Source organism: Copadichromis virginalis, linkage group LG20 (assembly GCF_057382275.1).
Source record: "Copadichromis virginalis isolate Kocher_CV1m ecotype Utaka linkage group LG20, C_Virginalis_male_GT1.1, whole genome shotgun sequence".
Lineage (NCBI taxonomy): Eukaryota > Metazoa > Chordata > Actinopteri > Cichliformes > Cichlidae > Copadichromis > Copadichromis virginalis.
This window is the reverse complement of record NC_140637.1, coordinates 17,096,982-17,230,268: the sequence shown is the minus strand read 5'-3', so window position 1 is coordinate 17,230,268 and position 133,287 is coordinate 17,096,982. Positions and strand designations below refer to the sequence as shown.

At 40.5% G+C, this 133,287-nt stretch overlaps 7 protein-coding genes and 2 long non-coding RNA genes across 13 annotated transcripts in view; 5 read left to right on the top strand and 4 right to left on the bottom strand.

The window, feature by feature from the left end:
* Positions 1-24,073: 24,073 nt before the first annotated feature.
* On the top strand, positions 24,074-55,393 carry LOC146684550 (uncharacterized). 4 transcript variants are annotated; one of them, XM_085444854.1, is made up of 26 exons: positions 24,074-24,905; positions 29,422-29,547; positions 30,213-30,358; positions 33,897-34,062; positions 34,182-35,887; positions 37,514-37,634; positions 38,614-38,670; positions 38,797-38,852; positions 39,185-39,334; positions 41,487-41,552; positions 41,696-41,845; positions 41,948-42,055; positions 43,816-43,945; positions 44,089-44,205; positions 44,325-44,369; positions 44,472-44,551; positions 44,664-44,776; positions 47,778-47,961; positions 48,954-49,038; positions 49,304-49,449; positions 49,574-49,664; positions 49,761-49,909; positions 50,008-50,093; positions 50,321-50,390; positions 50,548-50,666; positions 51,826-55,393. In XM_085444854.1, exons 2-26 carry the CDS (start codon positions 29,433-29,435, stop codon positions 51,965-51,967), a joined length of 4,398 nt encoding a protein of 1,465 aa, XP_085300980.1. In that variant the 5' UTR covers positions 24,074-24,905; positions 29,422-29,432; the 3' UTR covers positions 51,968-55,393. The 4 variants fall into 4 exon arrangements, with proteins under 4 accessions (XP_085300980.1, XP_085300982.1, XP_085300981.1 ...); XM_085444857.1 differs by lacking the exon at positions 24,074-24,905 and adding an exon at positions 28,057-28,230; XM_085444856.1 differs by lacking the exon at positions 39,185-39,334.
* A 916-nt stretch (positions 55,394-56,309) lies between these two features.
* Positions 56,310-58,694, bottom strand: LOC146684549 (uncharacterized). The gene is made up of 2 exons (XM_085444858.1): positions 58,449-58,694; positions 56,310-57,051 (listed from the first exon to the last, which is right to left on the bottom strand). The coding sequence occupies exons 1-2, from the start codon at positions 58,574-58,576 to the stop codon at positions 56,742-56,744; spliced, it is 438 nt and encodes a 145-aa protein (XP_085300984.1). The 5' UTR covers positions 58,577-58,694; the 3' UTR covers positions 56,310-56,741.
* A 1,247-nt stretch (positions 58,695-59,941) lies between these two features.
* On the bottom strand, positions 59,942-73,798 carry LOC146684547 (uncharacterized). Its single transcript, XM_085444459.1, has 9 exons — positions 73,079-73,798; positions 70,714-70,938; positions 69,896-70,054; positions 64,784-64,855; positions 63,594-64,694; positions 63,367-63,486; positions 61,840-61,889; positions 60,563-61,727; positions 59,942-60,365 (listed from the first exon to the last, which is right to left on the bottom strand). Exons 1-9 carry the CDS (start codon positions 73,688-73,690, stop codon positions 60,210-60,212), a joined length of 3,660 nt encoding a protein of 1,219 aa, XP_085300585.1. The 5' UTR covers positions 73,691-73,798; the 3' UTR covers positions 59,942-60,209.
* On the top strand, positions 67,319-67,947 carry LOC146684548 (uncharacterized). The gene is made up of 2 exons (XR_014917221.1): positions 67,319-67,525; positions 67,676-67,947. It is a non-coding gene; the product is annotated as an uncharacterized LOC146684548 (long non-coding RNA).
* A 2,979-nt stretch (positions 73,799-76,777) lies between the features above and the next one.
* Positions 76,778-95,721, top strand: LOC146684546 (oxysterol-binding protein-related protein 2-like). The gene is made up of 14 exons (XM_085443345.1): positions 76,778-76,872; positions 77,139-77,284; positions 77,391-77,463; positions 82,448-82,523; positions 83,763-83,897; positions 84,175-84,272; positions 84,359-84,541; positions 86,057-86,164; positions 86,235-86,324; positions 86,406-86,532; positions 86,966-87,085; positions 88,632-88,755; positions 90,094-90,184; positions 91,310-95,721. Exons 2-14 carry the CDS (start codon positions 77,248-77,250, stop codon positions 91,410-91,412), a joined length of 1,365 nt encoding a protein of 454 aa, XP_085299471.1. The 5' UTR covers positions 76,778-76,872; positions 77,139-77,247; the 3' UTR covers positions 91,413-95,721.
* A 1,938-nt stretch (positions 95,722-97,659) lies between these two features.
* Positions 97,660-112,235, top strand: LOC146684545 (proteasomal ubiquitin receptor ADRM1-like). Its single transcript, XM_085442921.1, has 10 exons — positions 97,660-97,880; positions 100,925-101,182; positions 101,264-101,380; positions 102,323-102,446; positions 102,548-102,634; positions 102,732-102,834; positions 104,356-104,597; positions 105,846-106,003; positions 106,355-106,457; positions 111,889-112,235. Exons 1-10 carry the CDS (start codon positions 97,677-97,679, stop codon positions 111,990-111,992), a joined length of 1,500 nt encoding a protein of 499 aa, XP_085299047.1. The 5' UTR covers positions 97,660-97,676; the 3' UTR covers positions 111,993-112,235.
* A 56-nt stretch (positions 112,236-112,291) lies between these two features.
* cables2a (Cdk5 and Abl enzyme substrate 2a) lies at positions 112,292-124,450 on the bottom strand. Of its 2 annotated transcripts, XM_085442919.1 has the most exons (9): positions 123,682-124,447; positions 122,873-122,965; positions 120,653-120,730; positions 120,401-120,500; positions 119,396-119,576; positions 119,181-119,278; positions 116,128-116,234; positions 115,781-115,985; positions 112,292-114,268 (listed from the first exon to the last, which is right to left on the bottom strand). In XM_085442919.1, the coding sequence occupies exons 1-9, from the start codon at positions 124,215-124,217 to the stop codon at positions 114,128-114,130; spliced, it is 1,539 nt and encodes a 512-aa protein (XP_085299045.1). In that variant the 5' UTR covers positions 124,218-124,447; the 3' UTR covers positions 112,292-114,127. The 2 variants fall into 2 exon arrangements, with proteins under 2 accessions (XP_085299045.1, XP_085299046.1); XM_085442920.1 differs by lacking the exon at positions 120,653-120,730 and having other exon boundaries at positions 123,682-124,450.
* On the top strand, positions 123,689-125,863 carry LOC146684543 (uncharacterized). Its single transcript, XR_014917053.1, has 2 exons — positions 123,689-124,160; positions 125,428-125,863. It is a non-coding gene; the product is annotated as an uncharacterized LOC146684543 (long non-coding RNA).
* A 6,081-nt stretch (positions 125,864-131,944) lies between these two features.
* xkr7a (XK related 7a) overlaps positions 131,945-133,287 on the bottom strand; it is a 4,461-nt gene continuing 3,118 nt past the window's right edge. Inside the window, exon 3 of the mRNA XM_085444045.1 lies at positions 131,945-133,218. Coding sequence (XP_085300171.1) covers positions 132,257-133,218 — 962 coding nt within the window. The 3' untranslated portion in view covers positions 131,945-132,256. The remainder of the gene's footprint in view (positions 133,219-133,287) is intronic.

Genomic DNA, 133,287 nt, shown 5'->3' with positions numbered 1-133,287 from the left:
TTTATATATATGTATATATATAGCACAGATTCATAGCAACAGTGGCTTGATTGTGCTTTATGTTGCAAAGGAAAGATCCATCAACATTAAAGGGTGTTGTGAGAGTGGACAAAGGAGTGAAGCCACTCTGTCCCCATCACAAGGAGTGCGTTTTGAGAAACTCCAGCAAAAAGTGTAATTTTTACTTCATCCTAATCAGAACTGAGAGAGTAAAATCTTTATAAATGATCTTATCAGCAGGCTGTGATGTTATTAAACCTGCTCGAAACAGACACAAAAGAAAAGAAGCATAGCAGAGGTATGCTTTTTTCAGTTACCAATGAACAGCTGGTATTGTACAGGTGAGTTTAATGTGGAAAACTATCTTACACCCCATTTTTATGCTGTTTCATGAGACTGCAACAGTCACTTTAATCTACCACAATCTGATTTTCTTTTTAAATTAATTATTCTGTCTATAAAATAGTTTTTTATAGAATAAAATAATAGAAATATTTTATAGAACAGTGAGACTTCTAGATTTTCACCGTTTAGGTGAACATCTTCAAATATATTTATTCTGGTGAATCAGAGGTCACAAAGGAAATATTTTTTCCTATCATGTGAGACAAATGAGCACAGGTATTTTTTTATTTATCTGCTTAAAAATTACTAAAACAATTACTGAGTTATCAAAATATCTGCATTTATTTTCTTTTGATTCGTTTAAACTTAATGTTTTTTGCACCACTTTGAATATGGTAATGTTTTATATTTCACCTGAGGTGTTGAGATAAAACACTTTCAAAATGTTTCCCTTCATTTAATGTCAACAAGCAAAGACAAATTCTCACACTGTGCTGTCATCACAAAGAAAACTTTTATTTCTGTCTCACATGTCTGGCTTTAGGTAATGTCTGTAAAACTGACAATAATTCAGATCTCTGGCTTTTATGAAAAGAACAAACTGGAAGACAAACTGTCCTTAACTGCAAAATAGAGCGAAAGACAAAAAATTCTCCCCACTTTCCTTTCATCACACTTTACAAAACCATCAGAGGCACAATTTGTCCCTGCAGGCCATGTGTTTGTCTCTGTTTATGCTATCAAATGTGATGCTTTAGTACATTAGTACATACATTAGTAAGAATCTGGGTCATCTTGATCCCAGTAATATAACTGGTTCCAACCTTTCATATTATCATGCATTAGATTAACCTGGGTCGAAAGGGGCTCAGGCAACAAGGCTGGTTCACCTGTGGATAAAAAACAGGGACATGTGGTTGCTTTGCCTGTGTGTTATTCTCTGCTTTATCTCTGAATGTTGTCTTATGTGTCATTCACAGGTTTTAGTTCCACATCTGCACATATTTGCAGAACTTTACCATCATTTTTATTGTTTTGAGGTTAAACTCGAGCTTCTATTGTAGAAACAGCTGACCGGTTGTTAACCCATAAATCACATCGGTGTTGTGCTAAGCCACACAGGGCATGTTATTACCCTGTGATTTTACCATATTGGATTTTTCTTATCTGAAGGATGTTTTGAGCCCTGGAGAGCTGAAATCATCTAGTATGTAACATACTTTAAAGATTCTTGGAAACTGAAAGGGTGAAAGAGCAAACAGTGGTAAACACGTAGCTTTATCTCACAGGAAGTCCAAATGAGTACTTGCTGTTTATATTTCGAGCTCTTTTGGTAAAACTGTTGGTAGATCTGTACTCATATGTAACATAATGAATGCACAGCTTGTAATTTTACAGCGTGACAAAAAGGACTGCAGAATTCGCACATATTAAAGGATTCAGGACTCAGATTGCCCTCGTAGCTTCCTGTGAGCCAAGAACATCTCTCAGCGCCACCATCCGTGCGCGTCAGCTGTTGGACCTCTGGGCAGGGTCATGCCTCCTCACTCCTAATGAGGCAAAACTGCTGTAATTATGCTCACAATCTCCCACTGAGCGCTTTCTGTTCACCATGAGGTGGACTGCTGCTGTCCTGGGGGGCCACAGCAAGGGCTGTCTCGCGCTGAGATACCTCACGTTCAAAAATAAAACCCAAGTTTTCGACACACAGGCAGGATGACAGCATTTTCACACCCTTGCTTGAACCTCAATAACTGCTGCTTCAACTCGACTCTTTTATCGACCTCACTGTCCACACGCAGCGCTGTCTCTATTAAATTAGTCTTTCCTGCTAATGCCCCTTGCGATGTTGTCAGCGTGCTATCCGCTGGTGGAGGCAGGATTCACAATCAGAGACATTATAATAGAAAGAAATGGCACTCAAAGGACCATGAATTGAAATCTATGTGAGAGGTATGTAACTGCTAAGGCGGTGGTGGAATTCAAGTCCAAACATTTGGTGGCAGCAACACCAAGTAAAATTCCCTCTTCTTTTAACAACAGTCTACAGACATCTGGGAACTGAGGAGACCAGCTGCTGGACATTTGGGAGAGGAATGTAGTCCCATTATTGTCTGATAGATACTTCCAGCCTCTCAACAGTCCTGGGTCTTCTTTGTCCTGTTTTTGGTTTCCAAATGTTGGTAAGAGGACTAACTGCAGGCAGGCCAGTTCAGCAGCAGTCTTCTAATATGAAGCCATGCTGTAGTAACAGCAGCAGTTTAGCGTTGTTCTGCTCAAACATGGGACACCTTCCCTGAAAAAGACATTGTCTGGATGGGAGCATATGTCGCTCTGAAACCTGTTTATACGTTTTGGCACCTTGCTTTTCTGGTGCAAGTCCAGATGTGCAAGCTAAAGATTTTTTTGGGCACTAATGCACCTCCATAGAATCAAAGATGCAGGCTTTTGAACTGAGCGCTGATAACAATCTGAATGGTTGCTGTCCTCTTTATTTGGATGCAGCATCCATGTTTTCCAAAAGAATGTCCGATTTTGAGTCATCGAACCTCAGAACAGTTTTCCACTTTGCTTTGGCCTGGATCATATTCACATATTGATTTTTCTTTGCATCACAGAGCTTTAATCTGTATTTGTGGATGAATCATGTTCACAGACACTTTCTGGACGTGTTCCTGAGCCCATGCAGTGATTAAATTATGGTTTATCATGCAGGACCACCTTAGGGCCCGAAGATCACAGGCATCCAGTATTAAATTTCACACTTGTCCCTCACACACAGAGATTTCTCCAGATTGTCTGAATCTTTTGATCATATCATGAACTGTAGGTGATGAAATATTCAGTCTTTGCATTCCAAAATTGTTCCACACTTTGCAGGTGCATTTTGTTCCAGATTGGTGAACCTCTGCCCAACTTTACTTCTGAGAAAGTGTGCTTCTCTAAGATTCTGTTTTTATACCCAGCAATATTACCAACTTCTCCCGCGGTTTCTCTTTAGTACCACTTACTTTTCCAGCCTTTTCTTGCCTCCTATCTTAACTTTCTTAAAAGATTTTGCTGGCATGAAATTCATAATGAGCTAACATTTTTCATTAAATAGTAAAATGTCTTGATTTAAACATTTGGCATGTCTTTTATCCTCTGTTGTGAATAAAATATAGGTTTATGACATTTGAAATCCATTGCATCCATGTTTTTTACACACCTTTTTTTGATGGGGTCCTCTAACTTTCAAGGGGAAAAGCTTTTTAAAACCTTATTCTGGAGCAAGGTCAGCAAACTATTTAAAGCAGTTTTTATCTGATGTGACTGGTGATTCCGTAAATCCAGCTTTTATGTATCCAGCTGTGTGACCAAGATGGCTGTAAGTGGTAAGAACTCATCCTAGAAGACGATTGTCAGAATTTATTGGAGGGTCATTGTTCTAGTCATTTGTTTTTCATAAGAAAACATAACACTACAGATCCAGTCTATATTGTAATCTTATCATGTCATAAACAGAGCTGCATGGCACTGGTCTGTGAGCACAGGTCCCACTAAAGTACGTCAGGCCCTTATTCCACCCTCATGGAGTCTGTTCCTGACAGTTTGACTAGAAACACGCACGAATAGCCTGCTGGAGGTCATTTAGTATGCTCCTCCTCTTCCTTCTCACACAAAGGAGCAGATCCCGGTCCTGCTGCTGGGTTCATGACCTTTCCAGCTCTCCTCGTGTAATGGCCCCTCTCGTGATATCTCCTCCATACTCTCGAGACTGTGCTGGAAGACACAGCAAGACACATGTGGATGTGCCATCATGGAGGAGCTGGGCTACCTGAGATAAGGACACTAGCAAAAAGTAAAACTAAAGGCAAATTGCTCAAGCGGGATAAGGAGAGAGCAGTTGTCCTTAGCCACCACCTTGTTGCCTCTCCAGTGCACCTGGTGTCACTTTCATTTGCACTAAAACACGTGAAGCTAATTCTGCTTCCTCAGATAGATAAAACCTAAAGTTTTACTGACTTTGTGTTATACTGTGAGGATTGAGTGTTCCCTTAATTTGTCTGTGCAGAAGAAGATTTTAAATAAAAAGGTTTTTAAAAAAAAGTCTTAGTTAAGCTATTTCTGGTATGTCAGTCTTAAAGGAGACCATTGATTTTCAAAGAGCAGACATGCTTCAGGTGTAAGCACTTTTAGACTTTCAACAAACAGATCCTTATTTTTAATAAAAGTGTGTTTACTGTATCCAGGGATTTCTTATCTTTTCTGTTGTTTTCATAAAACAAAATGCTTCATCTGGGTTTTTCTTGAGTAAAAACGGGGTATGTGACTGTTGAGGTGTTACAGCTTCTTCATATGTGCCACTAGATGTACTTAAAAAAGAAGGGAGCCCACTCAGGGAGCCCGGATTTTCACGCTACACCACTCATATAAATATTCAAGTTGAGAACACGGAAACTCTAATTCACTACAACATGTAAGCAGAGGTATCGCAAGCACTGATGGTATCTCTGAATGCTACATTCAAGGTTTTCTCCTCGGGGGTATTTGCACTGCTAACAAGATTTCTTGTGTAGTTGTAGCGTAAACAAACAAAATCTGTCTTGGATGAACCTGAGCAGAGCTTAAGGGAGGACATACAGGGGGCGGCCTCACAGTAAACAGAGACGGGGAGACAGACAGCGGCACAGAGCTGAGAGTGTGAGACTGAATAAGAGGATGAGAGGCAGGCGCACTGAGGGGGAGTGATGGTGAATCAGCCTCAGTTAGGATGACAAGTTTACCCTGCTCCGCCGGTGTTGATCTGCGTGCGTGATTAAGTCTGAGTGACAATTTGATGGCTAGTGCCTCCTGATGGAGGAGCTGAAAACTGCACCTTCTTTGTGTCGCCCATTCTGAAGCGTACCTGTCCTACATAAGATGTAAACGTTAAAGAAAAAAATGCACGCAAATGATCAACTGCTTCATTTGTGTGTCTTGATCATCATATATTGTTTTTGTTTTGTATTGAATCACTCTTATGTTTTATGTTCCCTTTCAGAATAAATGGTTAGCGTTTCCACTCATGCACAATAAACTGAAGGAAATAATTAATGTTATTTCGTTTTCGTTATTTTCGGTGGTTTAAGTACTGAAAATAGCTTAGTCAGTTTTACCAGGACTAGTTTATACCACCTACTTATTAGGCAAACCTTGCTAGTACTGGGTTGGACCCCTTGATCCTTCAGAGCTCGCTTTAGTTTTCATGGCGCAGATTCAACATTCTTCTAAGATTTTGATCATATTGACATGATTGCTTCACACAGTTGCTGGAGATTTGTCAGCTGCACATCCATGATGTGAATCTCCCGCTCCACCATATCCCAAAGGTGCTCTGTTGGACTCAGATCCGATGACCGTGAAGGCCATTTGAGTCCAGTGGACTCATTTTCATGTCCGGGATACCAGTTTGAGATTAACTGAGCTTTGTGATATGGTGTTATTCATCTGAATGTCGCAAAGTCATCAGTTTTTTCAGTCTTCTGTTGTCCAGTTTTGATGAGCTCCTGTGAATTGTAGCCTCACTTTCCTGTTTTCAGCTGATGGCACTCGGTGCGGTCTTCTGCTGCTGTAGGCTGTTTGCACACTCACAGAAACTCATCTGGTTGTAATGAGTTTTTAACCACACCTTGCAGACAGGTTAGTGTAATATAAAGCAAGATTGGTGATTGGTTTGGAGCTAAAGTGATTACAAACCCCACCCTAGAAAAAAAAAAAAGAAACTAAACCAGAAAGGAAACTTAACTGTAAAACAAAATAGAAAGAAATTTGATGAAAAATAGAAAATAACTCTGATTCAAAGTGCATTAAAAACTAAGATTAAGCCAGCATGAGAAGAACAGTGAGATAAACGCACACGAGGAATCACAACGATGAAGCTTTAATAATAAAACTAATAAAATAGGATAAAACTCATGTCTATTGTAATGAGGTGGAACAATTAAACTGCACTTTTTACATTAGCAGCAAGTGAGAATGTCCCAAATTATTGTGTGAATGATCAAATCAAATTGAATATTTCCTAAATTGTTTGAGATCCACAATACAACATATACCATGAACTTTACAATTATAAGACTCTAACTGCACAAATGTGATAATCAAATGTTTGGATCATTTATTCCTCTGGATTTAAACATTTGCACTATAATCGTTTTGTAATTGTATGTTATTGTAAAAAATATTTTCTGTTAAATGTATTATGAATATCATGCATGGATATATTTTTAAAGCTCCACCAAAGATTTTTTTAGCCTGAGCCAAAAGAAAATCACTGTCTTTCTTAATTAAAGTTTCCTTTACTCTAACATAAGATTGATTTCTGATAATCCAGCTAAAGCCTGGCATAAACTGAGCTTGTAAAACAGGACAACGATCCTAAGCACGGCAGCACATCTACAGCAGAATGTCTCATAAAGAAAATAATTAAGTCTCGCAGTGATCAAGTCAAAGTCTAGACCTCAACCTGACTGTTATTGCTGTGGTGGGACCTGAAGAGAGCTGTACATAAACAAACGCCTACAAACCCCAATGAACTGAAGCAACATTGTAAAGAAGAGTGGGCCAAAACTCTGCCAAAATTATGTGAGAGAGCGATAAAAATCATACAGAAAACAATGACTTCAGATTTATTACTGCTGAAAATGGTTCCATAAGCTTTTGGATCGTGGTCTGTACACTTCTTCTAAAGTAAGTAGGCCCACTTACATGATGTACTTGGGGATTTATACTTCTGCATTAAACACCGTAGGGGAATCCTTACTTATAATTTCATCGTTATTAAAATATAAATCTTTTTAACTATTATGCACACTTTATTATTATAAATAAATCGATAAAAGAATCAAAATAATCTCCAAAAGCAACATTAAAGCAATGCATTAATGAATCAATAACTTTGATCTGCATTAAAATAAACAGCTGCTCTCTGGGGTTTTTGCAGTTTCACTGACCACTGCACAGTCTGACCTTGGAGTGAATTTGCTGGGACGTCCACTTCTGGGAAGATTGGCAACTGTCTTGAGTGTTTTCCACTTGTGAATAATTTCTCCCTTTAGAAAGATGAACTTCAAATTGTTTGGAAGTGACCTTATAACCCTTCCCAGACTGATGGACAGCAGCAGCTGCTTTAAGATGCTGTTGATGTCTTTACTCCACAGCGCTGTGTTAACACACACCTGAATGCTCCAGACCCGACTACCAGACTTTACTTTTATAGAGGTGCTCATGCTGGCTGATGATTAGTTAATCAATTATTAGCAGCGCTTTGCTGCTACTTACCTGCTTAATTCCTATGGTAGCAGTAAAAGTGTATGAAGATTTTCACACACTGCTTCTGAGTTATAATTTTTGTTAAATAACTAATGATATAATTTATTATACCCTTAAATGTAAAACCTTAGAAATGGAAAATGGTGGACTTTCTCTTAAGACGACTCAATATGATACTCAATATGTGTACTTTTACTGTAAAATAATTTTAATGTTAGTAAACATGGTTAAATCATCAATGTTGTTTCACAGTTCATCATTTTTTCCACATACCACGGAGATCAGGTCAGGCCCTCTTTACAAAGTAAGAAATATTATCACAATCAAGAAGTGAATTGCTCACATATTTTTAATGCATTTAATTGACACCTTATTTGATTACGCAATGCTTGTGACCACACAGCCACGTAATATCCTCTCTACATGTCATGGTTCAGTGAGAAACAGGACACAGATGCAGGATTATCAGGCAGAACAGGTAAACATATAACTGATCTTTAATTTAAACTGGAAACCAGGGCCTGAGGTGTCCCCAGAGAGGTGACGTCTGATACCCAACCTGACATATAGACACAGACATACAGGCACACACAGACACAAACATCCATTCCCACCCTCATGCTCTCATATGCACTCACTCCACACTCAACCAACGTGGAGACAGACATAAAGAGACGCTGTACACACAATCACACTCCCCAAGCGTACTCTACAAACCGGGTCTAGGTACCCTTGCCCCTGGAGGGGGGAATTGCACCCAGACCCAGGTGGTGTTACCCTTTTCCCTGCGGTGGGGAGAGGCAGACCACCCCGACTCCGCAGCAGCAGGGAGGCCCCACACCCCAGACCGCAGTCGGACGGCCAACTCCTCCTACTAGCCCCCCCGCTCCAGCAGGCCGCAGAGAATGGGGGTGGGAGAAGACTCCAAACCTCCCTCCACCCGCTCATTGTAGTGTTGATGCATATATGTTCTAAGGTGCAATTAAAAGGTTTGGAGGCCTATCTCCACCCACCACCACTTCCCCTGCCGGTGGCGGACTCCCTCAGGTGTCGGTGTGTTGGTGGTTCTTTGTGTCTGGGGGTGGGCGTCCGGGTACACACCGGCTCACTCCTTGGCGGCCGCTTGTCGGGGCCTGGGGCCTGGGGCTCGCTCGGGCCCCTTTGGAGGTGGGGTGCCCCCGGCCTCTCGGCCTAGGGCTCGGTCACTCAGGCGCAGCTGGGGGCCGGCGGAGCTCACGGGCGCGTCACTGCAACCCCCCCTGGCTTCTGCTCCGCGGCTGCTGAGTGAGCCCTCATCTGGGACTCTCCTCAGCTCTTACTGGAACAGTGGCGCGGCTGCCCCTCTGTTGGTCTTCCATGGTCTCTTGTGTTCTGGGGGCCTCTGGATGTCTGGAGTTTTGATCTCCTCCATACCCGCTTCACACCCTGGAGGACGGGGCTGTGGCCCCCCCACACTCCCTAGCAGATCATTACATGGAGAAACCTTTGGAATGCAAGCATGCTGATCCACACAGGTATGCACACATGGGTATTCACAGACGCGGACTAAAGCTTTCTTGGCTGCTGCCTCAAAGCACACTGTGCGCTGTCTATCTTGCGTGCTGCACAATATCGTTTATTACTTAGTAAATACTGATATCTATGACTAGCTAGTTTATTGTGATGGTGCTTTGTTTTCTCTATTATTATGTTGCTCTTTGTTGTTTGCTGTCTCCTCTGTTTGTTTGTTTGTTTGTTTGTTCTCCATACAGGTGACCCAGGAGTTTTTTTTTTTTGTCTCTCTTCCCCCCCCTTCTCACCGTCTCTTCTCCCCTTGGGTTTTCTTTCTTTCTCTCCCCCTCTCTCTCTCATTCATTCCCCCTGTCCTATTTATTAAAAAAAAAAAAAAAAAAAAAAAAATGACAAAGGATGAACTGAAGCTCTGCCATCACGTAATGTCGCATACTGCTGTTTCTGATGTCATTTAAAAAAAATAAAAAAATAAAAAAATAAAAAATAAATAAATAAACTGGAAACCAAAATCTGTAAGATGAGAAAAAAAATCCACAAAGAAAGCAACTACAGTCCACTGAATCAAAGACATAAACTGGGAAACACAAGGGCAGACAAACAGAATCCAGAAACTGGCTGGTAACACACACAAGGAGGGATAACAGACACTCTGACAAAGACTGAAGGGAAAGTAAGGCTATAAATGCACGTAAGAGGCAATCAGGGAAACACCAGGGAAACGAGATGCAGCTGAAATTAATCAATGCAATGACAAAACGAAGTTAAACTAAACACAAGATTCAAGAAGCAAATGATAAAATATAATAAAATAAAACACAAAGTAACTAAACAGGGAAACATCTAACGACTTGACATGGGAGGGTGAAACTCAAATAAACACCAGGCAGTACAAAACCATAGAGAATAATGAATAAAGGAAAACTCAAAATAAGCCGATCATGACACCACATACACAGATCGTACCAGTCGCTTCCTAAATAAACAGAAAGTTTTTTACTTTACCTATTTTAACTTCAGTCTCATTGTGTGTTGCATGCTGAATGTAATTGTTTGAAATGTCACAGCCATCAGCGCTCTACCCCCCTGCAGTGTTAGCATCATAAACCTGTGGTGCAAACTGTTTATGGAGTAGATTTAAAAGTAAAAAGTAGGGTTGAAACTCTACTGTCATTTTTATTCTTCTCACCACAACTGAGGTAAAAGGGTAATATTAAAAAATCCCTGTGCTAGAAAGATGTCCTGGGCAAGACTGGTGATTTTGGCGTGTACCTGGTGTGGTCTTCTGCTGATGTACCGCATCTTTTTCAGTGTTGTGCAGAGATGCTCTTATGCATACCTTGTGTCTAATGAATGGTTATTTGAGTTACTGTTGCCTTAGTATGAGCCTGAAGCAGTCTGGCAATTCTCCTCTGGCTTTTTCAGACATGCTCATGGGCTTTTTCCAGTGAGTGGCAGTATTTACTGAAATACTCAGACCAGCCTGTGCATCACTAACAACCATCTCATGTTTAAAGTCACATAAATTACCTTTCTTTCCCATCCTGATGCTCGGTTTGAATATCAGAATGTTATCTTGACAGGCATAAATAGACTGAGCTGCTTCCATGTGATTAGCTGATTGGATATTTCTGATGCTTTCTATTGGTTGCGTTTTTCAAAAAAAGAAAAGAAAAGAGAAAAAAAAGCCTAGACTAAAAGAATGATCAAAAATAAATACACCCAGAAAATATTTATTTGGGTGTATTTATTTGAGGGATGGGGGAATCCAGGAAACACACCTGCATGACAAAAATCACATAACCAAACAAAAAAGCCTAATCCAAATTTCTCACAATATTTTACATTGAGATGGATTCCTGGGACAAGTAGTGCTACTATAAAAAGTATTATTCAAACCAAAAAATTAGGGATCTCAAAAGGGATTTTATTGAAAGCGGATAAGACTAAGATTTATTTATTCCTTCAGTCATTATACTTTTTGAGTGTTTTGTCTCTAATTCTTCTCATACGCTGCTGAGATGGGATGAGATTAAGCTGTGTAAAGGAGAGAGGGAGCCGGCTGTCTGCATGTACTCTCTATTATATCAATTCCCTCTTTGTCTGCTCAGTGTGCCGCCACATGGAACAGAAGCCAGAAGTTGCATTACCAGCCTGGCGTGGTGACGGTCACACTGACAGTCCTTATGGGACCATGAGGCGGTGAGGCAGGGAGCAGTGGGTCGGGGGTCCGGGGTGGCGGCAGGCCATCGGGACAGCGCAGCCGCGAGGTAGCCAGGAGACGGCAGAACGGGCACCATGGAAACACAAGCGGCCCCGGCAAATCATGGCAACTGGTAACTAAGTAACAGGAAACGATGGGCCATGCAGGGTGGATGATTGTGGCTAATCATGAGGGGAGGAGGGAGGGACAATGACGGGCCCTGGCTCTCTGCAGACCTCTCTGCTCTGAATTGCGAGCTCGCTCCCTCCCCACGTGCGCCGGGTTGACACGGAATTAGAGAGCTGGAGGGGAGCGGGGTGGGGGGTGTCCACACTTTCCTCACTGTCATTTTCTGTTCAAATCCATGAGGGGGTGTGGATGAGCACACTGCACGAGGAGAGGAGAAATGAGGCGAGTAGCAGCCATTAAACTTCCTTTTCTCTCTCTCTCTCTCTCTCTCTCTCTCTCTCTCTCTCTCTCTCTCTCTCTGTGTGTGTGTGTGTGTGTGTGTGTGTGTGTGTGTGTGTGTGTGTGTGTGTGTGTGTGTGTGTGTGTGTGTGTGTGTGTTTAAACAGCTATAATCAATAACAGGCTAACAGAGAGTTGAAAACTCTTGTTCTGCACCAAAACTTATTGTCTTTTCCAGATAGACCCATACGTTTTTGGACAATTACAGTGGGCTTTTAATGTTTCTTTGTAATTTTGTCAGTAGATCAGTCAGGATGGGACTGAATGCAGGCTGTTAGCATTAAATGAGGGTAAACAAAGCCACTGCATAAATAATGTTTAGGAAGAACATCCATTTTTACACACAGGCCACCACATTACAACATGCTACCACCCATAGCAGCTAAAGAGCCAGATATTTCATCAGGGGATGGTTGAGACCAAAAACAGATTAAAAGAAGAGTTTGTTCTGGAGTTATTAATCTTTTCTTGTTTCTGCTGCCCCCAAGTGGCCCCACCCAAAAACTTCTCACTGCAGGTTTAAATGTGGCAGTTAATAGGAAGTAAAAGTTAACTGTGTATTTATGACTTGCTCCCTTTTACACAACAGTCTTTAAGCTATGTACCCGCTGTCCCTCCCTTTCAGGCGACTTCCCTGTCTGCTGCGAGGGGCCCCAGAGGAAGCCTGTTATCACCTCACAAAGCCACATTGTGTGCATGACCTAACCACTGCTCATAAACTAAAGCTTTATCTGTGACACAACATCTGCTTACTAAATTGACAGGCACGAACAAAGTGGCTTCAAAGTCTGCAAGTCGAGCCATAAACAAGCACAGGGTGTCAAAAAGCCAACAGTCATCACAGCAAAGCCCCCGAAGCGTGATCTGAACAGTCAAAAACCTCGATTTTCATGTGGCCGAGGCACTCAACCACTGCCCTCTAACATGTGTGGGATCCATCAGCACCACCTGGATTTGGTTCCTTGATCACGCTGATACTTCTCAGCTGTAATAGGCTCAGTGTGGAGAGGCACAAACACTCCCTGTTGCCCAGACACTCCACAGCTCTTATTCAGCACTCTTGATTGGCTGTGACATGCTTACGGCGGCCCCCTGTAGCTCCACTGACATCCACTTTACAACGGCTGTGTGGCACATCTGATTGCACCTGTCAGGCTCTGTCCTTTTAAGCCTTATCCCCTAAATGCTCCCGCTGACCTTTGTCTCTGTTTTCTTCCCCTTTTCAGATTTTTCCTCCTCGTTCTCAGACCACTTGTTACTCCCTCTTCTCTGCCCACATTCTTCTGAGAGATCTTTTGAGCATCCCCCCTGAAACATGTTGATATTAAGTGATTATTATTGTAATGACTGTTGATTGCATGTAATAGTTCATGCGCTCTGTCGGTATTGCTATTTTATTCACGAAACAGCAGGAGTCCATTTCTGCGGAGCAAATCATCACAATATGGTGTCTGAAGTTCCTTCACCTACTGTGTTTTTCACATTGAAATTCAACTATTTAACTACAGATGCTAACAAACTGCAGTTAAAAAAAACCAATATAAATTAGCTTAAAGTCAACCAATAAGCTTGCTTGTTTTTTTCTGCATATGATTATGATGGTGGCTGCTCATGGACAAAATCTGAAATCATGTAGGTGGCATAGTAGAGTCATGTGAAAAAGAAAGTGTACCGTTTTTTAATTCTGGGTTTCTTCATATCAGGACAAAATTTAAAAAAATATCTGGTCATCTGGAAGTCTTCAAATTGTTTAACCTACATAAGATACATTACACCATGCCGTTATTTTTCTAACAATAACTAAGGCAAAAAAAAAAATGCTTGAGCTAATTGTTTTCTGTATGACTTTATCAGTCTCCCACTTTGTTACAGCTGTTTCAGTTCACTGAGGTTTGCAGGTATTGATCTTAAGGTCCCACCACTGCATTTCAGTCGGGTTAGGGTTTGGACTTTGACACCTTGACTATTTTCCTTTTCAGCCATTGTGTTACAGATTTACCCCCGAGCCCAGTTTGAGCCAAGCTTCAGGTGTCAGGCAGACAACCTTATATCTGATTCCACAATACTTCGGTCCACAGAGGTGTTCACGGGCAACTCAGTGGCTGCAAGGTGCCCAAAACAAGCCCAAATCACTGTGCTTCACAGTTTGTGCGAGGTGTTTGTACTCATATGATTTGCTCCGTGTTTTATTTGTTGTTGCTTTGTGTTGTTTTACCAAATATGGTGCTGTATATTAACGGTCCAATTTCCACTTTTTTTTCTTTTTGTTTTGTTTTGTAAAACCGGATCATTTAACAAGTGATAATTTTTTCTCTTATGAATATAAATAATCGGTATGAGCCAAAAGCTCACACTTCAGACTCCTCTAAAAAAGTTTTTTTTTTTTACTTCTAACTTTGCATGATGTCAGCGAGATCCCTAATATGCTCATCCCAGACAGTCAGAGCAATGCTGGCTTAAGGGAGGAGCTAAAACTTTATGAATTTCCTTCTGGGATGATTAAAGTTATTCTTATTGATTTTAATCTTAGCTCGTTTTGGCATTAACTCCAAGTAGGTCCTGCCCTTCCTCACATGTAGCATGCAGCAACACATAATCTACTTCAGATGTTTTTTCACTACATTAAATAGTCTGCTAGGGTACAGCCTGGGTTAAACAGAGAGCAGACCAGACAAGACACCCATTCGCTTGCTCTGAATTCTCCAAACAATGACCTGCACTCTTCTCACATGGGACAAATCTTACATTACAGATTTTGTATTAGTCAGGTTAAAGACCCTTTAATGCAATGGTAATGTCTGAAACTCATAGCTACAGTGAATAAGCTTTAGTAAGGTGCTGGGCTGCCATATGCCATAACAGCTCCAGTAATCTTTGGCACTGATTGGGCAGAAATGTTTTACTGTAGAATAAACCAAGAGATAAATTCACTTTGACCCACAGCTATTACTGACTGAATTTAGATTTTTTTTTTTCAGGGTTCAAAGGCTTCAAATCATTCAGTCCAGCAGTTTGACTAGTTTGTCACAGATTTGAACATTACTATGACAGGATTATGGACATAATGATGTTTGTAAATGTAAAAGGTGTTTTAAAGCAATAAAATAAATATAAGATAATTATTTAACACCCTAAAATAATCTATATACATGATTAATGACATTAATATGATATGATGTTCCGTATATGTGTGAATATGGTTACAATGTATAGACTGAAGATAAACATTGGCTGTGTTTTCCAGTGAAAATTAAATGTGAATTTTAGAAATGTTAGAAATTGAAGTGTTTTAAAGTTTTTCTTCATACAGCAACACTAAAATAAAAAACAACTAAACTTTGTGATTGCATTTACATGTCATATTAAAATGTTATTTTTTAAAGAAAACATTTTCTTAAATGCAAAAATATATGAACAATCTCAAGTACAGTCAAAGTTCAGTGTAAATTAAAATAAGATGTATATGCAATCTAATCGAAGGTGGTACATTTGGTGTGTGTTCATGTTTTTGTGCATGTGTGTGTGTCTGCATGTGTAAGTGTACACATGAATGAGTGAGGTTGTGTCTATAAGCCTTTAAGGGAGTATGTGATGGCTGCAATGTAGAAAAGCGAACAAATCAGGATTCTGAAGTTTCCTTTTTTTATTCGGACAAAAAATAGAATAAGTCAGGGAACATGTCTCTGACCTCTGAGCGCTTTCATGGGGTAAAAGATACTTTTCAAAAATTAAAACCTATGCTGAAAGCGATAACCAATCCCTCTCTTCTTCTGTTCCTACACCACTTCTTTTTTCCACATGTGCTGTTTTGCTTTTTTACAATTACTCTTGTCACGAAACAGTTGCAGCAGGGACATTTTTTCCTTTTGAGGGCCAAAATAAATTAGCTGGAACAGTGTGAAGAAACAGAAATGCTGGAATGTTATTTAGGTAAGAGCTGCTGTTAGCATGCTTCTCTTAGATCAGATTAGCAAATCTATCGCCTCTGATCATGCATCCCATGAAATATTTGAGTAGTTTTTGTTGGGTTTGTGGTACTTTTTGCTCCTTTTGTGGGAACGGTTATAATCAACACTCTTCCTTTGTTTTGACCCAGCAAACAGTGAATACACAAAGAAATCTCCAAATGAGCTCATCTTTAACTCACATTTTATCATTCTTCTCATTTAACACATTGCTAAGACATTAACCACATAAAGAAAAGTGAAAATGCCGTGATTTCCTTCTCTCCACTGCGATAACCCCCGACTTTGGGAGGATGGGCTAGCCGTGAGGTTGTAAGACAAACAAAGCCTACCCTGACCCCGTGACCCCACTGTGGGATACAGCTCACCACAGATGGTGCAACAAAGACCTTCATAAAAAGCCCTTCAGGGGTAATTTCTTGTTTTCACTTACTAAAACAATATTTCGCATTTTAAGAGCGTTTTACATAGATTTTATAGTAGAGAGCCATGGCACACAAAGAATCATGAATTTAAATCTGTGGGAGAAATATGTAACTGCAAAGGTGGTGCTGGAAGTATTTTAAGGTGGAAAAAATGTGCTTTTTAGCAGACCTTTTTATGCCTTCTTTAAATCAAATTTGACAGGTGATCCTAGACATGGACTTTTTATGTCCCTGTGACCAATGAAATAAAAATTAATATAGAAAAAAGTCTCAAAATAACAACACAAGTAAGTATTAAGTTGCCTCTCAAGTGGCAAGACATGCTACTAGGAGCATTTTGTTGCTCCACGGAAAACACGGCATGGGCACACTGCCTTAGCTTTATGCCTTTTACTTGATTTATATTTATTGCAACAAAAAATCAGACACAGAAATTAACCTCTGGACAAAACTTCCACCTTAAACAACCTCCAAAAACTCAATCAGTTACAGTCTAAAAGTCTAAAAAGGCAATACCGAATAAACTATGATCATGGTAGCACCAGATCAACTTTTCATTGACTGAGCTATAATGGACATTTTGGAAAAACAATGCATCATGGTAATGATGTGAACGTCCTACTCTACCAGACACCAAGTGGTGTCACCTGACTATTTTACTGACAGCCTTTTTTCAGTCTTTAAGCAGTAAAAATTCTCATTAAATGCAGTTTTTAATCCTAATCCCTATTTTGTTTATTACCTTCTGTCACAATGTGGCTCATAAGGCTATAACAAAAGGGCAAGACAAATTGTTTTTCCTGTATTTTATCAATAATCAGTTAATACAAAAGCAAAAGCAACTTACAGTTATGTGAAAAAGAAAAAGGGTTTTAAGGGTTTTTCCCCCGTTTTATCAGGATAAGGTAAAAAAAAAAATCAGCTGGTCCTTAGCAAGTTCTAAAATGATTGGTCTCTCACATTGTTGTGGAGGAAGCCTGGCAGCATTGCTTCAGTTTATTGAGGTTTGCTGACGTTCGTTTATGCACTGCTCTCTTGAGGTCCCACCATAGCATTTATGGACTTTGACCGGGGCATTGCAACACTTTGGTTCTTTTGTTTTTCAGCCATTCTGTTGTAGATTTACTCATCTGCCTCAGTTTCTCTGAGCATTGCGGTCTAACCTTGGGGTGGAGTTGTTGGGTCATCCACTCCTGGGAAGACTGGAAACTGTGGACTTGCAGTTGTTTGGAAATTACTTATACCTTCTCAGATTCATGAGCAGCAACATTTTCTTGTCTTTCATCCTTGTCAAGGTGTTAAGACTCACCTGACTGCTTCAGACCAGCAAACTGACAAAACGTCTTTCTCCTGTTGATCAGTTTATCAAGTGCAACATTGTCTGGCTGATGCTTACCGTCATTTGGTATAAGTACGGATGTACTTAGTTTTTCACACTCCTTTTGAACTTTGCCTACATGTTTTTGTTAAATGAATAATGCCACCTTGTAATATGTCATGTGTCATAAAACCTTTGTCTGAGGTTTTATTTACCTAATTTTAGAACCTGCTGAGTTCCAGATAATATTTTATTGTGTCCGGAGAGTGTGCTTTCTAGTTCACATTGTTGTAAATACATGACCAAAACCAAAACCAAAATAAAACTAATGGTGCAAGGAAACAACATGAAGGAACAAGAAACTAAGAGGTCATGTGACACAGCAGCAAAAGAGGAAGTGAGGCCAACCGATTTCTCCGGTGGCGCCAATAATTCCTGTTTAACTCACCATGGACCACATGAAGCACACGCACTGGGGTAACTCTGAGATATTTCCTCCTGAGCATTGTTTTAAAATTGTTTGAAATCTATAAAATATGAAAACACTCATTAATCACCACAATATTGTATCCAAACAGTGCATAATAGTGTGAGTCTATTAAAATTGGGACTTTCATTTCAATTTTACAAAGTGCATTTGTAATATTTAAAGTTTTAAACTGTGAATATAAGAATAATGTAAGAATAAAAGAACTCTTTCACTCATTATTGTGTCATATTAATGCCTTTTATAGTACAATATTCAATAACAGTGCATCAGTTATAACAGAGGAAAAACTCTATTTTAATCTTAAGTTTTTCATTTAAGCTCTGTTACAAAGCAGGGAAACAGGGTTGTTACATCAACTAGTTTGATTGTACTCATGTCCTTTTTTGCTAATTGCTGGGAGTAAAGTGTATTAACATTTTCTGCTTCACCAATATGCAAACTATCCTGGTGATAACAGCAGAATACAGTGGTTGCATGTGTTTATCCTGGATTTAGAACCCTTGCTTTGTTAGGTGGACATATTTTCTTCATGCTGTGCTTTAAATGTCAATTACATTTCATCTTAACATAGTTATGTTGAATCTATATGTTTCCATGGTTTGTGTGCCCCAGTGGTGGGACATGGGATAAAAACAGAAAAGCTCCAACCAGGCTCTCTAAAGTCTCTTATAGTCATTTTAAAATGACAAGGATCACCCTGAGCAGTCTATATTTCTTTGCTCTACTCATGATGGGTCCTTTTGCTCACCTGTCTATAAATACAGCAAAACACATATTGTTATTTTGGAAAGTCTGTTAGCTTTTAGTCTAGTTGTGGCAGACTACACTGTGGTATTACACAAAAATTACAAGTACCAGGACATTTGGGCTGTGAGAAGTAAAGAACTGTGCAACTTGATTTAAAAAACAAATAAAAAAAGAGGGAGAGAAACTAATGTGGAACAGAACAAAAGCCCAAATGTGATCTTAATGCAGCAGAGGTCAGTGTTTCATTTTCTTATCTGAGGTCACAGATGACAAATGACAGACACTGCTTTTGTATCATTTTAATTTTTTTTACTTCTCAACATGTACATCAAGCATTGCTTTTGTTTTTAATTAATTAATTATTTTTTACTTTTTGATGCTTTTGCCACTTTTGTCAGTAAGGACACAGGAGAGATTCTTGTTAGTATCAACCGTTATGTTTGACTGAACAAAATATGACTAAATATCAATATGTATCATTTAATACTGCCATCTGTAGCTTTAGCTGGCTATATTTGAATTTATTTTGCATTTGGCATGCTTAGCTTTAGAGTTTAGCATTTGCAGCTATGATGGGAATAAACTTGGATTAACAATTATCTGGCGCGCTAATGTTAGCTTCTGACACAATTAATTCCCAAATATGTTAACTAGTATTATTTTATTCGAAGTTGGACAAAATTACAGGCAGGCTTTAGGACCACCTTCAGGCACAAAGGCTTTTTTCTTTATACAAAAAAAAAAAATAGCACAAAGGCTTTTAATTGTAATCCCACAGTCTTCCCCTTTCTCAGATCCTAGGAGCTGCAGTCACCCTTGCTAGCCGCTCAGCCTGTGCCTGTTAGCCAGCCAGTTGGAGTCAGCTGTTACTGTTGACTGGTCAGCTAGTACTATCAGAGGGTTACTCACTGAAAGCTGGGCAGTCAGATGGTGCTGTTAGGACTATATGCCTCTGCTCTACAGAAGGTTTATAAGATGTGTGAAACAGTTCAGCCACATTATTTATTTATTTTTTTACCAGGGAAATCATGAAATGACACACTGAATCTGATTCATGTGAAACACTTTATTTTTTAAAGGAATAAAAGACAGACATCCTTTAATCAGCTATGAAACTTGCTGGTCTAGTTTATAGTCACAAATTATTGAGACATGCAGATTTAATTAATTAATTTTATTTATCAATCAAACTGCAACTTGTGTGATGTCATGGTCTGTGAATGTTGTTGTTTTTAGTCCTCATTTTTTCATATTTGAGATTTTTTCTTTTTTTAATTGCAGCTAGAGTTAGTTCTTGATATTTTGGAATCCTAATTTCTGTGTAGCATCATTGCCTTTGGTAGAATTTGCATGTGTGCTTGTCATTCTGACTGTAGACAGGATAGTTTTAAAAGAATTCTAGTGAATTTTGAACAAACTGTAGAGTGGGGTCATGTTAGCAATCCATCAAAACGTCCACCAGTGTCTTCATGGTCAACTGGTTGAAAGTTGAAAAAAGCCTTATTCCTTAGAAACTATGATTATTACAAGTGTGGTGTGCATTGTCAACAAATAGTAGGTACCAAAAAATATTTAAACTACAGTTTTTATACTTGACCTCTGACCTCTCCTTCAAGGTCAATAGATTCATCTGAAGGCTAAAGTGGCAATAATGCTATAAAGGCCAATTAAAAACTATATTAATTAGAAATATCCTGTCTCACAGTGATGCTGAAAAACTAGTTAATGCATTTATTACTTCTAGGCTGGACTAGTGTAATTCATTATTATTAGGATGTCCTAAAAACTCCCTGAAAAGCCTTCAGTTAATTCAAAATGCTGCAGCAAGAGTACTGACAGGGACTAGAAACAGAGAGCATATTTCTCCTATATTGGCTTCCCTTCATTGGCTTCCTGTTAAATCCAGAATTGAATTCAAAATCCTGCTCCTCACATACAAGGTCTTATTTAATCAGGCCCCATCTTATCTTAATAGTAGTACCATATCACCCCATTAGAGCAATTTGCTCTCGCACTGCAGGCTTACTTGTTGTTCCTAGAGTATTTAAAAGTAGAATGGGAGGGAGAGCCTTCAGTTTTCAGGTCCCTCTTCTGTGGAACCAGCTTCCAGTTTGGATTCGGGAGACAGACACTATCTCTACTTTTAAGATTAGGCTTAAAACTTTCCTTTTTTCTAAAGCATATAGTTAGGGCTGGACCAGGTGACCCTGAATCCTCCCTTAGTTATGCTGCAATAGACGTAGGCTGCTTGATTCCCATTATGAGTTGAGTATTTCCTTTTCAGTCACGTTTCTCACTCATTATGTGTTAACAGACCTCTGCATTGAATCACATTTGTTATTAATCTCTGTCTCTCTTCCACAGCATGTCTTTTATTCTGTCTTGTTTCTCTCACCCCAACCGGTCGCGGCACATGGCCACCCCACCCTGAGCCTGGTTCCGGAGGTTTCTTCCTGTTAAAAGGGAGTTTTTCCTTCCCACTGTTGCCAAAGTGCCTGCTCAAAGGGGGTCATATGATTGTTGGGTTTTTCTCTGTATGTATTATTGTAGGGTATACCTTACAATATAAAGCGCCTTGAGGCAACTGTTGTTGTAATTTGGTGCTATATAAATAAAATTGAATTGAATGGAATATTTTTTTTTTAAATTTAGGATCAACAACTTTTTCTAATTAATATTTTCCAGTAAACATTTAAGCACATTTTACTAAATAATGGAATGAATGCTACACATGGACTATATCCACATTTAAAAAAAATAATGGAAAATAGTTGTACTTAAAATTATGTCAAGTATAATAAAATGGGTTTCAACAGAGCAAAGAACCAAAGCTTTTACTGCACTATAAACATTTTAATATACATTTAAAAAGAAAACACTGTAATAAACACTTCCATTAATAGTAGGTAGAGATGTTCCAGGCCAGTAATTTCTTAGTCGACTAAACGAGGAAAAAAAAATTAGACTTACCGACTAGTCTAAAACTATGAAACACTCAGATATCAAGTTTTACTTAAGAACCATATTGATGTCAAAAACTGATCATGTTGCCTATAATACCTCGCACCATGCATTGTTAATGTTGCATGTTATAATCCAAACAGACAATAAAGAAGGAAAACAATTAAAATAAACCAAAGTTATATATGATATGAAAATATGCTACTAGAAAAGATATATTATTAAATATGACAAATTAGAAAAACTAAACTAAAACTACAACTGACGAGTGGCACATTGTGCCATGCATTATGAATGCTGCACACTGTTCGAACCACTTCAATAAAAGTTCAGTTAAAAAATTACGCATCATCTAGCCTTTTCTTCTGTTTATCTGACGTTGGGTCACAGGGGCAACAGCCCAGACTTCCCTCTCAGCACATTCCTTCCAGCATATCCTGGGATACATCAAGGTGTACCCAGGTCAGTTGAGAGATAGCATCTTTCCATCTTGTCTTGGTCTATCCTGGGTCCTCCTCCCAGTAGGATGTGCCCGGCCGGAACACCATCCCCAGCCACATCAGCTGGCTCCTTTCGATGTGGAAGAGCAGCGGCTCAACTCTTCCTACTCCGCCCCTTTCAAATGACTCAACTTTTCACCCAATGGGAAAGCCCATCCACCCCTCAGAGAAAGTTAATTTTTGCCACTTGTATCCACGATCTTTAAAAGAACTAATTATAATAGTGTTAACATTATATATAGATTAACAGATTTATGGTGTTTCTCAAGATAGATGGTCGATCTGGTGGCGGTTGGCTGCATAGGATTTAGGACACAACAATTTAGCGGCATTGGATATCAATTAAAATGTAAAACAATCAGATTAAGTGAACTCTGGTACCGTCTATAGTGAAAATTAGTTGTCTAGTTGTATGGTCATGCACATTCAAGTAAATATTGCCTAGAGTGGGCTCCTTTAGCAGAAGACTGCCCTCTCTGAGTGCTTCTTGTAATTTATATTCTATTCTCTCTGTTTCAGTTGACTCCTATCTTCCTAGTGTCCCCTTGTATTTTTTTTCACATTGTCCAGTGGTGATCTCTGTGTTAGGTGTTTCTGTTGTGTTCATTTCTTGTTTTACTTTGATAGTCCTGATTGTCTCGACGGTTTCCACCTGTGTCTTGTTACCCAGGTGTTTCCACTCCTCTCATTAGACCTCAATGTGTTTGAATTATAAGCAGTTTTACGTGCTGTTGTTCCCTGATTGTTTATGATATGTTGTAGTTAGTTGCATTTTTAATTTCTGGACTGTCTAATCAGCCTGAATAAAGGTTTGTTAATTTTGTTGTCTTGCATGCATTTGGGTCCCTTTTGCCTGGAATTTCATAACATTTGACATTTATCGATGGTGGCTCAAAACTTCTGCACAGTACTGTCTGTCTTGACTTCCAGCCTCACTGGCTAAGACCAGAGTTTGCAGTCTTTGTTTGGGCTGCCATGTCAGACCCAGAATAGGGACTACATCACTAGTTCAGCTACAACCATGTAGAAAATGGCCCAATCTCTGGATACTATGGACATATGGATTTAAAGAGTGTTAGAAAGATCAAAAACTAAACTGAGCTATTCCCTAAACTTTTTTGTGTGGTGTTTGAAACCCACATGAAGGGTTTGGGATCCACTGATGTAGAGAGCATGCACAATAGTCATACTGTGTAAATAAGTATATTTATTTTTCATTAATGATGTTTTTTAGCTCTGTCCCATTAACGCAAATATGACTTGATGAGGATGAAACAAAACGGCCACTACCATTTTTGTTTTTGGCGTATATGCCATCAAACTGGTAATTAGGACTAGCAGAGATGGTGTAATGACTTCACATCTGCCACCGGGAAGAAACAAAATGGCCACACATGTTGTTAGTGGAAGGCATTTTAAGTCTTCTATAGCTGTCAAACACAGATACGCCTGGTGATGTTAGACTGCTTTGTACAGGTAGATACTTGCAGAACTCACGTACAGCGTGTCTTATGGCTGATTGTCACATTCTCGCTGTGGAGGTGAGGTGAGCCAAGCAGAGCCATATTTAATGTTCCTTCCTTTGTGAGTGCAGAAATGAAGCGCCTGTGCCATTATGGTGGGTTTATTAGTATGTCGGGCGGTTAAAATGCGCCTTCGGCTCCCCCCCCCCGGGTTGTTCAGGTTAAAAATATATATTTGGTACTTGATTTAAAAAAATGGCTTAACCACATGTCGCAGCGCTTATGCTCTTCCACCTGCTGGGCCGCCATTACGCCGTCATTCAACACAGTGAAAAGAGACAGGATAGGGAAACCGCGATTAAACATCCGCCATTGCTTTATGTTTAACAGTCATATTAGATTGAACCAACTCGCTGTCGAGCTAGCTCTACCGGCCATGTAGAAGAAAGCACCTTTATCCCAAATTTAGTGTTATGTTTCAGATATTTTTTTAAACCTCTGTTACAGTTGTTAGTTATTTATTTTTAAAGAGAACACGTCAAATAGGTATGTGTAACAGTTCACAACATTTCCACTGTCACTGTAGTTATAAATAAACATAATGAAAACCTAATCGTTGATGTTTGCTAGCATACTCATTTTGTCGGTCACATCGGTTTTTTCGGACAGCTCGTTGGATTTTGACCTTGAGGACGGTTATTCCTAAATTGACCTAGAGTTGTAGGAAAATTGTGCTACTTTTAAGTAGGTAGGGTTCAGTGATGTTGGCCTGAATTGTTTGGTTACACTGGCCATCGGGTATAGCTAGCGAGCCTTAATTTGACGAAGCAACAAAGGAGATCGAAGAGCCGAGACCAGCATTCTTGTTTTTTTTTTAATCGTACTTTATTTTCCTGTGGGGAAGGCTAGGTCTAAGTTTAATTTTTATTTAAGTTTAACTTTAGGTGGGGATAGTTATTTTAGCGCACAGGACGGTGTTCGCTAGGTACTGCTATGGCGTCCAATTTCGAACAATTATAATCCTCCGCGCTTTGCTCGGCCTGTGCTAGGCGCTAGTGTTGACGTTAAAGTCGGAAAAGACTATCCAGACCCGTTGATAGGGTCTAGCCGGGACTGCCTATCTGTGGCTGGCCAATGGACGACCAACAGGGCAGGTCTACATGTGAAGAATATGCTGAAGAAAGCGCTGTGAGTCTGTGCTTACTGGGAACGGTGGAGGTAAGTTACCCGTAATTTGTTTTATTTATACAAAAACACGCCGTTTCCGTTCTTTTCGGACCTTACCGAACAAAGAGGTTAGGGCTCTTAGTGTCTTTATTGTCTCGGTTTTTGGAAATCCAGCACTCTGGCTCCTCATAACACAAAGACCGGCTTGAACCATCCCAAGGAAACACCAGCTTGGAGGTTTTTGACTTCCTATCAGAGCTCAAATTTCCTCCGATTAGATTTTCTTAATTCCGGTTAATGTAGTCACACTCGGTTGTAATTGCATTTTCCTTACACCTGTGTGTGATTGTAACTTATTTCCTAACCATTTGCTACAATAAAACAAAACAATGAGCCAGCCTTTGGTGCAGTACGATGCATGCTTAGCCAAAATGTTAGAAAACAAATCCAGACTACTGAACCGAAAGCCGGTCAGCCTGTTAGTCACAACACGACTATATTTGCTTTCCGAGTGCATAAAGCGAAAGTAAGAGGATTGCACGTTAAAGCTCAAGTTTCTCAGACTGAAAGTTTTCTGCATTGGGTCGTTCGCGGGGAAAAAAAATGGACAACAACGCGAGACTTCTATACATTGAAGAAAAGGAGGGGTGGGGGGAGCATCAGCAGCAACATGGCTCAAATGTCCAGCAGCACACAGCTTGTACATCGTTTACCGTTTGAATGTACACACGACAAGATGAAAACAATTAAATGTAAACGTGAGGAAAGCCTCAGATTCTATCTTCCACAGACAGACAATAGGAAGATTAGTCAGCTAATCAAGTAGCTTGGTCTCACTCACTGCCCCCTCCTTCCCTGTCTGTCATCAAGGGTTAAACACCAGCTATGGCACTAACATGACATGATGAAAGTTTTCTTTTTTAAGAAGAACAAACCTGAGATCACCGCACAGACCATATGTTAGTAGTATATAAATAATTTAGCTGAAATGATACATGATGTACAAATACAAACAAAAACAGTGTTACAAATAATATATTACAAAGTATATACTACAAAGAATCAATGATAGAGAAAATAGGCTGTTGTTCTCTCTGTAGTGCTTTGTTGCATTTTTTATAAATGCATTAAAAAGCAGTGAATTAAAACAACAAAGATCTTACTAGGTTCTGCACCTGTTTAGATATTAAACAAGGGGTGTGTATAACTTTCCAGGAATTTTTATTATGGTAAGATAGTTTCAGGTAAAACTAAGCTGCAGCTTGTGAGTTAACATCAGCGATGGATTTAAAGGGGCAAGCAGTAATTTCTCACGGTTATTAATTTGAAAAAGGGATTCTGTACTTATAAATATACATAGTGTGTAAATATATCTTCCAACATGCAGTCAAAACTTAATTAATCTGTTAAAAAGGCATGGTGTTTTACATATGTGGCTAGAGACTGGCCACATATTTAGTATATCAAAGGCAAAGAGAAGTCGTAGCTGTTCCTATGTCATGGAGGGTTATTAACATTTTTGTTGCACCATCAGACTCAAGGTAATGGAAAGTTCATACCTATGTTTTTCATTGGAGATGGGATATCCTTAGAAAGTCTCATTGTCTTCCTCCTCACCTTAAACCTCACCTTCTTAACTGAAGTCACTGCTCAACACAAAAACATGCTCATTTATTATCGATATTGTCACAACTACTTTTTATCAGGTAATCAGAATGTGTCCGTACCGTCTTTGGATAGCTGACAAATCCTGCTAAAAAAACAAACAGATGGTTATAAGCTAACATTATGGTAGTTAATGTTTCATTACATGCTCATATCGCATGAAGTTTATTTTTTAATTAGTGTTAGAGTCCCGTAATGTTAGATCCACTTCAAAAATAGTTTAACTAACACTGACTAACAGCAGCTAATGACAGCAAAAAAGCAGCGTTTACCATCATTTCAGCAAATCTTCAACATCTCATGTCAGTATCACTGTCATTGGTCACTAGTGAGCTTCTGACTCACTGACCTGTGTCAGATTCCTTTCACCAAGTTTTATAGCCTCCTATTGAGTAAATAAGAGTGGAGACCTTTCACCCAACATTTTCCATACTTTAGTAGAAACAAGATGGGCATAGATACAGTCTAAAATCATTTTTAAAAAAATCTCATGTTCTACAACAGCCACTGTAGCTAGGATTATGCACTTTAATTTGGAAGGGTAAGAAAAGAGAAATGTTGACTGCATTTTGCAATCTATTGACATCTAGCGGAGTGCTTCCGCTCCAGTGTTCCGACATCGGGCTTCCAATTTAACTAGAACCTAGCATGATCTTGGGCTCATGATGTCACCAATGCAGTCCATTATTCAACAAAGAAACTACTTATGCACCAGACAATGAAGTGTCATAGTAAAACAATATGGCATTAAAACTACTTAATGTCTGAATCGCTTTTATTTTTTAAGATTCACTGTGTAATTAAGTAGAACTACCTGGTAGAGCATGCACGTATATTAAGTAAATATTAAGTACTGTGTACAACTTTACGCTTTATAAATGTGTATGCAGTGTTATGTTATGAAATTATGAAATAAAAATTTAAACTGATTTACATAACTGAAAAACCAAAGTCTTCATAATCTGTTAGCATCTACCTTTGTTTTGGTTTTGCGTGAACAACATGGCGGCGGGCGACATCCCAGAATGCATTGCGATTTCCGATTTCCAGTAGTAGATTGAAGGATAATCACAAGATCATCGTCCTGTGTGCTCAAGTTGTAAAACCACTATCTTGGGCTCAATACATATGCGTTGTTCGTTAATTTTAGTTGAGGTTAGGTTTCGTTCATAACACGTCTGTTCTCATGATGTGTTAAGTGGCCCTAGTTTTTGTTTTTCCCAAAAGTCTTAAGCTCATTAGCGTCAGCGGTCCGTCACAGTGGGAGTAGGTTATCACTTTTTAGCAATGATTGAAAGCCACGTGACACGGTCACCCTCTCACCCTTGTGTGTAGATGACGTTGTTGCACGCTGGCCCCGTGTTATGGTAAAATGGTAAATGGCCTGTATTTATATAGCGCTTTACTAGTCCCTAAGGACCCCAAAGCGCTTTACATATCCAGTCATCCACCCATTCACACACTGGTGATGGCAAGCTACATTGTAGCCACAGCCACCCTGGGGCGCACTGACAGAGGCGAGGCTGCCGGACACTGGCGCCACCGGGCCCTCTGACCACCACCAGTAGGCAACGGGTGAGGTGTCTTGCCCAAGGACACAACGACCGAGACTGTCCAAGCCGGGGCTCGAACCGGCAACCTTCCGATTACAAGGCGAACTCCCAACTCTTGAGCCACGATCGCCCCGTGTTGTGTGTTGATTGTATTGTAGGTAAGAAAACGAGTCAGTTGTATAAAATGTTACTGTGCATACCTACTGCTGTCAAAGCAAAGTCTGTTTTACATGAATATTAAATATTGTGCGCCGTGTCTCTTGTTATGACCGGGTCATTCAGACTTTCGCCTTGTTGAAAGTGGAGGGTCGGACTTTGAGGGGAAAGTGAGCTCATTCAAACACGAAGCCGACATGTTCAGCTGCAGTCAGATTAAATGAAATGACTGCATCTTCGGATAGGCTTAAAATTGACTTAACAGTGTGCTCCAACAGACACGTCTCTACAATCGAGACGTCCTACCGACAAAAACATGGCGAGAAGCAAAGCATTCACGAAACATTTGTGCGCCTTCTGTCGCTGCGGCTACCCCCACTAACGGCTAACTTGCTAATTTAGCTAGCGGCTAAGTTATCCGGTAGCCCTAAAGAGGTGTAGGAAAAAGTAACTTCTACTTTTTTTAACGACTGGTCTATAGAGGTAATAAAACTGCTTGAAACAACCAAAGATCAAGTAAACAAACAGAAATGGCAACAAGTATCTGAGCAGAGAAGAAACAACTGTAGAAAGTTTTCTGCAGTCACATGATCATCTTTTTAAAATGTATTGTAATCCAAAAGATCCTGTTACAGCTCCCCGGAATTGAGGCAAACAGCCTCTAACAAAATAGCTTAAGTAGGATAAAGTGCAGTCTGACAACACATGTATTTTAAAAATTGAAGGTAAAGTAAACACGAAGTGAAAGAATATATTTAAATAATTATAAAGTAATATAGTTATGATATAATGAAGCAAAATATCTCATAAAACAATGGAAATTTAAAATAAATATTGTACTTTTAGAATCAACAGTAAAGTCAGAAGATTAAAAGGACACATATGTATCACATTGTGCCTATTAATATGTTTTTGTTGTTGTTGTTTTTAAGAAATCTTATTCTCTGGAAGGAATACTTCTGCTAAACTCTCCTGTAGCTTTAAGCTCGTGATTCTTTGAGTTCCATGTCTCTGTCTTATTACGTCTCTGGTTTTACTTATGGTATATGGTAAATGTGTATATAGAAAGAATATAAGGATTATAGCCATGAAATACTATAACAGTTTTAGTTTTGGCGCGCTAATCTTTGTGTGTTAATATTCTCTCTGGCTTTATCCAAATGTATTTTGTGTTTTTTGTTTTGTTTTTCTAGAGAGCTGCAAGATGGAGAGCACAGTGGTCAGGACCTCAGACTCCTCAACTGATAAATATTTTTATTTGAAATGGATCAACAGTCTCCTGAAGACAAACTTCAAAAATGTGGAGGAGATGGGTTCAGGTGATTCATCAGTATGAATAGTCCAATATATTTCTATGCATCTGGCTTAGCCCACTTTAATAACCTTCAACACGATATCACAGCAAAATGTAATAGATGTGCCGTTTCACCGTGTCCATTCCACACTTTGCCTTTCCAAAAAACGTGAAATAGACATGCATGCAGAAGTTCCATTACTGCATGCAGAAATTGCGTTACCAGTAGGTGGAGAGAAAAGCCTCGAAGTCGGTAATGAACAAAAAATGTGTTAAGTACATTCCAATTACTGGAAACAAATAAGCTCTGCAGCTTATATGTATTTATGTGTAAGTGTGTTAATAATGGACTGGCGTGACTTTTACACATTTTGCCGCGGTACTGGGTTGCAACATTAATCTTAGACTTTAGATTAAGTCTAAGTGCAAATGAGAGACTGAACAGCTCTGTAACCCCGCCAAGCTTTTACTGGCCTTAAGTTAAACTGCTTATGTCATATTTTGAAGCAACTCCAGAGAACACAGTGTACATGTATTGGTTACTGAGATGCTGATGATAAAGTGTTGTTCATTAAATAAAAATAGCCTGTTTCTGCTAGAATAACTGCTGTGGACCATGTAGTTTTTAAAAAAAACAAACAACGATTCTCCCTCTGTTAACATAACTTGTCTATGTGTGTGATCTGATAGGTGCGTGCCACTGTCAGATGATGGACTGTGTTTTTCCTGGATCTATTGACATGAGCAAGGTGAAGTTTGATGCACAAAGTGAGGACGACTGTAAGCACAATTTCAGACTACTCCATGAGGCCTTCAGCACAAATGGTATCACAAAGGTAGGTATGCATTAGTTCTCTACTAGAATAGCATTAAAGTGTCTTAGCTCATGCATTTGTTTTCATACATTTTGTTATTAATTTCTCATTGTCATTAAGTGTGCCTATGCGAAGGCACACTTATTACTATTGCTCGGATTTATTATTATTATTATTCTTTTTCCGCCTGAAATTTTGGACCGTAACTCATCCCACAGTTTTGACACAAGCTTCATATATGTTATATCATTTTGTACGGCTGGATCAGGAATGAGTTGCTATGCCTTTTGGTGTTTATTACTTCTATAGTTTTTTAAATATGAATATTTTAATGCAAGTTTTTGCCCATTGGAATGAATGGGAACGAACGAAAGTGAAACTTAACTTACTTTGTGGTGTGTTTGCTCACTCACTTAATTTGTGGTGTGTTGGCTCACTCTAGTGGTATGTCCCCGTATTTGGATTACCATAATGACGACAATATCAACGGCGCGCACAGCGTCGGTGCTTTCAGGAACCATTGGAATTCTTAAGGTTGCACGAAGCATTGAATAGTTACGGTAACGGCAAGGGTGTATGCTTGGTGGAAAACTGCATATCCCACAATTCAAAGCACGCCTCTACCAGTCAAACAATGGCGGCTGCCACTTGGTTTAATATATTCCTCTTATTTGTGTTTCTAGGTCACAAAGTAAACTTTTAAGATATTTTCAGGTGAGAATGTGGGTGTGTAAACGTCAAATATCTGCTCGTTTTGTCAAAACATCCCATATTGGCAACAGATTTTTCACGATGTTGCGCCGCTTCACTCAAAAGCACCCAGGCTTGGCTTTCAGTGAGGCGTCTCTAACTCCTTTCATCCCCGATAGCTCCGCAAACAGTCTTTGTCTTAGCTGGACTTATTTTTCGTTTATATGGGCCGATGATGCTGGTCGATGAGGAAAAACTAACTGAGTTGTTTGGTGGTGGCTAACGCGGAGCTAGCTAGCCACCGGTATGTGTCTCTTTCCCCTCATATGTGGGGAAAGAAACATGCGAGGCGGCCGCCGATCGACCGGTTTTCAGGTGAGAATGTAGGTGTGTAAACGTCAAATATCTGCTCGTTTTGTCAAAACATCCCATATTAGCAACAGATTTCTCACGATGTTGCTGCTAGCCGGCTAGCTAGTTCGGCCGGCCGGCTAGCCGGCTAGCTAGCTCGGCTAGCTAGCGCCGCTTCGCTCAAAAGCACCCAGGCTTGGCTTTCAGTGAGGCGTCTCTAACTCCTTTCACCCCCGATCGCTCCGCAAACAGTCTTTGTATTAGCTGGACTTATTTTTCGTTTATATGGGCCGATGATGCTGGTCGATGTGGAAAAAATAACTGAGTTGTTCATATACCGGTGGCTAGCTAGCTCCGCGTTAGCCACCGGTATATGTCTCTTCCCCTCGTATGCGGGGAAAGAAACACCGATCGACCGGTGGTGGCTAACGCGGAGCTCAATCGTGGATAAGGGAAACCCAATGCAGGAGAAGCAGGCGGCTGGTGAACTGAATTTCAGGTAAGACGTTATTAACGGCACTCTATTTGGGTCAGATATAAACCGAGTTTAGGTGTAGTTTATTTTCGTTGTGCTGACAGTTACAATAACTGTACTGCGTGCTAGCTAGCACCACGGAGTTTCTATACAGCTGTGCGCGCTAAGTTACTGATGTTGAACTTTATGACAGCCTCCCCTATTTTCAGGCGATAATGTAGGGGTGTAAACTTCAAATATCTGCTCGTTTTATCAAGAAGTCCCATATTTTATCAAGAAGTCCCATATCTCTCACGATGTTACTGCTAGCGCCGCATGGCAGCTAGTCGGCTAGCTGGCTAGGGCGGCTTGGCTGACACCCAGGCCGGGCTGACTGATACCCAGGCCGGCTCACGCTCTCGTTTCACCGCCGCATGGCAGCTAGCCGGCTAGCTGGCTAGCGCGGCTTGGCTGCCACCCAGGTCGGGCTGGCTGACACCCAGGCTGGGCTGGCTGACACCCAGGCCCGCTCACGCTCTCGTGTCACCCCTAGTCTTTCGTGATGACTCTTTGGTTGACTGCTGGACTTATTTTTCATTTATATGGGCTGGTGATTCGGTATGAGTGTCCGGTGAACTGAATGTCAGGTAAGACGTTATGTATATTTAAGGTAGTGACTGGAATAAGTCACAAGGTGTCGCTGTTGAGTTGCATATGTTGTAAATTTTAGCAATTTTCACCATTTGTCCTCTGCAGGACACCGTAGTTCAGATTTCTCGTTCGCGTGGGCGCCATCTTGGTTCAGTGTTTACTGTGATGTGCAAAGGTAAGCACTGTCAGTGGCGAACTGCATTGGTTTTGTTTAAAAATAAGTGTTCCACTGTGTAAAATAGCGGTTTGTCATTTAAGCCGAGCATATATTTTGTTTATTGAGAGGTTCATGTATTGTCTGATGAGAGTATGAGACAAAGATATACTTTTCTTTCTTACTCTCATATAAAATATTTAGCTTTTATTAAATAGTTATCTGAATCTTACAACCAAAGTTTGTATAATAATACACAAGATTGGCTGTAGACCATTGTTAATCATTCAGAACACTGTGTAAAAATAACAAAAAACAAAAAGTGAATGAAAAGTGCATAAATATTTATTTTATGTGTTTGATGTGTGTGGCAGGGCGTGGTCTGCAGTGCCGCTGCAGGGGAGGTGGACCCACCTCAGCGATATCTGCAATCACGCCTCTCAGGTGTAAAGTCTGTGCTCGCTCTGCTTTTTTTTTTTTTTTTTTTTTTTTTTTTTTGTATGTGTCGGGCTGTGAGATGAAAAGCTACAGCCGGCTGTGTGGGTACAGCAACTATGTGTGAAAAGTGGTCCATAACGTAATGCTTCAAAGTGTGTTCATGCAAACATTGTCGGGTCTGCTTATGAACCTCTGCGCACAGCGTCTACAAATTCGGGCTGTACGAAGTCACCTCATCTTTACACAAAACTGTAAGCTGTCATCTGTGAGGCGCGAGCGGTGTTTGGTTTTACCATAATTAATGGTGGAGAATGGCTGCTCTGCTGAGTTTTGCTCTCTGTAGCCGTTTGAATGGCAAACTATACTGATTAGCGGCGGCATAGGCACACTTAAAATTTCTTCAGAAATTTTCGCTTTCTAGTTACCTATTAATGTCTTTACACTGTGTCTACAAATCAGCAAGTCATCACTACTTTCTTACCTAAATTTCTTTGCACTCTGCTTACAAATTTAAAATTTATATATGCAGAAATATTGAAGGTCTAGCTTTCCAAAAATGTCAAGATACACATTTACTAAATTCTTAGCATATTATATCTGTAACATAAAATATTTTTTAAAACTGTTAATTTATTCATGCTTGTGCCACAAACATCAATAGTTTTAATAATAATAATAATAATTACTAGCTATGAAAGAAATGTGCAATTCCTTGTAAGTATAACAGTGGATATATGTCTTTTGAAGAAAACTTTATTCAGTAATGAGTTTTACAATATAGTGTTTATAAATGTTATTTTGTCTTCTTTGTCCTGATACAGAAAATTCCAGTTGAGAAGCTCATAAAAGGGGATTTTAACAGCAACATTAAGTTCCTCAAGTGGTTCAAGGGCTTCTATGCAGAAAATGTGAAAAGTAATGATTATGACGCTGTGAAAGCTCGTGACAGCTGTGATATCAGCCCTATTTTGGTGTCTCCTAAGTCAGGTAATTGTCATGCAAGATTTTCTTTCACTTTGGTAAAGGAATAAGTCTCTGTAATGTGTTTTGAGGACCACAGTTATAGGACATCTGCTGTGATGTTTTTGTTTTCTCTGTTTTACCAGAGAGATCTAAAGAGTCTGACACGGAGGAAAACAGCAAAACGACTAAAAGGTTTCCTTACAGCGAGAAGTGGAATGATGTTTTTGCTTGGGCTGAGCGCAGTTCTCGCGGAGACAACTATACCTACTGTTCCTCCTGTGGTACTGACCTTAGCACTATTAACAAAGGCTTTTTTGAACTTAAGCGCCATGTGGAAACAACCAAACACAGGAAAAGGGCTGCGAAGAAAAGATGTGGTGCAAGAACACAGGTCACTGAGTCGCTGCCTTGCAGTGATGAAGCTGTCCAGTTTATTTACAATCACTGTTACACTGGATCTGCTAAAGGTCAGCAGGGATATAGACATTTTGCGCGTTGTAAGCTGGGATCACAGTACCCCAAAGATATCATATCTGCCTGCGAAAACACTCCTTACTGTTTATACATTTATGGAGGGGTACCTGTAGGAAAAGATGAAGCAGTCTCTGTGTTGCTTGTTGGGTTTTTTGATGTTGAAGCCTCTAGTCGCTGCATCAGATTTCTGGATGCTCTTCAGGCAGGGGACGGTGCAGGAGATCAGTCTGCAGCAGCAGTTGTGGATAGCTTGAAGAAATTTGGGCTATCCACTGATAATCTCGCTGCTGTTTATCTAACTGGCAATGGTTTAGCCACAGAGGAAATCTGTTCTAAACTCAGGGAACTCAACGCAAACATCGTAACCTTAGGAGGCCTGTACACCATCGCTGATGCTGCTTGTCGTGCTGCCATCAAGGAGCTCTCCAATCAGGTTCAAGAACTGATGGTAGACCTCCATGAACACTACTCTGCCTGCTCTACAAAGAATGAAAACCTCAAAGATCTTTTTGACTCAGATGTCAGCAATGACAGCGCATCGCTTCACACCAACACCAGCTGCTTTAGAGTTTGTCTGTTGGTCACAAAAATATTGGAAATGTGGACCGATCTCACACTGTACTTTAGTTCTTGCAATGAAGATGAGAAGACTAAGTCCATCTGTTCTCAGCTTAATGATCCCAAAGTTAAGGCAATGTTTATGTTCCTGCAGCAGGCCTTAGAGCCTCTGCACAGTTTTCAGAGGAAAACACAGGAAGCTTTTGGTACTAATATTGAGCTTATTCTAGAAGAAGCCAATAGTCTGATTTCCATTTACACCTCCTACTTCCTCAGTCCACAGGCTGCTGATCGTTTCCTCATTGAACGTGATGTCCAAATTCTTAAGAACAAGAATTTCCACCTGCCAAGCTCTGAACTCTGTCTGGGTAAAAAAACTGTGGAAGACTTTCTGAAAACATCTGAAGCTGCTGAGGCACTGCCACTATTACAGGAGGATGTATTATCATTTTATATTGCACTCACTGGTTGTATCGCAGAGGAGCTGCCTTTAAATGACTCAGTGCTGAAGGGCATCGCTCAGCTGCTGAACTCACAGAGCAGGCTGAAAGTGACAGAGGAAACAGTCGGGGAGCTGGGCACCAAGCTGGGAATCTGCAACTTCCCTGAGGAAGTCAAACAGCTCACGAATGAATTCCTTGAGTATCAGAAGGCTCAGGAGGGAGAGGCCGAGGATGGAGGGAAGGGCAGCGCAGCTGTGGTTTCACTGGAAAACATACTGAATGACACCAAGCCAGCCTCAATCTTCAGGAAGCTTCTTTTGATCCTTTTGTCTTTCCCATGTCCTCCGCTGGATGCGCAGCAGGTTTTTACTCAGGTATGTGAATGTTTAGTCAGTTAAGTTTGTTCATATAGACATTTACACACAACAAATGTTAACGAAGTTCTGCACAACAAGTAAACATGAATCAGTTGAAAAAGTATATGTGATTAAGAAAAAATGGTGGATTGCTTCCTGTGGGTTTAGGGTAAGAGTTGGTGTCTCAAGGGATGATTTTGAATATCTCAAGGTCCTGTTTACAGTGATGTGAAAGCAACTGAATGGCACACTGGTGCTGCACCCACTTTACCTGTGCACCACTGCAGTAATGCGGGTGTTGTACCTGTTGTTGTGGTGAAGGTAGAGCTGGCCTGTGATTATAAGCTCTGGGTTGTGACAGAATAAAGTAGCAAATAGAAATGGCTGAAATGAGTTTCACCTCAAACTATTTATAGGTATATTTAAAAACAGCAAACACTGACCAGAGATCAGAGTAAAAATATCACATATAGCTGGACTCTCTGGAATTAGTTGGTGTGGGATTGATAATGGTATTACTGGTGTTAAATCAAACATGGGGTGTATGGCAGTTGTTAGAGATGATATTTAATCAAGTTTGATCTTTTTGTTAGAGCTTCCTTTAACATATCAAAGGAAATCTTAATTTCCTATCAGCTCTGCTACAAATCCTTCCAGTAGCCTGAGTGACAGGATATTTACTCAAGTAGAGTAGGAAAGTAAACAGATGAACAGAAGGCAACTGAGGGAGATACCTGTCCAAAGACAGGGCAAGATTAGTGTTCTGATACGCAATAAAAATGTCCAGCCGTAGCAGAAATAATCATGCGGGATCTACATGCAGGCAAAGAGGTTTGACAGGTTCTCTGGGTGCAGAAGTTTCAATTTTGAAAGGCATATGGTGAGAAGAGTTTAGAGCACAAATTTGAATATCACAGAGATGCAAATGAAACGATAAAACATCAGTCCAATGTGTGGCCCCATTCACGAGTGGGGCCTTTGACAAAAAAAAAACTGTTGAAATGGTAAAATCCCCAAGAATTAAAACGGTATCAAATCAAACTAAGGTTTGATTCAGAGGAGTAGAATCACTGCTCCTTTGAAACAAAAGGACTCAGCCATGCATCTGATCAGGAGGAAGCCTCCATTTGGAGGTTTCCAGACAAACTGGGAGGAGATCCCAGGGTAGAGCCAGAATTCTGAGGAGAGATGATAGCTTGTGTGGCTCAGGAATGCTTCTGGATAGCCCAGAAGGAACTGAAAAACATAGCGGTGGAAAAGATAAATTGATAAATTGAAGAGAAATAAATTAGTGCTGTAAGCGTTAATCTTGTTAAAATGACATTAACGCCATAACTGCAATAACACAGCAAATCTCTGTTAGCGAGTTGCTGCGGATCGCCTCGTGGGTGGGGCTGGGCGGCATCAACGTGTTAGTACGATGCATTGACAGCTGATAACATTATTTTAACTAGATTAACGCTGACAGCATTAAAATAAATAAAAGTTAAGAATTAGGAGGGAAATATCTGGGTTAAAAGGGCCTATAAACAAAACCTTTATTATGCCAGCATAACAATGTCATACTGGAATAATAAAGGTGCAAAATTTACTCGTTTCCTTTTAATTTTTTCCACTTGGTGCTGTCTTTATGTTGTTTTTAAGGCCTTGGAGAATGATCATGTTTGTGGAGTCTCTGACAGTGAAGCCTTAACAGAAAGTGAGTTGGATGTTACGTCTGACACTTTCTCTGACAGCAGCAAGAACTATCAAGTTCGCACACGAGGTAAGAGGAGCGTGTTAAATTTCCACCTAATTTGAGTTTTAAATGATAACCTCATAAACAAATAACCTTTCATGCACGAGATGATCATAATCATTTGCTTAATTTGTGGAGTTTAGCAGGAATGAAAGAGGTCTTAAAATACATCAAAACATACAGTGTGGAAAGTATGGAGAGTGCCTGCAGTGGATACTTTTTCCCCACATTTGGTTTCACTTCAGCTCTTCGTATGTTTAACTTCCCTGTTCTCTCTGGTAGACTGGTGGACATACAAAGAACAAACAAGAGTAATCCACAAACCGGTTTTACAACATACAGTGGGGCAAAAAGTATTTAGTCAGCCACCGATTATGCAAGTTCCCCCACTTAAAATGATGACAGAGGGCGGTAATTTGCACCAGAGGTACACTTCAACTGTGAGAGACAGAATGTGAAAAAAAATCCATGAATTCACATGGTAGTATTTGTAAAGAATTTACCTAATTACCTAATTTACATATGAATGACTAGACATTCATATGTAGCTTCAGCTTCCACTTGGCTGAAGCTAAAGCCTAGCTAAACACCTACCAGCCATTTGGCTGGAAGGCGGGTTTTAAAGGTAGAAAGGTAGAAGGCTGGGCACTGCTGCTCTCGGGGGACTCTAAGTGTTAAATACTTTTTTGCCCCACTGTATTTCTGATATGGTCTCCAGGGAGCTGGGTGGAGATGTATTATAAGGAAAAAACAAATGAGCATTCCCCCTTATTTTGAACTCTTCTGATCTGGTATCAAAGCAGACTGGACCTTTCTAGCATTTACAAATACAGCTGGTGTCCAGACACGGTGCCTCACTAATAGTTGAAACAATCAAACAACATCAACAACACTAAAGTTTTGATGTAATTCTTTTCCAACTGCAGCTTTGAGATGATCTGATTTAAATGTAAAAGAAGTTGAGTGGGAGTGATTGCATATTTAACTCTGCGCATTCATGTTCTAGGTCAGAATGGCCTTCCTTTGAAAGTGAAACCATGTGAAGTCCGCCTTACAAAAATAGGTAAAGGGAAAAAAACTTTACAGTTCTAGCTGCCTGATGTACAACATTTTAAAATATCATGTTGTTTATTTTGTAGATTGAAAGCAGTGCACTAAAAAAAACAATAATATAATACTGTTTCTAAAGAGCCAGGTGATGGATGTGAAAATAAACTTGGAGTGAATGGTGCCTTATGGAAAGAGGTAAAAGATTTTTTTTTTTTCTCTCTGTTAATCCTCTGCTTTCTGATCTACTGCTCTAAAACATTTTAGACTTATGGGCAGATGATATGGCTATTCAGCCTTTGAATGGTAAATTATGTGAAGTTTAAAATGTGACATAATAGCTGAACGTTTTATTTTTGCATTTCTCTCTTAAGTCCCTGTCATGTACTAACACCCTGTTGCCCTTCATAGTTTCCAAAATGAGGAAGATGAAGTGGAGTTTGCCTATATGAGGGCGTGTATGTGCGTGTGTTTTGGTTAACATTTGCATGTGCATGTTTTTTGTGTGTAATGAGTATGCTGTCTCTCAGGGGACCATTAGGGGGAATTTTGGCTGGGAGAGCAGCTTGCGCCAGAAGCCAAAGACCCGTACAGTGTTTCAGGCTGGTGATAACACCTGGTCCAAACCCGTAGGTCTTGATAAGGACAGCAAAAATGAACTGGGGTCCCAAGATGATGTGGTAGGTGTACTCGAGTATACTACCAAAATACCACTGGGCCATAAAATGCTAGAATTTAAAAGTGAACAAAAAAAAAACAAAAAAACTTTGAGCTTCCTGATTTTAAAATTTCAAAAGTAATAAAACATCAGACATTAGTTGACAAAAATATCTACTTGAGTAAGAGCGAAATTATCTGAATATTGATAATATTGAATAAAAAATGTTCCCGCTTGAACAAGGAGTTGATCGTCTTCTAATCTGAAATGTGAGCGTCTTCCTTTTTAATGTGCTGAAGGAATGATACAAATCTGCTTCAAACTGCATCCTTAAGTTAATTTTGCTTGTTCGATTTCTGCTGGTGTCTTGTAGATGCTTAATTACCTCAGAGATCTGTGCGTTAGATACATGCGGTGTTACTATTGACAGAGCAGGGAAGCTAAGCCGGTGGCAGTATGACTAGCACATTTGTCTCCCATTGGTCCGCCGTAAAAGTTTACCTACGCTCTGCATGTCAGAACTTGCAAAAAATGCTCCTTTCCACTTTCAGCTTTCTGAGAATGGGCCTTTGACAACAGGAAACGGGACATGACCACGAAAATTACAGGAACAACAAATTCATGGTAGCTTCCATCCAGAGACAATAGCCAAAAGATGGCAATAAATTACAGGATGAATGTAAACAGAGAGTATGAGATCCTTTATGGGAAAACCACTCCCGATATTCTAGAAAATGGATCCCTTTTCTTATTAGTGCCAGCTAACTAGATGTCTTGTTATGGACCTCCTTACCTTGCTTATACTGATACACGCCCATGATTGGTCTCATGTTCCTGACTTTGTTCAAATTGCTTAATTCAAAGACATAGATAGGAATTCAGTATGCATGTTATTGTTAGGGGATTTTGGCCAGAAAAGTTGTTAGGCCTGGCTGCTTAAACTGTTCTGGTGCATAGTGGGGGCAGAAGTAGAGCTGTGTAAATGCAGCTTTTATTACTTCTGTGCGGACACGGCTGATTGTGAGATTATGGTGGGGCACTTGGAAATTCATTTCCCACCTTCAGCATGAAGATATAATTTTCTTCTTTTTTCAGCTGCTCCTTTTAGGAGTCACCACAGATCATCTGCTTCCATCTCACTTTATCCCTAGCTTCGTCTGTCATCTTGCTCTTTTCCTCCTGCCTGGCAGCTCCAGCTTCAACATCCTTTGTCCAGCATATCCACTATCCCTCCTCTGCATGTGTCCAAACCATTTCAGCTGCCCTCACTAACATGATCTCTCCACTAAACATGCTTTTAGCCTCTTCTGCTTCTTTTTCTTTGCCCAACAGTTGCATATTTTCAGTTAAATGTAAAACTGTATCATTTTATAACATTTTTGAGAAGTTTGATTTTGTCACTCATATCTCATACATTTGATGAAATTCTTTGAAATCCTAAATTACAAAGGTTTTTAAAAGTCTTACTTTTACTTTGGTAAAGTAAAGTTCACATAGACTGAGATATTTAGCAGCGTCAGAGCAGAAGAGGAAGACAAAGAAACGTTTTAAAGCACAGAAGTCAATTATGACTAACTTCAGCACAAAGGAACACCAGCAGTTCCTGATACCTGACAGTGAAACTAGATGTCAGTCAGTCAGTAGCAGCTAATTTTGGAGAGGACTCTTAATTTGAAAAAGGAAAACAAATCTGTGATTTGGAGTACTAAAAACAAAAACACAGCACTAACAAAGTTGAGGGAGAGAAATTGTTGAGAGGAAAAACTGATTAGAATCTAGTCCCACATCTAACTTCATTTCATTCAGTTTCATCATTCGCTTTGTTCACCTGAGGTCAGATTAGAAAAAAGGTTAAAGGGGGAATGAGGTTGTCCAGTTATTAAACCTTCCATAATATTGAAATTAAAATTACAGTAAAAGACTCTCAATCACAATTTAATTACCGTAATCATATTAGAGTATATTATGATGCATGAAACAAAACGAATGAATGAATCTTAACACTTGCTCCGTACCTTCATTTTAACACATTGTACCACAAATGCAATTCTAGTATGATTACAGTCACAACCTTTGTTTTTCTTTTAAAGAAAGACGCTGTTCATCCTCTAAAAATATACATTACCTTTTACTTCTTTGACTTCTTTTTTTACCTAAATGTGGTTGATTTCCAGTCGGAAGATTCTTCAACGCCCAATAAACACACACCAACCAGAGCACGACGTAAACCGGCCTACCAGGTAATGTTACTGCTGCTTTATTTCAAAGAAACACACAAAACCCCAACAACAGATGCATACAGAGGCATTGACAGTTGAATCATATAAAGTGTCTGTTTATAAGAAAATGTGAATCTGCTTTTGTTTTTGTATTTTTGCTGCAGGATGGTAAAGGGTTTCTTACAGGAGTGCTGGTGTGGGGTAAGGTTAAGGGGTTTAACTGGTGGCCTGGGATGGTGGTGCCATGGAAAACCAAGTGTGCTCCTGTGGGTATGCGGAGGGTGGAGTGGTTTGGAGATGGGATGTTCTCAGAGGTTAGAATTACAATGCACAACTGTAAGCTGAGCATTATTTGCTCATGATGCAGAAACAATTCTCAGATTTTGTTTACATCTGATTTTTTCTTTCTGTTGCAGGTATACACTGAGGGTCTTACGCCATTTGCTGCCTTCACTAGGTGCTTCTGCAAAAACTCCTTTGCCAGCTTGCCCATATACAAGAAAGCAATCTACCAAATCCTTGAGGTAGTCTTAAATGTTTTATACTACTTTATGTTTTGTGTTGTCTTTCATTTTCCATTTATCTTCATATTATATTCATATTAGTTTGTCTAAGGAGCTTGGAAAGAAAAGCATCTGAACTACTTCTTTAAGTTGCTTGAAGACGTTTCACCTCTCATCCGAGAAGCTTCTTCAGTTCTAGGGTCAAATGGTGGAGAGTCCCAGATTTACACCCTGTGGGAGTGTCCACCCAAGAGGGACAATGGACCCCCTAATGATCCTCTACCTTATCACACGAGCCAAGGTGTGAAGACGGGTGTAGGTCGCTATCGGGTGAGCTCATTGTGAAACCTTGCCCCACCCTATGATGTGATTTCCTGAGGTCAACTGGCCCAGGATGTGGGTGGGCATTAAGGCGTCTAGGAAGGGATCTCAAAACTGGATTATAGATGGCAGAGACTTGGTGTCACAAGCCAACGCCTCTGTTCAAAGACCCTTTTCTTTCCAAGCTCCTTAGACTACGATGACCCGGATGACTGAGAACCTTCAGACATATTAGTTTGTGTTGCTAAACCAAACTAATGTAGTTCTAATGGGGAATAACTTATGGTAAAAAGTTTAAAACCTCAAGAAATCACAAATCTTAATTTCATTATCCATCTCAGGCTGATATAACATTTCAGGTTTAGTTCATCAGATGCTCATGAGCTCCATGAAAGAGCAACCTGGCAACCTCCTGTTGCCATGGGTTCAACATTATTTATTCCCTAACCATTTGGTGAGTGATTGCCGGTTGTCACCTTTTGAAAGTGGAAGAGGGTGCTGCACCAAAAACAACTGTGTTTGCTTTGGTCACTAGAAGATGGCCATAGTCACCAGTCACCTGTAGTTGCATGGAAGACGCCAACTTCTCTTTAAGCACTCGTTAATTAACCACTAAGCTTGGAAAGGTGAAAGTTGTGCCTCCTGAAACCAACACGTTTCAAAAGACGCAGCTTTTACTTTGAAAGCGAAATGTCACTATTTGTGGCTTGTCTTGTACTCGTCACAGTTCTGCTTCCACTTAGGGAGTAGTTAGAGTGTGTTTGCAGACAAGTCGAAATCTTCCACACATAATTATGAATCACTGCATCAACCTGCTAATGACCAAACCAATCAAAGTTGGTGTTTGGTGCAGCACTTTGTACTGACAACAGCATGCACCCCTTTGAAGCCGCTTGCCAACAGCTCATGGAGTGCAGATTTTTACGAAGTGACCACTGGGTCGCCAAACTGGTGTGACTGGACTCTTAGGAAAAGACTACATCAAGTCAAGTATAGGTATAAATGGTTATCTATTGAAGTTACTCGTTCAGTAGGTCTGTTAAAACCGTGGCTTGATTTCAAAACATTTGCTAAAAGGAACAAACTGACTGAGCAACCTTTTATTACAAAAACACTAAAGGCTTGTGTTTGTTGGACTCAGATATGTGTCCTTGTAGATGTCGCTAAAAACAGTTGTGCTGTGTAATCAATCTTGGTACAAAGTGGGGAATTATCGCTGCTGTGAGCTCATGTTAAGTGTTTGAATCATTCGATGATGCACTTTCAGATGATGTCTGTTTTCACTCTACTTACTGTATATTCAGGTCAGTGAATGTTATGAGGTTAAAAGCAGGAGGGCATATTACAATGGAAATTAAATAACAGAGTGACCGTTTCATGTATCGTAGCATCAAGCTGCTGAACCTTGTTTAATGTACTTGTACCATACTCCAGATTTTGATGACATGTATAATCTGCAGTTGGCAGGTGAGAGGTGTGGAAAGTCTTTTCCTGAGGCTCAAGGCAATGAAGAAAAAGAGCTGAAACTGATGTTGGACTGGGCTTTTGAAGGATTTCTGCCAACAGGACCTGATGGATTTATACCTGTTGGTGTGTCTGTTTATTTTTAATTCTTTCTTACTTTCTTTATAAAGCACCATATTTTATTTTCCTTCTTCCCTCTTCTTGGTGCCAAATATGTTTCTTAAAAACATCCAAGTTATTTAATGTTCTTTGTTTTCTGCCTCTTAAAGACTCTTCTCCACACGGTCAATCCTCTGACTCGACTCTGTCTGACGTCCCGCCTCCGGCGAAAAGAAAATATGTTTTAAAAAATAAGGGAAATGTCCCCGCCATCATCTATAACAAAGGTGAATGTTATTTTTTTTATTTTGTGCTTGTAAAGAGATATTTGTAAGGAAACTACTAAATGAAGCAACTGATTTTGTTGCCATCATTATTTTTATTTCATGTGAATATTTCATTACAGAATCAATAATAGAAGGCGTCAAAGAAAAGGGAAAAACAATTGAAGGTAAGTTCTTTAGCTAATATGGAAGACACTTGATTTCAAACCACTGATATAAACATAACTTTCTTCTCTCTTTTTTTTTTTTTTTTTTTTTTTTTTTTTTAGATTTTTGTTTGTCTTGTGGATCAACTGATATTGACGTCCAGCACCCATTATTTAAAGGTGGTCTTTGTCTAAGATGCAAGGTAATGTAATAACACAAAGATTCTGTTTCTCCCACAGCCTGCTGTGTCTAAATTTAGCCATTATCTGAAGGATGTCCTCTATTAAAATCTGAAAACAACCTTATTTTTACAGGCAAACTTCACAGAAACGTTGTATCGCTACGATGACGACGGCTACCAGTCGTACTGCACTGTGTGCTGTGCAGGCTTAGAGGTCATTCTGTGTGGCAATCCCAGCTGCTGCAGGTAAAAATTCCACAGGTTTTCTTTTTCACATGCAAACATATTGATATTTATGGTTTCTCGATGTGACTTTCGCTTAGGTAAAAACATTTCAATAAGCAAAACAAAGTTCAGCTGTTAATATCAGACTGTTACAGAAATATCTGAGAGAACCTCTTGATGATGGATTCATGAACTTGCTCATGGCAAACTGACTTTTATTGGCCTGTTCCATGAGACAACTTTGAGATGACTGGATCAGGCTAAAGTTTCCATAATCTTTTGAAACATGCAAGTAGTTTAAAGTCTTCCTCCTGGCATCATTAAACCACTAAAACTTCACATTTGCTCATCAAAATTATGTTGTTCTTGTTGTTAGATCCTGCTACAGAGACACTGCCGATGTGTTTTGTGGTCTCAGAATACACAAAAGGCATTGTTCCTGCAGGGCAGGGGAGATGAAAAAGAATTTCACAGAGGCCGAAGCACACTGGATAAACCCTTGTTGCTTCTTCTGAATCAGAAAACTATAATCAGAAGAGAGGTATTTAGACATTGGGAAGCTTTTATAATATTTGCAGTAAAGTCACTAAGTTCACCTCACCTGTAACATTGGCTTCACTAATGTTTCCTGTGGTCCACTCTGTGTACATCCGTTTACCTACTACAAACATTGCACACATTATATTGTGCTGTCATCGTAAAAAGAGAGCTGAGCCAAAAGGCAAAGCTTTTGATGTGAATCCATGTCTATTAAAACCTTCATCTATGGTCACAAGATCCAAATGACTGAAAGAGTATATGGTGGCAATGGTCAGCATCAGGGTGAGCAGCTCAGCTATTTGATGGGAGCTTGGAGCAGAACTGCTCCTCTTGCTGGTCAAATGGATCCAGCTGAGGTGATTTGGGCATCTGGTTAGACTGGGTGGGTATATAGATATAGATATATATAAATGTTTTTTACCAGGTACCTCATAACATGGATCAAGTGTCTTAATCATAAAGCCGCTTTTCTCCACTGTAAGAAAAGGCACCACAAGTACACGGTAATGGCATGTGTGATATCCACCACTGATTTGTTTTCTCATATGGAGTGCATTTGGTAAAGGCTTGGAAAATATCAATGTCGTAGGGCCACGACGGCCACTTTTTTTTCTTTGCACTTGACTGACTGGGCGTTTGTGGAAGGCACAGTTTTTGGCTTTCCTCATATTCCAAAGCGTGCTTGGTTTTAAGGTGATAAAACAAATTACTTGTATATCCTCTCTTTGCTATTACTGTCACCCGGCATAATTTGCAGATGATATTTTTCTGCTCAACATCCGGCTGCTTAAACCCAAACAAGGTGCATATGACCGATGTCGACAGACCTGTAAGCTCCATGCTTGCAGCCGCTGCCATGCTTTCGACCAAAATAGGCGCAGTAAGATGGTATAGTCAAAATCTCTACCATTGGCCAAATCCATATCGTTTCTACCGTATACCGTTTATACCGCCCACCCCTACTGGAGAGGTAATGTATCTCCATAATTGGACATTTGGCCTGAGAATCCTCCAGGATCTCCTAGGAGTGTTGCTGGACTGAAGGACATATAGCATATCCTGCTTAGTCTGCTGCTACTTCCGTCTAGCTTCATTGGAGGCTTGATGGATGGATATTGTTATAAACACTTTTATTTCTCCTGAATGATGGCTCTGTTATCCACACCTAAGTTGATGTGGTTGCTTCTTCAGGTTCACTTGAAACTGGGCGAATCCAGATTTTTGAGTCTGTCATTGGTGCACTATACTTCCAGGGCTGAAGTGATCAACTACGGTATTGATTGCTTATTTCAGTCATTTATATTTTAATTGACCACATGATACTTTACCCAGTTATTCAGCTAAAACGCCATCATGAATAGTTCACTTTAGGTCCTGCTTTCAGTTTCTGTTTATTATATCCATTTATGAGAGACGGATATCACTAGATTATTTAATAGTGGGAAAGAAATAAAAGTATCAATTTTAAAGTTTAACTTCTGTGGTCATAAGAAGGAGTTTGATGTCATTCATTTTATGCCAAGTCACTATATCCAGGAGTATCATCATGTCAGGTTGTTTTATTTTTCTTTTGTGATGCACAATGACATCAGGATGGATTACAAAAGTAATGTTTTTGTATGACAAACTAGTTTTCATGGAAACTGAGGATATTGGACATGTCTTTGGTGGAGCTTCTATCCCCAAGCCATCTGGGCCCTAAACACACACACCCGCCCTCTCACATCATCTATAATTGACTGAGACAGGACTCTTCCAGACACTCTAAACCAAGGCACAATGTACATTTCAATTCCTTTAATTTTAAATATGTTTATATTGTCTATCCTGTAAAATAGTCAGAAGACTATTCATATTAATGTACAGAATTCACCTGCTTGCTGCTACTACTGCACATTCACCCAGTGTATATACTATATATATATTTTATATAATGTTCTTCCTCTACTCTCCCCCCCCCCCCCCCCCCCCATTTTTGAACATGTCGAGGAGTGTGTCAGGCTACATTTCACTGTGTGTTATACTTGTATAACTATGCATGTGACAAATAAAGAACCTTGAACCTTGGTAGCACTTGTCTGCTGAATATACCTATGCTGACTTTAAATAAAAACAGGGGCCTTTAAAAACAACTTACAACAGCTGGTCTGTTGTGTCCACTGCCTTTTAATATGGTGGATGTATATACTATTGAGTAAAACCTGTGAGTCCACCAAATGAGAGAAGATGTACGTCAAAGTGTCATTCACTAACCTCTCCCTTTATCTCATGTCCTACCCCCTCACCTCTCTTAAGGTCTTTGTATCAGTTTACAAACCCCTGAGTTTCATTTTATGATTCGTCAGCCTCTAAAAAAGTCTTCAGTCTCTCTTCTGTCTTCATCACTTGGATGAGTGGCAAAAAGTTTCTCACACTGAAAACGTTAAATCCAAATAACCAGAATCAACTTTCTGAGATTGATGTTCTTATTTTTGTCTCCCAGATGTTACTGTAAGGACTGTCTGAACATCCTGGTGGGCCCAGAAACCTTTGATAAGCTGAAAGATGTCGATCCGTGGAGCTGCTACATATGCAAGCCATCACAGTGTGAAGGAAACCTCAAACTCAGGGCAGACTGGAGTGTGAAGGTCCAAGACTTCTTTGTCAACAACAGCGCAATGGAGTTTGTACGTGCTGCTCTTATCTTTAATTAGAAATGCAGTTTTTGTTTTCATAAGCAAACGGTCTGATCTTATCCCAACATACAGAGATCTTTTTCTTCATTTGAGAGTCAGGTGATGTTAAATTAGTCAATGTAGCGTTTTTAAATATATATTTTTATATTAACTGTAATTATAGCATGGTAACATGTGCTATAATTACAGTTAATTTAACAGCACTGAGATTTTGTTCTAGATTAGAGGATGACTCATTTGAATGAAAATGACCTCGTGGTGTGTGTGTGCCTTCACGATATGATGATATTTGGGGGGAGTGGGGGTTGTTTTTTTTATTATTATTATTATTATTTTTAATTTTAACATCCCGTCGCATTCAACGAAATGCAAATTGTTAAAGTGTATTTTGGTTAAACTCAGGTTAAAACCTTTTAATCCTGGTTTATGTGACTGATTATGAACCAGGCATTGCAGGCTGAGTGACTGCAGGTTTGTTTTTTTTAAGATGGTAGTTAAAGGTCAGATGTGTCGACACCTTTGAGGATTTTGCTGAAGGTTAAAATTAATGTTACACATGACCCAGAAGTCCTAATCATCTTCACCTGGGGAGTTTCTTACTTCTGAGTATTTGGACATTACTGTATGCATGAAGTGGGGCTGGAAGAGGGGCAATTATTTGATGTTAGACAGTTGCCTTTGGCTGTGTGTAAGCATAGTTTATCAAATATTTAATGAAATTATTTATTAAAAGCATCTTAGTTTTATTAATAATGGACCTGCTTTCACCTTTAATTACTGGAATGAGCAGTCTGTTCTTTGAGGGTTTTTAATGATCAGCTCCAGATCCTCAGTGTCAGATAATATTCAGATTTTGTTTTTCTCTGAGGGTGAGAAATTAGTTTTTCTTAAGCTCTGCCAATCAAAGAAGATTTAAGTTAAATCTGTGTTTATGCCATTTCGTTTTTTCTAAATGCTACTCGAATTCATTTTTTTAACCACAGGAGCCTCACAGAGTTTACCCTTCAATTTCTGCTGATCAGCGCAGGCCAATGAAGGTGCTCTCGCTTTTTGATGGCATTGCAACAGGTGAGTTTATGACATTGTGTGGAAAACTCAGCCAATACCCATTACACTCTGTCTGTGCATACTAATGAAGAGCCTTGGAAGGTTCAGTTGGCATCTGTATTAATGTAATAGGAGATGGTTTATTTAACATGAATTAAAAATATAGTAGGTTGTCCACCAATCAGGTCAGTGGTTTGACCTGAATGAGCTAGAAAAGTGTTGAACTGGCAAAATGTGTGCATTTCTAATTGTTCCCTTGATTTCATTTACTTTAACATCATTTCAGGATATCTGGTGCTCAAAGACCTGGGCCTTAAGATCGAGCGCTACATTGCCTCAGAGATTTGTGACGATTCAATTGCTGTAGGGATGGTCAAGCACGAGGGAAAGATTGAATACGTCAATGACGTTCGCACCATTACAAGGAAACATGTGAGTACAAGCAAGACACATGTGAATGCTCAAAATGTATTTTAACTCCTTCCTGTTTTTTAAGTTCTGTGTATATGATGGCTTAATTTATCTCAGTGAGTTTGTCTCTTTGTGTGTGTTAAAGCTGGCCGAATGGGGTCCTTTCGATCTTCTGATTGGAGGCAGTCCATGTAACGACCTGTCCATGGTGAACCCTCTTCGAAAAGGATTATTTGGTATGCAACTTCTAAACTTCTATAAATAAATAAAGACTCAGTAAAGGTTTATTTGTCATCTTTTTAAATAAAATTGTTTCCCTGTTGATCCTGCAGAGGGTACTGGAAGACTCTTTTTCGAGTTCTACCGCATACTGACCTTGTTGAGGCCGAAAGAGGACGACAACCGTCCGTTTTTCTGGTTGTTTGAAAACGTGGTTTTCATGAGTGCCAATGACAAATCGGATATCTGCAGATTTCTGGAGGTAATGTTTCTTTAAGTAAAGGTAGCTACCAGCCTGGTGGAGGGTCAGACTGCATTAAGTTTTAATGCCTAATGTATGCTTTCTGCCTTCTATTGCAGTGTAATCCAATTCTTATCGATGCAATAAAAGTCAGTCCTGCGCACAGAGCACGCTACTTTTGGGGAAACCTGCCTGGCATGAACAGGTATGTACCAATACAGGCTAAAATATTTGTGTTGACTCACTGCAGATCATAGCAAGGATTTTAATGTGCAACTAGAACCTCAACAGACCCACAATAATCAAATAATTTGTATGTCTTTTTAATTTATTTATTTTTCTTCGGTTTTGATTGTTTGGTTTTGAGTGGTACTAAAAAGTCCTGAAGCTAACTGGCCTCAAGTTTACACTCTTGTCTCGGATTTCTTATAGACCTCTCGCTACATCTCTAGACGACAAGGTGACTCTGCAGGATTGTTTGGAATCCGGACGCCAGGCAAAGGTCAACATCATTTATTTATTTATTTTTATTGGTCATGTTTAGTTTGGATTTAGTTTTAGGTTAATAGTGTGGCAACAATTTAAAATATTAGTTTTTGTGTAATCGTGAGACTATTATTTTGTGTTCAACACTGTTAATTTGACATTTCTCCCTGCAGTTTGACAAAGTCCGTACTATCACAACAAAGTCTAACTCAATAAGGCAGGGGAAGATGGGACCGCTGCCCGTCGACATGAATGGCAAGGAAGACTACCTGTGGTGCACTGAAATGGAACAGTAAGCATAATAAATTATTTACCGATTTGTTCCCAGTGTGACATTATCGATGTCAGTGTATAATGACTTCATTCTTGTGTGTTTAATGTGTGTCATCTGATAGTATCTGACTGAGTACATGCCTGAATGGTTTCTAAAAGCAAAACAATATAAACCACCACAAAGCGTTGATGTGCTGCACTAGTTTACACAGCTCTTCCCATTCAGCGTCACATGGGTGTAGCTGCTGCTACTAGTACACGCTAGTTACATATAATGTTTATTAAGCTACATGCACTGCAGTTGAGTTGCATGTACACATCGCTTTACAGCTGACAGCTGGTCACTTGCAGACGACTGTAGTTGCGAAATAACCAACGGGAAGTGAAATGAGCACCGACTAAGTTTTCAGGGTTTGGGGTTTTGGGTTTTTTTGTAATGAAGTTTTGTTTTTTTTGCTGATACTTTCTATGGTCAGGTCACCACATCACTGTAAATCACTTCTAGTTTGTACCTAACTTTAGACCAGATATGATATGCCAATTCTAATATACTCATATTAAAATCCTAAAGCATTAAACATGAAACTTGGGCTTAGTAGTTGGTCCTGAGACAAGACAGGTGAGCAATGATGTAAACTTCAAAGAAGGCAGCATCTTTGATTCTGACCCTGAGCTGCAAAGTTGTCAAATTATGCTTTTTTTAAAGTCCGTGTTTCTTTAGTCCGTTCAAAGATAAATTAATTCTGGGAGTTTGTTGATGTGACATCAGCGATTGTAAGACCAGGGAGAATTTGATTGGATGAGAGAAACCTGGAAATTACAGCCCTGTTTCACTCTGCACCTTTTTACTGTTAACAGGAAGTGTGCACAGGTCGGCCCACATTAACTGGAAATGGATTCAGCTGTGTTTGCATAGGCCAACCTGTCATCGTGTGTGCAGTTGTTTGCATATGACGAGAATCAAACTAGGGTATCTTGTTATTGTGCAGAATGCGCAGGGAGTGTTTTCTTCTCTGTTAGTCTGTATTTGCTTTTACAGTCTCTAACAGCAGTGTGATAAAAACCAAATCAGAAAAAATTTGCACCAATCTGAGGATTTTTAACATTAAGGCTTTTCATTAACAGCGTTATGACATTTAAGAAAATACAGGCCTATCCATGTGGTTTCCCTTTTTTAGGATTTTTGGTTTCCCCAAACACTACACTGACGTGAACAACATGGGCCGGATGCAAAGGCAGAAAGTCCTGGGTCGCTCCTGGAGTGTGCCTGTGATTCGTCACCTGTTTGCCCCCCTGAAGGATTATTTTGAATGTGAATAACAACTGTGAAGCAAATCCTCGCATCAGAGCTGGAGCGGTAAACCTGATGCCTTATCCTGCCCCGCCTTGCTAGTTAGTTTAAACTCTCTGGTCTCTCTTTAGAGGACCGAATGTAGCTTTGACTTTTAGAAATAGTTTGTTCATGAATTCATTTCTTTTTTGTTTTATCCTGTCAGTCATCAGTGATCCTCCACCACCAGCAGGCACAGACACTTTTTGGTTTTTTTTTAAGGTTGCTGTAATCAAACAATTATGTTGCTCAGAACACAGGCCTGCATCATGAAGTGAGCTGAAGTGGTTTGCGAGCCATCTTTGGGCTTTTATGGATCAGTGGAGTCTCCTTGCTTACCTTAATCATGAATGGAAAGATCATAGCCGCTTATCAAATCCACATATTGATTTTAATTAGGTTTTTAATTAAATATGACTGCAATGTTTTTGTCTGACAGGCTACAGTCAGGGTTTTTGGGTTTTTTTACTCTGTATGATGTGAAAAGATGCATGGGAAGTGTTCCTGTTATGGTTCAGTGTCAGCGATTTCAAACTGATAACATGCACGGTTAGTGGTAACTTCATGTCTACAGTGAAGTATACAAGAGCCAATTATATTTCCCTCTGGACCCACAGCAGAGCCAAAACACACTAAATCCTGCACAATATCATTCTATAGTTTTCTATATTATAGAATAAACTCTTCATTAACACTAATGGTGCTATGTAAGTGCTGAATCATGTTTTTGAGACTTCAAAGACATCTTTTGCTTCAGCTTTTCTGACTCTGGCCTTACCTGGCCTAAAATCAGTCACTATAGGATTAATTTGTTCTTTCGCCTGTTTTGCTTAAAAATGAGACACAAATATGTAGACCCTCAGCCCGGTCCAAGGTCCCAGAGAGCCGCTGAACTCCCTTCATGGTGCAGGCCTCCTCACTACCTCAGCAATGGTTTCAAATCTGCAGCTACAGGTGAACACAAACCATTATTGCTTTGTTTCTACGTGATCCGTATTTTATCATGTTTTTATTGTTTAATCCTCCAGGCAGGGATTTTAAGTCTGACCTAATTCTTACTGTGATGAATTTTATTGTGTTTTACTTACATTTTTTAATCTTTAAACACTTTTTTAACTCAGTCTGAAGAATCCCACCATGGTGCTTCTAATAGTGGTGATTTTTACCCCACAGGTGGGCATTTGTGCTACAATTCTGTCTTTTTTAAGGAGTTTTACTTACACAAGATCAAAAATATTTTGAATCTACTTACTGACGACAAGTTGAGTATTTTAATAAGCCACACGAGTCAGACTTTGTCAGAACATGCAGTGTCTACTAAAGTTGGAAATACGGCTTTTTATTTCCAGTGGTTTCTTTTCTGGCCAGTAAAAAAAGTTAATTTCCTGTGTTTTAAAGAATAGTTTAATAGGTTCTGAAACCAACTAAAGCCCTTAACATCATTTGAAGGAACAACCTTTGACTTTATGTTCAAAATCTGTATTTTGTTAAAGGGATATCCACTGGAGTTGAAGTGGGGCTGGACTGGACTTTAATGTAATACCACATTGTACCACAGCATGGTAAACTGGGTCAGTGTAACCCTTATTTAACAACGTAGGCCATTCAAAGTTTGCTAATATTTACAGTCCTGGCCTGGTAATGTTTCTGGGTGTGTACAAAGTACACATCCAGAAACATTTCAACACACCCACTGATAAATGCTGCCCCCTCATGGTGAAAGTTTAAATTCACAGAGGGGAAGTTCTAAAAGTACTTTGAGGCATCTGGCTGCCAAACATTGTTAACAAATTGCATAATTATTAATTTTTAATTTGAAAAATAAAATAAACTGTTAATTCATCTGCCGCGTTCATGTGTAAGACTGTAAAATAAGACTGTCATTGTAGGAAAAAAATGGGGTACAGTAGTGCAACTTTTTATGTAACTTTTAACTGTTTCATAGTTAGATTCAATATTATGTGGCAATTTTTTAAATTTCATAGTGTTTATGTATGTATTTTGTAGTCCAGCATCCATATTTTCTGATTTTTATCAAGCAGTAAACATGAAACTGCACCAGGACATAAGTTTTACAAGTTTAATCAAAACTGCAGCCTCAAACAAGGACCTGAAACGTCTGCTAATCTGCTGATCTAATTACATGGCCTAACAGCTGCAGCCATTTGCTAGAAAAATTACATGATAATCTTTTTTAATTCTATTGTTCAGGTTATGTGTCAAGCAAAAAAAAAAAAAAAAAAAGAAATCATCAGTGATTGTTTCAGTTTCTCAGATGTGCTTTTCTATCCCTGAGGTGACAATAAATTCATAATAATTAACAATCAAATGACAGTTTAGAATTATTTTTATTTTATTTTAGTTATGTTTTTTTTTTTTTTAAGCGCGTTCTCAGTTTCAAGGTCCTAAAATTGCTCTTTTCTCCCCTTTTTTAACCAAATATAAACTGAATAGCTTTTGTGGGAAAATTACTGGTCTGTGGTATTCATGCTCTGTAACATTTTTCTGTAATTCAAAAGCTATAGTTCATTGTTTTGAAAGTGTAATCAGTAGAATGATTAATTGTTACTTCCAGCACTAATTTTTTTGGGATTATGATGATGTTGCTGACTGAGGACGAGGGGGGGGGACAACACACTCGTCATGTCGTGCTGCAGAAAATCGTACTGTAATCATGTTTTTCAGTTCTCCAAACTGCTTGTTGATTAATCAGGTAAATGATGGAGAGACTAATAATAGAAATGCACTGTTTCAAAGCGACATCAGGTAACATCAGTGCTGATGCTTCACACAAACCACTGATGCAGACCTGAACATTTGGTGCTGTTTTTAAAATACTGTTCAGGTGTCAGGTTTAAGTTTGTAATGTTATGTTAGTTTTACTGAAGATTTCGATAATGGTGGCACCCTTCATCCTGAGTCACTGTGTTTGATCACATAATTATTTCGTACTGTCAACGTATTCACACAACAGAGAGGCTGAAAGTAAGATGTTGATTTTTACCTCATTTCTTTTGGGATTTCTAATGGTGCTACTGCAACGGTGCTAACTTTGCATGTTTGTTACACTTTTTTTTTCTCCTCATCTTATGCTGACATTAGTTGAACATGAACTGTGTAGGTTTTTGTTTTGCAGTGTGCTCGGATGTTCAAGTGTCTTTGTTTTAATCAAATGAGAAACAGATGTAGAAAAATATTAGCATGATAGTTAATCATCTTTGAAGGGGGAAAAAACGTTGGGGCATAATGAAAAAGTGTTCATGGGATTTTACTCAGGCATTACAAAAAAAAGGTGCTGTTAAAGGAAAAAGTTTGTCTTTTATTTTCATTTGTCTGAACTAATTTAGCCAAAAATGCCTTTCCTTGAGCCAAAATCTGTATTACTGATAACAAAATAAAGACCAACAAAACCAGGATATCCTGCTCCAGTCTTTTTTTCTTCACACAGTGAAGTAAAGGAAAGCTGCAAAAGAGAATTCATAACATTTACAATGGGCTCTTTAATAATAACAGATGCTGTTAATGTGGGTCTGAAACCAATATGTCCTCAAGATGGACTTCCAAAGCCACGTCTTGAAAACTTTGCCTCACACATTTTTGTGTTGTTTCATGCCCAATTAAACAATAACACCACCCAATTAAAATATAACTTTAATACCAAAAGATGAATTATTCCATTCATATTTTTTCTCAAATAGTCAAATCCATGATAATCTGAAATGCTTGCAGTACACCAACTAATGCAAACTGAATTGCAGCAATCTTTAAATCCCATCTTCTCCACTTATCCAATTAAGCACTGCTGAACAGGTCATGAGACGAGAGGTGGGGTACACACTCGAAAGGTCACCAATCCATCACAGAGACAACCAGTCATGGTCACATTAGAGCAGGGGTGCCCAATCCCGGTCCTCAAGAGCTACCGTCCTGCAGCTTTTAGATGCATCCTTGTTCCCACACACCTGAATCAAATGAATGGCTTGTTATGAGGCCTTTGCCAAACATGATGGCATGCTGAAGAGATCAAACCATTTGATTCAGCTGTGTTGGAGTAGGGATGCATCTAAAAGCTGCAGGATAGTAGCTCTCGAGGACCGGGATTGGGCACCCCTGCATTAGAGTCACCAGTTAACCCAATAAGCAGGTTCTTGGACTATGAGTGAGAACCTGCACAGGCAGATCAGCTGGTTCATTCAAACCCAAAACCACCCAACCAATCCACTTTTATTATTTTTGTGTTTTTAAAAATGGGAGCAAACTAGAAAATTGTCATGTTGTGCTGTGAGAGTATTTTACCCACAGCTGCTGCAGTTACGCGTGCGCCCAATCTTGTTTTGAAGTAATTAAAGATGTTTGCTGTAAAATCATTCAACTCTGGAAAAAGGACAGTTCGAATAAATCATTAAAAGCTCCAAATGAAACTTTTAACAACAACTGTATATGAAATTTGGCTCCTCTCAGAGCCACAGACCATCATTCTGACACAGACCACAGATTTCTAGTTACTTCCATTAAATGAAAGTTTAGCTTCTCCAAAGAAAACACCAACAGACACAGATTTCATTTACTCCATCTGTTCTAGTGGTGACGGTGTAGGACATGTAGATCTGTTTTGTATGACAAGCTGTACGTATGTTTATGTTGGACTGCTGTGGGGACATGACTGTTGCTCTGCAGTTGTAACAACAGCAGGCTGTTTGCAATGCAACCTTTCATACTTTTTATTATGAGTTTTATCTACACAGTGCTGTAAAGAGTCAGAGGTCACTCCAGGGATGATGATGCGGTTTCCCAGGGTTTTAACATCCGCTCCATTGTAGAGGGAGTGGGATTCTGGTTGCTCGGCTCTATGTCCACTTTTGTCACTCCGGGAACCTCCTTTCCCTCCTGAACCAGTTGCATCACCTCTGCAAAGGAGAGCTGCTTTGTCTCTGTGGGTTCAGAAGTTTCTGCTGTGAGTTCAGAGTCTGAATGTGACGACGCCGTCTGGTCCAGCTTCTCAACAGGGCAGCCTCTCATACCGGAAGAAGAGCTCCACTGTTTGTAGCCGGCTCGGTCGATGGGCTCGACAAACCTGTGAGGGGACAACGGGAATAGAGGTTTGTGTTTGATATTTTGTTTCTTTGGAAGGGTGGCATTAAAAAAAAAAAAGTTTGGGCATTAAGGTAAATATCACAAAATGCTTTAACGCATTCACTGCTGATTATTGATCTTAACAAGGTACAATGGAAAAGCAGAGCCTTGTATTCACTCGATTACCATCTTTAACCTTGGAAGTGTATCGTATCTGATATAAGTTTTTGAGACCTCTACGTCATTAGGGTTACAAAAAAAAAAAAATCACACTAATCTCTTTGTATTTAAAAAAAAAAAAAAAGTGCTTTGGAAAATTGTAGTAAAAAAAATACAAACTCATTTGTGCAAATAGATTTTTTTTTTTTTTTAATTTCTTCTAAATCCATCAAAGGGTTCAATAAACACTCAGGTTAAAATTCTAGCAAATGTTTCATGACTCTGGCTTTAGAGGGTCAAGTAGAAACATGAGGTCCTCAAAGACACTTCTCCACTAAATCATTGGAGAGTTGCATTAACAAAACTAAACATGCTGGGTAACACCAAATTAATTAGTCTGCAGTTTCTCAAGCACAGATGCAAACTCTTCTCAGTTCCAGCTTCTCCAGTGCGAGGATGTCCTGCTTTTCTTTAATTTCTAATAATCCTGACATCAGAACTGCTTTGAATATTATTATTTATCTTAACCATGGAAATAATTCTGGTGATGCCGAGCTGGACAACGCATTCCTTCATTCCTTTTTAAAGAATGGCCCAGATTATTCGGTTTGACCACTTCTACAGTTTTAGCTCTCTCTGATAGGTTTATCTCGTCTTCCAGCCTAATGATGGAGTCTCTCACTTGGAAACTGACATCTCTTTGGGACTCTTATTTAAAAATGCAGCTATAAAAATACTAATTAAACACGTTGAATCAATATCTGATATTTTGTTCGCTTCATTTGTCATGAAATAAGACAACAGGCCTCATCAGGGCGACAGACTGCTTCTTAGTCAGTTGCCCAATTACAAATTGAGCCTTGGAAAATGGGGACTTTGCATAATTCAATAACAGCTAAAACTACAAAAAACAAACTTTGAATTAAAGCTGAAAGTCTGCAGTTGAGTCACATCTTGACTGACTTGTAATCCAATGTGAGGCGTACAGAGATAAAGGTAAAGTGCTGTATGTGCGCAGCTGGTTTATTCTGCCATTGATGTAAAATCCTAACAGTAACCATGAAACTGGGATGGAGCGCAAAACACTTTTCATTCTGTAATGTAGTAAACCAGAAAACAACATTTTTAACGTGAATCTCAAACGCTTTTACTTTCTCGTTTTTAATCAATCTAATCAGTGCACACTGGGGTGTAGATAAACACATAAATGATTAACCAGGTGATCCAGGTGTTTCCTACCTGTTGTAGAAGAACAGTTTCAGGTCCAGCAGGTCGGTTTCGGTTCTGTTTACGGACTCCAGACCGTCCACAAACCGCTGATCCGCCTCAAAGTCAAACGAGTCAAACCGTGTAAAAACAAGCTCCATATTCACTCAGCATAACCGACTCTTCATCCTCAGCTGATCTAAAGTAACACCAAAACACCTGCAGCTGCAGACCTGTCCGCCTCCGGTAACAACAAGCGTCAGCAAAGAGGGAACACATCCCGGCCAAAACAACAGGGCTATGAGCTGCAGCGCCCCTGCAGGTGAGTCTCAGTACTGCACCACAAAGTCAAAATGAGGGCGAAGGAAAGCTGGAAGAGGCGTTCCCATCATTTATTCAGGTACAAATGGTAGCAGTTACACAGTGCACATACAGAAGTGCTGTGAGATTAAAGCATTTTAACTCAACATGCAAATTTTTACCACTTTATTTGCTGTTAGGTTGTTAAATTAGGAATATGTGAACCAAATAGGAAGAAAAAAAACCTTAATACATATCTTTCACATTTAATCTAGGTAACTAAGAATAATCTGTAGTATAATATATGTAGACTATGATAAAAATGTAAAGTGTATGTAAAATGTAAATGAGATTGGATGTTGGGCTGGCTGTGGCTCAAAGGTAAAGCAAGTCATCTACTACTTACTCTGCATGCCAAAGTAACCTTGGGCAATACACTTACCCTCAAATTGCTCCAGATGCATTCACTGGAGCCAGAATGTTAGCTAGAAAGCACTAAAAACTGCTGCAGGAACATAATGTGTAGTGAAGCAATGTGAATTCCCAGAGGAAATAGGCAAGTAATCAAATTAGGTAAAACAAATTGACAGGATATGAAGAATTTCTTAGACAAATCGATTGGAGTTTAGCAGGGTTGTTTTTTGCACAGCAAGAAATGCATTTAAAAACTCAAATGCAGTTATTCTACCATTTGTTTTTTGCATTTTTTAAATCTTTCATGTGTGTTTTTGAGTATTTTGTGTCTGGTGGATTACGTCTGAACTCTTTTGGGATGTAGCCAACACTGCTGTGTATGTACTGTGGGTAACAGAGGATGAACACATGTTGTTAGCAGAAATGTGACCCCCGTGTGATTGCGCACCTCCTCCTCTGCCCTGTCCTTGACCACCACCATCATTGGCCGGCTGCCAGCTGAAGGAGGAAGTGTTGCAGCTGATCTGCTCCAGGAAAGCCAGACCTGCTGCCGCTAACACACATTTTTATTTTTAAGTTATCTTTGATGAGCTCAGTTCAGTTTTTTTTAATGTGTCAATTAAAGAGAGAGGAACCGAGGTTGGGTCATGGTCCCGACAAGCGAGGAAATCTTATTATCATCTTAGCGGTTTTCTTTTTTGAGCATGTGACGTAACAACCAGCAGCCCTGCCCTGAAGGAGCCGGTTACTGCAGAGGCAACCAGTTTCTGAAGCTCAAATGAAACCAGGGTGAAATCAACACACGCACAAGATCACAATCAACTTGTTGTTTATTGAATATAACATAAAGTTATTATCTACAAAATACAGTAAAGATATTACAAAATTAATTATAAGCAAGTGAATTAAGGGTTAAGCCCATCTGTGAAAGAAGATGAGTGACTTTAATTGCACCAAAAGCTCTATGAGTTTTCTCAAAGCTCTCCTAAACATCCCACGAAAAGCTGAATTTACATTTTCGAGCCTACAAACTAAATTTGTCTGTGGTGTCAGTGTGAAAGCTGCCGTTTCCCATCATGTTCAGCTGCAAGTGGAGTCTGCAGCTGCTCTGACCGGAGGCGAGTACCTGTGCCTTTGGAGTTTGGTCGGGTTTGATGTTTGTTTCTGCGTGGAGCGAGACGGACGGGCGAAGCAGAAGGTGAGCGTGCTGCTGGAGCTACACTCGTAGCTCCTCTCCTGGTCAAACGGAGAGAAGAAACGTATTGACTTGGACCTGCTGGTCTTATATTCTGTCATTAATATGTTGTTATGATGGGGCAGAGGATGCTAATATCAAGCATGGTCTGTGTTTTGTATAATGAGATGAATGTATGAGGAACTGGTGGGAGCCCTGTCTGTATTTATATAATATAATTTGTATAATTTCCACTCACCTCTGCTGTGACGGTGCTCAGGCCATTTTTGACACCCTGGTTCAGGCTGCTTCCCTTCTCCTCCTTCTGGACTTTGGTGGCCTCCTCTCTCTGCTTCATGAACCTCTGGTTAACGATCCTGGTCACGCTGTCGTTCCTGTTGAGCGGGGCGGCGGGAGGCCTCGTTGGAACGCGTTCCAGGTTCCTCGTGCTACTTTTAGCTTTCTGCCCTGACCCCGGCACTGGTTTGTCTGCCCGCCCGCTCACCCTACGCAGGAACTCTGTCACCAAGCCGTACCGGTTGGCTCCGGTGGACTTGGCGGGCAGCTTGGCGTTGCTCAGGGAGCCGTGGCTCTGCCCAGCACCTGCTCGGGAGCTGGTTTGTCGAGTCCACGCGAGGCCGGACTGATTTTGATGTGCCAGGTTCCACAGAGATCGATCTCTAGAGGTAGATGCAGAGGAGGGGGAGCTCAGATTGGAGGGAGAGGGGAGAGACTGTCTTCGGTACAGTTTAGGTGAGGAGGTGGAGTGTCTGGACCTCTCCCCTCGGCCTGTTATGCCCTCCAGTGAGGCAGAGATGTGGTGAGAGCGGGCAGAGACCAGAGGGGAGTTCAGGGCCCGAGAAGGACTGCTTCTCGTGGTGCTCAACCCTTGAGTCGCATCTGTCTGCTGACCAACACTCACCATCTGTGGTTTCATATGGGTCTGAGTACCGGAGCAGGACACATCCACCCATCCCCGGCCTGCTAATCTTTCTCTCTTTTCCTGTGGGCTGTCTTGACGCTTCTGCCTCCAGCCGGCTGTCATTTCCTTCATGTCATCGCTCAGATTGGCAGATGAGCCCAGACAGAGCTGTGAGAAGGAGGTTGGCGGCGTGCACCAGGGAGAGGGCGTGTCCACGGATCCTCTGTCTGGGCTTTGCTTCAGCTGAGCCAGCTGGACTCTGCGGGCTGACGGGGGGCTGTAGTAGATGCGGACGGTAGACTTCTCTGGAGCAGTATGGCTTCTGTCCAAGGACATCTGCTCAAAGTCAAGATCAGGGAAGCTAAGCGGCATGATTAGATGGTCCCACGTCTTAACTGGGTCCTCTCGGTCAAGCTGGGCAGCCTCTTGGCTCAGATAGCACCAGTTCTTCCTCTGAGAGCTGCACGGAGGAAACTGCCGTCTGAGTCTTTTTCCTGTCGAGCTGCAGGTTCAGATTTTTTTGTAAAAAAACCACAAAGACACCAGGTGATGTATGAGTTACAACTTCAGTGAACTTATGAAAAACATATGACAGTTTGTGGAACAACACAGACCTGTCAGCTTCACGGTGTCGACCACATTGAAAAACACCCCCAACACGACGCTGAGCCAAGAGAGAAAGAAAATGTCACCAAACATTACGTCAGATACTTCAGAAACTAAAACCCAAGAAAAAAATGCACAAACTTGTTGTAAGCAATTTTATGTAGGGACTATTTCTCTTTAGTGTGTTCATCCGCCACTGCGTCACTGTACAGAACAAACAGAGCATCTGACACGATGATTAAAAGAGACAGAAATGTGAAATGGTGAAAGTTGCAGTGGTCCTGATCCTTCTACAAAATAGCCAATCACCACTGGGAGACAAAAGAACCAATCATGTTGTTTCACAGATGCTTGCACAGTTGAGGTTTACACAGTTTTAACCTTGTGCTGTCAGTCAGATTCTACTGTTCTATTGATGCTTGCATGGCTAACCGGATGTAAGGTGAACTTAACTTTACTTTTGTGGTTGGTGTTGATCATGTGGCCACTCTCATTATTAAAGCTATATTGTCATCTAATTGAATGTGGTGTAAGAGTGAAACTTGCAAGAAAAAAAAAGCTTTTTAAACCTTATTTTAGGGGGAAATAATATAAAATTATATAACATCTAAAAACCACTGCTCACAACAAGGGTCCTGGATATTTATGAGAAACCAGGCCATGATTTCTGCAAAGAAGTGTTGATGCTTTGTTTTGCCGCAATGTGAGCGTCAGTGCTCCAAAACTGGGCAGCTGACACAAAAAAATCTAAGCTGTCTCTTTTGGGTGAACTGTCGCTTTAAAGCCCATTGTCTGCAAAATCAATAATGTTTCCGTCGCTTCCCCTTATTTGCTCTTGATAATTTAACACTAACAATTACGTTAGGGTTTAATAATTAATATCACGCATCTATAGTTGTTTGGTATTTTGGCACGTCTGTGTTATTAACTAACCAAACCTTCAGAAACATTTGAATTTGCTGTTCGTTATCTGGACAAAGCATTGTAAACTCATAACAGAGATAACCCCAGAGACATATAGGCTCCAATAAGTCTTCAATAAAGCCTAATAAAGCTGCTGGAGAGCCTGTAGAGTCTTTATTTTTTTCATCACTTCAAACTAAATGTTAAGTAAAAGAGTTAAGAGTAAAATAGGGATTACAGTCCAGTCAGTGGGTTAAGAAGGAAAAAAACTGTTGAAATAATAAATCTGATCCTAAATCATGCTGTGCATCGAAACTGCTTTTCTTTATTGAATAACAAAGGAGATGGAAATGATCATTCAGGAGAACTTGAAGGACTGCAGAGAATCGTTTGAGCGTTTTCGTGCTGCATGTTTGAAAATGCCTGTCCTGTTTGGCTGCAGCCCCCTTCAAAAGATTAGCCTAAATACTCTGGCATGAGTGTTTTCATGATGCCCGCTGAACCGACTGTCAGGCGGACACAAGGCCAGGGAGACAGATCATCGGCAGGACTTCCCGCTGTATCACGCAACCTCACACACAGCCTCACACACAGCGGGGCACACATGCCTGAGGCGTAAACACCATCCTTACCTCAGCTGGCTTGCCCGGCGTGGCCTTGGCCTTACTGTCACATTCAATCCACTCATCCTGAAGCTCTGCAGCGAGGTCTTGCAACAATCCTTTCAGCACTGACATTGCTTTCTCTCTATCCTGAATAAAAAAGCCCAAATATATTTGAATATTCGACAGCTTTGCGTGTTTTTTTAAGTGTCATAATGAGCATGAGCAGAGTTTATTTATGCCATCTTTCACTGTACCTGTTTTCCTTCTATGTCAGGTCCTTTGACTTGACACCACTGATGGAGGATCCAAAGAATCTGCAATGAAAGCTGCGTTCTTGGATCCCTGCACTTCTCACCGAGGCCCCATTGAACAGAAGGTGCTTTCCTCGTTTGTTTTTCTGTCTTCTTCGGCTCTCCACACTCCTGCTTACTCTCTGACTCCACGTCAGGATTTCCACAGAGGAAAGGGAAACTGTAGGAGTCCCAGACCTTCTTAACTGAGTTTAACTGTGTATCTTTGGCTGTTAGAAGCATCTCCACCCGCCCGATGAAAGCCAACAGCATCGCCTCTAAAAGTTCCAAAGCCTCATTCAGAGAAATCTTCTGTGCCTTTCCGTTACAGTCTATTGGCGAGGCGAACGTGCGCGAGGGAGACGAGCTGTGGCCATTTTTGGGTGATGTAATCAGGAGCTGTATGGCTGAACTCAAAATGCAGGCATGGTCTCTGAGAGCAAGCAGAGCTTCGTAGTCCTTCAAAGTCATCTCTTGGAGTTTTTTGTTGTCATCACTCTCTTGACTGTCTGAGGGATCCCACTCGCCTCCCACAGGACCCTCTCGAGTGATCATCCTTTCAGTCTCCTCATCGCCTTTTCTTTTCTCTGACCCTTCATCCTGACCCAGCTCGTACATCACGGGTCCCATTTTTATGCTTTTCTCCTTTCCATCTGTGTCCTTCATCGCAACACTCGCTGTCATATTTCCCTCCGAAACATCCCGATTCTCTTCATCTGGCTCTTCCCCTCCTCCTCCACCTCCAATTTTCTCCCTGAGGTCGCTCATTTCTGCTCGCAGACCACGGTTCTCCACCTCCAGTTCAACGATGCGCCGGCTCAGAAGTGTGGCCTCCTCTTCCACCAGTTTAAGATGAACTTTGACCTGCGCCTCCCTGGCGTGGGCGTAGCTTTGCTTGCCTTCAGGTGATTGGGCGGCGTCCACGTCACCGTAGGCTGAGCGGTATTTGGCCAGCTCCTCGCGCATCACCTCACTCTCTGATACCAATTTGGTGAGCTTCTTGCACATGAGAGCTAATTCCTCTTTGGCAAAGTGGAGTTGGCACTTGAGATCGGCGCTGTCATCCTTTTGGCAAATCAAACAGCAGTGACGACAGTCATGATGACATGAAATAACTCACGGATGCAGCCATGTTTAGAAACAAATATACAAACCTCAATCTGCTGAGAGAGCCTCTTCTCTGCCCTGCTGGCCGTCGATCTGATGCTTTTCTTCTTCAAAGAGCTCTAAGAAATAAAAATAAGAGTTTGATCACACACACAAGACAAACAGTGATAGTTTACTAGGTTAAGATTTTCTGGAGCGAACTTCTTTGTATTTGTCCCAAAAAGTCGATTCTGTTCATCTGGACGTAGCTGTTTAGTGGGAGAAATGTTTCGTCCTTCATCCAAGTGACTTCTTCAGTCTGCAAAACTAAATGTCCTTACCTTGATGATTAAGAATGCATCGAGACGTCTTTGTGTTTATGTTTCTTTCTTTCTTTTGGTTTTTGGTTTTAACCACAACTGTGTGAAATTTAATAAACATATTAAAGAAAAAAACTTTTTCTACATTACATTGATGATGAACATTTCCAGCTCCATATTTTTGTCCTTTGACTCCAACAGTAGCTTTGCCTGATTTATAATTCATCTAACTGTATTAAATAAGAACTTGGCTACAGAACTACAGACTAAAACCATAAACTCATCAAGAAAGTTATCCAAAGAATCTTTTTTTAATTTTTTTTAGATATTTCTACACAAAATTATTATTATTTTTATTAAAACCAGGGGAGTCACCTCCTGCTGGACATGAGAAAGAACGCAGGCCAACTTTCCTCTCATTGACTGATTTGAACAGCAGGTCAGTGGGGGTTGCAATAACTTCATTCAGTAACTTGAAGTAACAGTGTAATGGTGTTTCGCATGTCTCTCACATGATTTTTGGCCCCCTCCTCTTTACAAAGTCGCTTCAGTTCTTTGAGGTTTGCGGGGATTCACTTTTGCTCCGTTAACATTCAACAGCATTTCAGTCATGTTGAGGTCTGGACTCTGACTCGGCCATCGTAACCTTGATTCTTTTCTTCAGTCAGTGTGTTGTAGATGTGCTTCTGTGTTTTAGCTGTCGGACAGGTGGCCTCATGTTTGAGGAGTTCGTGGTCGATGGTGCACAGATCTAGTGACTGCAGAACAAGTTCACGTCATCGCTCCTCACCACTGTGCTGACAGCTGGTATGAGGTGTTTGTGCTGATCTGCTGTGTTTGGCTGTGAATTATGACCAAACATCTCCAAACTGGTCTCATTTGTCCAAAGCACATTGTTCCAGAAGTTTAAGCCATGCTGCTGTGTCATTTTTACAAAGGTGATTTTTCCCAGCAACTCTCGGTACTTGTTCAGCCTTTTTCTGATTTTACTGTTACAAACTTGAACTTGACATACCAACTGAGGCCCGTAGAGTCTGTAGCTTCTAGGATTTTTGTAGTTTCATGAGCGTTGCTCAGTCTGACCTTGGTTGTCCCAACAAATTCCCTCCAACTGCACGGCAAATTGGCAGAAATTTGCCTACAATACTTTGGCATTTTGTTAACATACCTGTAAGGTCCAGAACAGCAAACTATCAAAACCTCTGCTTTTATAGCGTGCTGATCATCAATCAATCACTTACATTTGATTAATAGCACCTGGCTCCTACTGTCCCTCTTAATTCCTATAGAACCAGTAAGGCTGTACTTAGTTTCTTGCTCTTTACATCACTGAAAACAAGGAAAAGACAAATCTGAAGTTTAATTTAAAAATATAAAGGCAGGTAAAGGAATAGTTCAACATTTGTTTCTGATGATTACATAAGAAAATTAATAACACACTAAAATTTGTTCAGTGAGAGGGTATAGCATGTTTATAGATTCTAAATTTACATGATGTTTGTGTAACATCAGTTTATGAGCTGGACACCACGACTTCCTGGAGACTTGCTAACCACAACAAGTTCATTCTTCTGTTATTTTCTGTGTAAATTAAACAAATTAGTTATAAAATGCTAATTAATAAGCTTTAAAAATGCTTGTAGAAGGATTTACAAACCTCTGCAGGCATGAAAGTCGTGCTGATCTTCTCTGCAAGAAAGCAAATAAGCATATTTCCCAAAATGTTTAGCTAATCCTTTAAGTAAGTATTCATCATGCTCTTGCACTACTTCTCAGAGATGCCTAAAAGGCGCTAAATGTGACATTTTCTCTCCTCCGAGTTCTTCCCGTCTCTACTTGAGTCAGTTTGTAGGTCTGAGTATGTCAGGAATGTAAGCTTCTGTCAGGCAGCATTTTCTTCCTCTTAAACACTCGACAGGATTTCACTGTGTTAATAATAGTCAGGCTAGAAGGAGCAAACACAGAGAGGGAGTTACACTTTTTGAATTCAAGGCCGGTGGGCATGGAGGCTCAATAGATTTGGGTTACTGTGACCGGAAATTTGTCGTTCCTAATAAGTAAAGATGGAATTAAATGGTAATATTTCTTTAACTGTAAAATTATTGTCTTTGTTTCAGCTTTTGTCCTCTTACTACAAGTCTATGCTCAGCTTGTGCAGCTACACATTTACGTTTAACTCAAACAGCCTCAAAAACATCGGGCAGCAGAGTGAATTTCTGGCATACTCACCCTCCTTCACAATATATCCATGCTGTGTTTTTTTGCTGGTTAGATTGGGTAATCTAAGTGGATTTCCCTGTTGGGATCAAAGGGACTAGCAGCTGTCTCAGATGAGTGGAGCAGACTGAGCTCGTGCCAAAGCACCGAATCCTGGATTAAACCGCACACGTGTCACTGGAGTGCACACTGGTGCTCAAAGGAGGCAGAAGAAAAGGTGGATGGGGTGTGGAGGCTGAAGTTTGATCAAAGCGTGCTGAGTGATGGCTGTAGGTCAGTATGTCTGTGCACCAACCAACACCCTCCTTTCTTGATGCCCTAATACACACTCATCCAGATTTATCCAAGCTTAATAAGAGCAGTAAGAAAAAGAAAGTGAGTCTATTTTTGTAATCTCTCTACTTTTTTTTTCTGCCCTGTCAGCCGACGATGTCAGCTGTGCCTGGAGTTCAGCATACCAGGCTGCTTCGCCCATCCCCGGCACCAGGCAGCTGCCGGCCGAGCCCTCCGCTCATATAAGTGATCTGCACTGGGATCGTGTGTCACCTGACATCAGGGTGACAGAGGGATGAGGGGGACAGCTGTCTGGATGGGTGCAGCTGTGCAGGGTAATGGAAAGGAGGATGCCTGACCCGAGCGATGAAAGTTTGTGTTTCTCTCAAGGTTGACCTAAATACACACATCCCTTAAAGACACGCATTGAGGTGTATGAAGAACCCCCTTTTGCAATTATCAGCAGCTCTTGAGAGATTTTAAAGAAGTTTCTTTTTTAATTTAATCAATTCGATTAGATTTGTCATGTCTGATTGACAGATCTGTGCACTCGTTTCAATCTCATTTTCAGCTCCAGGTCATAATAATTTAGTTAACAGTCAAGTCTGTCCCAAGGTCAGTAATGAGACCATAAACAAGAGCTGTTTGTTACTATGTACGCCACCTAAGGCTTAAAATTCCCTCCACACCATCCATGAATTAAGGATCTAGTGTGAAAATTCAAAGCTTTTAAAGAGGATCTAGTTTTCCTTTCTTTTTTCTGTCATACATGCTGTTACAGTGTAACAGTATGAAACCAAGCATTTGGTTTCAAGAGGTCTCTTTTTATTTTTAGCTCTGTATGATGTCACTCAGAATGGATATCCTTAATATGGTCCCAGCCCCACAAAACAACTTTCTTCTGATTGGCTGCCCCTCAAAAACAGAAGGTTAGCCAATCAGAAGAAAGTTGTTTTATAAGGGGAGGAGCAGATAGAGACAGAGTAAGAACTGAGAGGCCCAGAATAAGATAATCATCATGTTAAACTTAATCAGCGTGCCTTCTATCATCAAATTCTGCACCGTGAACCTCAAACATCCGGTTGCAGTTGCAGCAGTCTAAGATGATCTCCTTCTCCCATCCACCTCCTCTACGGCTTCCTGGGGGACACCAAGGTGTTCCCAACCCAGCCGAGAGATGTAATGTCTGCAGCCTGATCCTTCGTCTACCCTGAGGCCTTCTTTCAGTACCACCTCACCAGTGAGCCCTGGTTGGAGGTCCAAACCACCTCAACTGGCTCCTTTTGGTGCAGATCTACTCTGAGGCCTGAATGGCTAAGCTCCTCCCTCTAGATTGATATATTTATTTGTCCACGTAGGGAAACTGGATTGTAGCGGAAATCACGTGACATTTTCATGCACACAGACACTTTCACTGCACCTTAGGATGTTTTTGTCAGTCAAAAAGGGCATCCAATGTGTTGCCAATATTTAGAAATGTAATGCATTCAGGAATAAAACCCTTTAGAGCTATTTCCTGTGAACAGAGGAGGGCAATATCACCCTGCAGATATCAATAGTTTAAAAGAGGAGGTAAGTGGAAGGCTCTCGTCATGTACAATAAGGCAGACTCAGCATTTCAGTTCCCAGCAGTTTATTGGTTGTTGTTACAGCCTTTCTACCAGAGCTTTTGTCTCTTGGAAATATTTTTAAACCAACAAATTGTGTAAAGGAGTCCCCCCCCCCCCCCCCCCCCCTCCAACCCTGAGGGAAGCTCGTGGTCTGCTCATTTTCTCTGAAAGTAAAGTTCCTACTCTGACCTGCAGTGTTCTGCTGCCAAGAAAATCAACAATCCAAAAAACCCAAACAAGACAGAAGGGAAAATTCTGCTTCCAGCAGTTTTTCTGCTGTCAAACACAGACGAAAAGTCAATAAATAAATAAAAATTCTGCTTCAGTCTTTGGTTTTCCTAGAAGAGTATGTAATAAGTATGTCTTCTAACCCCCTAGAGAGTTGGTAGACAAAGTGCAGGGGGGTCTGTAAGACGCTGTAATGCTACATGGCTCTTCACCAGATGTCATTTCATGACCATGTAAGAGTGACTGGTCTAAAACCTCTGTGGCCTGAAGGTTTAGGGGACCAGGAACACTTATGAATGCTTTCCAAATATTTGGCATCATATGACTGTTAAAAGAAGATCTCAAAGGGTGAGTAAAAAGTGGTGCTAGCTGTTTCGAACACTTACACAGACATTGTCCAGGTCAGGACTTTTCCAAGGTGACAGTCTCTAAAAAAACTGCAGGACCTTTGTCTTTTGAGGTCTCCTTCAAACATTCTTTATTAAATTTAATATTTTTTTTTACCAAAGGGTCTTTGATGTAAAATGCTCACCTCTCTGGTTTTATCCAGCTCAGTCTGTAAGACCTGCTTGGCCACTTCCAGTTCCTGAGTCTTTTCACGCAGCACCTCGTTTTCCCACTCCAAGTGGGAGTTCTTCTTCTGCACCGCCTCTAGCTCGTTGTACAGGCGGAGTGACACGCTCTTTGCAACCTGCAGGTGAAGCACAAAGTAGGTTAAGACAGTAAAAGTGCTGCGAATGAAGTTTTTTTTTTTTTTGATTGTCTGTTTATTTGTTTTCTCGTGAGTGTTATTTTCTGAGTGAGTGAGTTTTTAGAGCAGTTGATTTGGTTAAAGCCGAGAAACTTTTACAAGAAAATTCTTGTGACGGGAACTGAGCCATGAGTCGATGGAGGGGGCGAAGGAGGGTGAGGCTGTAAGGAATCCAATAGTGCGCACACACACACATTGGCCTGGTTGACAGAAACAGAATCTGGTTGCCTCAGTTCAACGACGGTGATTCTGCTTACGATCACTCTCCTTTTATCGTTCAGTCCTCACGCAGAACAGCCGACCACACGCAGTAATTATGCTACAGAAATATAAACAGGATGCATGATGAAAACTTTTCAGTCTAATGACATTCTTGTGGTGCAGATGAACAGCAGGGAGTACTTTACAGCCATGACTCAGGGTTAAAGCCTGTATGAACAACACGATCAGCGTTTAGCGCGCCGTGATGAAAGTAGGTTTGTGGTTCTGCAGTAAAAGTTCACTTTGATGTTTTAGGTGAGTCAGTTTTCAGAGAAGGAGCTTAATTACAGTCTGTTGGTAGTGAGAGTTTGTGCAAAAAGACCACCCGACTTTCTGACCTTGATGTCGTGCTCCAGGCTCCGGACCAGCTCCCCGTCCACCTGTCCGGTCTGAGCCACTCGGATGCTGCGGCGCTCGGCCTTGCGGAGGCGATACTGCAGGATGCGACACGTCTTGTTGGCCTGCTCCAGCTGCAGCCGCAGCTCCTGCAGCTGGTAAATCTCCTCCTCCTGGAACATGTCGCGCATTTCCAGCATCTCACAGCGCAGCTCCTCCACCTCATCCTGGGACAGATGACACAGAAATAATTAAACCACGAGTCAAGGCATTTTCTCCTTTCTTTCTTCCCCTTTTCCCTTCTTATTTCATCCAGTCCTTTCCTTCTTCCTTGGCCCCTTCCTCCAAATTCTTCTCTTCCCTCCATCCTTCCTAACTCCCTTTGTTCCTTGTCTTTTAATTCTGCTTTCTTTCCTTACCCTTTTTTCTTTCCTTGTCCTGTTTGTGGTGCCCTTTTTTCTTCCTTCCTGCCCTTCCTTCCATCATTCCTTCCCTCCTTTCTTCCTTTGTTGATTTTTCCTTTCTTATCTATTCCATCCTTCCCTCTTCCATCACTTGTTCCTTCCTTCCCTCCTTTCCACTCTTTTCTTCCTTCCTTTCTTACTTTTTCCTTCCTCCCTCTTCTCTTGCTTCATCTTTCTCCCTTGAGTATTCCTTCCTTCCTTAACCCTTCCCTCATCCCATCCCTCCTACAGTACACCATGCTGAGATAAGCCAAGTTTTAGTTGTTTGGAAATCACCTCGTTAGTGGAAAAATACTATTTTATGTCTGCCAAACTGTTTCATCTTTAGCACAGATTTTTCATAGAATCAGCTAAATTATTTGGAACAAATTATATGCTTGAGTGACAGGGTGCTAGTAACAAAGTGCCTAAATATACAGTTTAAAACAGGTTCTTTGCTATGTGGTCTGTAGACACAATACTGTTTCATCTCTTGAGTTAGGCATGTTTTTCTTGCTAGATCGATTCATAGGTTTGTGTTCTGTGGGTTAACATACAAAGATTAATTAATTAATTTAAAAAAAAAAACTCTGAAAATGCTCAGGTACAAGAACTGGACTACAATTGAGAGAGAAAAGCAGCCAATGTCCAAAGAAAAACGTTACATGAATGTCTGGCTACTTAGAGGCAAAATATAAATAAATGAGGCTCCAGACTTTTGCACAACACTGTGAATATCAGAAAGTTATATTTTCCCATTTTCCCCGTTAACTTAAATCCAGGTGTTATGGTGGCATTAGAGACTGAAAACAACTAAGTGAAACATGGATTCACTCTTTACTCAGCTGGGATGCTACTCTGCTACATGTGCTGCAAGCAATGCTTCGAGTGTTATAAACAATAAGATCCTATCTACTGGACAAACTACGGGTTAATGCCATGTATAAATTACTTAAAAAATATTTTTGTACACATATTCATTAAAAAACATATTGGCTAATATTAGCCTAACTAACTGATTTATGACTTAAGCTCTAATTGTTATATTTTCCAGTTTGATGCCTAAATGGCCATTTTGTGCTTTGTACGTACCCTTCAAAGTGTCTGATCACTTTAATGACCACAGTTTGAATCTGCACTTACAAGGTGAAGTTATGTCACAGAAGTGAGCATCTAGGGCAGAAAGAGGGATTTGGGGCTATTTTTTGTACATGTTGTTTCCAGCATATTCTAAGTCATGAAACGTTTTCTCAGAAAGCTTGACTCACACTCAGAAAGTCTGAATATCTGGACATCAGCAGCTTCGATTATGACCTTTTTTTTTTTTTTTTATCAAGGTACAGCTCTGAATAAGTGGATCATCCCTTTAAAGGTGAAAGTGGAAAACGGACATTGCCATTGGGCTTGTAGATGGACTTGCTCAGCAGTACTCCACTAACAAAACTCTGCAACCACCAATTTATAATCAAACCCCAGTTTCCAGATATATTCCTGCAAACTGGTGATCTGCTGCATCAAGTTACAGAGTAATTTCCTCAGTTGGACCAATAAAATGCCCTTGCAGTCAGGAGTTACTCATCTAATCACCAGCTCAGTCAGCAGTTACTCAGCTACTGTAAAAATCTGAGTAAGTGTGGGTTTGTTCCATAATTTATTTAGGTCAGTAGTGACTTTTGACTCTTGTATTAGAGCCACTTGCTCTGCGCTCACTAAAGAAGACTGGCCTGATCTAAACATTTGCAGAAAATCGGCTCTGGTGTTGAGCTGAGGGTCCTCCCACAGAAACTCACAGGCTCTCATAAACAAGCAAAACCTACATGCACGGAGTTTATACAGAAAGGTAGATGCTGCATTTCGTGAAAACCAAATTGAATTCGCTAATTGCATTAAGCTAATTTAATTAATCAAATTAGATCAAACTTACTTTCAAATACTCGTTCTCTGATCTCAGATCTTCCAATTCCCTGACGAGGTCTTCGGTTGTTTCCCCCATCATAAGATTCATAAACGCCCCCGAGGAGTTGAACAAACTAAAGCCCCCTGCGGCAGCCTCCGCCTGGAGAACGCAGATATCTCTCTCCGCTTTTGCGCACGGTTTGCCGTCGCCTGCGCCCTCGCTATCCGGGGTCACGTAAGCTTTGCCGTCTATCCAGCTTAAGTCAGAGTCGTGCTTGTTACCGTCCGACGGGCAGTCAGAGATTTCCGAGCTGCTGTCCGAGGAGGACAGTTTCCCCGACAGGCAGCCGGAGTCTTTGCTCAAATCCTCCGAAGCGTTGCTGGCGTCGGAGAGTTTCCTCTGTGCGCCGGGGCTCCTCTGGCACTCGGAGCTGACACCTGATGACACTTTCCCTGCTCTCTTTTCCTGCGGTCCCGCAGTTTTTACCTCCTTCACAGGGTCGCACTGACCCGTGAATTGTGCCTCCTTTGAATAGGAGCCATCATTGGAGGATGGATCCTTCTTCTCTTGGTGCGCCCTGGCTTGTTTCTGGCTGCGGAGTGCAGTCTTCAGGCTCTTATCGCCGTCTTTGTTCGTCATTTTCTCTTTAGCTTTTAAACAGAAAATCTAAGATGATCATTACAGTTTTAAACTAGTGTTAAAATATCAAAATTCACAGCTCACAGACTCTGAACACCCGACTAGCTGCTCTGCATCCTCAGCACTGAAACTTTGCCAAAGCGCACTCACAGAAGAAGTCACAGTGTCACGTTACCGCAGCTTAGAACGGACTTCCGGTCGTTTTCTCTGCTTTTTCTTTTTTTCTCCATTTATCTTGGTCAGAGTACATATTATGTTTATTCTACACACACTCTCCCAGAACATTCAACTGTGGCTACAAACCAGCATGAATTTGAAAACAAATCCGATATTAAAAATGTTGTGTAGGCCTAGGATAAAAATAAACTTAAATGATTAAGTTTATTTTGTAAATTTCCATACAAAAGATACAATTTTAAGTGTTTGTTACCTCGTGTTTTCATATTGCTATCATACTGTTATCATCCCATACGCCTGATGTAGAGAGGCAGTTTGGAGGCTTTTATTTTGACGGTTTTCCGGTCTCTCTTTGATTCTTAAGCAGTTTTTTCCACTTTCTCCTTCTGGAAATCTGACAAGCAATTAACCCAACTAACCGACTACTACTATGAATAAATTATCTTAATTCCCAGTTACATTTTTTATCCGCCTCTAACAAACTACATTTGCATGTTTTAGCTCATAATAATCTTTTTATATATACCAGGTCTTTTTGCAGCTCCTCACTGATGCTCTATTCGCATCAATTCAGTTCAGCTCATCTGCTTTTCAGCCAGCTTTCTTCTGATTGGCTGCACCTTGCATGCCATACACAGGGTTAGAACAGTAGGTGGTGCTGCTGTAATAAGAAAAAAAAGAAAAGAAAAAGAAAACAGAGCAAGGAGTAGAAAAAAATGCCTGAAATAGAGCATTTAGCTCAGATGAAGCCTGAGTTTTGTGGCTCACAAGGATTGCTTGTACCTCATTATTTTAAACCTTGCTTAGCATTTCATCTTCCATTGTATATATTACAGAAAATAAGTTCAAACATTACAGGTCTCCCCTTTAAAAGGGTGTTTGCACAATTCCCCTCTGTGTAGTGTTGCTCTAATTTAATATTAGTTTTAAACTGAAATTTATTTTTGAAATATTGACCAGTGTCTGCAAAAATAAAATAAAAAATTAGCAGAATGAATAAAGCAAGAGGGATGTTTGTGTAAAGCTGCCACCTTGTGGATAATGGAGCTGTGTTTGAAAGGACCATAGGCAGGTCTTTGTGGTTTGTAACGGACATGAGATGTTTCCTCTTCCAGCTAACAACAACCTAAATCTTCATCGGGCAGCTATTATGCTATTAAACAGCTGTTATAATAACCAAACAGTCGGGTTCCTCCCCCATCGTCCTTCCACACCTCAGTCACACCTTTGCTCTCTGGATACAGGAGTGGATGAGTGGAGATGCACAGGGTGATGTCCATGAAGACACCCGTCACGGAACAGGCACAAAAAAAAGGCTCTTAAGATAATGTTGATAATGCTTCCATTGAGTCAAGTGTCAAAACCACCTGCTTTTCAGCTGACTACATAAGCGGCTCTTTTTCTGCCACATTTTTCAGTGATAGCGTTAATGGGTTATGAATCATTTACTAGTGCTTTATGAACCATTATAAGAACATCTGGGTTGTCAGGTTGTGAAAAATAACATTTTTCTTTTTTAATCTTCAGTGTTCAGAAAGAGCTGATCTTAACTTCTAAGGAGCTTGTGAAGAAAGCAACTGGACTTCTTTAAATTACTTTTAGATGTTTCACTTCTTATCCAAGCATTCAAGAGGCTTCTTGGTGCACTGCAATCCATTTACAACAATTTTTATAATAATGACTTAACATGGAGAACCCTCTTGGATGAGAGGTGAAATTTCCTCAAGAATTCAGTCCAAGCTCCTTAGACTACAATGAACTGGATGGCTGAGAAGCTACACAGACAAACTGATCTTACCTTCTGCACAAACGCTACAGTGCATCTGCACCACAATGCATTTGCACCACAATGCATTTACAACAATTTATTGTAATAATGACTTAACATTTATGTGCACTTAAAGGCTTATTAAAGAGAATGAACTCTTTGCCATTTATTGATGGGCTTCTGTACTGCCTCACTGCATTTTATCATCTCAACATGAATCAATTAAATATCTTAGTGGGTGCTTTATAAGAAATTCAATGGCATGTGGAAATGTAGGCTTTATATCACAGGGCTGACACAATTAAACCATATTCCTTAATGATTTGGTTGAATTAATATAGATTTATAGTCTAATTATTGGATAAAATGTAATATTTCAGCAATTGAAAAATGAAAACTAGCACTTAGTTTGTAGCACAAAATAACACTGATTTTCCTTTTTCCTGCTAAAAAAATTCAGGCAAGGAAGCTTAAAAGAAAATTAAAAGAAAACCTAAAAGAAAATTCCACAATGTTAAAAACAAATAAAAACAAAAGAAACCTCTAGAATTTTTAAACAACCCGTTGATATTTCATCTTTCGATATATTTTTTTAACCTGCTCTTCAATGTTACACTATAATAAACCACCCATCCATCATTCCAACCACACAAAATGTACATGAACTAAGATTGCCTCAGGATGTTACCACAAACTCATCAATCCATTATTTATCTCCATGTCAGGGGTGAATTTGCACCTGTATTAAAAGCTAAAGATCGTACAAAATGTACAAATTAAGGTACAGTTTAATAATGCAGCCTAATAATTTGCATGCATATAAACAACTGCAGATTTATTTAAATATTTAGTAAGTCTTGGTCATTTTAAACTCGCGATTACAAACCCTTTAGCTTCTATGTGCGCCTGTGTTACTGGTATAAATAAAATAAAATAATAAACTTATAATAATCACTTAACACATATTAATATTAATATTTAAAGAGTCTGGTCCATCCAGCCTGAGCCCAGTGTTGCCTTTTTTAATGTCACATTATTGGTTATGTGTAAAAATAGCCTTTGGACCCCACGTTTGCTCTTTGCCCTTTATTTTCTGGACCTCTGCATCCTGCGCTCTGATTGGCTGACGAACCTGCCAATCGTGGTGTCCTTGCTGCCCACTTCCGCCTACTTCCAGAGGCACCACAGTGCTCGGTTGTTTATTTTACCGGAGCATTAATTTTACCTGAACTCACAGGTATATGTGACTGAGCTGTGTTTAAATGTCCGTGCCAGTGTCGGCTGTGGTTTGTTGTTGACTGTGTTGATGTTGTTACATCGTTTTTTGCCCAGCGGACATTTACACCATCTGCAGCAGCGATGCTAAGGGCTCGTTAGCTAGTCTTAAAGCTAACTAATGGCTTTTTTAGAGGAGCACGGCGACTGACAGCCAGAGAGGAAGCTGTTTTTGTTTTGATTACATTACTCATGCGCTTGGTGTTGACGCTGCTGGTGTCGTTGTAGGTGGTGGGTGCTGCTGTCTGTGATGCTCGGAGGGAGGCTGGACTCCAGGGACAGGCCAACGGTGGAAACATGACTTCTGAGTAACCTGCAGCTACTTTGTCTGCTCAGTATGAACAGCGAGGAGGAGTTTTTCGACGCTGAGACAGGTGAGACATGTCGACGAAGGCCCAAATTAGTTAATTATATATAGTTATTTCCTGTATACTTACTTTGTTTCCTCCTCCTACTCCCGCTCTTGCTCATCATCCCCAGGGTTGGAGTCAGATGATTCCTGCGAGGTCAGCTTTAAAGATGCCACACAGGAGAATGGAGTGTGGGAGCGCAGGTGAGGGGCCGTGCACACGCGGGGAATAATTACGGAAAAACATAATCACTTCATTGACGCAGAGCTGTTCTGAGTGATCACCTCGATCCTCTGAAAGGTTAAAGCAGGAGTGATGGAGAGATTGATAAAGGAGTCTCCCTGATGCTATGATGTTTGCAGATGATATTGTGATCTGTAGTGAGGGTGGAAGCAGGTGGAAAAGAACCTGGAGAGGTGGAGGTATGCTTTAGAGAAAAGAGTAGTGAAATTTAGTGAGGCTGCAAGGAGCAAACAGAGTGAAGGTGCACAAGTACCTGGGGTCAACCATTTAAAGCAATGGGCAGTGCATAAGAGAGGTGAAAAGGAGTTTGTAGGTAGTTAGGAGAGGAGACAAGTGTTGGGGTGATTTATGACAGAAGGATAGCAGCAAGAGTGAAAGGGTTGGTGTGTGAGAGGAGGGTGCTAGAGATAGAGTAAGATGGAGACAGATGATCTATCATGAGTTCTGAACTTAGAGATGTGTGGTGAAGAGTGTTCCGTGCTCCTGCATCACTGTGGGATGTCATGCTTTGTGGTAGAGAGGAAGGCTCTGCAGAGGGTGGTGAAAGCTCCACAGAGCATTGTTGGCAGCATCCCCCAGACCACCGTCACCACAAACATCTACACTAGCAGCAAAAGGGCCTCTCTGTCTTGAAAGACCCTACTTACCCAGGAAACAGACTGTTTGTCCCACTCCCCTCTCCCCTCAGGCTGGATGTTGCGGAGCATCAATTGCAGAACCACCAGACTGAGGAACAGCTTCTTCTTCAGGCTGCAAGACGGTTGAACTCTGGTGGTGCTCTGTAGTCTCTGCTGCTCCCAGCCAGAGGAAACAGACATGTGAAGCCACTTGTCTTTCCACTGCACACAATTTGATTATTTTTAGAAAATGGTCTTATTTGTACTGATACTGTATATACTTTTTCTTTTCCCTTTTTCCTGTATTGCTCTTTTGTGTTCTCTTGGCTTTTACACGGAACCTAGGTGCACAATTTTGTTTCACCTCATGTGAATACATGTGTTAGAATGACATTGAACACCTTGGAATCCTTGAATATATACACATTTAGTAATTTTCAAAAGGAAAAAAGAGAAAACCAAGATTCCAAGGTTTGCGTGTATTCACAGACTATAACAAGGTGAACTATAACGTGCATCCATCTCCTTATCAGACACTTTTTACACAGTCAAATAAATGTTATTGCTGCCTGTTCAGATACTGTGCTCTTTCACAGTAGGCAAAGTCTCTCGCTGAATGGATGCTTGGTTTCCTCTTGCCTCTTTAAATTGCTTGCCACCATGTTAGCATTAGTTGTTCTCTATTAATGACACACTCGAGCTGAAGGCTGTTGACATCCTGAGTCCAGCTGAAGCCACGACATCGGTGGTTTAATTAGCCTGTTTTCTTTTTCTTTAGGTGGTAAAAGTGATCAGTTTCACTTCTTCCAAAATTCTCTTCCCCTCACTATTAGTTAGGGCTGTTGATATGTACTAATATAGTAAATTTAAATGTCATTCACTATTTTTTTTGTGTATTTACAATATTAATGTTTGGGTGCACGATTTGGGAGCTACTTTGTATTAAAACACTCATTAAATCAGAAAACGAGGGGATATTATTTGAAAGAATAGTGTTGCATCTCTAAATTAAACCAATACTCATATATGACCTGCCAGTTGTGTATTACATATTCCATGTAATGCATGTCAGTACCAATGTCCACTAATGTTATATTAACATAAAAAGCATTGTACTGACAACTAATTTTACTAATAGATATTCAAACTGGAGAAAAGAATTTGGAGGACAGTTATAACCTCAGACGATAAAAGAAATTATGTCTGTATTTAAGAGTAATTTAAAACTGTGAATTACAGTCTTCAAAAAATTAAGCATATTTTAAATTAACTGAAATTTGTGGCATTTTGCATCATGCAGAAGATTGGGCATCCTCTGTATCAGCTGACCGAGTGTGAATAATGTTGCCAGAGGTGCTTTATTTGAGTGTGACAGATTAGATTAAAATAGTTTAGAGAAGATCACATCAACCCCAGTGGCTGCAATTGGTTTTGTCTGCTCTACCAACTCTGCCATCACTGTCCTCTGCCAGAAGGTCTGTGGACACCTCTGCAGTAGATGTTCCAGAGGTGGATGGTCATGTGGAGTTAGCATGCTCCCATCTTATATTAAAGCTTCCTCCCAAAGACATGAATGTTAGGTTTTGGTAATTAGTGATTAGAAATTATCTGTTGGTATGATTGTCTTTCTGACAATCTCTCTTCCACATGTCTTTATCCTGTCTTCCTTCTCTCACCCCAACCGGTCGCAGCAGATGGCCCCGCCCCTCCCTGAGCCTGGTTCTGCTGGAGCTTTCTTCCTGTTAAAAGGGAGTTTTTCCTTCCCACTGTCGCCAAAGTGCTTGCTCATAGGGGGTCATATGATTGTTGGGTTTTTCTCTGTATCTATTATTATAGGATATAATGTACAATATAAATCAGAATCAGAATAGAATTAATCCCGAAGGAAATTATAGGTTACAGCAGGCTAATGGTGCATGCGCACTTACAAAGGAACCCTCTGACTAATCTTTACACAGACATCACATTGGGAGACATGTCAGAGAGGTAGGCTGATAGGAAAAAACAACGAAAATACATAACACGAGGTGAGAGGAGGAGAAAAAAACTCCGACTGAGCTCCTAATGGGAGAACAGTTTGAGAGCAGAAAAAAAACACCCCGGCACAAAAAGCACATGACTGTCAATACACCATAGAAACATATGACAAGCAACAGGGATGGGTAAAAGGTGAGAGACAGCCCGTGTAGACAGCGCATCTGGGCCTGCAGCATATGCACTGGTCCCCTTTGATCCACCGTCTGCATCGGGAGGGAATAAGCATTGAAGGCGTTTGGAAGGGGAGGGGGGGATGAGTGTATACCTGCATGTAGAGCAGGGCGATATGACCAAAAATATTTATCACGATATACATTTGAAAATTTGTGATAACAATATAACTGACGATATAATTGACACTAGACAAAATACTTTACAACTCCACAACTTTATTAGTGCCAAAAAAAATCAACGTATCTTCACTTAAACAAGCAGCTGTTTTTTGCATTAAAGTTATATAAAAATTTTACAGTGCAAATGCAAATTCCTTGCTGACAGTTTAACCAAAAGGCATTTCCAGTGGAAATTGGCCGACATATCCTCAGCGTAACCATGTATAATATCCACGAAATTTAGAAAGAGGTTATACACACACACAATACGGTAATATTATGTTGAAGCACAGTGCGTATCACTCCACGAGGCTCCTCCCTACGATAGCCGTAATGCCCATCAAGCTGTGCGGGTTCGTACCTTGGCAAAGTCGTACTAAAACATTTTCCAGCACCGTGTACCACATAAAATCGTTTCGAGGTCAGTAAACACAACCAGAATTCATACATAAGGCACACGGGATTATAAGGGGCACTGTTGATTTTCAGAAAAATCAAAGGATTGATTTTATGTGTGCCGTATTTTCCAAAGAACACGGTAATAACGACGGCCCGCTAGCATGCGCTACCAAAAATAGTGCTTTGTTGTGTATCTGACGGACGAAAGCTAAACCAGTGCCACATCACTGAAGTTGCAGCATTTTTACAAACCAATTCTGGTTCATCCGTTTCATTCAAAGTGTGTGTGTGTGTGTGTGTGTGTGTGTGTGTGTGTGTGTGTGTGTGTGTGTGTGTGTGTGTGTGTGTCCAGACTTCAGCTGAGACACTGTCCTTCGCCCTGCCAGGCTAAGTAAAGTCTTCCAGCCAACCCAGGTGGCCTTACGTAGGATAGGAAGAAACAATCTATGCACAGTCAACTATCTGGGTGTTTTTGTTCAGCTCCAGCCTTGAGACCACAGCTGGCGCCGAAGTGGTAGCTGCATGAAATGATGGTGGTTTTTACTGTAGTGCGAACAACTCATGTGAATTTCAAAGCTGTTCTAGCAGTCCAACACTGGTCTCTCAATCTCCCGTTGTAGAGCCGTGAGCTTGTCTACAATGTTATCCATCTTGCGCTCCATGATGTTATCAGTCTTGCGCTCAAAGAGCAGATTCTGAGAACTCAAGACTGCCATGACCTTCTCCAATATGTTATCCAATTTTCGCTCAGTGGTCTTATTCTGAGTGTTCACGGCAGCCTCAAACTTCTCCAAGATCTTATCCGTGCTGCGTTCAATGAGCCCATTTTGAGAACTCACGACTCGTCCAATCGTTTCAACACAGCGGGCAGCCTTGTGGGGTTTTGAACAGCCAATTCCGCTTTCTTTAATCTTCGATAAGCTAGGGCCAAGCCAGCTCCGATCAGCAATCAGCAAGAACCCTGTTATCATAGTTCCGAACAGGTAGATGTCTTCGATGTCTTCAATCGACAGTCTTGCCATCCTCCACTTATGCCACCCGTCCATCGTGTATCCGGCAGGGACACTCCAGGACACTCAGGCTCACCCGAGCCCAGGCTTCTCGTTGAGAAGAGGATGTCAGTTGTGTTCAGGGACCAGTTGATCAAATCCATAATTCCTCTTTTAGGTTTTAGAGAACAGACTGTGAGAAAGTGTTCCAGGGAAAGAGTAAGAAAATAGATGAGACTAGCCAAGGACACAAGACGCTAAGCAGGGAAGATAAGGGAAGGGAGAGGAGAAAAGTGCGACCGCCTTCGCCAAGAGCCAAAGTTAAGTAAAGCGCCTTGAGGCGACTGTTGTTGTGATTTGGCGCTATATAAATAAAATTGAACTGAGCTGTCCACCCTGCATATATTTTGGAATAAGAGGTAATGTCAGCATGCTAGCACAACTTTTTATCAAAGATCTAAGCAAAAGAGAGCTAATGAGAAATATGAGCTCTAAGCAGAATTGATAATGGCCTTGATATCTATTAAAACAGTTTTTGTTGCTTAATATCGTTTTTCTTATTCGATCCAGGAAAAAGCTGCCAGCTGAAATGATCTCCAGAAATAACTTCAGTGTTTGGAATATTCTGAAGAAATGCATCGGTATGGTGAGTCCTACCAAACTCATGTCTGTCTCAAGTAATATTGCTGGGTGCTGATTTTGAATCTATGATTTTCATTTCTGTGGTCACTGTGACATGAAATACTTATACACAAAGTTGCGTCATATTATAGCTTCATTAATGGTCTGTCCAGAGTGTCAGTACCTGTAGTTATAATTACTAATGACTACAGAAAGAAAAGAAAAAGTACTCGACCAACGGCTTTACTGCACTATCAAGTGGAAATATGTCCCATCACTATTGTGAACTTAAGCTGTGTGCATGCATCGGTGCAGCAACACAATGTGCTCATATAAATCCTGGTTCAGCTGTCATTAGGGGCAGGGGTGAGATATCTGATTTAGCCTATAGGTTTCTACTAGTTTCTAGCTGTGTCCCTATTATGTCATCTCTGGTTTTCACAATCTCCAAATGAAACTGTGAGAAAAGAAAGCTACAGTCTAAAAATTGTACATAGCCAGTCCTCTGCAAATAATCTGTTAGCTGTTTGACAACTACCCTTTCAAGAATTTTTGATATGAAAGGAAGGTTAGAAATTGGCCTATTATTAGCTAAGGGAGCTGGGTCTAGAGATGGCTTTTTAAGTAAAGGTTTAACCTCTGCCAGCTTGAGGGCCTGCGGTACATAGCTGATTATTAGAGATAGGGTTGATCAGATTTAAGATTGGAGTGATTATATTTTCCTGTTCTGCTTATTTCCACTTTCACATTTTTATTCTTGCAGTCTAGTAGAGCTGCTTTGCACAGTTAGGTTAGAAATAATCCATATTTGTCTTATCCCATCCCTCTAATCCAACTGTCTTCTGATTGGCTGCTCCTTGTAACCATGTGGGCAGAGCTTCTGTGGTCACACTCGAGCTGCGATGACCATATTAGGGAAATTTCCATATTTGCTGACAGCAAGGTGAAAGCATAACAGGTCAACTTTGAATAACTGAGTGCTTTTGCTTACTTAATCTCTCTGTTACAAAATCAGTCTTGACTGAACTCGTCTTTACATTTGCTTCTGGAAGTCATTTCAAAATAACCAAAATAATTAAATGAACATCTGAACTGTAAATGTGAATGTTGTGCTATTGTTACTCCTGCTTTTTAAAACCGGTGAATGTTTGTTGTAAGTTAAGTAATGTGTTGCATAAGTTGTTTGAAGTGAGGTAATTTCTGTCAGCCTTTGAGTTATTTTTCTGAATGAGAGTGATTGATTGTTTTTGTTGTGCTGCCACAGGAGCTGTCCAAAATAGCAATGCCGGTCGTGTTTAACGAGCCGCTCAGCTTTCTCCAGAGAATCTCAGAGTACATGGAGCACACTCACCTCATCCACAAAGCCTGCAGTTTATCAGACTCCATAGACCGCATGCAGGTACAGGCAGCACACACACGTGATGTTGTGATGTTTTAAAAATACTGTCAGTGCATTTAAATTTCTCCCAGAAATACATTTCCTCTGAACATTGCTAAGGAAAATAATGAACTGTTTAAAGCTCTTTTTCTTTCTTTTTTTTAAGTGTATGAACCAAAAATAAACCCAAAATAAACACTAGAAAAGCAGGAATGAGGGATTGTTTTCTAAAAATGACTTTTCACTTGCTGTCAGTGGCTGCAGCCCGGCTCTGATTCACGTTACATCTCTGTGACAGGTTGTTGCTGCATTTGCTGTTTCGGCTGTAGCATCTCAATGGGAGAGGACTGGAAAGCCTTTCAATCCTTTGCTGGGGGAGACCTATGAACTCACAAGGTATTGGAGAGGATGGGTTGAAGCTTCATTATGCCTTTATGATGATACTTCAGGTCATCCAGTTATTTCAAATCATCTTTTTTAAGGGAGGACGAAGGCTACAGATTGATCTCGGAGCAGGTGAGCCACCACCCTCCCATCAGTGCCTTCCACGCCGAGTCGCTGAAGAAAGAATTTGAGTTTCATGGCTCTATCTACCCAAAGCTCAAGTTCTGGGGCAAAAGTGTGGAAGCTGAACCTAAAGGCACCATGACGCTGGAGTTACTAAAGTGAGATTTCCCTGCAGTTATTGATCTAGTGTTCTGCACACCCACTTTTCTGCTGGTGCTAGGCTTTTAGCTGCATTATTAAACTTTCATAACATGTTGAACTTTGGATGACCTCATGTTCATTCATGTTGAAGAAGCCGCAAGCAGCAGCTGGTTAGATTAGCGTAGTCATGGGAAAGGGTTAAACGACTAATCTGGGTCTGCTCAAAGCTCTCAAAATTCCTCATGACTTGGTCCTAATTAATTCTTTAAAACTATAAATAAAACCTCAAATGATCCGGATTTCACTTATGGACTGAACAAGCAAGAAATTATGTTAACTAGAGCGTTTTAGATGTGCTGATACATGGAATTTATCTACACACAGTATTATCACATTGAACATGAGTGCTGTAAACTGACTCTGTTGACGTTTGACACACTGAGCAATTTTCCCCTAACTTCAGTCCAATAAAAAATAAAAGCATCCAGTTAATTATTGGATGTTTGTGATGTTGAAGATGCTTTCTCTGTGAGGTTTTCAGATCATAGTTTCTTTATATTTTGCGTTTTACACCTTTTCCTACTGACAAGGACCTTCCTTGTGGTTATTTGTACTACAACAGCATAATTAAGTAATAGATAAACCATTAAATAACAGAAAAGTTCCTGTCCTTAAAATGAACTAATATAGAAATTTCCCACTTTTTTTAGAGTGGGTCCACAGGGAATTAATAAAAACTAGAATTGCAGGACAGTCTGGGTAATGGCAGGCCAGAACTTTTCATGTAATTTTTCTTTCATTTATTGCATCGGGATTTCTTTTTTCATGTACAGAAACTGAGACATATTGTTAAACTTGCGTTTCTTTTTTTATGTTGACTTATCTCAGGGATAAAATATGTAGTTGAACTTTTGTACACTGACGAAAAGGGGATTTACAAAGGTGGCGATCGTATGAAACTGAGGTTTCAGTTGATTAAGATTCATTTGGCATCTAATGGGTTAACAAAATCTTCAGAGTTATTGTTATGGATGAGCAGTAAGTGTATTTAATTACGTACAGTTGTATTTTGAGACTTTTAAATTATATTTAGATGTGAAATGATGAACCATTGATATAAAAATCTGTCTTCCTTAAGCATGTATTCAGCAGAGTTATTAGCTCAATGAAATGTAATAAGTTGAGTGTTTGACAGATAAAATGAGGGCTTTATTAATATATTCCCTGCTGAAAAATAAGCGTTATTGGTTATTTTCCACTTCTTTTGGGTTGTTGAGTAAAACGCTAACTTCACAAATTGTGTGAAAATCTTCTCAGTTGTATATATCCTTTTAGAAAAAAACCCACAGCATGCTTAACTCTCGAACTTGTATTTTGTATTTTATGTATTTAATATAGCACAGCAGGGGAAAGCCTCGGGCTGATTTACATCTTATTAAATACATTATATATGTAATTGTGAGTGCTGAAGTTTTTATTATTATTTAGAAAATGTCGAACTGGTCCTTTAAGATGTTGTGATTTTGTGACAGACATAAAGAAGCTTACACGTGGACGAATCCAATGTGCTGTGTGCATAACATCATCCTGGGAAAACTCTGGATTGAACAGTATGGAACTGTAGAGATAGTCAACCACAGGTAATGAAAACTTACAGCTTTTTGAATCACTGATATTTATTAAACAATAATTTTGCCTTTAATTCGTCAGGACGGGTGATAAGTGTGTCCTAAACTTCAAACCCTGTGGGATGTTTGGAAAGGAACTGCACAAAGTAGAAGGTCATATCCAAGATAAAAGGTAAGAACCTAAGCACGTCATCACTGTCTGTGAATTTTAGTTGTGTTAGTTTTCTCTAAATGGAGTTTGTTGTTGAAACAGTAAGAAGAAGCGGCGAGTTATGTATGGGAAATGGACAGAGTGCATGTACAGCGTGGACCCCAAGGTTTACGACGCGTACAAGAAGTCTGAGAAGAAGAGCGGGGGCGAGTCAAAGAAGCTGAGACAGGTGAGGATCGTTTCTGCTTTTACTGAAAGCTGAGATGAAATCCCTCTGAGTTTGCTCTCACGTTTCTCTTTAACATGTTTGATGTGTGATTTTTTTTCTCACAACTCTGAAATTCTTCTCTTAAACTGCATCTTTTCCTTTCACAATAACATGCAGTGGCTTTAGTAGAAGGTAAGGTGAAAGTGTATTGATATCTGTAGTGTGCTGCTGCTGTTGTCTAGTTATGTTGAGAGTGTAGTGTTGATTAGATCATTGCCAGCACTAATCCATGATGTCTTGCAATGACATGCATCGTTGCTTGAGAGACGTGTTGAATTTGTGGCGACCGTAGTTCTGTTAATCACCCGTTTGCACATGAACTGTTTGTAATGTAAACCCAAACTCGTTAGACGGAGTTGTTTAACTAGCTGTGTGTCTGTTTCTGTGTGTGTAGGAGCGTAGCTGTGAAGCAGAGGAGGCAGATGAGATGCCAGAAGTTCAAGAGACTGTGACTGTGATACCAGGAAGTGCCTTACTGTGGAGGATAACATCTCGGCCCGCTCACTCAGCACAGGTCGGTGATGAGGTTTGGCATTTCCTGCAGAAATATTGTTCAGTTATCACTGGAAAGTATTTGACTGTATAAAATCAGCCAAATATAATAAAAATCCTGGCTTCACACCCTCATAATGAGCTTGCTTTAGTATATTTAATGAGGCCATGCAAAATTATACGATCACATGGTGCTTTCTTTGAAATTTGCTGCTCATCTTTTTGCACAAAGAGTGCCTAAAGTTTAACTTTACTAAGCTTTAAAGGGAAGCACTTAATTGATCTCATGATCATTTGCAACAGAGCTTAAATCTGCTTTTCAGTCCTGAAGATTTCATGCCTCTTTTAATGGTTTACAAATCCTGGAAAAAATGAGATGACTTGAGTCTTTTTCACCATCGAACTGACCGGAGGGCTCATTTTACAAGCGCTCTTTGAATGGCGATAATTCCTTTACTGTTTGTGCTAGAGACAAAAATTCAAATGGTTTTGAAAAGAAGAGAAGACGAGCTTTATGGGGGTATTTGGTGTATCACAGTAGCAAAAAGCATTCAGGAAAAGTACTGCTGTCTGAACAGACAGAAAAATCAGTTCTGCTTATATGTGCCCTACGATGTGCGCTTCACATTACCATGATTCCTCAACCATTTTTGGTCTAGAGCAGTGGTTCTTAACCTGGGTTCGATCGAACCCTAGGGGTTCGGTTAGTCGGATTTTAGGAGTTCAGCAGAGCCTCCACCGTGACATGCATGGCTCATTTTGTGCACCAGTAAAAAACATATCTATGTCTTGAATTTGAAAAAAAAATCACATTTTATTTTTCACTAAAGAGGGGTTCAGTGAATGCGCATATGAAACTGGTGGGGTTCGGTATCTCCAACAAGGTTAAGAACCACTGGTCTAGAGAGAAAATGGTCGAGGTGGTTGTAAGTGGTAGTAGATGTAAATGGGTGCGAGGAAACAGGCAGCCTGTCACAGTAAATGGACTGGTTCAGATAAACAGCCTTTCTACTCAGTTGAGCACTCAAAGTGGTTTCTACAGGTCTCATTCACCCACTTAAATTGATTCTACCCTTTTATCTAAGCGTAATTGCTTTTTAAAATTCACACACCTAGCCCAAGGACACTTCAGCATGTGAGAGGTGTCTGGGATCGATCCACCACTCTACCTCCTACACTGGTGACCTGTAGGGAAGCACATGTCAGGTTACTGTGCAAGTTACAATGTTGGGTTTCATAAGAGTTTGCCGTTACGATGTACCTGTAACATCGAAGTTATGCTGAAGGTGTTGTACAGATGCACAGCTCATTCTGAGGGTCTTGAGTGTCAGGTGGGAGACATTGGTGACATCTTTCCTATGGAATGACCACACAATCTGCTCTCACATATGTATAACTGTGGAAGACGTGTGACATGCTAGCTTTACCTCATGGAGTTTACACCAAATGTTATTTCACATTTTAGTTTCCATTTTTGTATAACTTTTGATACACATTGTGGCAATAGGACCACATAACAATGCACCATGCAGCACTGTTTGAACAAAGCCCTTTCTCCCTTTTTATAGATGTATAACTTCACCAGCTTTGCCATAACACTAAACGAGCTGGAGCCCGGCATGGAGAGACTACTGTTGCCAACAGACTGCCGGCTGAGGCCTGACATCAGAGCGATGGAGAATGGAGACATAGGTAACGTCAACCTCACCTGAAAAGAGAACAGCTGAAACTGTACATGTGTACTTTTTGGTGACCAGGACACTATGAGCCTCTAAAACTGTGGAACAGGGTCCCGTCAGGAGCACTGGGATAATTCCTGGTGCCCTGAGGGTCATTTTGGTCTACATTGAGCTTAACAGGTGATAAAATGACAAGCAGGAATGAGTTAGCAAATTCTGAGAATCAGATTCACTTCACCCAAGTCACCCTCACCCAGTGTTTGTTATGACTGCCATGTCCTGTGTGACTTTATCCTGGTTACCCCTTAGCCATAACATACCTTAAAATTTGTTGGTCCTAAACATATGTTTTGTGATCTGAGTAAAATTCTCTGAGATGAGCGTAATGGATAAGTCTGGTAACCTCCATCAACACTACAGGTGTATTTATACAGGTATTTCTAGTAAAAAATAGTGTTGAGCAGTAAACTTTTCGTGATGTGTCAGCCACCTCATCCAGCCTTTTGAAGGAGGGACACTGAAGCATCCCCAACCCAACAGAGAGAGCAGAACTCTCCATCATGTCCTGGGTCTGCTGCAGGACCTCCTCTCAGTTGGACATGCCTTAAACACCTTAACAAGGAGGCATCCTAATCAGATGGCCAAACCACATCAACTGACTCCTTTAGATGTGGAGCAGCTTGACTCTGAGCTCTTGGCCCAATTTCTAAGGGAGAGCCCAGACATTCTACAGAGGAAGCTCTTTTCTAATGCTTTTATCCACCATCTCATTATTTTGGTCACTTCATGGCAATAAATGAACATGGATCAACTAGAAAATTTTACAGCTTTGCTTTCATGATCAGCTCTGCCATGAGACTCTGAAACAGAATGGAGTTTGTTTCAGGTTCACAGCTCCTCTGTGAAAACAGTAGAGCTTATTTTTAAACAAATAAGTGGCATGACATCTAACCAAAAAGCAGAAGAAGCAACCTGTTAAGGACTGACTTCTTTCTCCAAGTAGTTACTGTATTTGTTCTCTAAAATAGCTTTTTTTTATTTAGGGTTTATTTCTTCTTTATGGTGACTTCAAAAATATGTTTTATCCTAAAGATGCCTGACAAAAGAATGAGTCAATATAAAGGCCCATTTACACAAAAGTAAACTAATAATAATATGATGGTATACTATAAAACCACTAGAATCTTTGGTCATACCACCCAGGCCTAATAGGTTAAAAAGACCATGTAGGGAAAGATTACAAAATTATCAGCCTCCTAGTTTATACAAACACAGTGGCCAAAGGTGAAGTCGAGTTATCGTTTCGGTCTGACCTTCTCTAAAAGTTTCTTTTGTATTTGTGTGTTTATAGATTTGGCGAGTTCTGAGAAAGAGCGTTTAGAGGAGAAACAGAGAGCTGCACGCAGGGAACGATCCAAGGACGAGGAGGAGTGGTCAACCAGGTGAGAGGTTCTGAGGATTTAAAGAGATTTGGGGAGGTTTTTTTATAGACCGATTTTATGATTTCATACACTTGTAGCATGACAATCTCATGTTTGTACTCAATATGTCAGTATTATCAGACCAAATCAGATTTACTTTACCTCTAGCATGAAACACAGTGAGCAGAGGTTCAACATGAAGAGAGAGGCCGCTTGTATAATCACTCTGTTATTTTATAATGTCCAAACTCAGAATGTGTAAATTCGTCTACCTCCCAAAATTTCATTTTCTACAAGCAATGCTTGAGTGATGCATTTTACAGATGGAAATAACTAGCTAGACGTTTTAAAATAGACGTTAGTTTGAATTGGAACCCATTTGAACCATAGAGCTTTTATTTATTGGAGTCAGGACTTTATAATGCAGGAATTAATAAAGTGGGTGACATCCATTTACCAGACTGAAGCACATAGCTAACATTTGCAGTATCTTCAGTTTATTGTTCCAGTTAATGCTGGGATTGCATATAAAGTTCAATAAAATTATAAATCACTACAAAATAAACTTTTAAATACTGAAAAATTCTGTCAGTCTGACAGATAGATTGACAAATCTAATTAAAATAAGCTAACAGTGTGCAGATGACTCAGTGAATGACTGTCCTGGCCAAACAGTCAATCACTCCAGAATGCGCCTCCCTTCTCTTTACTTAAGTTTGAAATATTTGCCCAAAATGCTCAAGAGTGAATTTAGCCAACATCATGGTGATTGAAGTATTATCTCTCCATATTTTAGCAGTTGATTGTGTTCGTATTGTTTGCTCCGCAGCTTGTTTTTCTTCGTGTCTTAACATTTATTTCAGATTCACATTTGGTGTTGTAAACACCAAAGTCTGTTTATGCTATAATTAGTTTTAGACCTGCAATGATCTGCTTTGTTGACATTTACTGGTTAAATAAAGACTGAAGAAAAATAAAACAATAATAAGCAAATGAAGATTGACAAAAAATTGCATTCAAAATCTAATTTGTAATGTGTGGAAACTTCCTTTAATGTGTCCCCAACACACTAATTGCTCATGCTGTGCAGCATTTTTCATAACCATGTTATTAAAAACAGATATGGCTTGTTGACTGCCTCCTCAGGTGGTTCCAGATGGGAACAAACCCTCACACAGGAGCTGAGGACTGGCTGTACACAGGTGGATACTTTGACAGGAACTTCACTGACTGTCCCAACATTTATTGACACAGGAGGTGTTTGGTGTTTAAAACAAAAAACAAACAAAAAAAATCTTCTCTTTGCTAGGTTTCATTTTGTTTCTCTGTGAGTCGTGACAGCCAGACGCTCGCTGGTACTGTGTCTTTGTTAGGATCGATGAAAGTTGATTTCAAACAGGTTATCAGATCATCTCCAGCTGACTGTGACATTTGTCTGCAGGAGATGTGTAACACTAAAGAGAACTGTAGAGTTTACTTACTGTAAGCATCAAGCATCTTCTTTATATGCCCTAAACATGTATGTTACTCACCATTCACTCATCCAAGGGTTTAAAAGCAGCCACCAATGTGATCTGTGGCGTGGTGAGCTACCTGGTGGAGGATGCAAAGGAAATATTTTCAGTTTTAGTTCGGGTACTCAGGTACCATAATCTCACCTGTAGATGTTCCACGCTCTTCTGTCAAGCTGCATTCAAATATCAGGGGATATTTAATCGCATCTGCTACTTTTATATAACCTATTTGGAAATTAGATGTCTGTTTTAGTTAGCACTTAACATCAAAGAAAATGTCACAAAGTGTTTCTGTGAATAGAGACTTACAGTAGAAATGAAAGCTGCTTATAACCACGTTTACTGCCTCAGTAAACAGATATGTTGGTACATTATATTGTTCTCCGCTGTAACATAGGTAATGTGTATAATAACCATGCATGCTCACCAACATCATAATTTCCACAAGTTAAAGCCATACAAAAAACTTTTTCTGCACTGAGAATAAAAGCCTCCATATAAACCTTTAAGGCAAAGGGATGCAGAAACGAGACGTTTTTAAAAAGTCTGACACTGGCCGCCTCCCTGGCTCCTTCACCGCTCACACACTGTGAAAATGTTCACAATGCACAGTAAATATCTGTGGGTGAACGGACAGAGTGTCAGACGCCGTTTACACTTGGTTTTAAAATGTGTCAGGTCCAAATACACCGCATTAAATACGAGTATACAAGCCAGTGATATGGCTTATGGCCCATCTCTGTGTGGTCTGGTAGGCACTGTGAACAATAGAGTTGGAGCTAGCTACTGTGACACCACCCACTGGTTTCTGGACTTTTTCTGGGTGCACATTAAAGCCTCAACATTAGCGTGTTACTCTGCTGGTCGTTATGACTCTTTATCCCTTGAAACCCTCCTAGGAATAACCCTTGTCACTCTTCTGTGATCGAAGTGGTTCTGTCATATTTCAGGCCTGTATATCTCACTAACTTCTGGATGTGCATTAGAAGTTAATGAGGGTTTTCTCTGCCTTTGCTGCTACCCTACTTTTGTCTGATAATTCTATCAAAATGTTCCAAAATAGCAGAAACACAGTGATAAGGTCCAGCTCAGTGACTTGGGTGAGGTGAGGCTGCTGCTGCCTATGTCTACACACCTGTCACTCCCCAGCCTTTAGTCTCACCTGCATCCAGTTGTTGTTATGAAGCACAAACTGTCCACATGTACTGACAGCACTTTTTCTATAACGAGCTGTAAACAAGTTGTCTCCATATCTGAAGCTTTAGTTCTACTTGAGGAATTAAGAGGTTTTTTTGGCATCTCTGCGTTGGCCTCATTTTCAGTCCCAGAGCGCAAAGTGCCAAAAACTGCAGCCCCTCTAATAACAACTTGAGACTGGCTCCAAAAACAACTCAGTTCCCACAGGCTCCCATGATAAAATGCCCAACTTTACATCATTAATAAGCGTGTTTACAGCTCCTTCTTCCTTTGATTCCCTCATATTTTATTTTTAACTTTTAAACTCAACCCTATCAATGCTGTGTCACTACAGGCAGCTGCAAAGCCCTGAACTGGACTTATCCACTCTGTTTGTGCTGTTGGAGCATTTTTAGTAGACTATCTGACAAATTATGCAGTCTGTGTTCCTTATTTTCTTTATTTTTATTTGTGTGTCATTCAGCTCTAGTTTGCAGATATGTGTCTCTTGCACTTAATGTATGCAACTTTCTGACAAAGCTTGCTAGCCTTAACTGATCACTCATTGCTCCACCCTCTCATCCAGATATCGTGGTGGCTAAAACGCTGATGTTGAGGTTTCTATAACAGCTGCATGATGTCAGAGAGGCTACTTTATCTCTTACAAACCATCAAGCCAGGACGTGGTGGTTTTTCTTTTTGCTATTTTGTGCACCGTTTTTAAAACTTTGCCTGCCAGTCTCTACATCTGGACTCTCCAGACTCTTGACTGATGACAGACAGGTGAATACTTGGGGCACTTTGACACACAGATTGTAAGGAAGTCTGAGCACATGTGGTCCGATCCTTGGAGGCAACACTGTGATGAGTCTTGACTGTTCACTTGTGATCCAATTTCCAGAGTGGTTTTTTAAAACCAAGTGTAAACACTGCATTAAATACATATTTTTAATAATGCTCTGAGCTTCGGTGCTGCCAAACAATATTAAACATCATAGGTAATACTTATAATAATGAACACACTGATTTTCTGCTCTAACTTCACTTTGGAGCTTATAGGATCGTAAACACGTATGATAATGTTTCCATGAAAATGGTTAATAAGCTTTCAACTACAGCTTGAGTCCCGTTTTCTTTTTTTTTTTTCTTTTTTTAATTTGTTTACATTTTTAGCAAATGCCTGCCATTAAAAACTACGCCAAATTAGTTATTCTGAGGTTTTTTGGAGGGTTGTACCCGTGGACGTACAGGCCACTGCGACAGGGATACTTTAATACTGTAGATAATGTAAAAATTCTCAGGCAAGTTCTGCAGTGATAGAGGGCATCCTTTGTTCTGAGTGGATTGTTGGATATTTACATAATGATATCCTCTGGAAATATAAGTTAAACTAACACTAAAAATGTAAAAAGATTACAGACATCTGTTCACATTGGCCTGAGAAAGAGTAGAGGCATCTGTCTCACTGCTCCTCCATTGAAGGTGCACTCCATAGTTTGAACACCTCGGCTTCAAAGTGACTGTGTTGTGCCGTTTGTTTGTACAATGATCCCTGTGAGCCAAAAGTTCAGACTGCTATAAACACTCATTTTCAGACTTTTTTTTTTCCTACTCTTCACTCCATGTGATGGTAGTGAGAGTGGATATCCCTAATTTGGTCAACAGCTATGGCCTTAGGCACTAAGACCCCACCCACCTGCAAGGAGCAGCCAATCAGAAGAACAGTAGTTCTGAGATAAACACTTTGTTCAGAGGTAGAAAGTATAAAAGATAGCTGTAGTTTTGTATTTTAACCCTGTAGTCTTTTTAATGGCCACCAGAGGGCGACCTGAATCCTTGCTTACTCAGTAAACAGTTTGCTGGTGTGTTTATAGAGTCATGTACTAGATTCAGATCATGTTCAATAGAGCACTTTGGTAACTTGTGGTCATGTGATTGATAGTGAGTCAGAGCTGCGTCTCGCTCCTCACACCTGATTTCAAAACACCAAAGTAATTAAAATGTTCAACTCGAGGCTTCATAGCAGGACTTCATTCAACACTGGGTGACGTCCCTGTTGCTGTGTATGTCTTTTATGTTTTTTGTGATTTAGACACAGAGTGAACTGAATGAGCCATGTGTAAGATGGGGTTATTTTGAACTGTGAGTTATGCAGAGCTAATCCAGTACAGTCCAAAAAAGAAAACATGAAGCTGGGAATGAGCATAATCTGTCCCCTTAATGACAAAGCTGCATCATTTTGGCGCCTTTTTCACACGTGGATGAGTAACACTTTGAAAGCAATTTTTTATTTTTTTTCCACCAATCGGAGCCGTGCTTTCAGACACAGTTAAAAGCAAATAAGACGGGATGCTGTAGGCATCATGAACCTATGCAAACTGATCCTTCCAGTCTACCCTCCTGAAATGTGAAATAAAACACTCTTTAGCTAGCAGCCTGTGTGCTGGAGACACTACAGAGGCAGCAGGTAATGAATATTGTGTGCTGGTAGTAAAATGCTCACAGTAGTTTCTTTTTGTTTCTAAGCACTAGTGTTGCATTAAACTGCACATTTCAAATGCTCACTGTCCTGTGCACATATGTACGGTGAAATATCCCACATCATGTCTTCCCCTCTGCTGCTGTTTGTGTCTTTACTCTGAATTCAAAGCACTTTGTGACTCCTGCAGCCGCTCAGAGCTGCAGGATCAATCTGATCCGATCTTGTTTTATCCCCGCTGTCTCTTTGTCGAGCCTCTTTTTGAAAATGTTTACATTGTATGTTTGTCGATCTGTTGTTTCCTTTCCTCTTCATACTGGTATCCACACAGCCGTATGCATACAAAGCATATTTAAGAAATAAATTATGGACTACAAAATCCTTGTGTTGGAAAATCTGGTTATTCTCTCCAGATGTTTTTCTCTCATAACCACCACACGACACTACTTCTCATTTTTGTCTTTTAATTAACAATTTTAAAAAGATTCAAGGCCATTTTTAGTTTTATATAATAGTGGAAAAGAAGTGTACTGGTATTGATTTTGGTATTGATGTTTGTAGATGATGCTGTGATCTGTAGTAAGAGTAGCAAGCAGGTGGGAGAGACCCTGGAGAGCTATGGATGCTTTATAGAGAAAAGGAATAAATATCAGCAGAGGCAAAACGGAATAATGCAAGGAGCAGAGGCTGGGAAGGTAGATGAGTTTAAGTGCCTAGCTTAACCATCCAAAGTAACACAGTACATGAACGGTGAAGAAATTAGTGCAGGGAGGGTGGAGCACATGGTTTGTGACAGAAGGATAGCGTGAAAGGGAAGGTTTACAAGATGGTAGTGATGAAAGACAGGAGGCAGACCTGAAGAGATTAGGATTTGCACTGAGAGAGTGGACAGGATTAGAAATGAGAACATCAGAGAGACAGTTCAGGTCGAGCAGTTTGGAGACAAAGTTAGAGATGGTTTGGACATGTGCAGAGGAGGGATGGTGGGTATACTAAAGAAAGAATGCTGAATATGGAGCTGGTAGACAGGAAGACCTCAGAGAAGATTAATGGATGTAGTGAAGGAGGATTTCAGAGGGTTGATGCAACATGGGAGGACGCTACAAATAAGGTGAGATGGAGGCAGATGATCCGCTCTGGCAACCCGTAAAGGGAGCAGCTGAAAGAAGAAGAAAACATTTAATTCCGAGCCTCTGAGACCTCTGGGCTGTGTTTAAAAATGTCAAATTCCTAGACAGATGAGTCAATACATTTGTTAAACCCACCATTTATTGTAGTGCTGTGCAGCGCCCAAAAATGTGAATCTTTAAGTATGTAGAGACAAAACAAAACAGTTTTACACATTTATTGCATCATGAAAACTAAAATGTGTAGCACACCAGCTTTATTAAACAATAACGCACACGGTGGGGCTGCTCACCTGTATCGCTGGGCACATAGGAGCCCAGTGATACAGGCTCCTATGTGCTGCGTGTAATATTAAAGCAATGAAATGCAAAGGTGATTATTCTTAAGTGGTTCAAAACTTTGCAGCTAATTTCCGTTTTATCCTGGCCCATATTTACTTTTCTGGCTTCTTGCTTTTAGCCCATTAATGTGAAGAAAGTGGGCGAAGGTTCAAGTAAAGTGTGAGTTCACTTGCTTCTTAATCCTATGCCTAAAATGAATAGAAAGCTATTTATTTTTCTATTTCAGGCAAAGGCAAAGATGGTGTGTGTCAAAACCGAGCTGCAGCTGAACTTGTTGCCTTCATATTAACCATAATTACAGATGTGCAAGAAGACTATCACGTAAGACCATAATTACAGCCTTCAGCTTCCTTTCATCCTCTCAAGATTTACTCAGAGGCAGTTGGCAAAGTTGCATCCAATAATATTATTGTCATCCACTTGCTAAATGCCAAACCTGAAGCCTGAATTTTATTTTAAAGCTGGATATATCAGAGTTTCTGACCTCCCAGCTCTAGTTTAATGGGATCTGCGCACCTTGGGTTCACTATAGGCAGAAGTGGAAGTTATGGCATGGAGCCCTAATCACTCAAAATACTTTCCTTTAATAGTCAAAGGAGCTTGCAAAGAAAAGCGTCTGGACTTCTTTAAGTTACTTGAAGACGTTTCACCTCTCATCCGAGAAGCTTCTTCAGTTCTAAGGTCAAATGGTGGAGAGTCCCAGATATAAACCTAGTGGGAGTGTCCCACTACGATGGCCTGGATGACTGAGAACCTTCACAGACATATTTTCCTTTAATACATTTTTCCTGCTTTCAGAGTGACTTTATTCCACAAGATCTTTGTCGATTCATCAGACTGTAACTGGAAAATGTTTTGCTGAGCTCAGTAAACGTATGAAAATCTCCAAACCTGCAGGTTTGATACGTAAAACGAGTGGCTCGTGTTATCTCTACCAAACATGCGCAGCGGATTTAAAGTCCACCTTATTGACACATGATTCCACCAATCACAGCGAAGCACCGGCACCGCTCAGCCAATCAAAGTTGCCGACGCCGAGCCCGACCTTTCTGCGGCCGAACGATATTTCAGAGAGAAGCGTGAGTAAAAACATCTTATTTCTTTACATGTAAATGTTTGAATTTGGTAACGTGGACTACGGGAACAGGTTTATTTTCACTGTGTGTGAATTTAGAGCCACAGCCCGGGCTCGACCTCACGTAGCTTAGGACGGGCTGTGGGATGCAGAGTCATCTGTGAGGGGCTGGAGGCTGCTCCTGTCCCTGTTGTTATTATGGAAGCAGTGGTTTAACTCCAGCTACATTATCAAATATGCATCTAAACCACAGTCTTAGTTAGATTTACAGTGATCACGATGATGTAGCAGAGCTGTGTTAATCCTTAATGCTTCTAACACAATGACACGTTTACATTAAATTGGCTGTTAGGCTTCAAAAATCCAAGTGCAGACCAGAATGAAGGTCTGCGATGATTGTAAATGCTGGGTAATACTAGTCTTCATCGTGGTTACACAGCGTTTCATCCAATGCATGAGCAGGGTGTGTGTTATAAAGCTGCAATGATTATACTTCAGAACAAATCCCACAAATGGATTTAGCTTTCAGGTATTGTCTCAGTCAGAACTATCAAACATTTACCTGCTCTAAAATGTGAGAATTTATGCTGATAATATATTGCCGAGAATATTTTATAATTTCAAGGACTCTAGGTAAGGAGAAAAAATATCCTACCTGATGGAAATCAGAATAAGGACAGAAAATTGACTGAAAAGGTTGCCAATCAAAAAAATGAGAGAGGTGTGTTTGTAGGAATAAAGGTGAGACTTTCAGACTATGTAAGCTGTCAAGCATGGTGGTGGTAGCATCGTGCCCTGCAGCTTTTGTGCAGTCAGTTCGCCACACAAAGTGGATGGAACAATGAAGAAGTAGGACTATCTCCAAACCTCACTTTGGTGTAGACTGATCTGTAGCGCCTACCAGAGTGGGGAGGTTGGAAGAGGTCATCAGACTCATGACCATCGTGTCATCGCAAATAGGGCTGGGCCATATTATACCGTTCACGGTAATACCGGTATAATGTTAGGCAACGATAGGAAAATGAAATATCGCGATAGAATGGGAGTAAAACGCGCATGCGCAGTGCCTTTGTTTTCATACGCACATGGCCGATTGTTGAGGAACCAGAATTGGTTTGTAAAAATGGTGCAACTTCCATGATGTGGAACTGGTTTGGTGTTTGTCCGTCAGATACACAACAAAGCACATTTTTTTGCAGAACATGCAAGCGGCCGTTGTTATTGTCGTATTTGTCGGACTAAGATGCTCTTAAATCTGGGAGTAATCTGGGTCCTAAACTCAGTACACTTCAGGTCAAACAACACTGCAGCATCACTGAGCGTTAAAAACTGTCTAAATTCTTTCATCTTTAATAAAACGATCAGCATTGCTGCTTTACCAGGTGTAACTATGAAGTTTAACTTCCAGGCATCCATGAAAACAAAAGTTATTACATTTAACGGAGTTAGAAGTTAGCAGGAAGCTAGCGGAAGTTAGCTCGCTAGTTTCGCTAGTTACCTAAGCATGATATAGCATGTTCTGACTGAGAGATTTCTGAAAAAATTCAAACGTACAGCTCTGCTATCACTTCCAACATAAATGAAGACAGGAAACTAAACAGCAGTGACGTTTGTAGGGTTACTGAAGTTGGGCTAGCTGGTATATAATGATGTGCTACGTGATCGCTAGCGACACAGCTATGTTAGCATAACATAACAGTGAAGCTGGAGGACGAACACTAACACTTTTCCACTTATAAAAGTTAACGTGAAGGTTCCTCATGGTTAGAGACAAATGCAATCGCATGTCCGGATGCTGTAAACGGACCAAACTTCAGTCAGGAGAACAACTGAGATAATCCATCCACAATACGAGGTTAGTCATTAATATACTGCAACAACATGGGAATAGAGCAGCTGCCAGAGAATTCAACATTAATGAATCAATGGTACAGAAGTGGAGGGAGCAAGAAGAATGAGTTTAATAAAGTTTGATTTATCTGACTGCTTTGTTTCGCTTAATGTGCCTTATAATCCCGTCCGAAAAATGCGTACTGCACACTGCAGTTTAATGTTGCAAAGCACCTCTTTTTAACTTCAGTGGATATTATACATGGTTATGCTCAGGATATGTCAGCCCATTTCTACTGGAAATGCCTTTGGGTTAAACTTTCAGCAAGGAATTTGCATTTGCACTGATACATTTTTATAAAGCTTTAGTGTACATAAAAACCAGCTTCTTGTTTACGTGAAAATAAATGGAAGGTTGTCTTTTTGCGCTAGTAATGTTGTGGAGTTGTATTTTGTCTCGCATCAATTATATCGTCAGTTATATCGTTATCGCAAATTTTCAAATATATATCGTGATAAATATTTTTGGCCATATCACCCTGCTCTAATCGCAAACATCACAATCTGCAGACAGCCCTTCTGAGGTGCTGTCATTTGTGAACAGGGAGAAGAGTGCTTAGAGGGTTCAAAGTAAATAGAGCTGCTCCTTGCATATAAAAGCCTCTCATAAAAGGAACGAGTGTGAAGTTTGGTGTCATTTTCATTTTATGATGGACAGATCAGAACTAATATTTTTAGTGCGATGCTAGAAAACAGAGATTGAAGCTGCTTTCCCTTCTGCTGTGCTTGAATGTGAAGCTTCACTTAAAGTACAAACAAAGTTTATAGAGACTTCTTGTTGTAGCGTGGGTAAGAAGATGGAGTTAGATGGTCGGTGACCAGACCTCGTCGATACAGAGAGGCTGGGTGTGCTGTGCAACGTGATGCATCGCCTCAATGTTCATGATAAACAGAGAAGGTTGAGTTTAGTTTGAATGCAAAGTCACAAAATAGCTAATCAAAAGGATGAAATATAAAAAAACCAAATGAGAAAAAACAAATATATTATGTAATCTGTACTGCTGTGATCATCTTATCTGCTGCAGACAAACAGATGTTACAAAGAAAGGATCATAGAGTCATAAAATCTGAGAAGATTATTATTTGACTCATTATAAGCACAGAGAATAAGATTGTGGACCATAACATAATTACATGTTATTTTATTCTAATATTTAGGTCACTAAAGCAGCTGTAAACCAGTCAGTGCTTATCACCGTCATCATCATGGCCTCTGGAGCGTTGTTCCCCAGCATGGTGTCTGGGTCCCGCGGCTCCTCCAGTAAGTACCTGGTGGAGTTTCGTGCCGGTAAGATGACCATGAAGGGCAGCACGGTGACGCCTGACAAGCGTAAAGGTCAGGTCTACATCCAACAGACGGACGACTCCCTCATCCATTTCTGCTGGAAGGATCGGACCACCGGGAACGTGGACGATGTAGGTAACGCCATCCAGATGAGGTTAACTGGTGTTTGAATTTCTTAATATCACAGCAGTCATTTCCATTTGCCAATTTAGGACCTGATCATCTTTCCTGATGACTGCGAGTTCAAACGGGTGAATCAGTGCACTACCGGACGAGTCTATGTGCTGAAATTCAAAGCTGGCTCCAAAAGACTCTTCTTCTGGATGCAGGTATGCAGCTGCTCCAGACTCGTCTGTTTACTAATCCTTTGTTTCCCAGCATGTTTTCTCTTTTTATTCAAGCTAAATATAATTATTTCTTACCGAAAGGTTACTGACTTTTCTCCTGAATCTTTCACTAAATTGAAGAAGATTCAGGAGAATCATCTCATGACATCCCAGTTCACTTCAAACCAAGCAGACAAAAACTGGTTCATCTGTTGTGCTGTCCATATAACTGGCCCCTGGGTCATTACATGGAAAATCAGTTCAATTGTCAATTTTTAAAATTCTGTTTTATTTATTTAGGGCCAAATCACAACAACAACCAACAATCAGCAACAGTTGCCTCAACACCCTTTATATTGTCTGGATCCTACAATAATACAGAGAAAACCCCAACAATCAGCCTTCTGCCATGAGCGTTTGAGGGTGAGGGGAGGAAGGCAGGACAAAGACAGGCTGTGGAAGAGAGGCAGAGATTAATGATAACTAACGATTAAATGCAGAGAGGTGTAAAACACACAGTGAGTGAAAAAGAAAGATTTGAAAATCAGATTTGACTGATTTTTACACATAAGAATCCACCTCGTTTCTGTCACCTTCCTTTCACGTAAGCCGATAACAAATCTTCCTGCTTCTGGTTCAGATCCAGCACTCTTTGGTAGTAGGCCAAGTTTCCCTTGGAAGGGATTTTCAGTTTCCAGCGTGAGCAATATTCCCATTCAAGCTGAAGTCATAGGACAGGTAGCTTTCTGTTGACTGCTTAAACAGACCCGGATGCCTTTGGCAGACGTTTAGAGGAAATGAGAGGATACAAAGGATAAAAACGAAGCAAAAAAACAACATTCATGATCTTTTGTTTTTGTGTATTGCAATAATAAGGCTTGTTCTGCTTTACACCTCAAAATGTTAATGTTCAGTAACCCTGGCATTTTGTTTTTCTGATCTCAGGAGCCAAAGACTGACAAGGATGACGAGTACTGCCGCAAAGTGAACGAGTATCTTAACAACCCGCCCATGCCCGGTGCTCTCAGCAGCGGCGGCAGCGGAGGACACGATCTGTCTGCGCTCGGAGGTAACAAACACGCTGTGTCGTAGTTTAAACCTGTCGTGGGTAAGAAGCTGAACTGTCTCACCTTCATGGGTGTCACCTGTCTTCTCTGCTTGCATGTAAAGGTGAGGGTGGCCTGCAGAGCCTTCTGGGTAACATGAGCCACAACCAGCTGATGCAGCTTATTGGACCAACTGGACTGGGAGGGATTGGTGAGTACCTTCATGACTGAGTCCACAAGCTAACAGCGTGAAAACATCTCATTAACAATATCGGTGAGATGTTGAGCTCTGTTTGTGTGATTGACAGGTGGTCTCGGGACACTGGCTGGTCCAGGCTTGGCCAACCTTCTTGGAAGTAGCAGCAGCAGCAGCAGCAGCAGCGTTCCTGCAGCCAGCAACTCCTCCACAAGGTGTCTTATTTACATTTCTGTTAAATATATTGAAGGATTCCAGAATATTTTTGAGGTGGAAAACAAGATAAAATGAGAAGTTCCAATAAAAGGGAAGCTATGAAAGAGAAGGTTTTAGCATCAGTACAGCAGAGCTCAAATGTTAACTATAACCTTAAAAATAACAGTTTAGCCATGAACTGTATATAAAAGATGGACATAGATATGGAGCTGTCACCCAATGATTAGCAAGTTCCCCTTTTGAATCCTTAAGATGAGCAATTTTGACTTTTCTGACACTGAGATTAAAATCACTAAGGTCAGAGGTAAAGTGAGGAGTCTTTTTTTTTTTATATACTTCAACGCTAAGTCGCCACCTGCTGGTCATGAAAAAGAATGCATGTTTACTTTTGCTTTGCAACCTGAAAGCTAAATCCTTCTTTGAGTTCAGTTTGTAATGAGTCATGAGTTTTCTTCCAGAGAAGCTCTGAGCTCCAACTGATATGATTATTTCCAAAATCCCAAAAAGTTGATTCTGTTCATCTGGATGTAGCTTTTTCAATGGGAGAAATGTTTCATCACTCATCCAGTTGACTTCTTCAGTCTCTGCTGACTGCAGGTTTTCCCAGCCTTATAAAACAGTACCTTTGCATAATGACTGAAACTAGCACCACTGGTGAACAACAGGCTGTGAGGTCAGTTCCTTGATCATTAATATGCAAATTGTCATGACCATTGATCAACAACCACTGATAAGTAAGAAAATAAGTAAGTAAAATGTATTTATATAGCACTTTTCAAAAATAAAAATCACAAAGTGCTTTACAATAAAAGACCATTGATCAAAATCAAATCCAAGGACGTACCACAATTCACGGATCACATTAGCTCAGTGGACCAACACATCAAGTTCACCAGGGAGGATATAAAAAATGGCAGGTTAGCCTTCTTATACTGAGATTTCCATCAGTAATCGGGGACATTTAAAAGTTGATGTGTACCGTAAACCAACACAGATGGATCAGTATTTAAGGTTTGACTCTCATCAGCCACTGGAGCACAAACTGGGTGTCATCAGGATGCTTCAACATAGAGCGAACACCATCCCCGCAGACAGAGCGGCCAGGGAAGCAGAAGAACGTCACATCAAGAAGGCCCTGAGTACATGTGGTTATCCCAGCTGGACGTTTGTCAAAGCTGAGAAGGCGCATAAAGAAAGCTCCAGCCGATCCAGGAAATAAGGACTGCTACCGAAGCGAAAACCCTTAGTGATCTCTTATGTGTCAGGAGTATCGGAACATTTGAGACACATTTTCTCTAAACATAGCATCTCTGTGGCTTTCAAACCCCAAAACACGCTGCGCCAAAAATTGGTCCACCCCAAAGATCGGGTCCCCCGACACAAACAGAGTAATGTAGTGTACGCTGTTAAGGGCCAGGAGGATTGCCATGATTTATAAATCAGGGAAACCAAACAACCTCTGGTGAAGGGTTAGGGGTTGTGATTTTACATAATGTTTTGCTAAACATTTCCATCCACAGTCCGTCCACAGCCGTCACCCCAACCTCTACCTCCGCTGCTAGTCGGCTCGGCTCCTCCCAGGTTCCCACCACTCCCATCACTCCCTCTGCCACCTCAGCGGCCTCCCCAACAGCCACCACCCCCTCCACCCCTGCTGTGTCCTCCGTGGCGGCAGCAGCAGCCAACCCCACGCAGCCCATCCAGCTGAGAGACCTGCAGAGCATCCTGGCCACCATGAACGTACCTGCCAGCAGCCAGGGAGGTGAGGATTTGATGGAAGCTTCAGGAAAATTGAACTTTGTTCTCCTAAAAACTGAGATTTGTTTTTGGTTTTTTTTGGTTTTAAATCTGAAAGTAAATGAATAATTAGACCTAATTAGTGAAATCTTCACTAATTAAGCGCCAAATAATTAAGACTGTGATCACAACAGTGTCGCTAATTCTGCGTAATTTTTGCATTATAATTCAGTTTGCTGCAGGAGCACGAATCCCCTGAAAATTCTGCAGGCTGTCGCTGTTTTGATTAAATTTCATTGTGCTGCGCTACATTAGGCACAGCTTCCTGCTGATGTGCTGACAGATTAATATACAAAAAGTAAGATGGCAGAGGAAGAAAAGGGCCAAAGACAGTGTGTGATATTGAATTAAGTTTTATAAGAAAAATTGCACAATATGCCCTCATTAGACATTTTATTAGATACAAATTGCTAGCACCAGATTGGGGCTGGAAACATTCCTTAGAGGTCTGGTCCATATTGACCTGATAGCATCACCTATTGGGCCTTTAGAAGCTGGGTGCACTGTGGTTCTGGTCAGTGCAATGCTTAGATAGGCTGTGGGGGTTAAATGGTTATTAGTTGGTGAATGAACCAACAGAGGTTCTCTCAGATGAAGACTTCCTAACTTACTGTTTGATTCACTCCCAGCACATCAGCATCCAGGCCTTAAACCTGTATTCTTGTGGACTTCATAAGGACAGTAAAGCAGAATATACTTTAGGGATCAGTCAGATCCACCCTCAGAGATAACGTCAAAACCTGACTCGACATACAGGTGATCTCACAGCCACCACTAAACATCTCAGACGAAGATTTTATCTGACTTTGTAACTGAGGAACACAAAGAAGTAAAAGTAGTCACGACCTGAAGCACAGCCTGCTTTATCTTCCCTTTTAACTTTAATTTCAATCATAATTTTACTAAATTAACAATAGTGACTGAGATCATAAAGCCCTTTGAGAGCTCCATTGTTTGACCGTTTAAGCTCCAATAATAAAGATTTTCTATGGCGCTATGGCACAGATGACTGAATTATTACCCTTAAGTCAGAAAGAAACCTCATGATCTAAAGCAGCAATAATCTCACTGAGGCTCAGAATTACAGATTACAGATTCACTTGCATCTAACTGTGCTTGAAAAAAGTGATTTTTGTGTCTCGTATGTTTGAAATATGAATGATAATGTTGTTGTTTGCATTAACCAGTCAGTGTGGGTCTTTGTTGCCCGCAGTGGACCTCGCGAGCGTCCTGACGCCTGAGATCATGGCTCCCATCTTGGCCAATCCTGAGGTTCAGCAGAGGTTGATGCCCTATCTGCCCTCCGGAGAGTCCCTGCCTCAGAGCTCAGAGGAGCTGCAAAACACGCTGAGCTCACCTCAGTTTCAGCAGGTGGATGTCCTGTATAGTTGTTTTTTTTTAAACAGAGAGGAACTGACTGTTCCCTTCAAAGTGATACAGTTTCCTCATTTGTCATTTAAAACTGCTGTAGCTTTGTTCTTCTTTTATTATAGTGTTTGGTTTATGCTGTGTCATATTATATCCACATTTGTTGCACCTGTAGCAGTTTCAGGCTGATAAATGCACACATTTTCCTACTAAACCTAAATATTTTATTATCCTTGATTTCAGAAATTTCATCTGAACTGAGATACGGTGTGTTTGAGAGGATCCGGGTTGTTGGCATTTAGCATCTTGTAGTGGCATTTGTCCTTATTGTTGGTATTTATGGTCTCTCTGCAGGCTATGAGCATGTTCAGCAGCGCGCTGGCGTCCGGGCAGCTGGGGCCTCTAATGAACCAGTTTGGCTTGCCTGCAGAGGCCGTCGACGCTGCTAACAAAGGAGGTCAGTGTTGACTCATGTCGCGCAGAGACGCTGTACCTGATTGTTTCAGCTCTGCAAAACTTAAAGGTCAACAGCAACATTACGTTTTGTCAGCCGTGAAATGTAAGAAACATTTAATAATGTGCAGCAAGTGAGACGATTTTTAAAGCGCACTAACACTGAAAAGTTTGCAGAACGGCATGCAGCTGTCCTAGCGGACGCTCCAAACCTGTTTCAGTCCACACAGACTCGCACGTTGCGATGTTAAAACGTGACAGCATAAAAATCATGCTTACTGCTGTTTGTGGCCTCGATTGTTTTCACATCGACAAATACTGACATCTACAGTGGTGTGCAAAAGTTTGGGCACCCCTGATAATTTTCATGATTTTCCTTCATAAATCATTGGTTGTTTGGATCAGCAATTTCATTTAAATATATCATATAGCAGATGAACACAATGGTATTTGAGAAGTGAAATGAAGTTTATAGGATTTACAGAAAGTGTGCAATAGTAACTTAAACTAAATTAGGCAGGTACATAAATTTGGGCACCCCAACAGAAAATTACATCAACATTTAGTTGACATTTAGCCTCCAAACACTTCTGATCGCTTCCAATGAGAGTCTGGATTCTGGGTGAAGGGATTTTGGACCTTTCGTCTTTACAAAACATCTCCAGTTCAGTCAGGTTTGATGGTTTCTGAGCATGGACAGCCTGCTTTAAGTCACACCATAGATTTTCAATAATATTCAGGTCTGAGGACTGAGATGGCCATTCCAGAACGTTGTACTTGTTCCTCTGCATGAATGCCTTAGTGGATTTTGAGCAGTGTTTAGGGTCATGTTGAAATATCCAGCCCTTCAACTTCAACTTTGTCACTGATTCTTGAACATTGTTCTCAAGAATCTGCTGATATTGATTGGAATCCATGCAACCCTCAACTTTACCAAGATTCCCAGTACCTGCACTGGCCACACAGCCCCACAGCATGATGGAACCGCCACCAAATTTTACTGTGGGTAGCAAGTCTTTCTCTTGGAATGCTGTGGTCTTTTTCCACCATGCATACCGCCTCTTGTTATGCCCAAATAACTCAGTTTTAGTTTCATCAGTCCACAGCACCTTATTCCAAAATGAAGCTGGCTTGTCCAAATGTGCTTAATCATACCTCAAGCGACTCTGTTTGTGGCATGTGCGCAGAAAAGGCTTCCTCTGCATCACTCTCCCGTACAGCATCTCCTTGTGCAAACTGCGCTGAATAGTTGAACGATGCATAGTGACACCATCTGCAGCAAGATAATGTTGCAGGTCTTTGGAGCTGGTGTGTGGGTTGACTATGACTGTTCTCGCCATCCTTCATCTCTGCTTATGTAAGATTTTCCTTGACCTGTCACTTTCGGCCTTAACTAGAACTGTCCCTGTGGTCTTCCATTTCCTCACTGTGTTCCTCACAATGGAAACTGACAGCTGAAATCTCCAAGATAGCTTTTTGGATCCTTCCCCTAAACCATGATGTTGAACAATCTTAGTTTTCAGGTCATTTGAGAGTTGTTTTGAGGCTCCCATGTAGCCACTCTCGAGAGAAGATGCAAAGAGGAGAAAAACTTGCAATTGGCCGCCCTAAATCCAGTCATTTGTCATGACTGGATTTACCTGTGTATGTATGTTAAGGGTCAATGAGCTTACCAAATAAATTCTATGTTTCAATAATTATTGCTAAAGGTATTCAAATGAATAAAACAACAAGGGTGCCCAAATTTATGTACCTGCCTAATTTAGTTTAAGTAACTATTGCACACTTTCTGTAAATCCTATAAACTTCATTTCACTTCTCAAATTTCATTGTGTTCATCTGCTATATGATATATTTAAATGAAATTGCTGATCCAAACAACCAATGATTTATGAAGGAAAAACATGAAAATTATCAGGGGTGCCCAAACTTTTGCATACCACTGTATCTGCTGTGCGACAGAGCCCGTCCAATAAGCTTGTGCTTAGTTTTTTTTATTTACAAGTCAGGTCAAAGTTTATTTCTACAGCACATCTAAAACAAGCTCAGCTCACCAACGTGCTACACGGACGTTAAAAAAGCCATTAGAAGCTATTCTAATGGACGCAAATCTACATGTTTTATTGATATACTGAGAGGTTCAAACTTGACATTAAGGGTACTGGGGAGCTTATCAAATGCTGTCTTTGTGGGAGGAAGACCGTGTTTTAAAGTGAATTAGTGACTGAGCAGGTTCTGTTGCATCGTTCGCTTTGGAGCTTGGCTCTGTGAATGTCTAAGAGCAGTAGGTTTGTAATGTAGCATCAGGGCTCTGGGAGGATTTTAGGGCTGCTCAAGAGGGTGGCGCCAAACCAGTGAGACTCTTAAAACAAGTAATAAAAATTTAAACCAGCCTTGAGGCTTAGGAGACCACCTTCTCTACAAAATATGGTCACCTCTAAATGTGAGGAATCAACGTTGAGTGGAGGGCGGCCAGGATACTAACACTTATGCTTCAAAAGTGAAGTCCAGAAGTTTTCTTTATGGGTTTTAGTATATCGTTAAAAACATTTTTTTTTCAGTTTCTTCTTCTTAGGCTGAGTTTAGTTTTCCATGCCGGTGGGCACACACGCAGAAGTGTGTGTGTATATGTGTGTGTGTGTATATATATATATATATATATATATATATATATATATATATTAGGGGTGCAACGATATTCGTATCGATATTGAACCGTTCGATACAGTGCTTTCGGTTCGGTACGCATATGTATCGGACAATACAAAATTTTTAATTTATTTTATCAACTTTCCTTCTGACGATGCTGTCTGTGTTGAGCGCTCAGTGGATCTGTGTTCGACTACTCCGCCTAGGCTCGACAGTGCAGCCTAGGCGGAGTAGTCGAACCCAGATTCACTGAGCGCTCAACACAGACAGCATCGTCAGAAGGAAGAGCGCAGGGCATTCAGATCTGGCGTTTGGAATTATTTTGGTTTTCATGTGAGGTATGACCCTGAAGGTAAGCGAGTCATGGACTAAAGTAAAACAGTATGTTTGCCATGCAATGCTCAATTACATGGGTGGGAGCTAGTGTGTTAGCGCAGTTAGCTCGTTAACATGTTGGCCATCTAGCCCCATGCACGGGGCGATCGGCGGTAGCTCCTTAACGGAGATTTGCCGTGTTGTGGCGTTAAGGTCATTTCAACGAGATTAACCTGAAAGCACTAGTGGGAACACAACGAATATGACTCCACATTTACACCGACATCATCCTAGTGCAAAGACAAGTTGAAGCAGAAAAAAAACAAGCAAGCATGCTACTAACTTTAGCCGAGTCATTTAGACAGCTGTTAGCACATGATTCTCCTTATGTGTTTAATATGCTGCTGAGAATATAGCCCAGAAGAAGCGGATAGTATAGCTTTTATTTTGGAAAGAGCCATTTCTCTGTAATAAACTCTCTTTTCCAAAGATGAGTGATTCCTCAATCAGATACAGGGCTCGCAATATCGCTAGCCCGACGTCCCGGGGCTAGCGATCTTTTCAGTCGGGCTACCAAAATCTATCTCTTCCCTGCCCGTCGGGCTATTGTAGGAAAAATATATGTCAATGCTTTTGCATTCTTTCAGAAATGTAGCTGGGTAATTATGTCATTGGCATCGGTGAGCCACTGTCAATATGTGACATATTGAAATCGCGTTTGAATTTGCGCTTGTTTTTTTGCTTTCACTTTGCAATCGTGCGAACTGTGTATAGAGAGCGACAGCACTGATCTGTGAGTGATGATAATTTGTGCACCAATTCCTCTGACATCGTCTTATTAATTGTTAGCTTACTATGCAAACATGACAAGTGAAATCTCCCGCAGCTTACACATGTGAGAGGTTGATCGCGCAGAGAATCGCTGAGCTTATGTGAGTGAGCGTGTAAAAGCATTTCAGTTCTGCTGAGCCAAATAAGACAGGTCAGGGTGAAGAAGTGACAGCCAAAGAAAAGCTTACCACAAAACGGAGAAGTTATGACAAATCAGACTATAAGGCAAAAAGAAAGTGCAGCTTTATGGTTTTATGGACAAAATAATTTCTGTGGCTGCAATATGACGAGCTAAATAACCAGGGCTGCACATAAGTGGTCCGCAGGTGCACATTCGCTGTCAAAATAAAAAACACGCACAAGGGTTAGGGTTAAATTTAAAAACTGTACTTTTGAGTTAAAATATATATTTATAATTTTAATAAATGACAAATTAAAAAGGCATGAACATTTTTTTTGTATCGAAAAAATATCGAACCGTGACACCAAAGTATCGAACCGAACCGTGAATTTTGTGTATCGTTGCACCCCTAAAATATATATATATATATCTGCCTGAATGACAGACGCATAGTTGGTCCATTTATGTGTCGCAACAAATCAGAGGGCACGCTGACGTCCGCGCGGGGCCTCCTGCTCGCCCTGTAATGATGAAATGTGCGTCACTCAGCCTCAATAGAAACTGCCACATTCCTGCAAGGCCTAAATTGTAATACTGGAATGAAAGATGAAAGCCTTTCTGTGCAGGAGCGTGCCAGAAAAAATCTCTCTCATGCGTATGATTTAATGAAGCTGCCTGCTGAGCAGCATGTACTTCGCTGTGCACCTCCAGCTTCTGTTCGTACACAGTGTCGTATGAAATCTGACGTTTCCTTTGTGTTGAGTCCCCACATGGAACAGTCGCAAATTGTTGGAACAAGAATGCTTCAATTCTGTTTTATTTAAGTCTGATTTAATCCTGCTTTAATCAGTTCAGCAGCTGTGCTAATGTGATTGATCATTTGAAAAACTTTAACAATCAGCCTTTGATCAACAAAGAAACACAAAGGAGCTGAAACTGGGCCTTAGTACACCAAGGCAAATATTACATTAGCAATAATCCATGAATAGCTGTAGGTTTTATCTCTGTTTTAGATCAACTTCATGTGATTTTATTTTTAATAAAAAGTTTCGTTTTAAGTTTAGACCAAACTTTGACAGCTTAATTATGCTACTTTATATATTCTTAACAACATTTCACCTGGGTTGATGTTAGTCGACAGACTTTGGAGTTTGTGATTTTTTTTTTTACACTTAAATATTTGATTGAATAAAAGCAGTTTAATTATATTTTAATAACACTGTACTTGTTTTAAATCCTTAACGCCACAATATTAAAATGCTTTGACACTAACGTTGCAGTAAGAACCAGCGATAGATTAATTTTGTAGTAAACAAATAAAATTATGTTTGCATCTGTGTGAAGTTTTGAAACAAAACGTGTTAAATGCTAACAGAAATAATTTTCTGTCCAGGTAAAATTTGAAATGTAGTAATTGTTTTAACTTTAGTGGAGAAAAGCTCTTTAAACTGTGGATGAGAAATTGCTTCCAGGTTAACTTCAGCTCCAGCTTTGAATTCTGCTCCTTTATTCTTTCCAGATGTGGAGGCTTTTGCTAAAGCCATGGAGACGGAGACAAAGTCTGATCAAGATGGCGACTCCAAAGACAAGAAAGACGACGATGAAGACATGAGTCTGGACTGAGCGCTCTTTTAAGAAATATTATTATTTAATGTATTTATTTTGCTGCTTAGCTGCCGTTTTATTCCCGCCACACCTCAAGGGTAAAGATTGTGGTTGATGTAGTGGAAAGTGTGACTCCCAGCTGATAGTGCTGTGTTGAATTAATATCTACTGATGTAACTGGGTGAACATGTACTCCACCTGCATGTCAGCTACTAGCCTATCCTGTCCAAACATGAGGGAACAGTAAAAATAATAGAAACACTTGTTAGTGTCTGACTGTTTTTGTTTTAGTAGCCAAGAAGACAAGTCAAACTTAATTTTTCAGTGTCTTAAAATATATTTTAAAAACATTCATTTTACGGAACAGTGTAAACACACAATGATCATCCAACAATTTGACAACAACCGTACATTTTCTGCACATCGGTTATTTTGAACACTTTTTTAAATTTAATCACATCAGGCAAACACAGTAAACTGAATCACCATTAAGTAAGAAGACAGATTATCTTTCCCAGACAAGACCAACATTTAAAGATCAACCACAGAAAGACAAAGAAATGTCACTTCGATCATTAACAATTTCACTGCCGCTGTGATTTCAGGCACTTTTTGTCTGTACTTGACGTGTTTCTACCGTCCGGTTCATCTATTCATGGAGTCACAATGAAAACACCACAATCTTCCAGTGATGATCGCTACGGCGTCTTTGGGTTTGACTTTACAAAAGATTAACGGTTCAGTCGCACTAGAGTAAAATAGGTTGACAACCTCCGATGTTCAGCTTTTGGAGAGAGGTTCGGCGCGCTACACCCTCAACATCTGGGCCACCGCTTTCAACTGCAGGTCACCTTTTCTAAAGAAGCAAGTCTCTAAATTTAGACTCGCTCGAGGTTTACCAGTGAGACAGGAATTATTTGCAAACACACAGACTGATTGCAACATGTTGGCAGAGTCATTTTGCACCAGTGAGTGGAACAGGACACGCAACTACATCCTTTAAATCTACGCGATCCTGGTTGGATTCTAAATAAAAACAGTTCATGTGAATTTTTGTGTAGATCCAACAGATAGTTAATTCCCACATTATCACAAACTGATTGCATATAATTAACATCACTCATTTGCTAACAGACTGCTTGCAACTCAAAGTTTCTTTGAAGACTGAAACTGAGTGACTGCAAGCCTGAAAAATGTCTTTGACGCAACGTTCTCAAGGTCATTTTACATAGTTTGTTCCAACCCTTTTTCCATAGTGTGACTGCACCAAAAAAGAAAAGAAAAAGTAAGAATTCCTGAGAATTAAAAGATAACTAACCAGTGCATTTTACAAAACATATCCCTGGGTAATGACACGAAACAAAAACAACAAGAGGAAAAAAAATGTTTACTATAAATAAGAAACTTCCATCATCCTGTTTCTCTGCATGTGACACCACAGCACAGTGGAAATACTGGATACAAGCACGACCAACACTAAAGTCAGAACACAGAGCTGCCACAGGAGTCTGATGTTTTCTTACTATTCGCGGTAAATACGAGAGTTTGGCTGGATAATTGTGAGACATAGTACAAATATCGAATGGACGTAAACAAATTAAAGGCCACTTCTCCCCGAAAAGATGTTTCCCACTTACGATCTACAGTGTCATGTTTCAGGCTCATTGCTAAAAATGCTTCAGCGTCACAGTGGGTTTACAAGGCATTTAAAAAAGAAAAAAGAAATCAGCAATATGTCTTTTACAATAAATACTATACAGGCTGTATAGTAACAAGAAAGGTGCACATGAGTTTTTTTTCTTCTTTTTTTACACACACACACACACACACACACACACACACACACACAGCGTACCTTTACAAAGACGTTAAAACAGGGTGGCATCCTAAAAACCCACAAGAAACCAAAATAAAAGCACCATTAATGTGCTCAGTGAACATCTCTAACATAGAGCTCATGACTGGATCAACATGAGAACGTCACACCTACAAAAAGACATTCAGGGAGAGAAACACATGCCATCAAGTCTGAGTGTAACCTAGTTAATGTACAGCAACAATAAATAGTACCACAAGTATTTATTTCAAACACCACAGCTTATAAACTGGTCGACACGCCACACATGTGCACGTCCTACTCCGCCACGTCTGGTCTAACCTTGCTGTACCAGCCTTCGGTAGTGCGGCATGACCTTGCTCTCGGGGAGATATAGTCCCATCTCCAAGGCAACCAGTACCGGGAACTCCAGAGGAATCAGTTCGCGTCTGTTTATGCGGAAACGCTCCTCCAGCTTCTGCTCGTCCACAGAGAGAAAAAGCAGAGGAAGAAACAGGTGGTGATGATGATGATTTGTCCTGTTGCTTTGTCCATGCCAACAGTTGACTTAAATGATCTGTGATATCTTTTTCTTTTTTTTTTTGTTATTAAATAGACCTGCACCATGAAGCAGGACTCCATATTATTAAGCTAACTTCAGGTTCAACCCTGAGTTTTCTTTAGTGTTATGAAGGTGGTTCATTGTCATGGTAACTTATTTTTAAGCATATTTTGTTCAACATAAGAGTTCAGCATGTAAGAAACCACCAATTACTGACCAATCAGATCTCTAACAAACAGTTTGCGGACCTCAGTGCACAGCTTTAGATCTCTTTCTGTTGAGCATCAATCAAAAAACAGATTTATTCCTCGCCTTTCCTCCTGTTGGATGCATATTTTATAAGCATCGACACAGTGATGTGTTCCTAAAACAGTGACACTGAGACAGTTTCAGCACTGTTCTCTCAGATCAAATAGAAAGACAGGATTCAAACTAGCCTCCTTGAAAAATTCATATAAAAGGTCAGTAAGTGCAAGATTTAGTTGCCCTATTTCACAGTATTAAGGTTCACAGAAAGATAAAAGTGTTTTAAAATGACCCTCTGCTAACAGGAAAAATTAGGAGCCTATGTTTGAACTGAGGTCTGATCTTCCATGAAAGGCGACACCATTTTCCAAAGAACTTTTTGGCTGGTAGGCGTAGATTTTGTACGTACTGATCTTGGGAATAACAGTAAGACATGAGCCAAACATGTAACACTGAGAACAGGGTTAAACCTAAAGTTACTTCAACAATTCTGCCTCCACAGTCGAGACTTAGTTTGTCGACTTTACACCGAATAAGGTTTTAAAATGTGTTGGGTTTTTTGAGAGCAGTGCACGTTTCTTCATTTTTTTTAAGTTTAATGGCACTACATGCCTGTTATTACACCAAACCAGTGAAAAGGTTCTTGGGTCCAGCTGACTGGACCCGCAGGCCCGTTCACCACCTGTAAAGTAAATGTAGTGAACTGAACCTTCACTAATGATTAGTTTCTTCTTACAGTTAAAAATGACAATAGAAGTCATAACAGTTTTCAGCTGCTATCCACAGCTAGCTTACGTTAATAAAAAGTTAAACTGAAAGCTGGCAGTATGCAGACCACGATTATCACAGTTGACTTAAAACTCGCTATTATAAAACATTTTCGTTAACTCAAATGAAAATTAAGAGTTTAGAAAAACTAAGTGAAAGAAAATCTACAGGTTTTAGTCTTTTTTGAGACTGCAGATGTTCTGCAGAGCTGAGTTTATATTATTGTAAAAACTGTTCTGTTTCTCCCAACTGTTGGTCCTGAAGAATGCACTGCATTATATGATTGTGGGTCAGTTAAAGTCTGGTTTTAGCACTACACTGCACACTAGTTACTGCTCTCGTATGAGCAGAGAAAGGTAGGTAGTTACATTTAAACACATCCTGTTTTGTTTTCTGAGTGGAAACTTTACTCACATCAATCAGCTGTTTAACTTCTGGCTTTCTCAGATCGCTGCTGATCTTTGCAGCCAGCAGCACGCACGCCGCCGCCACCAGCTTCCTGTTCTGCTTGTTGAGGCGTCCCTGCAGCACCAGCTTCTCAAAGTAAACAAAAGCCATTGCTATGGTCACCGGCTGGAGGCCGCACTCCTCGCTCACGGCCCTCATCTCTCTCTTCAGGCTAGAGGAGGTGAGAAGTCACAGTCATCAGTTTTCTAAGAAGGGCGTATTGTGTGTACACTCTGAACCAGATTACAGACCGAGGCCGAATCTTTAAAAGGCTCAAACTCTGAAAAGCAGAGAGGAATGTGAGAAATCTGCACCTTCTTATCTTGCTCAGTGTCAGTTTAATGTGGGGAAACTTCTCCTTGAAAGTCTCATTCATGTCCTTCTTCAGGTCAGATGGTTTCACGTATTCAATGACCGTCGTCTGCAGAGATGGAAAAACAAAACCGCCGTGTCAATATGGAACTGCCAGGAATAACAGCCGCAGTAAAGCGTTTCAGCTTTGCTTGTGTTGATAAGGACTGCTTCACCAGCACACTCATGCTGGAGGTCAGAGACGAGTGACGCAGTCAGCTGAGGAACAATAAAATCATGTGAGCTGGAGATAAAGGGTTTATTTACTCTTCAACATGACTGCAGAACTGCTTTACAACAATTTACAAGGCAAATGAAACTGGCCTGTCCTGATTTCTGAAACAAAGGAGGACAGATGGGGCGAGACAAAGAACCAGGGAAACTCAGAGAAACTCGGTCACAGAGGACACGGAGAAAAGTTCACACCTGCTGTAGAAAACATGGTTACTGTAAGCCTGAGGACACATAACAGAGCAGAGAGTGAGAGGACGGGAGCTTTTCCATCACAGTCGTCTACACTTTGAGCTTCTGTACGACTCATCAAGCTCATTTTAAGACTATCAAAGAAGCCCTGTTGTGCTTTTTTTGACTGTCATACATTTACCGTCATATTAAACTTCCAGCAGCCAAGCTTTAGAGACTAAAATGAAAGTGTGGGGATATTTATGACCTGTGTATCATCATGTCTCCAGTCACATGAAAAAAAACTTTAACATGAATCTGTGCAGTCCTGTCAGTATAACATCTGCCCTTATATATAAAATTAAACGTGGGTCATTCAATTAAAAAAAAACAAAAAAAACCAAACAGAATAAGATAAAATCAGCTGACCCTCTCAGGATCCCTCATCTGACTCCAAGTGGGGGTCATTTCATACATTCATTAATACTTTTTCCTGGAAACTACTGAAAATTACAATAAATAAATAATTCAAGGTGCATGATATTTTAGCCAATGTGATTATAAGTCTGGTGTTAGTTTTGCTAATAGCAACTTAATATCTGTGATGCTGAGAACAGAAACAAGCATTGGTACCCTGGATGTTTGATCTGGTTTCTAATAATTTACTGAAGAACACTTTAAAAAGTGCATTTTGGGTAGACTTTCAGGGTCATCTCACGGTCATATCATGGGATTGATAATTGGCCAATAATAGGTTATGTCACATGAAATGTCTTCTTTTTAAGTGTCAGGTTGATCTCCTAGTCGTGATTCCCTCTGTGTTGGTATAATTAAACAACGTGATTGTTTTTTTCTGCTTTGAAAATTTTCATGTAGATATCTACTGTATTTATGAAGTCATGGGGCTCAAATATACTTAAAAAAGGTAAATAAAAATAATAAAATGCCAAATCTCAACCACTCTGTGTCTAATCTGAGGGCCTGTAACTCTGTAACTATATTATGAAGGTAGCATTTTGCATGCTTCAGTGAATATATTAACTCTATTAAAATAAAAATTTTTTCCAGACATGACTTTTTTTAAAATATGTAACACTGTGTACAATCACGGCCCACAGCATCATGGAAAACCAGAGGAACAGCCGTGCCTTGAATCATTTCTCATTGTATATATATTTTTCATTACTTTCCAGCAAAGATTAATAACAAATTCATCAACTGAGCCCCACCTGGATCCAAGTTTATTTATGTAGCTATTTGCAGAAGTCATCTCTTGTTAGAAACTAACAGGCGGGTTAGCTTCTATAGCTAGCAGCATGTACAGTGTTTGCTCTGGGTGTGGTGGTGCTGAATGAAACTGCACAAAAACATATTGAGCAGCCTCCTGCAAACACAATCCACTGCTGCAACAATCCCATTTCAAGTTTTTGGATGTGAAATGACTTGTGGCAGACTGGAATCTGATACAAAAACATGAGGGAAACTATTTTGGATTTTTTTTTTATATCCTCTGATGCTTTTTTTAAGTAAGAAATGCTTTGGGAGACTTCTGCAGACATCTGGGAGTTTTGGATTGAGTCGTAAGAACAAACGTGCACACAAACATTTACTTTTCTGTGTTGTCATTCTGTGTTTGCTCCACTGTTACTTTCCATGTCTGCAGTCTTTTGTATTGCATTTGTGGAAAGGTTTATTAGTAACCTGGTTATCCATTCACATGGCAGAGAAAGCGCCTCCTTCGAGGACAAACCTCACTGTAAAAATCAGGTTTCTCTCATCCCCAGCAATACAGATACAGAGTTAAACATTTAACAGCCTCAGCTCCAGTCAGCATTTGCTCTCGTTTGTAACTGCTATGAGGTTATCAGCTGAACATTTTTAGATTTTGGACCTTTTAGTTTCTGTCACATGCTGCAGATGATTTAATGGAACAAGGTGGTGTATGCTCAGAAGGTTTTTTATATGATGTCCAAGGGAGAGAATATCTCTAGTTTGCTAAAACAGGCACTCAGCCTTGGAACTCCTCTGGGAACTTACTTTTAAGCATTATCTAAAGTTCCTATAATTTCAGTGGGGATAGGGACATAAAAATGCAATTATAACTATCACAGGTCTAAGCTGATTAAAAAAAAGAAACACTTAAAAAGTTTTTATGAGCGTTTTTTTCCTCCTGGGACTCCTACAGCCAAATTTGCAGAGAATTCTCCAAAGATTTCCAATATTAACACCTCTGGCCCACCCACCAGAGGAAGGACAGCCAATAAGAATGAAGATGGCTTAAAGGGAAGCAGGAGGGGTGGTAAATGCCTTATTTCAGAGTGGATGAACTGGTGAGTTGCACTGAGGTCTGGTATAAAACACAAAATGTGAATGAGACATGGATGCTATTTCCTCAGTTAAAATTAGTTGAGTTTTGATGGCAAAAACAACACCACAGACGAACCGATGATGAACGAACACCACCTCTATTATAAACCTGTGTTTATAAGTTAGCTTGTAAGATGAACCCCCCCCCCCGAGTTTCTTTTTGTTTTGCTTGGTTTCATCTGCTGCGATCTGATAAATAACTCCCCGACTAGCTGATAATGAAAGTAAGAGCTGCAGCCTCACTCACCACGTATGATGCAAATATGAGAACCCGCTTGTGTCTCCCGCAGGGCCACTGAGGGTCACTGAGCAGGTTGGGGTCATATTCCACCACCTCCTCCACATCTGAAATCAAAACACACACACACACACACACACACACACACACACACAAATGAGTGAATAATTACGGCTCCGGTCAGTTAGGATCAAGATGCAGGCACACATCTGTAAGCTTCATACATGGGTCCTGTGCCGCGCTGTTGTTCAGACGAGCAGGGGTGAAGCCCTTCTGCCCGTTGCCTCGGAAACGTGACTGAGGGGTCTGGGCTGTGCAGTTATCTGGTGGACCGCTGCTGCTGCCACCGCTCTTTTGTCTCACCAAGGCATTGGTTGGATAAAGAAACTGAGCGTAGGACACCGTCTGAGGAATAACGAGACAGTCAAGTATCTACCTTTTCATCAGTATATTTAGTTACAATAAAAACAAACAAACACAAAGAAACCAAACAACAATCTGCTCGTCCAATTCCCCCCCAAAAAGGGCAATCCAGTTTTGACAAACTCTGAATATACTGCACAGATGAGCAAAGTACAGCTCGAAGGATAGAAGCCGCCTGCAAATCATCACAGTTTGGTCCCCGACGTCCACTCCCAGTCCCAAAAATACATAAATAAATGAAATAAATTAAAAATCAATACAAGGCAGCACTATGTTCATGAATCTCGAGGCAACTGACTGTAATGACTCTGACCTGATATTTATTCAGGTTTAACAGCTAGAGCGCTCATTTACTCAAGCATAAAACAGATTTTTATGTTTATCAAATATCCAGAATTAGCAGTAAACATGCACTGTGCTTATATGCATGGTCACCCAATTTAAGCTCATTTTGAGTCAGGCAAAATTCTTCACATTAAAACACAAAGTTGCAGCCCTTTTTTCCATATGGAGGAAAAAAAATTCTTTATGTGCAGGAAACACTTTCACCCAGAAAAAATAACCTGATATGTCTACCAGTTTCATGGAGTTTACATAATTTAGTTAATAAAGTGCTCTGGAAAATAAAAATGTGTCCACCTCTGATCTAGTGATCTACTCAATGTCTGGTATGTTTTTAATATAGTGCACAATCTTCAGTGGCAAGTTACAGTGTGCTAGTCTCAGATGAGTATGAGTCACAGCACAAGCAGAGCTTCAATCGTGTGTATACTGTAGGTATCGCAGTACATCAGGCTGGCACTCACCTTTCCACAGGCACCCATCTCCACACCTTCCAGAGAAGGAAGCAGATCAGCAGCCACCACCGAGGAGAGTCTTTGCCTCTGAGCCTCCAGCTTAGGGTCACTGTTCATGAAAAGACACATTTATGTGACCGTTCCACCCACTCCTGCACACTCGCTGCCCTTTTGAGAATGATATGGATCAAACAGGAGGAGGATGGAAACATAAAAGTGAAGGATGGGTGCTCTCTGCTTGGGATGGTGCTTTCTTTGTACCTGATATTTGAACTCTCTCCATAGGGCAGCACTGAGAAAGCAGCGTAAAGCGACCGCTTGGCACAAATCAGCATGATCCTGCAGGACACAACAAGTACAGGCAGACAAAACAGATGGTGTGTCAGTCTACAAGCAACAGCTACAGTCACCACTACTCTGCAGCTACACGAACACTCATCAGCTGCAGCGACGGCAAAATCAGTCACACAGCCGCTTCTGCGCTTGTCAGTACTAAAGCTACACAGCTCTCGACAACAACCTAAAGCAGGAGGCGGGAACCATTACATTCAAGTCACAGAGGTATTCATAAAATCTGGATCACAATCCGTTTTTTCAGGGCATAAAAACCACAGGTATGCCAATACTGAGAGCGTTTTCTTTGCTTTAATAACAGCAACTCTGCAAATATTCAATTAATATTTTAAAGAGGACGTGTTCTGCTCATTTCCAGCTCCATATTTTGTCCTTAGGCTCTACTAGAGCGCTTTGTGTGATTCACAGTTGAAAATAATCCCTATTTATCTTACTGAAACAAGCTGATTTAGCTCCCTGTGAGACAGCATTCTTCTGAATGGTTGCCCCTAGTAAATGAGAGTGTTTGAAAGGCAAGATCCATGTGAGTAGAGAGATATCTGCTCTCAGTGACATCTCATAGAGCCAGCATTGGGAAAAAAATGACTGAAACATGTATTGGTAGTCTGAAGCCTAAGCCTTTGGCTAATAGACCCACACTTCTATACTTTGCGAGTCCATAACTCTGAATATTGGTGATTTTCGTTCTATTTTACAGCTGGTTATGAGGGAGTCAGGTGGGAGCCACTGATTGATTTTCAGTGGAATGATTTTCAGCTGCCACCTTTCCCGCATGATGATTTGACCTTTGAGAAGTTCACCCTAAAAACAGTTTCTAAAGTTTTCTCCAGTGAAATATGAGAAAACAGATAAAACATCCAACGCACGGTTTGTTTCTGTTATTCTACATTACACAAATCTTTATATTTATACATATACATATAACTAGAGCGGTTCTGCTCTTGACATTATAATATCCCAAGATATCGATGCTCAAACTTTAACAGACCTTAAATGTATTTTTCAGCCATCTCTGGTACAATATGAGGGTTGCAGAAACATTAAGGCGACCTAAAAAGTGCCATATTGACCAACTTCTATGTATTTTGGGGTTTGTAATTCAGATTAGCTGATTCTGTGTTTCTTCTTATATATAGTGCATAAACCTCTGTGCAACTCGAATGTATTGGTAACACACAAGAGGCTGAAACTACAGCTGGATTCATTCAAACCAGGAACAGGCAACCAGCAAACACAGTAAACACTCACGAGGACTCCTCTGTGCTGACAGAAATGCAGACAAACAGACTGATCTACTGAGCAGCACCACAACCAGTACGTACTAAAAACAGCTCCCCACAAAAAAAACATCAATAACATACAGTCAGCAGCCACTGCCAACACTCAGCTGTAAACACGCAGCCCGGCTGACCCTCGGAGAGATACCAAATCTCTTGGGGGTGGGGGGGAACAGTATTACAACACTGACTTCTATTAGTGCTAATTACCTTATGGTATAAACTCTAAATGAGAGCTTCCCTTCAGCTCAGGAAGTAACACGCAATGTGTGTCTGCCTCAAACTGAAACAGAAAGCCAAACCTGTGGGACAGTTTGGGATTGTCATTGGTTTGCACGCACCAGCAGAAAACACTGAACACACATATGTATGCATGTGGGGATGGATATGAAGTAGACAGTGGATGTTGGATGGCAAATGGGGAGTAAGATAATCGATTAAAAAAAATAATTATTTGACATGTTTGTGCCAAAGTTTACAGACAGAATATTTCTTTTTTCGCTGTTGTGGCCAACCAGCTGCCAGCAGTGTGGCATTTCATTTCCCTGGCCCCCTCTGGGTTACCTTACTGTTGCCGTAATGGGGTGTTAAATTTCCACACTGCACCTCTTTTGGCTTTTGCTAAGCTTCCAGGGGTGATTAAATTCACTTTAGCAATCACAACTCTGCAGCTGTATCCCTGTTATTCCTCTGCAGCTTGTGCACCAGATAAGCAGCTTATTACAGAGGAGTACAACGCTGCTATATTTAAGGCCTATTTAAAAATTAAACAGATTTTTCTGCATTTTTTTACATTCCTCTGCTAAAATCTGGGTGGAAATATGTGTACAAACACTGCTCTGAGACTCACCTGGATCCTCGGGTATCGTACTGCCTCATACTCTTGATGAAGTGGACTTTCTTTGGCACTTTGGGTCCCGGTGAGCCAGAGACATTCCTCAGCCTGATTAAAACACCACTTTAATTAATAATGCTTTCACAACATAACCCAAACAAAGAGTGTGCACGTGTTAGGACTTTCACTGTAATCACAAATCTCTTTGCCTTATAGGTTTGGAGGTAAAGGCGAATTATTTGGAGTATTTTCACCACAGAGTGTTAAAAAATGTGCTTTATTTCATGCACTGAGCTATTTCACGTTATTTGTTCTATTGAAATTAAAAAATTACCTTTAGACTTTTATTCATTCTGTTCCTCTTCGTATTACATATAGCTTTTAATACAGACTTCTGTTGCGATTATGATTATATTATATTCACACTTTTATTATTATATTTTGTATACATATACATAAAAAAAAATGGGTTCCTTTATTTTACTTCAGCTTCTGTTTTGTCATGTCATATGTTTTGTTGATCGTTTTTGTCTGGCGTAGCAAAGGAATTCCCCAACTTCTGACATGAATATAGAACATGTTACATTATCGTTTTAATTCAGGACACAAATGAACACTTTTGACCAGATTACAGAGACATAACCCTGATTTAAGTGCTCGTGTTTAACATTTAGACCTACTGATAGCTAATAATACCGAAAATGCTGGAACCCATTAAAATCAAAGTGACTTCCCCCGAAGATACCAGCTGGTGCCGTCTCTTACGGAAGTCAGCAGCCCCGTTTAAAGGCCCATGTTGACACATAAATCACTAATGTGCTCACCTCTGCCGTGAATCCAGAGAATTACCGGCACCGACGGGACTGAGCGCGGCGGGCGTTGACTTGACACGGGAGCAGTGCGGGTGTCCGGTCGGGACGGGAGAAAGAGGAGTGTCTGGGGTTAGCGTCTCGGCCGCACTGGTATTATCCAAAAATACCTCGTTAGCTCCAACAGCACCTGGCCCGGACATTACCAAAGAAGGTCCACCCGGACCGACCACCCCTGGGAAACTGGAGGATGAGCCACTACCGCTTGCGGCGACGTCTGTCACCTGGGCGACAGGTCCTTGACTATCCGACGGCTGGGGCACAACAGCGGCACCGCAGTCTCTGTCCCTGGGTTGGGGCTCCTCAGCGGCTTTCTGGTCGACATTTCCATCGCTAGGTTGACACTGGGGTCGTCCGTCGAGTGAGATATTACTGAGAAACAGCAGAGCAGCCTGTCTTCGCCGGGAGTCCTTCGCTTTCCTGCGCTGGTCTTGGTGAGTCTTTGCCGATTTACTGCCAGTGGACTGTAGACCGCAGAGAGCGGTCGCCATTCTAGTTTGAAATGTGGCAGTTGAACGAAAAGGCAAAGCGAAACCGGTAAGAGCATATTTGCCCCACCTCTCTGTTTGCTGATTGGCTTTGAGGGTGATTATGCAAATTAAATCGTGTAAATACTGATAGGGGATTGGATATAGTCACCAAAATATTCTAGTTTCTTGTACCTGGTTGGCTGTAATGTTACAGTGGGAAGGGGGCTAGTAACAAAGGAAATATTCAATGGCTTTTATATATGACAACTAATCAATTATATCAATCAGAATATGCATAAATATTTTTCAGTCCGAGGGCATCAAGGTCTAACAACTAATGAATTGATCTAACAATCTTCTTTAAAAAAAAAAAAAATAAATGTGTTCAATGTAATCAAAGGTGGGTGAGTGTTTTTTCACATCAAAACATGGTAACAAATTTTATTAATAATATTAAACGAAGGGCCTGAATAGAATTGCCAGATCCACCTAAAGGCTCCAGTTGCATTTAAATAATTTCAATTTGGCTAGTTGTCTGATATGCAACACTGCATAGGTCTCTGATGAAATACACTGCAGTTTAAATGAGTTAAAGAATTTTGCCGTCAGTTACCTCTGTGTGTTTAGCATAGCGCTGCATCTTACTGATTTGGGAGTTTTATTTGATTTTTATGTATGTTGGCTGGATTGAGAGATTCTATAGGCCATTTATGGACATGTGATTCCTAAAACATTCAGTCAAGCTGGTGTAATCTACAAATGTTGATAATGTACTTATTGACATTTATTTAGCAATTTTCCACTCTTATTGAGCATTCAAGCTCTATAAATGTTTTGGTGTTTTATCATAAAAGAAAGTCTGAAAATCAACAAGGAAGCAAACATTTTTTTCTAGATGTGTTATATTCAAGCAGCAGTCTCTGGAGCTGAAAGAAGCCAATGCAACAGTGTCAAAAAAACTGCACTTCCTCTAGGGTTCAACTTGAGGCTGACTCCAAAAGTGAATCAGTCTCCAAAGACTGCCATCTTAAAATGTCCAACTTTATAGCATTAGCTATAGCAAAGCACGTTGACAGCCTTGCACAAAAACACTTTTGTTCTCTTTGGATCATTTTCCTATTGATAACAACTGCACACTTATTTATAAGTCATCCACTTGAATGCTAGTATGGCCTAAAGTCCTGCTTTGATTAATAGGTGAACGAATGCCTCCCTTTGGGGGTTTTTTCAGGCACACCCAACTGGAAAGGATCCCAGGGTAAAGCCAGAACTCACTGGGGACATTACATATCTCATCTGGCCTGGGAATGACTCAAGACGTGTGGGTGAATGAATGATGACCCAAGTAACTGTAGCTGGGAGCTGTCTGCTAGGACTCACTTTTTAACTGGATATCTCCTTTGTGTTTGAATTATTTAACAAACATTATGACTTCCTGTGTGGGCCGGACCATCTAAGAAGTTTGTGTTTCACTTCTGTTGAATAAAATCCAAGTATTTCATTATTCTTTTACTTAATTATTGTGTCTGCATTAGAGCGTGACCCAATACAGGAATTTTAAAGACTGATACTGATACCAGTGCCGATATTTTCTGATTTAACATATCATATATCTGTCGATATTTTTCCATCTAGATTCACAAAAATAAACAGATTTTTCTAACACATGTTACGTGTAATTATTTATGAGTCCTTGCTAACCTAACCATTTTTTCATGCTTATCTAATTCAGGGTTGCAGGGGTGTCTATCCTAGCTGGATGACCCCTGGACAAGTTGACTGTCTGTTGCAGAGTTAATACAGAAAGACAATTCACCTAACCCCACTAACTGCAAGTTTTTTGGAGAAGGCTGGAGTACCCAGAGACAATGGGTGACATGGGGAAAACATGCAAAAGTCACAAAGAAAAGCCCCAGCCCGATAAGCCCCTTTTCCATTAGTACCTACTTGGATGGACTCGGCACAGATCGGTCATGTATCGCCACGGATCGCCACGACTCAACTCGGATCGACTGGTTTTTCATTACAATCCAGTACCACCTAGTGTGTGTGGTTGTCGTCATAGTAATGCTGCAGAGCATCCTGTGCCATAATTATTACGCGACATGAATGACGACACCACCGTCATTGGGCTCATCTCGGACGGGGACGAGTCTGCCTACAGGAGGGAGGTTGAACGTCTGGTGTCTTGGTGCAGCCACAACAACCTGGTGCTGAATGCCCAGAAGACAGTGGAGATTATTGTGGACTTCAGGAAGCACACAGCCCCACTCCCCCCCATCATCCTGACTGACACCCCCATCACCTCTGTGGACATTCCGCTTCCTGGGTACCACCATCACCCAGGACCTGAAGTGGGAGCCCACCATCACCTCCGTCATCAAGAAAGCCCAGCAGAGGATGTACTTCCTGAGGCAGCTGAAGAAATTCAACCTGCCAACACGGACGATGATGCAATTCTACACTGCAATCATCGAGTCCATCCTCACCTCCTCCATCACCGTGTGGTACGCTGGAGCCACTATCAGGGACAAACAGAGACTGCAGCGTGTTGTGCGCTCTGCTGAGAAGGTGATTGGCTGCAGACTCCCATCTCTGCAGGACCTGTACACCTCCAGGACACTGCGGCGTGCAGCCCGGATCTCAGCTGACCCTTCTCACCCTGGACACAGTCTGTTTGACCTGCTCCCCTCAGGCAGGAGGCTCCGGTCCATTCGCACCAGAACCTCTCGCCATAAGAACAGTTTCTTCCCCTCTGCTGTTGGACACATGAACAATAACCACATGATTGTCCCCGCCACTAACACATGACCCTACGCTGTGTCACTGCATCATTTCATGTTTGGCACTGATCACCACCTGCACTCATGTATATATCTTTCTACGTAGCACTCATAATTCTTATTCTCATGTATATATCTCATGTATATCTCATGCACATATCTTTCTTTCTACATAGCACTTTAATTCTTATTGTCTGCACTGAAGCACCGCAGCAATTTCCTAATGTTGTAAACCTCAACATCTGGCAATAAACCCATTCTGATTCTGATTCTGATTCGGAATGCTAGAACAAAGGTGGACGTTGATGCAAGAATATGCTTGCTGCTCGAGCTGTGGTTTTCGTTAGACTTGGGGGACCATGGCTTTGTTTTTTGTAGCCATTTCCCTTGTTCCCTCAAAAATGGCGGTTTTGATTTTTTTTGAGATCCTCTCAAGACTCATCGCTACTGACCAGCAAATCGGTGGCATGGAGTCTGATGATGTCACATTTTAGTACCTGCTCAGTATGCTTGGAACCCCAGCCAAGCAGGTACTAAACAGGCACCTGGTACCAGGTACTATGACTTAATTGAAAACTCCGAAAACTGTGGTGAACTGTGTCGAGTTGACCCAGGTACTAATAAAAAGGGGGCTATAGTGGAGATAAACCCCGTTGCTGTGGGGAAATTGTTCATTTTAACACTTCATTTAAAACTGGTAACCATGTAATAATTTTGTTTTATTGTCACAAGTCGTGGATTACTCAGTTACACTCTGCCCAGATCAGCTGTTTCTTGTGTTTGTGGTGTTCTAAACATATGGCACCAAGTTGCACAGTGCCCTCTGGTGGACAAACTATTGAACATTAAAGCTTGTAACATGGTTGAAGGGTGTTTCTGCCATTTCTTCTTTACTTTTTAAATTTTAATTTATGATAGATCAGATATCAGTTGATCTTGTCATCGCTTTAGCGCTCCTCCTCCTCATTTTGTTCACACCCCAGATAGCTTTCCTCAGGATGTCGTTGACAGCTGTAAAAAAAATTCCTCGTCTTTGTATGGTTGCCTGTGATTTTACAGTTGTGACTCATTAGGAGAAATAAATGTTGAAGTGATATTTTCACACCATTGTTTGGCTTTTGAGAAAATTACAGCAGCACCTATTTAGCATTTGTGAACAAGTCAGTGGGAGCGTGAGACTGTAATTGTGAGATCAAAGACAGCTCGGCTGCTTGTTATCTCATTGTACTGCAGCAAGCACAGTTAATGGGACGGTTAGCACAATATTTGCATTTTGGTTCCACACTTATAGTCTCGTAGTGAGTGTTTCTCCGAGACAGAAACTGAAGTGTGAAAGCTTTTCCATCTCCTGAGTGGGAGCAATCAATAGGTCCTTTCCTTCCTTCACCATTTAAGGGAATTACACTGCAAGCAGCGTGCCAAAGAGGGGGCAGATTGTGTTGTGCTGATGTTTGGAGATGTGGGTAGTACTGACAACTTTAGTACTGATAATCCACTGATCCCCTGCAGAGATGGGATTAAGACTCAATCTAATCAGAACAATCTGTCGATCTGCCTCTGAAGTATCTATCTACAGCTGTGCTCAGAAGTTTGCATACACTTATCATGGGCATGAATTTTGTGGTAATTTGGGGCTTTTGCTGATTTCTTTAAAGTGATTTTTCTTCAGAGTGGAATGGTTGTACAGCTTACATCTATAAGGACTTAAAAAAACAAGAATTGGGTGCACAGGTTTTCTCTAATCCAAACAGGCTTAAAAGTAAACATACAGGTTCAATTTATGCACTCACCTCCACTAACATTTGATCAAATATCTCTTAGAAAGTTGCAAATCGATCAATAATTTTTGTAACCTGCTTCTGCCATAAGTCTGGCTGAATAATTGACCTTTTTTCTTAGTAGAGTTCATTCAAACTACCGTGACATTGATGCCCGTGACAAGTGTATGTAAACTTCTCACCACCAACTGTAAGACTGAAGTATTAAATCAATGTAAAAAAAAAAAAAAAAAAAAAGTCTTGAGTCTTGATAATATCAACCTCTATCAACATGCTGCAGGTTGAAACATGCACATGGATAGAATTTTATCTGTCATCATGTTTTGGTTGACTAAAATCAATGTTTGTTTGCCTACATCTAGCCTGTTGTTCCGACTCATTACAGTCATTCACCCTCTATCTATGCAAAAAGATAGTAACAGATAGTCAGGTAAACACACTGCTCTTTATTTTAGCAACAACAACATCATGAAATCATCTCCACCTTCTTGTTCCATCTTTTTTTTCTTGCTCTGAACAGCAACAGTCTGGCATGACCAGCTTAAGGCTTTTAGATTCTAGCTTTTGTGTTTGAGGTACAGCCCCACCCAACTCCTGCCACAACAAACTCATTTTATGGTACATTGTGTGGTTGTTATTGATGGATTGAGTTAGCACCATAATCAAAGCCTCTCTGGCTTTTTTTTTCTTTGACTGCAGCAGGCGTGGTAAAGGTGCTCTGTGGTCTTTTTTTTTTCTCTTTTGTTTCTGCCATCTGGGAAAAACCAGCTTAAAGGACGGTGTTTACAACAAAACTGTCATAGACACAGCTTCAAATTATTTAAATGGACACGGGAGGACTCTCCCACATACACCCATACACATGCTGGTATGTGAGCACACACACACACACACACACACACACACACACACACACACACACACACACACACACACACACACACACTAGCACACACAAAAGTCAGAAAATCTCTCCTGTGTGACTATTCTATAGAAAAACAACCCTGATAAAAGAAAGGAAGGTAAAACTTTATTTTATAAGTCCATTAATTAAAAATAATTTCCTCAAAAGATTCATGTAAAATGACTTTAATTCAGTGTAATTTGTCACTAATTATAGTTAAAAATGGACTGTGCTGAACAGTCCATTTTTAACAATTATTTCAATTTGGGTGGTGCTACTTTCAGCAGCTCCCTAATTCACGGGGTCGTGACTCGTGACAGGAGGTAGTGCTGCATGTTTAATTTGGCAGATTTTATATGCTGGATGCCCCGCAACCACAAGGGTCCGAACTGGAAAGCTTTAATTTGTTAGGTGAATTTGTAAACTGCTATTACACTGGGGTAAATTGTAATAAAAAAGGGCTCACTCATATCTGATATCTGGGCCAAGAGTTCCAGTTACATGCACTGATCACTGTTTTACGCAGGTGACTTTAAAATAAAAGCTTCTAAAAAGCTAAATCCTCTTCAGTTGACTGCAAACCCAGTCCTTCTTTCGGTCTCCACATGCACAGTTTACAAGAATGCATCCAAAACCTTCAGGAGGTCAACAAAACGTGTAAAGCTGTTGGCAATTTGTCTACAAATACAAAAACACTGTTTACAATAATTAGCGTAGAATGAATGAATTATATATACTAAAAAAAACTGTAAACTGTAACGGGTGGACTGGAATTCACGTGGATGTAACTTTGAGCTTTACTCAAAAGAATAAAGTCCCTTTTTCAAATATCTGCCCCTTACAGACAAAAGAAGAACGACTCTGGATTTAAGTAATAAGTACAATATTTCCACAATTTACAAGGGTCCTGTGATTTTGCTTAGTTTTCTCCAAGCGCTCTCTTTCTTTCCTCTTTATATAAAAGTGAAGCTGAAGATTCTCAGCTGCCCACGAATGGCACCAAAAAGCTTTGTCATCACTTTCTGATTGTCGTCAGCAGAATTAATTCTTTGGGAGACTCTCGGCCAATAGGCTTTCACAACACAGCGCAAAAGGAGTCTGTTTTGTGAACAGAGGCAACAGTCTGTTTGCCTCTGTTCACATCTCTGCTACTGTAGCAGTGATTTCCTCAAACCAGACTATGTACCATGCACCAAACATGGCCTTTCTCATTTTCAAGGAACACAATAAACAGCCCTAGGAGGAGCGCCAGCATCCAAATTTCCCAGATCCTAATAGGATTGTGCTCTAGAGTGATGTGTCAACACACACCCAATTAACAGGGGGTATGCCCCACACCCTATAAGACCCAAAAGATCTGCGAAGAGGAGTTAGACAAGTGATTTTAATGCTGTGCTTTAATATGTTCACTAAAATTTCTCTGGATGTTATTGATCTGCTTGTGCCAAACTACAAAACTAGTCCTAAAAAGCTTTTGAGGAAATTATTAGGAAATCACAGACTGGCAAAATAAAGGGCTACCAAAAGTACTACATGCCTGTACCATCAGTAATATCAAAGCTATTCTGTTAGGAGTCTGCAGCTATTTTTTAAAACACTGTTCAGACAACAAAATATGAATACAGTACAAATACAGACAGTGCTGTCCCTCTGCAACAACTTCTTCATTTTACAGTATTTTACATGTAAAGTATCATCTGTCCTGTTTTGTTTTTGTTGTGGAAGATGGATGCAGTATGAAAATACAGCTGTTGAGTCCTGTAAAATGCAGTGTTCAGTACATACACATTCTGGAGGAAGGTGCATCTTGTTATAATAGTGATGGCATGTCCCCAAAATAACAGATTGCTTGTAAACACGCACATAGCTTACCTTAAAAACAAAAAACAAATATAGTGTCACAGGAATGATGACAATCCCACTAACAGCATGAAAATGCTCAAAGCCTTGTCACAAATAATCACATTTTCAACTGTTTTTACATTCAACTCAAATGTTGCTTTTGATGTGCCCTTTGGATTAGAAACAGCATTTTCAGAGACTCCTTCAACATGAGTGAATAGCTATGGAAAATTGTGATTCGGGAGACCACTACCCGTGCTGCGTCTACATAAGATGGTGTTTAAAAATGCAGTGCGAGTCTACCTACTCACTCGGTGATGTTTGAGTTTTAGCTGCCATAAATAATCATGCATGTTGAAGGCTTGTCTCTGTTGTCGACCACCTGACGAGGATTTGCTGAAGCACCTTCGCCGAGGAGGACTTTCTGCCTCTGACTGATAACAGGTCCTCTTCTCTGCCTGCCTGTGATCCTCTCTACCTTCCATATCTTTCTGTAACACATCCTGACCTGAGAAATGATACAGAAACCAAAATATGCACCGTCACCAGACAATATCGCAGAATCTTGCCCCATGTAGAAAGTAAACACGCAACACTCCATCCCCTGATGTGGCTGTTTGTGGCCAGAACAGAGAGCCGTTAAGTAAGTGTGGAGTTAAACCTGACCACTCAGTGAGAGTCATCCTCCTGCCATTTTTATTTAAGGCAGGATGTCCACACAGGAACAAGCTGAGTCACAGCACCATCGGCGCATTACACGGTGGTTTCGTACTCCATCACTTCTTTGGGAGTGCTCAGGCAGCGGTACTGAATCCTCGGTGTAACGGGGGCAGCACTCTCGAGCACCAGGATGGTTTTACGCAGCCGACGGTCGATGAAGTGAGCGTCCCAGGCGGGGTACTTCTTCCTGGGCAGGTCTATCCGGATGACGGGGCCCTCTGTCCTGGGTGTGAGATGAGGCACTGGGGTCTGAGCTCCCCGAGGTGGCCGCACCTTAAACACATCCCCATCTATCCCCGGCTCTCTGTCTGACCCTTTAGTTCTCTGAAGGGTCCTGGGAGGGCTGCTTACCAGGTCAGGAGGGAGGCTGGAGGCTGGCGAGGCCAGAGCCTCCACGGGCACCTCCTTCTCCACTATGTAACTCCACCCTGAAACTGCACCGTCAGGGTGCAGCAGGCAGTAATACACAAACATGAAAAAGGTGCCCAGAGCGTAGCTGCTGGCCACCACGCACACCATCATGACAGCGTAAAAGTCTAAGGTACTCTGGCGCTCGCCAGTGCTGCGGTACAGGTACCAGAAGGTGGTGAGCGCCACATTCTCAACAAACACAGTGAGACTGTAGATGAGCATCCTGCAGCAGGTGCGCCCCTCTCTGACGCTGAACCAGCAGAAGATATAGACAATACCCACCATCATGTTATAGATGATTTCCTCCCATTTGGACATGCAGAAGTCCGTTTCGCCTTGAATGATCCAAAACGTCATGATGCACCAGTGGGCCACGATGAAGATGCCAAAGTAAAGCTGGAACACGGAGGCAAAGAGGGCAAACGCCAGTGTGCGAGCTCCGATGGTAAATAAGTGCCACAGAATCTGAACTATCACTGCATTGTAGGTCATGGGTAGCTTATCGTCTCGGGAGTCCCTCAGGACTTTCTGGTAGGAGGAGATCATCCAGGCGAGGGATATCAGTGAGGCAGAAGCTGAAAGCCCTGGGGAGAGAGCGGAGAAGAGGGAGGAAGAGAGACAGAGATTTGGCAAGAGGAGTAAGATGGGATAGA

What these genes read in the sequence shown, in the direction of transcription:
- LOC146684545 (XM_085442921.1), top strand. Translation starts at nt 97,677, where the DNA reads ATGAAAATCTCCAAACCTGCAGGTTTGATACGTAAAACGAGTGGCTCG. An exon ending in GACTCTTCTTCTGGATGCAG is followed by an intron (nt 101,381 to 102,322) that starts GTATGCAGCTGC and finishes TTCTGATCTCAG; the next exon opens with GAGCCAAAGACTGACAAGGA. An exon ending in AACTGGACTGGGAGGGATTG is followed by an intron (nt 102,635 to 102,731) that starts GTGAGTACCTTC and finishes TGTGATTGACAG; the next exon opens with GTGGTCTCGGGACACTGGCT.
- LOC146684546 (XM_085443345.1), top strand. Translation starts at nt 77,248, where the DNA reads ATGAACAGCGAGGAGGAGTTTTTCGACGCTGAGACAG. An exon ending in TGAAGAAATGCATCGGTATG is followed by an intron (nt 82,524 to 83,762) that starts GTGAGTCCTACC and finishes GTGCTGCCACAG; the next exon opens with GAGCTGTCCAAAATAGCAAT. An exon ending in GGCCCGCTCACTCAGCACAG is followed by an intron (nt 87,086 to 88,631) that starts GTCGGTGATGAG and finishes CCCTTTTTATAG; the next exon opens with ATGTATAACTTCACCAGCTT.
- LOC146684550 (XM_085444854.1), top strand. Translation starts at nt 29,433, where the DNA reads ATGGAGAGCACAGTGGTCAGGACCTCAGACTCCTCAACTGATAAATAT. An exon ending in TGATGGATTTATACCTGTTG is followed by an intron (nt 43,946 to 44,088) that starts GTGTGTCTGTTT and finishes TGCCTCTTAAAG; the next exon opens with ACTCTTCTCCACACGGTCAA. An exon ending in TCTTCGAAAAGGATTATTTG is followed by an intron (nt 49,665 to 49,760) that starts GTATGCAACTTC and finishes TTGATCCTGCAG; the next exon opens with AGGGTACTGGAAGACTCTTT.
- LOC146684549 (XM_085444858.1), bottom strand. Translation starts at nt 58,576, where the DNA reads ATGGAGCTTGTTTTTACACGGTTTGACTCGTTTGACTTTGAGGCGGAT. An exon ending in AAACTGTTCTTCTACAACAG is followed by an intron (nt 57,052 to 58,448) that starts GTAGGAAACACC and finishes GTCCCCTCACAG; the next exon opens with GTTTGTCGAGCCCATCGACC.
- LOC146684547 (XM_085444459.1), bottom strand. Translation starts at nt 73,690, where the DNA reads ATGACGAACAAAGACGGCGATAAGAGCCTGAAGACTGCACTCCGCAGC. An exon ending in GGCTCTCTCAGCAGATTGAG is followed by an intron (nt 64,695 to 64,783) that starts GTTTGTATATTT and finishes ATTTGCCAAAAG; the next exon opens with GATGACAGCGCCGATCTCAA. An exon ending in CGCCGGGCAAGCCAGCTGAG is followed by an intron (nt 61,890 to 63,366) that starts GTAAGGATGGTG and finishes CTCTTGGCTCAG; the next exon opens with CGTCGTGTTGGGGGTGTTTT.
- cables2a (XM_085442919.1), bottom strand. Translation starts at nt 124,217, where the DNA reads ATGGCGACCGCTCTCTGCGGTCTACAGTCCACTGGCAGTAAATCGGCA. An exon ending in TCATATTTGCATCATACGTG is followed by an intron (nt 116,235 to 119,180) that starts GTGAGTGAGGCT and finishes CCATCTCTGCAG; the next exon opens with ACGACGGTCATTGAATACGT. An exon ending in AAGTTAAACAGCTGATTGAT is followed by an intron (nt 114,269 to 115,780) that starts GTGAGTAAAGTT and finishes GTGGACGAGCAG; the next exon opens with AAGCTGGAGGAGCGTTTCCG.